The sequence below is a fragment of the Sander vitreus genome, chromosome 19 (assembly GCF_031162955.1).
Source record: "Sander vitreus isolate 19-12246 chromosome 19, sanVit1, whole genome shotgun sequence".
Lineage (NCBI taxonomy): Eukaryota > Metazoa > Chordata > Actinopteri > Perciformes > Percidae > Sander > Sander vitreus.
In genome coordinates this window covers 2,172,775-2,316,953 of record NC_135873.1, presented here as the reverse complement: position 1 = coordinate 2,316,953, position 144,179 = coordinate 2,172,775, and the positions used below count along the sequence as shown (strand labels likewise).

The 144,179-nt window shown below is 41.0% G+C and overlaps 2 protein-coding genes across 2 annotated transcripts; both read left to right on the top strand.

Annotated features, from left to right (window-relative positions):
• Positions 1-42,200: 42,200 nt before the first annotated feature.
• trpc5a (transient receptor potential cation channel, subfamily C, member 5a) lies at positions 42,201-110,485 on the top strand. Its single transcript, XM_078276606.1, has 17 exons — positions 42,201-42,233; positions 43,608-43,710; positions 45,292-45,542; positions 50,784-50,900; positions 51,042-51,104; positions 52,480-52,617; positions 53,726-53,932; positions 77,112-77,249; positions 80,374-80,572; positions 83,170-83,309; positions 87,476-87,676; positions 89,337-89,458; positions 98,649-98,844; positions 99,562-99,771; positions 103,998-104,039; positions 107,737-107,826; positions 109,427-110,485. Exons 1-17 carry the CDS (start codon positions 42,201-42,203, stop codon positions 110,483-110,485), a joined length of 3,309 nt encoding a protein of 1,102 aa, XP_078132732.1.
• A 15,933-nt stretch (positions 110,486-126,418) lies between these two features.
• cnpy3 (canopy FGF signaling regulator 3) lies at positions 126,419-134,224 on the top strand. Its single transcript, XM_078276105.1, has 6 exons — positions 126,419-126,681; positions 128,197-128,323; positions 129,765-129,861; positions 130,991-131,113; positions 131,543-131,660; positions 131,788-134,224. Exons 1-6 carry the CDS (start codon positions 126,579-126,581, stop codon positions 132,060-132,062), a joined length of 843 nt encoding a protein of 280 aa, XP_078132231.1. The 5' UTR covers positions 126,419-126,578; the 3' UTR covers positions 132,063-134,224.
• The last annotated feature ends 9,955 nt before the right edge of the window (positions 134,225-144,179 follow it).

The window sequence follows — 144,179 nt, the reverse complement described above, 5'->3', positions numbered from 1 at the left end:
ACACACACACACACACACACCTGAATGTATTGTTGAAGGTTCATGGAGTTCACGAGGCAGGGGACTTACAATACGCTATCTCCTCTGAATATCGACCCTGACAAACCTAAACGTGACCGGCTGACGTGAACTTATTGACCTCTTGCTGTCAATATCCATCCTCCTCATGTTTGCTGTATGTGTTCATGTTTGCATGGCTTTTTTTAACGTGTGCATCTGTTTTGCACGTGCGTTTGTATGTTTTTCTCAGTATGTTTAGGCGTGTTAATATATTCATACATGCATCTGTGTGATCATGTAGTAAACACGCAGCTCTTCTCGATCACTGAGAATCCACAGACTCGTGTTAGAACAACTCATTTGCATTGAAGAGAAACTAAAATGTGGCTTCTCTTTGAAGCCCACAGGCTTTTCTCATTAGCTTCCTTGGTCAAAATGTTAAGCAACACACAACAAGCCTCTCTTTGGTTTGCTTGAGTGGAACACAAATCCCAAGATTGGCTAATTGGCTGTTAATCATTGGCTTAACTTAATTGATCAGACATGTACAGTAAAGTGTAACTCTGATTCTTACTGCCCGAGACATCATGGCAGCCTGCTTTCTAGCGGTGGGAAAAAAAAATCGGAAAACGTACGTATGTATCATGATTATTTTTTTTGCGACGATTTTTAGAATAATTCTTTTGCCCTAGAATCGCTATTTTTAATTTTTTTACATTTTTTTACTAATGATTGACCTAAATATTTTCTGTTTATACGGTACCGCTAAAGCTGACTACATCATGTCCGTTTCCAGCAAAACAGACGGAATGCAGAAAATGCAGAAAATCCATGTTATAATTGTCAGACTGTGTGATGTGCATTCTTTTTAGAAAACAATTAGTTCTTTAGAAATGTCTCATGATATATTGTCTCTAGAAGTGTATTATTCAACTTTTGTTTTTGTTAAAGAAGGAAAAGTCGCAATACTTCGAGAATCACAATAAATGAAAATCGCAAATCAAATCGGCACCCATGTATCATGAAAGAATCAAATCGGGACAAAAGCATCTAGTCTAGTAGGAGCCGAGATGTAACCAGGCAGGCTAATGTTAGCATGCTTCCAGTCAACAGATCATTTGAATTTCTTGTCTAAATGAAAACAGGGTTATACTGTATATCTACTAGGGGTGTCACAATTTCAATTTGAAATCAAAAATGGATCAAAATGAGCTTTCTATTTCGGCTATCGAAATCAGAAGCAGGATCGGTGATTGCCCCAGACATTTTGTTCACTCTCCATCCCGCCTGCTTGTGCATGTCTAAAAAAAATAACAACAGACACAGCGTAGCTTACCAGCTGCTAGCATGCAGTTAAAGAAACCGGGTAACGTTAACTAACCGGTAGCCTGCAGCTAGACTTTTCCAGACACCATGGCCACTGCGCGAGTAGGAGATGGCAACAACTGAAGAAACAACTGAACTGTAAAATCCTCCGGCTTCCCTAAAGCTAGCGGCGGGGCAACATTTTGTCTTCCCTGTGAGTGAGTTATGTAAACAAACAACGAAGGTGCATGTGGGCGCCGACCTTCATGTGCACCATGGTAAACTAAAAAACTCTAAGAAACTCAAACTGTTAGGGTACTATAAAGTACGCTTCGGTCCTCCTAGGCTCTTATTGTGGCATTGCTGTCTCTGTTAGACAATCGTGACACCCCTAATGTCTACAGGGTAAGCTAGCAAGTCAGAGTCAGATTGTGACTTTTGTGATTGTAAAACACTCAACCACAGTAGGACTGGAGATGCAAAGAGTGTGCTGTGTTGGTGTTGGAATACAAGATGCATGAAGAGAGCAACTCATTTTTCTAGGAGTGTGAAACAGTTGTGAAAATAAGTTTTAAGGTCTAATAGTTCAAGCTCCTCTGTGATTATTTAGATAGCAAAATAAGTAGCTCATTCTTATGTGATGTTCCTGTTTGAAATAAGAAAAGGAAATACTATAATAAAACCAAATATTGTATAGGTTTGTTGGGACATATCTTGACATCTGAGACCTTCAGCTGATGCTGTTATTTCATTTATTTCTAACCAAATTGAGGAGAAAAGACATTACGTTATAGCAAATCATGCAAATAAATAAACTGCTTTTATCTTATATGCTTGAACCAGGTTTGTTTTGTTTAGCCTAGCATACAGGTATATTAATATTCAAGTTAAAAAGTCTGTGCTACAGACATTAGGTGCAGTAGTGCCATTTTGCGGGAACTGAAATTATCTCTAAAAATAGAAACCAAACATCGAATAGCTGCTTAAATGCTTAGATTTTAACATGTTAATGTTAGCCTTCAGCAAAGTTCAGCATGGACTAGTCTGTATCCTTGACGTTCCACTTCCAGGATTGCTCCGGTGCCGTAGGAAATTCTGCCGGATGTATTTTCAGCGATGTCCGTTTCCTTCCGCTTTCTTTGTATTGGAATTTTAAACTCCGGTGGATTTATCAGAACTATTGTTGACTGCTACTCAGATCTCTGCAGGGTAAATCCAGACAGCTAGCTAGACTATCTGCTCTGTGCAGAGCTTAGCGCCGCCCATGACAATCCTGATTGGTTTAAAGAAATGCCAATAAACCAGAGCACGTTTTTCTCCCATTCCAGAATGCTATGTGTGGACCAGCCAGACCCTCTTCCGCGCCGCGTGTGGATGGTCTAGCAAAGCGAAAAATGCAACACATGTGAACACCTCTCTTTGAGGGAAAACAAAACCCTCAGCCTCTTGCAGTATGGGCCCCAGCTGCAGCGGACACTGACCTAATAATAACTGTAGGAAAACGGGGCACCACATTCCCCGACGTGATCCTCTTAAGTGCAAAGACCTCTATTGACTCATGTTTAAATCTAATACACATCCCCAATCCATTACTTGACACAGACAAACCAGCAGCAGGGCAATGAGTGTCTCGTTGTTGAAGTAAAGCAATTTATTTTAGCCTTAATGCGCATGAAAAGCAGTCATCCGTGTTCTGACAAAAAAGAACTCAGGGCCATAATAAAAACAAAGCAATTACTTTTACAGATAATGGGCTGAATTTTATATGCATGTGTTTAGGAGAGTAGCCGAATACCTGTCTTATTTATCTGCGTGTGCTTCTCCTGTTTGTTTGTGTGTGTCAGTATCTGTTAATGTGTACACTTGGGGTGGAACGGTACATGTATTCGTATTGAACCGAAATGGTACGGGCGTCACGGTTCGGTGCATGAATTTACACAGAGAATACACGGTATAAAAATAAATAAAACTTGCGTGCAAATTAAGTAATGTAATGTGGAACTAATGTAACTACTGTTAGATACGCAGGTTCTTTAGGGACACCTAATCTGTAGCCCTGCCTTAGCTCTGACGCTAGCCGAGCTCCGCCTATGTATGCAGTTTTAGTGAGTCAGAGATAGCAGCACTAAGGGCGAGTATGGCGGGTGGTGCGACCCACAAAAGTTAGATGACCCGCCGGCCTCTTTAAGATCGCAAGTTTGGGAAAACTTTGGTATTTCAGTCAGTTCCAGTAGTACAGGCGAGAGAGTGGTGGATAAGACTGCTGTTGTAGATTAGTGTTAAGTTTCCAGCTTTGCGGCTCCGAACCGTAATGTTAGTTGGGACAGACGCCTTGTTTCTTCAGGCTAACTATATTAGCTTTAGCCAGGCAGGGAGCAGCTTTCTGCGGTGAAAAATGGCCGAGAGACGTCGTGGTAAACGTTACATTAATCAGGTGATTTAGTTCATCTTTGCAGAAAACAGATATGCTGTATTTTTATAGCTGATTGTCTTATTTTGTTTACAAGTTACAGATGGAGTCTGGAGATGATGTGGGGTACTTATTGTTTACTGTTTACATCTTACTTTACATACGTCAGGCTGTTGCAGCTAGCTCAGGAGAGAGACTTAATGACACTAGGTGGTACAGCCTGAGACATGCACAATAAAAAAAAGCCTTCTGCATTTTTGGGGGGGAGGGAGCGAGAGAGAGAGAGAGAGAGAGAGAGAGATGACTCATATCAAAATGTAGACTGGTTGAAAATTAAAATGAAAGGATACTGCTAGAGGGGATTTAGTGTGAGAGAGGACAGAAATAACAAATCAGGCCAAATGTGGAGTGAAGAGATGAGAGAGAGACACAACCCTCCTTGACCTGAGGCTTTTTAAGTAAGATATTTAACTATTAGATAACCCGCAGGTACACTAACAGAGCTGCTCACCCATTATTTATGCTGCTGTTTATACAGTATATATATATATATATATTTTTGTCCGTCGCCTCATGTAGCCTGAGATGAGGCCTTTTGGTTGACAAGATCTTTATAAAAGCAGAAGGTTAAACTAACTTTCATAAATGAAATAGACATTGCATACCCGTCTAGGAGGAACAGGGCCAATCCGTTTCTGTTTTCAATTCTCTCCATCTGTTGAATGATCGACCAAGGTTGACCCGTGTTTTGACCCGTGCATATTTGCTTGATAAATGACTTAAACAATCAATCAGTTTGTATACTTGTTGGTAATTTATTTATATAATATATTCTAATAATAGTTTCACCTCCACTGTGAATAAGCACAGGGACATTTCCATTCACTTACACCACGCTGACATCTTTACACACAGTATCATCAGAAGGAGGTTGACTGTGAGTTGCTGCTCTGTCTCACCACTCTCATGCCCTCGCTTGTCACAGTGTCTCTTCTACCTCTCACCCGTCTTATCACCTCTCCCGAGTGTGTGTGTGTGTGTACGCGTGCGTGCGTGTGCGTGCGTTCGTGTCCCAATAAGGCCTGTATCATAATTTCCCATCTCCCTCGATATATATATATATATATATATATATATATATATATATATATATATATATATATATATATCCATCCATCCATCCATCTTCATCCGCTTATCCGGGGTCGGGTCGCGGGGTAGCAGCTCCAGCAGGGGACCCCAAACTTCCCTTTCCCGGGCCACATTAACCAGCTCCGACTGGGGGATATATATATATATAATATAATAATAATATATAAATCCCTTCCCTCTCTCTGCTGTCTTCTCTGCTCACTCTCCTCCTGGCTGTCTGCATCCTGCAAATAGGATTAAAAATGAAGTGTGTGTGTGTTTAGAGGGAGGGTGGGCTGCTGAAGTCATTGTTGTTTACCAGATTTTATGGTTTGTCTTGGCACACTATCACCTGATTTTAGTGGCACTACAGCAACATTTCACCTTCCTTTTTTCCAACGTTTTTTTCCCGACCTTCTCTCGTGAATGCACCTCCTCATGAGCGCATTGGCTCACTGCCACCAATTTGGCCTCTCTGGGGATCCTAACATGATTATTTTATCTTGAAAATCACCGGAAATGACATTTCTAGTAAATGTATAAACAGTTGACGTTAAACTCTAACGTGACCTTGTGTTAGGTCCCATCGCGTGCATAACGTTAGACCTTGCGTGCTTACTGCTGAGATTTTGAAGCATTGATGTTGTGCTATGATGGTCGACTACTTCAGTTTCACAATAGAGACACTGTACAGAGATTTATTTTGTTACAGCTTGAAATGATCCCAAACCTTGGACACTTGTTGTTTTCTCTGGCCTGTCTCTTGCCTTTTTTTTCGCTCCCTGCTGTTTTCTCTCTCTTCTTCCATTTTGCAACCTTGCCGTCTTCGTGACGTCACCTTTCACAGAGTATGTTGTTTGACAGTCATAATCATCATGTGAAACACAGTGAGCTGTGTATGGTTATAGGGGTTAAACGAAGCTGTGATGCAAATCATTTTCTTGATGCTTTTTTAGTAATCGAATTACTTTAGTTACTCAAGGAATTGCTCGAGCCCTAATTCATAACATTTTGTTTTTCAAAATTCATCAACCGCTTGAATCAAGAAATAATGTGTTCTCTTTTACAACACTGTAACCTTAAGTGCTTTGGATGTGTGGGTGAAGCAAAACACAATGTTAAACACAATAGGGAGACGCTAGATACGGAATGTATTATTGAAGAAATATGAACCTGTTACATATTTCTACAAAATGTCTGCAGTGATCTTAAGGGCATCTATTACACAACAGCTCTGGTTTTTGAAGACAGACTTATCTTTAAATACCAATGTGTTTTTTAAAATATTTGAATTAAATTACTATGAAATGTAATCTCTTTTAGCAACGGGCCCTGTTGGGCAGACAGAGTGTGAAACAGCAGCATTTTCATGCTGTCGGAGGAGGGCTTCTCCTCAGCTTCAGAGGGAACTTGGTCGCAGCAGGGATCCTGGCAGACAGACAGGGTGTTAACACAGCCGCTGTACCCGACGGGCTCTGCTTTACATTTGAGTCATTTAGCTGACAGACTAATTGACACGCATACAGTCAGTGTGTCTTGATTGAGGACGTTTAACAAGAATGTGAGCCGTGTTGCCGGTTAGTATGGCTAAACTAGGGTGAAGTAGCCGGACTACCACAGCTCTCTGCCTCGCACGTTCTAGCTCCCTAAAAGTTTAGATCCCTCTCTGTGTAATGTCTGACTGAGCCCACAGCCAGCAAAGCAATACTTTTAAAACAGTGCCGGTGCTTAAAATGTGCCTGAACCGAAACTTAAAAAAGTTTTTAAAAAAAACGAGCACAAAATGTCAGCCGTCGACATTAAAGAAAGGCTTGTTTATTGCTAAGGCCATATGGTCAAAATTAAATGATTTATTAATGATGTAATAACAATAACAATAACTTATTTAACCAGTAAATTGCTGTTAAATGACAAAAAAATACCACCAGATGGGAAAAGGGTATTTTACAATAACTTTGAATGCACCACGAGGCAGCTGCACACTGTAACGTCCCGGTGTTGGAATCCTCTACAGTGAAATACAGTCACACTTTACATTGTTTAGCTGTCAGCATTTTAACCGTGTTTAATCCAGCTACTAGCTAACAGTAGGCTAACGTTACCTGCTGCCAAGTGTAATGCTTAACTGGCATCATGTGCAGCGATGCTTCTGGTGCCTCTAACGTCCGTTTCGGTGCATCAGAGAGAAGCGCAGGCATTTCAGTTCAGGTACTGGTTGTTTAGGCACTGGTGCCGTATTAGCACCGGGTTTTGGTACCCAACCCTAGCAAGTCGGCGGGTTGATGACATTTCTATCATGCGGCCGGCTCTACCGAAAGTAAACAAAATAGGTTGAAGCAAGACGCCGCAAAGATGGCGCAAAAAATGTCTGACTGAAAAAATAATTCTGGAACTTCTTCCGGTAAGGAGCAACACAGAAATTGGACGGCAAGAGATCCGGTTGATTATGAGCAAATTACAAACCGGTTATGTGATTGCGTTGCACTTCATGTCCTGCCTCCTGCATGCTCCAGAGAGACAGTGCTTAAATTAAGTTTAACATTATACAAGACATTATTTTTAGTGTGTAAGTATGCAGATCTTTTAAAACACATTTATGTTGAAATAAATATATCTATACAAGTAGTTACACCTCCCGTTGTATTGGTTTTCCCTCTTATGGACATAATGCACAAAAATAGATATTAAAATATATTCAAACCTATGTGTTTTTGTAGGAATATCTTGAATATATTTTGTAAGAATATTCTAACGTCATTTTTTTTGCCAATTTTGGCAGCACTACTGGGAAATGGAGTTTGCACAGTTGTCAGAAGAATGGAAATTTCATCAACAATTCCATGACAATTGGGCAAACTCCATTCGCTATCCATCATCTGTTATCGTTTGTCATGCGGCTTCATCATGAAGTAAGTCCAGAGTGACCACTGAGGATAGTATAGGATCAACTGGTGAGGTCAGTAATTAGATTCTGCTGTCGACATCGATACTTTTAGCCACTATCTGGACACTGAAACATTTTAAACATGATAACCGAGGGCTGCAGAAACCCGTCGCATGAAGCAGCTCTTTCTTTAGATCTTGGCACAAGACTGTGCTGAAATGACTCTCTCCTCTTTATTGATTGTTTTTTATGTTCTGTTTGAGTGCTTTATACTGGTTGTTCTTTTTTTTTCTCCCCTTTTTTCCCCCTTCTTGAATTCTATTACCGCTGCTCCCAAGACAACCCAGTTATTCTCCAGGGATCAATACAGCTTCACCTAATTTAATCTAAAGAGAGACGTTGCTCTGGTAATGCAGCCTCTGTGAGCAAAGACACCAGGTTTCACAGCTCAGCAGTCGAGGTAAACACCAGATGTCGATCCGGACAGGATTCAAATTGCACCAAAACATCAAAGTTTATCCGAAACACAAGAGATAAAATCATAAAGTTAACTTTAAGCAGCCCTCTTTAGAATAGTACCAATTCATTTTATTCCTCTTCGTTTAGCCTTTGGCAGTCTATAAACACATTCCAATCTTTTAGGTGAAAGTAGAAATACCACACTGGAGAAATACTGCGTTTAAAGTGTAAGTATTAACAACAAAATGAATTGAAATGATCAAAAGTAAAAGTACTTATTAAGCAGCATAATGGCCATTGTAATACGACCATATAATATTACGAGGTTATTATTACTGGTGTAAGCAGAATGTTCTGGCAGGTCAAATTGGAGCTATTTGGTAGTTCTAACCTGCAATGTTGTATCATTTTGTAAACTCATCAAAGCTTTTCTGCGTAAAATTAAATGTGTAAACAGTAACTATAGCGCTCAGATAAATGTAAAATGTGGTGGAGTAGAGGTATAAGATAAATACCGTATTAGTCCTGATGGGAAAGTAAAGCGTTAAAGTAGAATAAAATGGAAACACTTAATTGAAGTAAAATTGCTTCAAAATTGTAGTAAATGTACTTTGTTACTACCGATACCTAAAAAACAAGAATTGCACAGGTTAGTTTGAATAATTTAGAGTATAGCTGCAACGATTGGTGACTACTTGGTTAGTTGATCAACAGCAACATTATCTCCAACCTTTTGTATGATCCATTAATCATTAGTCATTTTTCATGAGATTTCCTACTTTTTTCATGTTTTATACCACATTAAACGGAAATTTGGTTTGGACAAAACAAGACGTTAAAAACATTTTTTTTCAACATTTTTACAACTTTCTGACATGTTATAGAACAATCCATTAATCTTGAAAATAATTGGCAGATTAATTGATAAAAAGCAGCCCTGATTTATAGGAAGATGCCCTCCACAGGTAAAAACACATTCAGTACCATCGCTCCCTAAAGCTGCACAGAGAGAACTACACATTATAAGCTCCGCCAAGGAGGTTATGTTTTTAGCTCAGTTTGTTTTTTGTCAGTTGTTTTCATGAAAGTTGGTAAAAAGGGTGTAGCACTTTGGTTAGTCTCGCTTTGCCAGACCTTCCTCCACAACTCTGCAAAGGAGGGTCTGGCTAGTCCACACAGCATTCCGGGATGGGAGAAAAACGTGCTCTGGTTTATTGGCATTTCTTTAAACCAGTCACCATCGTCTTGGGCGTCGCTGAGCTCCACACGGAGCCGCAGTGCTGCTGCACAACAGCCTCGTGAAGGAACTTGTTTTGGTGGAACGTGTACGTTCAAAAGTTGTTTTTAGTCATGTGTGAGAAAACTCTGATTGGACAGATAGTCTAGCTAGCTGCAGAGATCTGAGGAGCAATTAACCATAGTCCTCATAAATCCACCGGAGTTTAAAATTCCAACACAAAGAAAGCAGAAGGATATTGGCGACAATACATGCATCCGGCTGAATTTCCTGCGGCACCGAGGAAATCCTGGAAGTGGAACGTCAAGGATGTAGACTACACTTTGGTTAACATTGCAAGATTTGTGCTGGATTGATGTGGTGTCAGAATAACCTGAAAACAGAGTTCCTGACTGGGAAGATTCACAATGCATTAACATTGTGAGACAGGGCATGCCATGGCGGAGGTCTGCGCTCTGCGAGTGCCCTTCTGGTTAAGTTTTATCTGTGGTTATTTTCAGTTTGCCTACAAGTACAGCAGCGTCGCCAAAATCTATCAATGGACGTACTGTATGTCGGATACTGGTACAATACAATGTATCTTATCATTTGCCGGAAGTTTTTGCATCATCTGTTGTTTAGCTACAGGCTCACAGGTTTGTTTACTTAAAAATAACAGTGTGTAAAAATGTTGTACAGTCCCATATTCCTCTCATGATAGATTGCTTTATTTTTGCCCACTCTTTTTGCATTTTTGTGCTTTTCCACACAAACTCCAACCTCAAGGGAATGACGCTCCAACTCTTACTGTGATGATGCCCTTTCTGACTCTAGTAGGCCGTTTTGCCCTTTCATCAGCAATTCAACTTTGTATTGGTCATTTGCCTTGTGGTAATAGGGACATAATATTGATTCACATTGTATTTAACCTTTTTATAGACAGCTCAGCCAATTAAGGATTAATTGTTAAATTATTCAGAGTATCCATTTCCTCACAGAACCACTGTCGGCTACAACACAGGGACCTGAGCTCATTTAACAGCTCTGAAGGGATACTGAGAATAAGTGTCAAATATGTGTGCTGTAGAGATACACTGATGTGTCTCATTGTGTTGTAAGTATTGAGCTGATGCTCTTATCCAGCACAGTTCACAGGTACGTGATAGACTGGCTTTTGTAAAAGCAAAGTTATTCTTCGGCTACAGAAATGTCTAATTAAACCACTTCACCAAGAGGAAGACACCGGGTGCCTTCAGGTTCAAATGCATAAAAGACATGGCCAATGAAAGATGGCTGCACTTTTTGTTTAAATTTTTTGAGTTTGAGGAGTTTTTATTACGGAGAGGCAGTTTTGCCTTGTTTTTGTTGTCTTTTGTTATGGTTGTTGAATATGTAATTTTTGGCCTCTCAATCAAAACTAACAAAAGATAGGGCTGCACGATATAAAGGAAATATGCGATATGCAATAACCTTAAATATCGCAATAACAATATTACTTGTGATAAACCGATATTAAAGTGTACTCAGTTCTGCATTTCTGCTGCTTTCAGTATTCTGCTAAAATACAACAAATTGCTTGTTGAATTTAAAAAAAATGAAAGGAAATTGTTTATAAAATGTTTTCATTGAACAAATTGAACATTGAATTTAATATAAAAGGCACCACTAAAGCAAAAGAATGACAGTTACATTTTAAAGTGCAGTTTTCTGCTGTTATTGTTTCTTGTAACTAACACATAAAATCTCCAAGTGTCTTTGACGATATGTCGCAGCCTTTCGCGCTGTGTTCATTGTGCCGGTTGATATCGCGATGACGATAAAAAAGACATTGTGCAGCCCTACAAAAGACGCAGTTTGGTAAAGTTGAGCAGTAGTATGGGATCATGGGAGTTGTTGTCTTCACCATCGTTGTCATTTCAGTCAGCTTCTCCAGTTAGGATTCCTACAGTGTTGATCGTTCAGGAGTTTTACCAAGAGCCGGATTATCCGCAGAGGTCTCCTCCTCTCCAAAACAAACGAACCAGGCGATGAAACCGGTAAAAACACTTAATAAAGTTATTTAATCACGTTAAAAATCAGTGCCAGCCGAGCTTCTGCTAACGTTTGCTCATCTTGTTTCTCTGGTCACTTAAGATCCAGACATCCAATGTCTAAAATCCTTCTGGAAGACGAGCATGCACAAAAGGGATATGACACCATCGGCAGGCAACCAAATGTAATGTAAATGTGTCAGATTTCTCTGGGTTTGAATATTGCTGGAAACATTTGGGATAATGTAAATACACAACTCAACAACATACATAGGTGTAGTTGTTTTTAGACATTTTAATGCAGAAATGTCATGTATTATACCGTCAAATGTAAATGTTTGTGTCAATGGCTTTACTGTGGACAGGTTGTAAAAGCCTGAAGCATTTGTACAGTTAAAATTAGCGACAGATTATGAGGGTCAGCTATAATTTATTATATAGAAAATGAGGAGCACCTCATGGAATAAGTAGTAGCTCACAGGAATGTCTCTGACTGGCACTGCTCCACTGTCGGTCCATTTAAATGCACTTTAAGTTCACTTCTTTTCAATCTAGGGGAGTTTGTCAGAATTATTGCTTATAAGGGCTGTCCAACTTGAAACTTCAGCTGATCAGTCGCCCTTTTCCCCCACTCTGAGTGCTGGAAGGGCTCACATTTGAATCTGTCCTTGTAGCAGATTCCATCACTTAATGGAAGACATCAAGGAAAGGGAGTGTGCTCATGTTTGGAAACCCGACTGCGCCCAGTCATCTTTGAAGCTGCTCACAGTTAGTTGATCACACACTCGCTTCAACTTCTGTGACATCTCACCCCTTATGGACTGCTTTAGTAAGCAGCTGCTCATTGCAGTCTATCATAATGAAGCACAGAGAGCTCTGACATTTAATTTAAGCGCAAGGAAAATCAATATCACATAAAAAAGCCTCTTCAACTCCTCTACAATTGATTGCATTAAAGCCAATGGTCAGACTAAAGACTACTGTGATTTTTGAAAAAGAATCATTTTTTCTTGTTTTAAACCCATTCAATAAGCCCTTCACGAGATGGAATGAGCTCCTATGGATCGTATTAGAGGGTAGGAACAAGCGACATGTGGTTGTATGGTTTGACACCAAAGGCTTCAGTACCACTGAAGTACAAAACAGATTACATAGTATACTTATAATACTTCTAAAACAAATTGTAAATTAAAAAGATAAAAATCTAAAACAAACCTCTGCCAGTGTAATATCTAAACCTGCTACCATTACTTGCATGATGAAGTCCGTCAGCGCATTTTTTTTGAAGTGAAAAACTGTCTTTAGAGCCGTGCGTGAACTCGTTCATTGGTCGTCATCAATAATATTGTTCCATCATTTGACAGCAGTGGAAAAAAAGCTGATTTATGAAAGCTTTTGGTCGTAAAATGTTCAGATCAATGGCAGCCATGATTAAAAAGCCACAGATCAGTTACTCTGCTTAATGGGCTCTCAGAATGCCGAGCACTTTTTCTTTCAATTTCCAAGGGTGTCATTTGTTACGACACAAGTGGGCTGCCTTTAATTCCAATCTGTGAAAATAAGTGTGTGTCATTAAAATCTTCCTAACTAAGGGTGTCATGGTTGGAATGTGATCATCTACAGCAGTGCTTCCCAACCTATCATTTTGTGAGTTAGGTAAATTCTGTTTTTATTCATAATATAAGCTAAATGAATAAATACATTTACATTAAATATTCATTAAATTTTTTTAGTTGTACTAAATAGTTGTCCACAGCTCAAAATACTGTGCATTTTTAAATAATCAAGCACATTCAGTTTACCTTTTTGATCATTTCAAGACCCCTTGTCAACATTTATTTACAATGATTACACCTTAAAGAGTATGCAATGCTCTACCTGTAGTTCAAACACATCTATCTTAAAGTTGCTTTATTCAGTGAGCGTAATGCACAACCAGTCATTCAACACAAAGCTTTATAAGGTCCAGTTTTTGTTTGGTTTGAGTCAATGTGCTACGGTGGCCCTGAGAGCTCAATGCACCGCATTTGACGACACGTGCAGCATTTATAAAAAGCGCTGCAAGAAGCACACCACACCACTGAAACTGTTTCCATGGGCCACTAAAAAGTGATGCACACGGCTGGGACATGCTTGTAGTTGCCGTTTGTGGCTTATGAAGTTATGGAAGTTGTATATCCCTCAGTGGTGTTGAAGAAATTAGCATCAATTTAAGTTTTCTTTGTGGCTTTTTTTTAACATTCAGACGTCGTGATTCAGATAATATTGCACGTATCAGCTGTTAACCTTACGTTAGCCTTTTGCTTATGACTATAATATCTGCATCATGCGATCACAAAGACGGAAAGCAGACTTCAATAAAGTCATAATCCAACAGATGAACTTCTTGCAGCACTTTTTCTACATAATGTCTATGTCGTCAAATTGATGTTTTCGTGTCGTCCAGTTGGTGAAGCCTTTTTGCTGCTTTCTTAATTTGCAGTGCATTGAGCTCTGAGGGCCACCGTACATTTGTTGATTCCCCCCCCCCCCCGATGGGATGTTTCATTCATGTCGGTAAACTGCATGAATCTCGATGCCTTCCACTTTACCAGTTAGTCCCTGAAACATGTTTTTATAGATAGTGAACTTCAAGTATTTGCACATTTTGATGAGTAGTGGTGCAGTGTATTCTAATACTGTTGTAATCAGATTACTGCAATTCATTTGTATAGTACACAATACTTTGTAACCAGAGTAGCGATAGCCCTGGTTTTAGTCCTGTTTTTAGGCCTGTTAGTGGCTTCTGTTTCACTGAAACTGTCCTGACAGAAGAACGACAGCATCAGTTGTTTCAGCAAATGACATATATTTGCTTTGACGTACCAAAGCCATTCTGGTTTTGACTCGTATCTGTGGAGAAGTAGGAAGTAGCATGACATTGTATGAGTATCCATAAAAGTCACAGGAGACCAGTGTTACGTGCTACTTAAAGTAAGTGTTTCTTTTATCCACAGTTGTTCCCTAACCTTTACCAAGTATCTTAACACAAACTGTGAGCTTTCCCAAACCCTAACCAAGTTGTTTTTGTGCCTAATCTTGACTAAACTATAAGTGGTGTTAGATCAGAGAACAGTTTTACTTTGGCAACAGTGCTGTGTAACGGTTTTGGAAGACACATACAAATGGTTTGGTCCTGCTGATCCTCAGTTTAGAAAATGAAAGATGTACTTTCATTGGAGGATTGGTTGATTTCACTGTGTGTAACTGTGGTCTGAAATGTCATTTCTTTCCACTTGGAATTAATCAACTTAACCTGGTATTTGAGATTTGACGCCCGGAAGAACTGACTCCTGCATCGACATGAAAGCAAAAGCATTTAATGTCCGTGTAGGTCATTTTTAACATTGTGGAATACAAAAACAAAGTGTTGTGTAGGCTGGTTTTCTTCCTCTCACAGTCTCACCACCTGCAGTGAAATGTAATAATGTGGCAGCTTCTGTTCAGAGGCTGCTGGCCATTTCCCTCCCTGATTGCTCTGTATTGATATTTCACAATGTACATCACTGCTCTTCACAGCCCGTAAACATGTCTGTGTTGGGTTATTGCTGGTCAGCCAGAGCCCCAAACTGATGTAGAGGTTAGGTTAACTGTTGAGGACCAATACATACATCGATCTGGGCTCAAGAACAAGCACGCACGCACGCACGCACACAGGGGATTAAACGATTAGAGTACTGGATCGGCTGAACCAGAACAACCCATTTCTAGGAGGTTTTGTGTGTGTGTCCAGTCCCTTCCCCCCATGACTCCTTGCGCCTCACATGGTGATTGGGGCATGGAACATGCTGTGAGAGTGTTGTCTGCTGTCCATCATCTGTCTTGCATTGTGTAATACTGCAACGTCTCTTCTTCTCTACCACAAATCCCCCCAAGACACGTGATCTTCATGAGGGTCTGATGCATAATTCAATCCAGAAAGTCTGTATTTCTCACGGCTATATTTAAACTTCTGTGGATAGAATTGCTAAAATGCTTCTTGTCCATGTTACAGAAAAGATGGGACATCATGAACCGTTTGTAAACAGCATGCTCTGTGCAGGCTTCTGGCTTAATTAGGTTTAATTAGGTATTTTCTTGATGTTCAGATTCCAGGAGCATATTATTTATATATATATATATATATATATATATATATATATATATATATATCTGCATTTCTTTTACATCCTTCCTTTATCTCACTCACATTATTGTGAGAAGCTCTTCTTCTGCACCTCAGCTTCTGTCACCGGTGGTGAAATTAGATTTGAGTTCCAGTGTCTCTGAGTGAACGACAGCATGTACATTAGCCTTACAGCTGCAGGATGTGCATGAGGCAAAGCAGGAGATGGGTTTTATGCCCGTAACAGATCATATTTATGCAGGCCTCAGGGGAACAGTTAAAGGGGAGCTAAAGGTCAAGCAATCTCTTTTTTCCTCTTTCAGAAAAGTGTTTAGCTTCTCACCCTATTATTAATTGATTAAAGGAGAAAATAGCAAGCTATTAAACAAGGAGCGTTGTTGGTTTTGGTAAAGTTTGTAATAAATGATGCAAAACTTGTATCAGCGTGACCTGAGCATTCATAAACAGGGTAAAAATAAGATTTCAACAAACAAGAATACAAATATCCAGGTGAAAAGAAAACTATAAAAATACCCGAATGTTAATAAAATCATAATTAATTTGTTATGTTTTTAAATGTGCAGCACGTGCACAAAACACAATGACAAGGTTATAAAAGTAAAAATTAGAAGAAAGCAGCAAAGTGTGTCAATAGAAAACAGTATAACAATAAGTAATGCATGAGCAATAAAACCAAGAAACAGATGCACAGACTGCATTTACTGTAAACTTGTCACTGTTTTTTTCACAGCAGATGACAATAACTGTTATGTTCGTGGGGACATAAAATCCAAAAATCTAGTACAGTGTAAACCAATCTTCTCCTTTTAACAAATATATGTGTGGTGAACATCAGTAAAAACAAATCCTTCTGATACATTTTACACCGATGATACAAACATTTGTCCCAGACTTAGACTTAGTCTGTGTTGCTAAAATGTTTGATTGCCTCAGGCGTGTCCCACAGCAAGGACAGCAAGACCCTGAACTCAACATCTGAAATGTAAATGCTATGGCTCTGCAGGAGGTAAAAAGCTGCAGAGAAGGAGATTGGATCAATAGCAATACCCCCCCCCCTCACACACAGACACACACTGATTCCTTCACGTCTCCGTTTCCTCATGTTCCATCACCCTAACTACTCATTGACCTATGCAGCATAGCTGTGTGTGTGTGTGCGCGCTTTCATGCAATCCCATTATGTTTATCTTGTGGTATTTCACTGTTTTACATTTTTGTGTATCTTGAGAATTATAGTGTGTGTTTGTTTGAGTGTGTGTGTGTTTGTGTGCTTTATTTATGTCTTTGTGTACCAACGTGTGTGTATGCGTCTCCACCATGATGTCTTTAGCTGGCCTGTCTGACTGATGGACACTTTAGCTCTGATCAGAGAGAGAGACAGAGAGAGAGAGAGAGAGAGAGACCATGATAGCATTTTTTCTGCATGTTTTAATATTAATGCTTTTGTGTGTTTATATCTACGCACACACTCAAGCACTGCAGAGGAGGGGTGTGTTTGTTTGTGTGTGTCCTTTCAATGCATGCTAAAGCCTGCATGTGTGTGTGAGAGAGGTTTTTCCCTAATGACCCGTCAGCTGTACAACATGAAAATGTAAAGCTGTGTTTGTGTATGCTAATGTATTCTAGTGCTGCGAGTCTATATTTGTTGTTGATGTTTGTGTTTGTGTTTCAGCATCAGTTGTTCACCACAAATGTGTGAGTGTGATATTGCTTTGTGTGCACATTCCTGTGTGTTCTCAGGGCTTCATTCCTTCGCTTGTCTGTGAGTGTATGTTGGCAAATTTCTCTTGGCATGCATGGTATTGTGTGTGTGTGTGTGTGTGTGTGTGTGTGTGTGTGTATACGTGTGTGTGTTTGAGATGTGTCAGACTCAGACAGACTGTCCCCAGACGGCGCGGTGCTGTATGACACGTTGCGCTTGTTGTCATACTGGTTACCATGACAGCCACTGTCATTAGGGGGGGGGCGCAGCAACGACTGATGACCCTCGGGACAGCAAACACTGTCACATCTCACATCCTCCTCTTCTCTCTCTCTCTCTCTCTCTCTCTCAATGTTTTCGCTGCGTCTTTTTCTCTTTTCACATACTCTCTTCATCAGTGCTGAGAGACGTATTAAGGCAGTGGTTTGGTTTCTCCTGTGCGGGAATATTTGGCGTCCAATGTTCACTGAACAGATGAGACGACGCCTGCATTTTTGTTTTTGCAAAACTCAGATTTTGTCTTTTCATGTTACAGCTTAAAGCATGCAATGATGATGCAAGTCCTACAACATCTGCAGTCTTTTTTTTTTTTTTATTCTCATGATTGTGGATAGATCAGGGGTAGGCATCCTGCGGCTCTTTAGCCACTCCATTGGCTCCCTGTGGCGTCTGTCTGTCTGTCTGTCTGTCTTAGCCTACATAGGCCCGACGTAACCTCAATAGTGGCTTACATTTCTATAGACTAGCTGTGGATTCCAAAGTATCGGACTAAAATAGGGAATTTAAAGTGCAGGACAGACTAATTTGCTTTCACCGCCAATGCTGCTGGCTTATGGTTCTTGCTTGATCTGCGGAGCAAACTCCAAAAAAGGACTATTGAAAGACATTTCCAGAACAAGCACACTGCATTTGCTGAAAAGTATCCGAAAAAGATTTTGGAACTGCTGCAGAAAGCAGAGCAGAGCAAATGTACTTTTAAGAATTGGATCAAATCTCCAAACTCCACTACACCGGACGGTGAGAATATGAAAGAATCATTCATTAAAATGTCAAAGCATCTATTCTTAGAATTACAAAACAAAACTGAGAGAGTTCAGAAAATCTCTGCCCCTATCTGCAAAAAGACCATCAAAGACATGGCCATACTAATGGCAACAAACATCACCATTTTGATGAATGCTCATTTAGAATTATAAGTAATGTTGCTAGGCTAATTTAGACTTAATAGGTTTTTCCGGCTCCAGACAGATTTTTGTTGTAAGAGCATCACACAATAAGAAAAAACTGAATATAAACTTCCTTCTTCCTTCTTTTCTTGTTTTCCTCATCTGTTCCTGTTTCTTTCTCCTCCCTCTCTTTCTCTTTTCTCTCCCTCTCTCTGTTTCACTCTGCTTTACTTGCACTGATCTTCAAAGCTTTCATTACACTTGCTACATTAACACGTCCAATTTTCCCAAAATGTCTTTGTATAACCGATCATTTCTGAGAAGTTGAAGAAAATGAATTCAGTGAAATGACTCACTGACTCAGTGTCTCCTTCTTCAGGTGGCATTCAGATGTTTATCTGGCAGTTTCTTCCTCAACTATGAATATTTAGACTTTTTTTCTCTCCATGTCACTGAAGCAAAAACATGCTGATATATTCACAGTTTGAGGCTGGAACGGCTCTTATTAAAGACTGTTTTTCACATCGGAGGAGGAAGTGAATCCCCTCCATCTGTCTCATTTTCTGTGTGTTTTTCAATCTCTTATTCTTTTAATTTTAAATTTTTTTTTACCTCTTGCATCCCGTCGACAGAATCGCGTTTTCTTTGCATAGGTTCCTTTACACCTCATTTATTTTCTCCATAACACAAGCTTTAAAAGGTCATTACTTTCTCAAAGTTTGACTCTTTTATTAACCTCTCTTTAAAATATAGTTTCATTTTTGTCATTTTAAGCTATCATTGTTTTTCATATTTATATCTTTTGAGCTTTCTTTATTTCTTGACATATTTTTTTTCTGTCTTGCCAGGGCCATTTTATTGTGACATTTTGACACCTGAGCACAGCAGAGTCTGTAATGAGCTCCACCGGCCTAATAGCTACTTAATGGACAGAGGAGACCAGGTTTCTTCACATTTGCAGGAGGAGAAAGAGAATTTAATTTCAAATCTCAATGATCCCACATCATTAAAAGTCCTTTTAGCTGATATGCATCAATGTATGAAAAACAACCACGGCACAGTCTAGAAAGTCCATCATGTAACGCTGTAACAGGAACAGGCTGTTCACACTCTTATGAAACATTCATGCTGATGATGTATAGAGCTAATTATTCATAATAGGGATCTTTTAGGTGATCAGCTGCCTCTATGGGAACGAAGCTGCTAAAAAATGTCAAATATCTTCCAGGTGTCACTTTTTCCTACTGTAGCTCCATTTTACAAAATTGTCTTCTTCACTTATTCCTCCATTTTCGCTTACCTTTTTTTCTATTTCCCTCTTTATTTCTCCCTCTCTGACCCTAAGTTCTCAACCTATCTCCTCTTATTTCACTTACTTCAAATCTTAAAGTAAAAGTCTGGAAGATTAGTATTTAAAAAACACCTGTTAGGTCACTATCTACAGCCGAATGAGGTAACACAATGGTGATTGAGCCTATGGCCCACTGAGAAAAGCCTGGCATCGGCAGTATTATGAACTGGGTGTCTGTGGCGACATTGCTGGGAAAAAAATCACCAGCTGCGCACAGTTAGTGATGCAGTTTCCATCACCCAGCAGTGATCGGTCCACCAGAGAGGGTAGGCGGAGCCAACACAACAAACTCACTCTTTATCTCACTTGTGTGTGAAGCGTCAAGCTGTTTTTTTTTTCCAGTTTTGCTAGCATTGCGAGTAAATCGTTACTATGGCCAAACAAACAAAGAAACAAAAAGAACGAAACAAAGATCTTCGAGATTGGAACTTTAAGTGCAAATGTTACCGCCCTTCATGTGTCCTGCTGTTGTGTAAATATACATCAACACACACACACACACACACACACACACACACACACACACACACACACACACACACACACAGATTCCACATTCTGTTATTGTTGCTCTGAACGCAGAGTGTGTGTGTGTGTGTGTGTGTTGACTCTAGACTTGAGTGCAGATGTCACAATAATACTGTACCTGCTATCATCTCTGTTGAAAAGTGTGTGTATCTCCAGGAAGTACTTAGCTGCATCAGATCAAAGGGAGCCGACTTAACGTCTGCCTGCTGTCTTCCTGGCTAATTAACCCAACACACACACACACACACACACACACACACACATACACACACACATATACACACACACGATGCATACACTGGAGACTAATTAGCCTAAGGCCTGTCTTCATGGACTCTTGCCTACGTGTGTGTGTGTGTGTGTGTGTGTGTGTGTGTGTATGTTTTCACAGTCATTACAACACTTTGAGTGTGTAAACAAGGTGACTGACATATTCAACCTACGTGTGAGTTCTCTACTGACATTAACACTGATCTTATTGATGACGCAACTGTCAACTGTCAACAAATCAAAATAAAGGATCTTTTGTTGGAGAGACTCCAGCGGTTTCTTTCAAGTTCAGGAACGCTCATCTTATAGTTAAAATAAACGAAAGTTAACTGCTGGTGAAAGACAAGATGTGAAGGAGTTAATTTAACTTTTTTTTAACACAGTTTGAAAACGTTACACCGTGTAATTGTTCTTTCCACCAGATGGTAATGCTGCTTCAGAGATTCAGTTTTTAGTGAGATCAAACACGATGTTGGGTGATCAGGTCTGGCCCGTTCCAGTTCATCCCAAAGGTGTTAAATGGGGTTCAGGTCAGAGCTCTGTGCAGACCAGTCAAGTTCTTCTACTAGAGACACGTTTTCTTTATGGAGCTGGCAATATCATTTTACTCGACAGCATCCATTATCTGTCTGCGCTCTCTAGAATGGCACACATGAGTGTTCTCTGATCTGATGCCTCTGTCAGCCGGACAACATCATTTGTCTGTGCTTTTAAAATCTAGGAAAACATCGTGGTTTGGGATAAAATGACTTATTCGTTAAGGTTAGGGACAGGAATGTACTGGTACAAAAATTGAGTCCTGGACTTTGGGATGGAATGGCCTTTTATGAGAGCCTGTGAGGAGCGCACGTATTTACTTTTTAATTTAATAATACTACATAATGTAATATAACAATAAAAAAAAAAAACTAATATGGCCTTGATATGAAGATAATCTGATGTTGCTAAAGATCGTTAACACAGGATGTTTGGACATTTTTGGTTTCCTCTGTGATCATACCTGCAGAGGGAAGTAAGTAACCCAGCCGAGGGTCAGGCTGAGCCAATCAGATTTAACAAAATGGGAGGGGCCGGTCGGATCCCCCCTCTAAATTTACAGTAACGGTAATGCCATGTTGACTGTACGTTGGAAACAGGAAACACACAGCGGCCTCTTGTGTTAAAGTCTGAAGGTGATCCAACCATCCACCTTGACCTCTTCCTCTATAACAATGCCACCTATTTTCTCCTGTGGAACAACTGATGCTGTACACAAAAGGGTGTGGACGGACTAGTTTCTTATGGCCACATAGTGTGTTTAAAAGTGGCATTTTTCTTGCAAAACAAAGACAACAAAAATATGTTGCTGAGCTGTCCATGGTGCTGAAGTAAAGTCCTGCAGAGATAGCTCAACAAGTGAAAACTTTTTACTGCGCTGTAAGAACATTACACAACTTTATTCTTTGACATTGAAGGTAAACACAACTCGTCTCAAGCTGTTTAACAAATTGCAGGTGTCATTTTCCCAGAGAGGGTGGTCATTATATGCAGAAAGAAACGTTTCATTAAACAAATGATTTGTTTGTTTTTTTCAGTCTCTGAAAACTACATTGATTGTTATTTATACTGCTATGTTATTGTTCCTACTCCAGTTTGGTTTTAATTGTGACATTGATATAATTCAGTGCTCATCCTTCGCACATCTTTTTTCACATAAGGCTAACAGCCATTCATTCATGACATATTACGGGCGCCTGGGTAGCTCACCTGGTAGAGAATCTGCCCATATATAGAGGTTTACTCCTCGATGCAGCAGCCCCTGGTTTGACTCCGACCATTTTTAGTATTTTTTCGAGCAAAAATACTAAACATCCTCCAGTTTTAGCTTCCTACTTCTTTGTCATATTTGATTTTGTACAGCATGTTGAAATGATGAATGGCCTCTTTTCTGTAGCATGATATTGTTTTCCTTATTGTTTAGTAGCTTGTAATCAGCCGCGGCTTGTAGCCACGTACAAGCTTTTGTAAATGGTGTGTGGAAGGTTGGGCACAGTTGTGACGTTGCTCAACTCGTTCCTGGAGCCTCCGCTCCTTCACTTTTGGTGTCGATCTAGCAGTCAAGTCCTGAGATTTGTTGTCGTCATAAGAGTAAGGAAGCGGCTTTTTCTAGAAGCCAAATATTTAATATTTTCCCCATCTCAAACTAAAGTCTGAATTTTGAATAAAACGTTATGGGACGGTGAGGCAACACAAACGCAAACAAACCTGCTGCTTGAACCACAGCTGCTGTCTGACTCGTTGACTCCAGGTAGTGTTTCCATGGTGATCCTCTGTCTCCCTCTGTCATGACTAAGGGGGGAAGAGAGAGAGAGAGAGAGACTTCAATCCCATGAGTCCTTACTACTTCTAACACACAAACACAGAAAGTGCACACCCAGTCGCATCACATAGATGTGATAATAGTTCACTGCACAATGTATCACTGTTTAGGAAAGGTGTGTATGTATGTGTGTATATATCTCTCTCTCTCTCTCTCTCTCTCTTTTAATACAATGATGCAGATTGAGACACACTTACACTTACTGATTAGAGAAAGTCACACAACATGCACTTCCAAACACACACCTACCGATACTTTTAAAGGACTCTTTCAACCTCACATTTGCATGCAGAGCCACACACACACACACACACACACACACACACACACACACACACACACACACACACTGACACACACACTGACACATGGAGACCTGGCCAATTAAGAAGACTGATGTAGCGCAACAAATTCAATTATAGCTCATCGTATAATTACGTATGACTAAATTAAAGTCGGGAAGGGAGGAAGGAAGGATGGAAGGAAAGAAGGAAAAATGCTTAACTTATTTTACTATTTTGCTTCTTCATATACTCACTTGGCAGTGTGATTCTCTACCACTTTTTATGCTGTAAATTTGTTATTCTGTATGCTTTGTAGTTCCATTTGTTTGTAGTTCTTAGCTTTATGCTATATTTCTGGGTCTTTACATTGTAGTTCTACCACTTCTACTTCTGTCTACACTCTACATGCAGCAACTGTTGCATTCCTGTCCTTCCTGGAAGATGTATCCTTCTATTGCTTTTCTATTCCCATTTATTGAGTTTTTATCTAAATCAAGGGTCTAAGAACAGGCTATTTGTGCTTGAGCCACAACTGAGGTAATCATTAAACTGTTCCTCCCACTTCTTCTACATGATTGTCACCGATAAAGGATGCTGCTGTGATTTCAATCTTGATAGCCCTGTGCTGTGTATTGTTGCTTTCTGTCTTTTGTATTGCTTATATTGTGTGATTGTTCTTTATGTTAAGCACTTTTTTGCAGCTATATAAATAAACCTTACTTAATTACTTAAATGAGCACAAAGCAGTTGACGCAGAGTAAAGGACCTTGCTTCTGGCGGGCCCCGTTGGTAATGCAGTCTCATTTGTTTGTAAAGCATCTGTAGATAAATGACTTGATATGAGATTAGATTGAAGGAGAAGAGCAAGACTTCATTTTTCTTATTTCCGTACCATCCTCCTACTGCTGCGTCGTCGTCTTCATGGTTGCCACATGAGAAGGAAAGCTGATTGCACGTTTGCACCAGGGATTCATTGATTGATTTAAGTTGCATTGATCTTTGTAAGAACGTTGTCCAGGGACAAAAACATAAGCTCTGCTTGATTTCAAATTGAATTACAGACTGAACAGACCACATAAATGTTTTCCCCTTTGGTGTCTGCTAGACACTGTACTGCTATCTCATACTTGAACATAAAAAAATGTGCTGCAGCTTAAAACAAACAGATTTCTTTTCTTTTTTTTATTCATAAGCTACGTTTCAGTCCAAGTTTTCTTCACTTTATGATCACGGCAGTCTGTAGAGCTCCACCAGCATCCACAATTAACTTTCGTGCCAACTGAAAAAGGGTCAACTGCCAAGATTGTTTTTTTATTTTTTGTTTCTTATGATCAGGAACTGGCTAAAGCTCTGAGTAAACAGATGTGTTTAATTCACTTTTACTCACTACAACAGACAAAGTTTTCAAGTGTGACAGAATTTGAATGAGAGATTAGATGATGAAAAGTTCCTCCTGTTGTTTGTCAAGAGGAAAGGTTCTGCTGTTGGAAGCTGTTTGTTGTCGAGTCTGAGGGGGTTTATTAAAACTGACATCGCCGCGAGCCGTGTTCAGCTCGAGTGCCGTGAGCGTCGGCTCAATGCAAAAAGTGAGAAATAAGAAAGGAGGCGATGGAACAATAGAGATGGAGGAAGAGGAGCGGATTGTTAATTAAATCAAAAAAGGAGGATGAATGGACGAATGGAAAAGATGACACTAGGGATGGGCAATATGGCCTAAAATCCATATTGCGATATACATTGCAGCCTGTTGCGATAATGATATATATCACGATATATAAATTATAATAGAACCATGTCAGACCAGGTTACATAGACCCTAAGGAAAGCCAAACTGCTAAATGTATTGTTTTTTTTTTTTTAAAGAGAAAGAAACGTAGTATGTAGTTCTTAAAACATTTATTGTGCAAAACTGTAATTATACAACATAATGGTGCAGATAAATACAATTCAAGTACACTAGTTGCAGAGACTTTAACAAAGAAAAAGCTTAAAGTATCTACACTGAGTTAGTTTAAGTCCTTGGTTCTTAAATGCCCCCCACGATGCAGAGAACAGGAAAAACTGGTTTCTCTTTAGTTAAGGAACAGACACTGTACTGAAAATACTTTCACTATTAGGCAAAGATACACAGATACTTTAAATAAAAACAAAGTTTCTTACCTGCAGCCTAATGTAACGCATTTGAGCACACGTGTACACACTTTTACGAGCACACACACACACACGGCCATATGTTCAGCGGGGAAGTACGACGTCTGCAAACACTGCCTGCCAAGATTCCAATCGTCCGTTATATAGTGAATTGTCAGGCTGTCCAAATAATGGATGTTGCACCGGTCTTTTTCACCAGCTCCTCCGTTTTACTTTCAGCCATGTTTGCTCAAGATGACGATGATGCGTTGCAGCCGGTTGCGTCATCAACATGCATTATCGCGATATAATTAAAATCTCTATCGTAGGCCAATTTTGTATCGTTTATATTGCATATCGTCTCTATCGCCCATCCCTAGATGACACCGAAAGGGAGGAGGAAGATGATCTCAGGATTTTGGGGATAAATCATAAAATGTGACGGGTGGAAGAGGTAGATAAATGTCAGGAGGAGGGATGAAGGCTGGAGGGAGGACATGGCAGTGGAGATGAATGAGAAGACGGAGAGGCGGAGGAGAAGAGGTGAGGGATGATGAAGGAGCAGATGGGAGGATGGATGAAGGGGGGGAGAGGTAAAGGATGACAGGAACCCAGAGATAGAGAAAGAAGAGGGAATTGTTTTGAAAAGTTTGCTTTCTAATCCCATCATCGATTCCTAATTTAACACGCGCAAGTTTTGGTTTCCGTAGCGGCCACCGTATTTCCCGGAGCACAGTAAGCAGCACTCTAAAGTGTGGCTTTATTTTATGTTGAAAAAGTCCGGTAAAAAATGCAAACCACCATTGAATCTAAATAAAAGTTGCCTCTTATCTGTGAAATAAGCCAACTCCACCCCTCAAAGAATCAGAATCAAGAATCGATAAGAACCGGAATTAAAAGGAAGAATTGTAATTGTAATCGGAATTGTTCAAATCAAAACGATGCCCAACCCTAGGTTAAAGCATTCCGGAGGAAAAGAGATTTTTGTAAAAATGGCGTACAGAAAGGGAGGCAAAGAAGAAGTGTTAACGGAAAAGTAGAAGTGGGATTAGCCCAGAAAGGGATGAGCAAAGGGGGTGAACGAGGGTGAAATTAGTCACAGTGGAGTGAAACCAAAGGCAGCATGAAGGAAAGCAGGGATGGATGAAGAAGAAAATGGGGCGGGGGGGTTAGAGGGATTAGAGGCACAGGGAGACACAGGCAGAGGCTCCCCCAGGATTGTAGGTAGAGCTGGGGTTGAGGTATTTTCAGTTCAGCCGGCGGTCTTGTCTCCCCAAATGCAGAAATGCCTTTTTTGTTTCTATATTTAGAGTGTTACGCAACAAAGGATTGCATCACCTGCCAACGTAGCTTTATTTGCCAGAATTCTCTCCGCCGTCTCATTTTCTTCTTCTCCGGCTCCTTCTGCTGAGGTTGATAATAAGAAGTTTGTTTGTAATTAACTGGCCCTGTTAAACAAAGGTTAAAGAGAAGGAAAAGCTGTTTACATGTTCTGTAAAGCCTTTAAAAGAGTTGTTCCCGCTGTGTTTTTGTATCAGGCTGGTGGCCTTTATATAACCTGCAGTGGCTGCTTTTGCTTTAGTCTCGCTTTAAAGTCACACTTTTGCCTGAAGGGGCTTTACAATCTTCTATCAACACCATCTATCCTTAGAGGCCTGGCTCCAACAATGTAAAAACTCTAAAAACAGGTTTAAAAAAAAAAAATAAAAAAGGAAGAAACCTCGAGGAGAACAACTTAATGACTTAATGACTACATGACTAACTTCAGCCAGTCAGAGGATCATAATCATTAGGGATCGACCACTACTGGTTTTTCAAGGCCGATACCGATTATTCGTAGTTTATGAAACCGATAACCGATATTTTGAACCTGATATGCATAAACAGTGAAAAAGAAAATTCCTAAGTGAAAATTAAGATTTTGGAATGTTACAAAATCCAACACAAAACGTTGTTTAGATGCTTTAAGCAATTATTTAATGAATTAGAAACTTCCAACATAATACCCAGTAACAGAGAGTCAGATAGCGTTGTGGGCGGGACATTAAGTCAGACTCAGTGGTGAGTGAAACCGAAGCAGAGGGACAGACACAGAGCTGTAGCAGAGCCAAAGTAGCACACTTTTTAATTCATTAACTTTATCGGTTATCAGGCAAATAAAACGCAGATACAATCTGCACACTGCCAAAAAACGGGCCGATAATCGGTCTATCCCTAATAATCATGAACATGTGTGCTGATTCCTGTCCTTGTTTTTCCCTAGAAAACTGAACTTATTGACTCATCCTCATCAGAATCAGAAAGGGCTTTATTGCCAAGTATGTTTTTTACACATACAAGGAATTTGTCATGGTGTTGTTGGTGCATGTCACACATTCTCTAAATATAAGAAGGATAAAAAGAATATAAACAATATAAGTATAAACATATACACACAGTATGTATCAATAAAGATAGAAATAGAATGTAAAATAAAATAATGAAATAAGTTAAACAGTAATAAAACGGAGCGCTACAGCAGAGTAGGTACAGTGGCATGTAGAGCCAGCGGTGGGGTGTGGAGAGAGTTAGGGTGGGTACCAGGCCTTGTTGGTAAGGCTAATGGCGGAGAGGAAAGAACTGTTCACGTGGCGTGTGGTTTTGGTCCATCAGCCTCCTGCCAGAGGGGAGTGGCTCAAAGAGTTTGTGGCCGGGGTGGGAGGGGCTTCAGAGTCCTGGTGGCGTATAGGTCCTGGAGCAGCGGCAGATTGCAGCCAATCACCTTCTCTGCTGACCGAATGACACGCTGCAGTCTGCCCTTGTCCTTGGCAGTGGCAGCAGCGTACCAGATGGTGATGGAGGATGTGAGGATGGACTCAGTGATGGCTGTGTAGAAGTGCACCATCATTGTCTTTGGCAGGTTAAATTTCTTCAGCTGCCGCAGGAAGTACATCCTCTGTTGTGCTTTCTTGACGAGGGAGCTGATGTTCAGCTCCCACTTGAGGTCCTGGGAGATGGTAGTTCCCAGGAAGCGGAAAGACTCCACAGTGTCGACTGTGGAGCCACAGAGGGTGATGGGGCCAGGTGAGGCTGGGTTCTTCCTGAAGTCCACAACCATCTCCACTGTCTTTAGAGCGTTGAGCTCTAGGTTGTTTTGGTTGCACCAGGTCACCAGGTGGTCAGCCTCCCACCTGTAGGGGGACTCGTCACCATCAGAGATGAGTCTCTTTTAGGGAGATGTCATCCGCAAACTTCAGAAGCTTGACAGACTGGTGACTGGAGGTGCAATTGTTGGTGTACAGGGAGAAGGGCAGAGGGGAAAGAACGCAGCCCTGAGGGGATCCGGTGCTGATGGTCTGTGAGTCGAAGACGTGTTCCCCCAGCTTCACATGCTGCTTCCTGTCAGACAGGAAGTCAGTGATCCATCTACAGGTGGAGTCAGGCACACCAAGCTGGGAAAGTTTCTCCTGAAGCAGAGCCGGGATGATGGTGTTAAAGGCAGAGCTGAAATCCACAAACAGGATCCTGGCGTAGGTTCCTGCGTAGTCCAGATGCTGGAGGATGTAATGGAGGGCCAGGTTGACTGCATCGTCTACAGACTTATTGGCTCTGTAGGCAAACTGCAAGGGGTCCAGGAGGGGGTCAGTGATGTCTTTGAGGTGAGAAAGCACAAGGCGCTCAAAGGACTTCATAACCACAGAGGTCAGGGCGACGGGTCTGAAGTCGTTAAGTCCTGTGGTCCTTGGCTTCTTGGGAAAAGGGATGATGGTTGAGGACTTGAAGCAGGCTGGCACGTGGCATGTCTCCAGTGAGGTGTTAAAAATGTCTGAACACTGGAGACAGCTGATCAACACAGTGCTTCAAGCTGGATGGGGAGACAGCATCCGGTCCAGCAGCTTTGCGGGGGTTCTGAGTTTGTTGACGTCTCTTGGGGGTGGAGGTGCAGGGGGGCCTTTTTAAGATGGGCATTGGTGGGGGGGCCGAGGCTGCTGAGGTGGGGGGGGTGGAGATGATGCACAGTGGGTGTAGCTATAGGGAGGTGTCATGGGGGGTGGTTTCAGGACTGTCCTTTTGTCTTTCAAAGCGACAGTAGAACTTATTCAGGTCGTTGGCTAGGCGTCGGTCGTTGGAGGAGGAGTGGGGGGGCTTTAGGCTTGTAGCTGGTGATGTGTTTGAGCCCTGCAGATATCCTGTGTGGATGTCACACAGACTTTTGGTTGCTTATAAAGACGACTTTTAGTGCCAGGAACGTTTCAAGGAACTAAAAACTTCCTTCAGCCCATTGTTTGCGTATGTCACATCGGTCTAAAGACCCGCAAATAAGTCTGTGGATGTATGTAAAAGCAACAACAAAGACGCCACAAGTGACTAACGGGCATGATTATTTGTGCGACACTGCACAACTGTAAGCATGAAGGAGTCGAGTCGTGCTGGTGTTGATCGCGATTACTATCTTGACCTGCAAACTCTGAGCAGCAGAGCACATTCCCTTCTCCTCAGGTTAGATTTTCAGGGTGGAAGTTGTTTGGGGACTAATTAAGATCCCCTTTTGCCCTGTCTTTCACCACATTTTTGCCATTTTCATGAAAGCTGCAGCACTAACAGTCCTCGAACACAACAGAGCTAGGTTTGTGTTCCTGGGTTATCTCTTCTCAACATGAAGTGAGGACACTCATTAAGATTCACCTCTTTCTCAGCTTCCCTTATTCTCCCTCCCTCTCTGCTCCATTTCTACCCATTTGCTCCTCGGTCTTCCTTTTCATCTACTATTATACATTTCTTCTCCTCTATTCATGCAGTACGCAATGTTTCGGCTGAGTCTGTGCACTAAAAGTCCGCAAAATGTGTTAATATCTTTCCAATCAAGTGGGTCACTTTCCCCACCTCTTCTTTATAACTTCCCTTTCTATCCTTCCCTCTGCTTCTGTCCTCCTATAATCCACGACCCTTCTTTTTGAATTCTCCCTTCTTTTTGAATTCTCCCTTCTTCTTCCATTTGCTCCCATTAGAAAAGAAGCTCCGCTCTACCTCTGCCCTGTACCTCTATTTGTCACCTCATTTCATCATGTCTTACATTAATAGTGTAGAGAGTCACCAGATGGGTGATAGGAGCTGAACCAGAAAGACTGTCTGCCTGAGATCACTATTTGGGGCTTTATACTGATATTAGGACGTTTGCTGTAATATAACGTCTTCTCTGTCTAAAAGATAAGCACCAAATTAAATGAGTTGTTTCTCTGTGAGTTGATATAAGGTCTTTCTTGCAGCATATTACAGATGTCAAACATTCAGAAACACAGTTATAAACAAAGATTTAGCACAGATTGTGTAAAGAAGGACTTACTATTTTATGTTCGGGGTAACGGGGATCAGCCAATCAGTGCCTTTGTTGTGGGGTTACAGAGAGGACACCTGTTTTTGAGTTAGTAGTGAGAGTGGACGGGAGAAGCACAGGTAGATATTTCTGGGGTGTGTCGTTGTCGTCTGTGTTGCCATCTGTGCATGTTTGCGTTCAGAGACATGTGAGTACACTGGTATAAATGTTTTACATATGTGTATTTTCGGTCCCTTAGGTTTATATGAATGTTATCTGTTCTGGGATACTCAGTTGAAATGCAGTATGTTAGCATACATTTCGCTAGCAGCATGCTAATGCCTAGTATTATTAGTGTTACATTACTATTGTGCTTATGTAGTGTTTACCATATTGTGTAGTAGAGAACTACGTTTGGGTTGCTGTTACTGAGACCCAGAGGTAAGAAGGCTGCTAATGTGTGTTATCTGGTATATTCTTTGGTTATTTGATATAAGCAGCTATAGCTACCTGAAGTAAAAGTTATACTAATTACCATTTATTAGTCTTACTTATTGCATCCTGTCAGCACTGTTGTTTTTACTTGTATGCTGATATTTCCCTTTTTTATTGTTTATTGTAGAACCACACATACACTCATGAAGACAGACAATCATCTGCTAATAAATCTATTGAAGAGCATCAGAGCATTTGACTGCATTCTTACCGATGCACCACAGTGGTCACCTATTCCCAACTAGCTACAGTTACAGTCCTAGTTATCGATTCTCCATTACAGATTCATTCATATTAATACATTTCAACCTCTGTAAATATGTAAATGTGTAAATGTAATTTAACAAGTGCCTTCTATTGATTAACTACATTGGGAGAAGCCATGCGAAATGTCATTGTAAGTGAGTATAATAATGACAATGAATATAATTCTGAAACTGATCTGAAAAATATTTGAGGAATCCAAAACTTATATAATAACTGCAGTAAAGTTCAGCACGTGATTTTTGCTGCATCTGTTTGTTGTGGTATTAGCGGAGGGTGTGCAGTTGTCCAGAAAGTCAACGGGACACTGAACTACAACCAGAAACTCTGTGCTCACTGTGCCGACCCTGTGGTCTCACTGAAATGAATGAGGAGGTCTGTGTGTGTTTTTCAGCACTGCTTCTGTTTGGTAATTCACAACATTTTTAATTTAATGTTTCTGCAACCGACACCTAGCTGGGTCTGAATTCTCAGGTTATGTTTACCTTTGGGTGCACGGTCAATGACGTTTCCTTCCTTTTACTCAGATTGTGTTGTGTCTGGTGCTTCTCCTGCAGCCAGACAGATGACTGATTTGTACCAATTTGTCTGGTTTCTGTCCACATATTGAATAGGAGGCGTGAGGGGAGGAAGGAAGACAGGCAGGCAGGCAGGCGGGGAGGGAGGGAGGGAGAGAGAGAGAGAGAGAGAGAGAGAGAGAGCGCGAGAGGGGGTAGAGAGACAAGTTTGAGAGCGAAATGGAGAAGGGGAAATTTAGCGAAAAAGTGAGACAGACCTTTTAAAAGCAGAGAAAATTAATTTAGCATAAAACTATAATCTGAAAACAGACACCAGCGAGGCAGTGAGAGATACCGAGAGAGAAAGTGGGTGTAAAAGATAGAGGGAGGGAGTTTGATGAAGTACGGGAAAGATAGAGCGAGACAGTTTGGAGAGAAAGTTCCAGAGGGCACTGGGAGGAGTGATGGAGTGGAGTTAAAGAGCGCTGAGATGAATGGCTCAAGTAATGGGGGAAATATTGCAGGGATGAATGAAGGGATGGTGAGAGTGTAGTGGAGGAAGAGGTGGAAAGATGAGTAAGGATTAGAAAAAGATGAGGTGGCAGATAGATGATATTTAGGGAAACGGAGGAGAGAAAGATAAAAAGAAGGTGAAGTTAATGGAGCGAGGGAGACAAGAAGCAGGCTACAGGTACATCGTACCAACGCCACATACCACGGGATTTATAGCCCACAATAGTCTGTACATATTTGCATTAAGGGTAGCCTTAATGCAAATATGTACAACAATTTTTTCAGAACCCTTTGCTTCGTTTGCTTTGTTCCGATTCAGGAAGTAATTCTGCAACATTTAGGAGCGGTCAAAAAGTTGTATAAAAATGCCACGTACAAGCAAGCTGTTCTCTCATTGGTCCGAAATGTTACTTGGAAGATTTGCCTCAAAGCGTTTCCCACTCTTTCTTTTCTTTTTCTTCTTTGCAGCATGTATTGTTAATTGTTTTCATTCTTGCCCCGAGAGCGTTTGCTGTGTTCACAAATGCCCAAACGAACCGAACCTGGAGGTGAAACCACTGGTCCAAAGTGGTTTCACTTTTGTGTCCCAATTAGACACAAATAGTGCTCAATTCAGTTCAGAATCAGTTCTCGATCAGTAAATAGAACGAGGGCTCTAGTTTCAGGCTTTTTTATTAACTGTAATTGAAGTAATTCTGTTTTTTTTTTTTTATCCTGCGGAGGGTAGTAATAACCCCAGTAGGGTCTAAACTGCCAAAAGAAATTGTGGCTCGTCTAATACTGCTGAAGTTCGGCGATCCACTTTGCAAGCGTAGTCCGAGGGGGATGGCATATGAATTATTAACACAATACCTCACCTTCTTCTTGCAAAGCTTATTATTTAAGTTATTAAATACACAATTAATTTGCCTTCTTTGAAGGTGAACAACAAGATAACTGTATCGTGTGCACAATGTGCACCGTGCAGCTGCCGCACTATGCCCTCGCAGTTCCACCTTCTTCGTTAAGTCAATATGATGTTCATACGTGCACGCCAAAAGTCACTGAGCCAGAAGTCTAGAGAGCTTTCACCGTGTCGCTGAGCACCGGAGGAGCCGAGTTATATGTGCATTTATGGATACGTTTAAGCTTGATTATTGCAGGAGCTGCAGGAGGTGTGAAAGCACAAGAGAGGAAGTTAAAGGAGTTAAAGAGACAGTCAAATGAAGTGAAAAAGGGAGTGTTCAGACTGACGGAAAAAAAAGACAGACAGGTCAGGAATGGAGGGTCAAGAGTTGTGAAGAAAGAGAGGATTGATAGTGTAGGGGTGACGTGTGAAGGAGGAGAGAGGCTGGAGGAAAACATTAGAAAGAATCGGAGAGGTTGTCCATAGAAGAAGAGATTTGTAAGGAGAGGAAATGTTAAAGGATGAGTGACGAGAAAGAGATCCACCCACATATAATAAAAAGTAGTAAACGCTTGGCTCTTAAGTTCTGCTCACAGCACTTTCTCTCATTAGAACTGCAGCTTTATTGCTGAGTCGCTGAAGACGAAGAGACACTTTGTGCTTATTCCACTGTTTCCTGCTGCGGTTTGGCCCTCAGATATATATATATATATATATATATATATATATATATATATATATATATATATATATATATATATAGTGTCTCCTGCTGATACATGTGCTTCATTAAAAAGGGGAGCAGGTAATGGGAATTCAAATGTTCCTCGTTTAAGGTACATACATGATCCAGAATGCAGTGGTGGATAGTATCTAAGTACTTGTACTCAAGTATTGTGGGCTACTTAGGCTGTAACTAATGATTATATATCACCAGATGATCCATTGATTATTTTTTACATGAATCAAGTCTTGTTTAGTCAATAAAGTCACAAAATAGTGATAATTGAAGGACAAAGTGAGTCAAAAGCAAAATGTATACAAATTTTAGATGGAACAAAACTGGAATACACAAGAAAAGTGAAGCTTATAAGAATAGTGTTGATGTGGTGTTTGAAGCCGTCTGTATTTTCTGGCTGTGAGGATCAGAAAAACATCCTTGCTGTAAGTCAGTCATGGATTTCGGTTGGGCTTAAAGAACAGAGTCGAAGGATCTGAGGGGAGCTTGGCTGGAAGTCAGACCAGCAGGCGGGTCATTAAGTCATTCAGGGACAAGCCCATCAAAGTCTTTAAAAGCTACTACAAGTATCATAAAATCTCTTCCTGCAGCCACTTTAAACCAGAGCAATGTTTTTGTTACCCGCAGCTGCAAGACGCATCATTACTGGCTCCTCTTATTAATATAAAATCTGACATCTTTGCAACATTTTAACAAACACGACTCCTGGAGCTGCTATTGTTCAGATTGGCAGTTTACTTTTTAATCATGTCATGACCTGGCTCATGAACCATGACAAAAGACAAAAGATACAGTTTGCAACTAAAAGGTTTAACATTTATTCGCTAAAGATGACAAGAAATAAAAGTGGAGTAACAAAAATAACTAAATATACAAGGGAATGATGTTAAAGTAATAATGAATGAAAACTATTAACCAGGCCGAAGCCAACTAAACCGAAACATGGTGTCGGCTGGATGAAGAGAGAGCCTGAGCGGGTTCATAGCCAGGTCTTAAGGACTCCTGCAAGACTGGCCAGGTGCTCCCAGTTGCACTGATTTTGAACCGCCCATGGACCTGCAAGGCAGTGCAGAGAGAAACCAACAGAGACGAGACTCGTTCGAGATGAACTGCGCCTCGCCTGTAAAGTGGACGAGAGCAGGCGGCAGCAGCCGGGGGCGGTGACAAAAATCTGCTCTCAAGTCGGACAGTTTCCAGCCGTTTCCAGCAGCCTTCGGGCTGAACAGGAAGTGACAGAAACACTGTGGTCCGATTTAATAAAATAACAGACCCATATATCAGCTTGTACACAATTTTCCAGTTGTTTTTATTATGACAGAATAGATGTCAAAATGCTTACGATGATCCGTAATCTGAACAGATTTAGTCTCTCTGACTTCTAAACGTAACTATCAGCCACACAACATGTGGTTTGTACAGAATAAGCCTTTAAATCAGACAAATAGCAGTTAAAATCCCTCCAATTCAAAAACTATAAAAAGTTTATATAAAACGTCATCATGTTGATTCGATTCTGACCCAATCAGCTGTTAGATCAGCTGAGAGGCCAGCGTTTTCCAGCATGCCCTGGGTCCGCCTTGATCTCGTGAGGTTATCGTTATCGTTGACCACGTGTGCATGACGTCGGAGCAAGTCGGGATCAAGTCGGCCACAAATCTAACCAGCATGCATTGGGCGGCGATTGCAGGTGATCGATTCTGCACAGACCTGGCTGATCTCGAACAAGCCTATTGACACTAGCAGGAGGCCATCACAGTCATCTTAAAGAATATTATTCAAGTCTTGAACTGTATTTGAAATCTGAATAACATGAGATCTTTAAATCTTTTACTCCCTACATCCTCAGCAGATGATTTAAGAACTTTGTTAAAAACTCTGCTGCTGCACAACGAAGTTCATTTCCAGGGCGAATTGCACTTTGTTGAAATGATATATTGTTATAGTTGTTTACAGCAATGGTCTTGCCTGATATCAAACAGAATTGTCAAGTCATTACACTTTGTTTCCATCTTCAGTCTGACATGTCCTCCACTCTAACCGATTTCCATGGCTCAGGGGGATTACATTTTCCAAAACCACTCCAAATCACTAGAGAACGTATCCGCCTGAATCTAACATCATCTTAACTGATGCAAAGCCATGCCAACATACTGGTTGTGACTGGATTTTAAGAGTTGAGTGGAGGGAAGTAAAAACAAAGTAAGATGTTGGGCGATATTGAGACAGCTTGACAACACTGTTAGCCCCTCCCATAGTGCTGATTGGCCAGTGGTTAGTCCCCCGCAGCATGAATTGGATCGATTGCTTTTTCGACAGAGAAACCGCTGTTTCATGTCATGATGCCAGATGAATTGGTCAGGTCTGTGGAGCTTCCAGATTCAAAGGTCTGGACCCAATAGGGCTGGCTATCGAATTCAATACTTTCTAGGCACCGACCGAATTGCCTCTAAAGTATCGAGGATCGAAAAAAATGTCTCGTCATTCAATACCCAATTTCAAAACCTAAGGAGTAAATCTAATCGGAGTCAGTGAGCCAATAAGCATGCAGCATTCTTCTACCAAGATCTAATAATGTTTGTGATTGGCTGTCTAACGTTACACGTCCTAGAGGCAGGCAGGAAAAACTCTACGTTACGCACAGAGGCTTAAATGTAATGTGTAATGTTGAAATTTGTTTTTGTTTTATAAAATTGGTATTGAAAAAATTATTGTTTTGGAACCGGCATCGGAAGTCACGGTATCGGTACCTGTATCGGACATTTTTGAACGATACCCAGCCCTAGGGCCCAGGCAAGTGATGATCTGCTTTTCCAAATTTCTTTGCATGCTTTTACATACTTGTTTGAGATACTGATACAGCTGTTCTTCTGCATGACTGGTTTGTGGGGTGTCGCTGCCACATGCCAGAGGAAGTTGGCGTGAAGTTGACCCTCTCTACATTCGCTGCCAAGAGATTAGAATCGCTGGAAGATTAGAATCGCTGGAAGATTAGAATCGCTGGAAGGCGGGCGGCACCAGGCTGGAACTTTGGAGTTCACAATGAATGGCAGCATGTCGTGCCACTCTATTGTCTGTCTGTGTGTGTGTGTGACACGCTGCTGGCAGAGTGATACTTTGCTACACCAGTGTACGTCCCTGTGTTATTTCCCAGCACTGACTTCCAAAAACGCTCAGGAAAAGCAGCAAGTGTTGGCGTGTTATTATCGGCACATTGTGAATACTGTAGCTCAACTTGTGCGCTGTGAACATAAAATTACACACCTCATAGGACACTGTGCTACCAGTGTGTTTTATTGTGAACACCTTGTGCTCATTCAAGTTGACTTTGACCGCCTCCACATCCATTCATTATGTTTAAGAAAGTAGGATTCGGATGAGGATTTGTGCAAAAAAAAAGGGGGGCAACTCAGAATGATGATGATGTTCTGATACTCAGTGACTAAACAAACACCACTGTTTAAAAAATGCAGGAGGAGAAGAGACAGGGACAGTTGTGGAGAGTCGGAGAGAATTCTTTCTACTGCAGCCGAGGGGAAAATGGGATGGGAGCAGCAAGACAAGGCAATGAGACGGAAAGAGGGGAAAGATGAGAATTATGAGGAGAAGCGAGTTCAAGATGGAGTTTTTTAATTTTAATTTTTTTTCTTTCTTCCCAAGAATGGAAACGAGACAGAAAATAGAGCAGAAAATTTGAAAGACACAGAGAGTGAAAGATGAGGACGTTCAGGCTGGGGAGAGATTTCTGAAGAGGAGAGATAAGAAGAAAGGGGGAAATGTAGAGTGGTTACAAATAGCTACCTGCACAAAAGGAAGGTGTAAAAGCAGGCGGGAGAGGAGAGATGAGGGCAGATTGGGAGAGTTAAAAACGAGACAGTGCTCAGGCTGGAGGGAAATGAAGGTAAGGGCTGCAGAGAACCAGTAGGAGGGACAGGAAATTACTGATGAATGTGGGGGGGGGGGGGGTGTGGGGGGATTGTTGTAAAATGTCTGGTGAGTTGACGAGAGACTCCTGAGAACTTGTGGAAAGAGGGAGCGATGGAGTGAGATAGGAGCCGAGCAGGGAGTTTATCTGCATTGCTGTACCACAGTCAGTGGAGCATTGTAAAGCCGTCAGCATAAATTCTCCCTTACTATGCAGATCTTAAACAGATCTGCATTCCAGCAACTGCACATACTGTACGCCACTGCAGGATTAATCTCATCCATATAATTTAATCGTGTCCACATAGTTTACGACCCTCGGCAGCATCGCCTGCAGGCGTGAGCAAGATCCTTTATCACTTAAAGGGTCCACTGCAGGATGTGTTCTACCCCCCCCCCCAATACACACAGCAGTTTAACAATAAAGCTACAGCTCCACCTGCTCTCTCCATAAAATTGATGCCCCAGATTATTTTTTTTAATAAATTAGGAGAGAACTATGACGAAGGACAACTACTTAGTGTTCATGTGAAACAGAGTGAGGCTTTAAACAAGCTCAGCAATGCTTTCCCCTGACAAAAAAGAAAAATGGTTAAGTGATTATTCCGATCCCTGAGGTCAGACTGAGGAAAGGCCCTGCTTTCTTTTATCTAAACTATCAGGAAGCACATTCAACAAACTGCTGTTTCTCTGCGGCAGACTCAGCAGGTCTGTGTGAGTTTCTTACTGCGTTCTTACTGGAAAAAAAAAACTCAATTAGCAAAGGGGCATTAAGAGCACTGCAGCTTTTAGGAGTAATCACACGGTATAAATCTGCTTCCATTTACTAGTACTATGAGCAGCCTGTTCCAGGATTGTCAAAAAAGGCCATTTTTATGCCATTTCAAAGGTTTTGGATTCTCTGCTAGCACACTGCAACCACCCAAAGCAAAACATCTGAAAATATAATTCACTGCACTGCTTAGCTGTCAAAACAGCCATGATGTTTTTTTACAGATAATACATCACAGCAGCCTGGAGGACGTACAAGGAAAATGCAGCATATGAATAAAATCTTGTTTTAGGCAAATGACACAACAACGTATACACAACAATTTGTATGAAATCTCACGTCATGTGACAGCGACCGGTCATAGTTAGGTTTAGACAACCAGCTCAGCTCAGTCCCCTGTTCAGTCTTGTCTTGCTCATTGGAGTTACCCTCGATGTGAATTCATTTGCTGCAAATAAACCTGCCAAATTAAAATGGCAAACTGCATTACAAAAAGCTCGGCCTCATAAAAGATGCTGAGGTCACCGTGTTGCCTCCCGCCTCTTCCTCTGCTCTTTGTTCAATCAGCCTCCATATTGCTGAAGGAAATTATAGGGTACTCTGTAAATGATTGAATTCTCACACTTTCAGTTTTTGGGAATGACTGTTAATCTTGCAGTGACTGTAAATAACCCCTGGTAACATTTATACTTCAAAGCACCATGGAAACTGCCAGTTGAGTCAGTACTTTCAGTCCACTTGACAAAGCTGGTAACTAGAGGCATTCATTTATTCGTCAGCTGTTGATAAAGCTGACAGCAGAGACATCGTCTTTTTCTCCTCACAAACAACTCTTTGAAGTGACAACGTCAGCGGAGACATTTGCATCGCACTCAGAGATTTTGTCCGCGATGATCTGGTCACAAACAAATATATTCATACCCTTAAGAACTTGCCTATTAATGTTAATAATGTTTTCAGTTTGTAAACTCTTTTGATATCTATAACTTTATATTTGATAATTGAAGTAGCAGACAAATGAGGTTTGTTTTGGTTGTTGTTGCAATTTCGTTTGGATTTTTTCACATTTCAGACTGATCTCATGAAGTGGCGTATGTATGACATGCCAATTCGTATGCCATTTTGGCGGCGTTATCAAGACACATACTCGCTTTTTAGCGTGTTTATCAACGTAGTTTGGCCTCCATTGACTTACATTACCTTGCGATTGCGTGTGAATTTACGCCGCAGCGAGTAGTCAGTAGTAGTAGTATGAAAGGGCGAAAATCCGCGTAGGGAGGTTGGTCGAGGTGGTGGATGGGTCAAACAACACAGGACTTTCACCCAGGAGGCCGGGAATCGTGTCCCGCATGTCACGCTTCCTAAACACAACCATCGCTTTGTTCTTTTCCTAAACCCAACCCCGTTCTTCTTTTCCTAAACCCAACCTGCGTGTCAGGATAGTGGCTTTGAGCGGATAGCCCAAAATGCATACAGATAACACTCCACTTGACTTAAGAAAGTGGGCAAAGTCATGACATGTTGCACATTTGGATTTACAACATTTTATGCTTTTTTAAAAAGGTGTTGATAACCTTGGCGTCAGAAATGTTATTAGCTAGTCTGCTATTAACTAACTATTCAAACCAACAGCTTCAGTCATTAGCTCTTTCTTCTGACATACACATGCAGATCAATATTATTTTTCTCCCTTTTATATTGACAGCTCCCCCACTGCTGGAAAATGAATCCCAAGCAAAGCAATCAAAATGCATCATCTGTCAACAAAGCTTACTCCCAACATAAACAGATGTGGGGTAATTAAGGTGCAATAAGTCAACATGATAAAATCTACATAAATAAACACTAATGTGCAACCAAGCAGAGCTTCTAAACCTTCTCCAGGAGGCAGTGGTTCATGGGGATTACATGTATTAGTAACACTAGAGGAGTGGGAAGAGGCTTATCCTTATGGTACATGTCCATATACGTGTTGTTTTCACGGATGGGATTGCCCCGCTTCCCAGCATTACACGCTAGAGTGCTTGACACCAGTTTCTCTTCACTGACCACTGACGAGCAAGCACCTTCCTACAACTGCAGTGGCTGCATCTGATTGGACGAACGCGTCACGTGTGGCTGTCTGCGCCGGGATTTCAAAACCGGCCATAATGGTGGCTCGTTTGTAATACGATCTCGTATTTTACGAAGATAGTTCACCGAAACGTGTTTCTGAAAACATTTTAAGCGAGAAATAGGCCATGCAGTTGCTGAATCTGTTACCAGACTACCACGCTACCAGAATGCATTGCACGGCTGCTCCCGTAGAAATGAATGGGAAGCGGGGAAATGCCGCTGACAATGGACACACACCAATAGTCTGTATGCACGTTATTGTGCTAAATGTATATGGAGTCACTAATCTGCACTGCTTCAACTGTCTGCACATCCATCACCGTCAGTTCAGTCTCAGGTTGGAGTGGTTTATCGCTGGTAGAAATACACATCCTGTGCTCCTGCTGTCTGCAGGTTCTCTGAAAGTCTTCAAATGTCAAACAATTGGGCGAAGTTGAGTGTTTTTGCCGATCTTAAACTTAATATTAGAAGTCTGAAAATGTTATTTTAAGATTTCAGCCTGTCCACACTCAGGTTTGGGTGAAAGTTCATTATTGTTGTTTATTATCCCTCTACGTACGTAATCATGCCGAGACAAAGATAAGGTTTACATCAATCTTAAAGGGACAGTTCATCGTTCAGTGCCATGCAGACACTTTCATTTGCTGTGATTTTGTGATCTCGGCTGCTCGGATTTCTACCAGCTGGAGTTTGTTTGTGTACTTACAGCATTGAAAAATAAGCTCTGAAAAAAGGTGTAATCTGGATGCGCAGACATTGTGTTATCATTACTTAGAATCTTCAATGGGGGCGACAGAAACCACGCACTATAGCTTGAAAAGTATGCAGAATAAGCGATTAGCCATTCCTGTTCGCAACGTACCCATGTATGCACAAACAACTATCACTGGGTTACTTTGATACTGAATAAAACTTTATGAGTTATTAGGAGTGTCCAAGAGGAGCGTCTATTTTCTGTAATTTCAAAGCGGATTTATAGACATTTGAGATGGACATAACGAGAAAATGATAATCCTCAGAAGGTGTAAGACACAGAATCTAAAAACGTGTATTATGTCTGTGTGTTCAGATTTGACTGAGTTATGTGCCAGCTTCAACGCAAATGTTGAGCTGTTTTGTTGTTTCAATGCCGTCTCTTTCTTTCTCTTTCATGACTTTGTGAGTTGTTTAAGCAAACAATATCTCACTTTCTTTCTCATGAGATTAGTCTTCATTTGCTTCAATTTATTGCAGCACGGTTGATATTCCTCTTCCTGGTCCTCCTTAGTAACTCTCATTTCTTTCTTTCTTTCTTTATTTCTTCCAGACCGGCCATATGAATCCCATGACACAGTTGTACTACAAGAAGGTGAGTCGAACACAAACGCAGTTACACAATGTCGTGACTTCCATAAAGTCCCTGCAGGCTTATCCAAACCCTAAAAGCAAATGTTATCAATGTTATCGCTTAAACAGTCCCTTTGACAATGTGAGGATTTGACTCATTGCCCTCAGGTCTAAAACTCGCCACAAAGACTCACATTCATAAAACAAGTCTGTCAGTCTATCCATCGTCCAACACCAAATTCATATTTTCAACAACGGTCTGCTGTTTTATGTATCTCGCTGATGATGGATGATGTTGACTCAGTTTCGAAAGCTTGACTTATGAAGCCATCACAACTCTAAACATTCAATTACAGAAATAGGACTTCATCATGCCAAATTATTATCTTGCCTGTTTTGCACTGCATTTGTACTTTTCCCAGATTTTTTGGTGTGAGAGTACGGCGTGAGTAAGTGTCCCATTATGTGTGTACTGTGAGGGTATAGTTTGTGGAGGGGTATGGCGTGTGCGTATGAATGTATACTTCTAGGCACCAGAACCACTTTAATTCCGTTGTGACATGTTTTACAATGATTCTGATTCTAAAAATATCCAGCACTGCATGGAATTTGCAGAGATGACAGAGAAATTCATATTTGCAAACAAAAAAACAAACAGCTGATTTGACTTACACGCCTGTTTAAGCCCTCAAATATATACAGTTTTAGTCACATGGCTCTGGGGACGGTAGTCTGTGTCTTGAAAACAAATCTCTGTCTGATCACATCATCGACACAAAGAACACCGAGCTACTGATTCAAATCCATCTGTTCAACACAAAGTTTCCAGTAACTTTAACCCGATGCAGACGGATGAAACAAGACTTGTCACACCCCGTAAAAACTGACTTTAAACAACCGCCTCACTCATTAAATACATGCTCTTTGATGAAGCAGCTCTGCTCATTTTCCCTGTAGCCTAATATAGTTTCTGTGATAACAGAATCATGGACAGATCGCGAAATTGAGGATTTGAAAGCTTTAGAAGCAGATTCCATAGGGCCCAACATTAAGTAGGTGCTTACTATCTAATTGGAGATTTGACAATATGACTACATCTACGTTTCCAACCAAGCTGCCCCACTGTAACTGTAGTTTAAAAAAAGGCTTAAAAATACCATACAAAATAATTTGCAGTGGCTTAGGCCCGGTGGGGGGGCAACGTAGGCCCGGTGGGCCACCAGGCTCGCAACACATGGGGGAACCCTGATATTAGTATATCATAAATCACAGAAGTTATCAGCTAATCACAGCTAGGATTGTTTTTGCTTATGTGTTTTTTTTTTGTGGTGTTTTTACAGACTTGATTCTCTGTATTTGACAGTTTTTTGTGTTGGCATTGTTTGTGTTTGTATAGGCGACGTACTCGCCGTACCGCGACCGCATCCCGCTTCAGATCGTCCGGGCGGAGGTGGAGCTGTCTGCAGAGGAGAGGGCCTACCTCACTGCTGTGGAGAAAGGTATAGCAGTATAATGGTTCCCTCTAAACCTTCATTCTGCTGATCCCCCTCACCCGCTAAAATGATGCTGAGTCATGAGTCGACACTTGGCGGTGGCTGAGCAGTGGCAGCAGCTGGTCAATCAGACTCTGATGCAGCCAACGGTTCACAGGTGTCATCTCTGCGACAGATGACAGGTTGCTGCAGCAGACGCTAGTGCTGTCAAACTGTCCTTGAACAATGCATGAGAACATAACACATGCTTCCTGTTTAGTTTGGGGCGACATGATCCAGATTAATGTTGGATCGAAAATCCTGCTTTTACATTAATGCATGAGTATTAATAATGTAATGGTTTAATATATAATGGTATAACAGTAACAGGGGACATTGTTATACCTTTATACTTCAACTACATTTTCCTGATTACACTAATATACTTTTTATTAAAGGGTACTTGCTGTATTTTTCAACCTGGACCCTGTTTTCCCATCCATTGGTGTCTAAGTGAATAATCTTTAATCTTTGGTCCAGTATTGAGTGAGAACGCTGTGACCGGCAGCCGCGAGCCAGGCTGCAGTGTAATCTTACTTACTTACTTAACTTAGTTCTATTTATTCCATTTTTTATGCACACTACCGGAAGTGCTGCTGAACAGATTTTCATTGTACTCTGAGCACAATGACATTAAAAGATCTATCTGTCTAATCATAGGGCAAATGTGCACTGTCAATTTCGCTCCACTAAAAGTTTTGGAACAGAAACATTTTGGAAAGGATTACTACAGAGAAAGACCTTTTTTTTAAGAGTTAAATCCTTTTTGTTTAATTAGAAACAGCTCCGAAATCGCCATTGTGAAACTCACCAGACTCTTTTAAATTTGAAACACTACTTTTAGCATGTGTAGAGCCAGCATATTTTCACATGTAAATGGATGAAATAAAGGTTTATTTCAACCAAACCAGAATGGTGATTTCTGGAATAGTTTGTGTTGTTGTTGTTTAGGTTAGTTTTTAGTTGTTTAGTTTTATTCTGTTTCTGTCGACTTTGAATGAAGTGCGTTTTACGATGATGATAAAATGACGGTTTATTTAAATGGAGTCTGGTGGGTTTGGCGCTAGCGATTTTGGTGCTGTTACATGTTAAACAAAAAGGATCTTACTCTTTAACAAAAAGGTGTATCTCTGTAGGGATCCTTTCCAATATGTTGTCAGACACCTGAATAATAATATGGGCATGTCAGTGGCAGAACAAGCACCTTTAATGCACATAAAAATTTAAGCTGCGCAATTGCCCAATGATTACATTGTAGCTTTTTTTCGCTGCTGCCAACTGCAGCGGTCTTGCTTAATACTGGACCAATTTCAAAGGTAGTTGCTCCCATTAGTCAGTTAGACACAAAAGCATAGGAAAATAGGGTCCAGGTTATAAAAAAATGAAGTTAACCATTAATGCAGGACTTTTATTTTGTTTTTATAGTGTGGTATTAGCACTTTTACTGAAGTAAAGAATCTGAATACTACCTCCATCACTGACGGTGGAAAACTGACACACTTAAACACCACCTGCCTGTTCCCCTCCACCCTTCCTCCACCTCCCCAGGTGACTATGCAGGTGTCAAGCATGCCCTGCGCGAGGCGGAGGTCTACTACAACATGGACGTGAACTGTCTGGACCCGCTGGGCCGCAGCGCACTCCTCATCGCCATCGAGAACGAGAACCTGGAGATCATGGAGCTCCTGCTCGACCATGGCATCCACACCGGCGACGCCTTGCTCTACGCCATCAGGAAGGAGGTGGTGGGCGCCGTGGAGCTGCTGCTGTCGCACAGGAGGCCCAGCGGCGAGAAACAGGTGTGTGTTAATTAGTTGCATCTAAACACATGGGAATGCTCATGTTTGCATTTACTCATCTGTGTGTGTGTGTGTGTGTGTGTGTGTGTGAGAGAGAGATAATGAGTGAGTAGTACATCCATTCATTGTACTGCTCCATGCTACATTCTGCTGAGAGGATAAAAATTAAACAGCTCATTTTATAGACACACTGTGAAATAGGATTTAGAGACATACAGGATGTATGTCTGCCTGTCTGCTGAATTTGTGTGTGTGTGTGTGTGTCAGAGACACACACACACACACACACACACACACACACACACACACACACACACACACACACACAGAGAGAGAGAGGAACATTTTAAAATAAATGAGAGACAGAAAGACAAAAAGATAAGAGAGGAGAAAACAGAGACTTCTTGTGCATTAATTCCCAGACCTGTGAGGTTCTGCATCACCATGGCAACTAACCCTTGGCCGAAAGCATAGGATTGTGGGAAGGTTTTTGGTCGCCTCTCAGTTGGACGAGGATGGGAACAAATCTGTTCTTGCTGTTTCTGTTTCTGATTTTTTATTTTCCTCTCTCATGTTCACTTCCTCCCGTGTCTCTCTTCTCCCTGTTTGTTTCTCTTTCTCTCCACTTTTTTATCCTCAATTATTTTATGTCGCACAGAAAGTGATCACAAAACTACACCGCTTCATGTAGGTTAAGGCAAACATATTCCCATCTATAGTCTTTAAGATAAAAATGACTTACTTACTTTTTTAATTACTTTTATCAGACCATAAACTTCACATTTCACTGATCTTGATACACACACGTTTGAGAATACACACTTATTTTATTTACTGACACTATATGTCTGAAATGTTAAATGTAAAAAAGTTTCTGAGCACATAAACCTAAAAACAGCAACATTTGTGAGGTTCAGTCAGAGAAGCTGTGTGTGTGTGTGTGTGTGTGTGTGCGTACGTACGTGCGTGCGTGTTTGCATGTGATACCTATATTAAGATGCGTGTGTGCGTGTGTGTTTTGCTCTTTCTCAGCTGACAGGTAGTCAATGCCTTTTATCTTCTCCCAGCCAGTAAAACTGTTGACCTTTGTGCCATCCCTCACCATCTGACTCAGTCTGACTCTCTCTCTCTCTCTCTCTCTCTCTCTCTCTCTCTCTCTCTCTCTCTCTCTCTCTCTTTCTCTCTCTCTCTTTCCCCCTTAATCCTCCCTCACTCCCCTGTTTCATCTGTCCTTCCTCCTGTCTTCCTTTCCGCTCCTTCTCCATGATTAACTACGAGCAAATTCAGTTTTCTACATCACCAGCTCACTAGGAATGGAAGGAATGAGGCAGCAATCTTTGCCTTGAGCATACAAAAATCAAAAAGAAAGGAGATTTGCATGAATGATGGAGGGGGAGGGAAAGAAAGATGGTGAAACTGAAGCAAAGCCAAATAAACATAGGAAAAGAGTGCAGGACACAGAGAGAGAGAAGGAAGGAATAAGAAAAGAGGGAGATGAGGAGTGAGAGATGCAAAGAGAGGCAGAGCATTGCAGATGAGGAAAGGTTCTGCAGCCTCTCTCTCACACTTTCCTTTGATGTGTGAAGTGTGTGAGAAAAAGGATTGTGTGTGTGTGCGTGTTGCTGCAGTTGAAGATAATTTTTGGTTGTTTTGATCTGCGTGTGTTTGTGTGCACTTTTATCAGCGGATGTGTGGATATAAAACATGCATTTTTGCATACATTTAGCAGTCCGTTTTATTTATTTGTATATATATTTGTACTTCCTGTATTTGTTTTTACTAAAAACCTGAATAGTATACAATAAATTAGTTGAAAATGAAATCACAACATGATTCGCAGCCCAACCTTCTGTAATTTCAGTGTTTATTGATGTATTTAATGACTACGAGGGACTCTGCATCTAACAAGGCCCTCTGTGGTGCACTACAGAGCCCATTTGACTTCTGGGAAGAGAACAGGAGTGGTGATGGTGCAGTGGATATGACCCATGCCTTTGGTGTGGGAGATCTGGGTTCAAGTCCCACTGCGGTACACCAACCAACCAATCCTGAGTGTCCCTGAGCAAGACACTTAACCACTAGTTGCTCCAGAGGTGTGCAGCCTCTGACACACATAGCAATTGTAAGTTGCTTTGGATAAAAGCGTCAGCTAAATGACATGTAATGTCAAGGAGGTGGTTAAGGAAGTTGGTGGTTTGATCCCTCATCTCAAAATGTGCTTGAGCATAACGCTTTTTTCCCATATTTTCCCCGTTGGTTAGGCGAGTGCCTTTCATCGTAACTCTGACTCTCTAACTCTCTCTCTCAACTCCGTCGACCAATGCAACTTGTTGTCCTCCCGGGTAAAATTTAAAAATTAACCCTTTTTTAGACGCTTTTTTCAAGGTTTCTGTCGCTTCTTCTTCTTCTTCTGCGCTTTTTTATTTCCACCGGATTGTTTTCACCACTAACATCAACTTGTTACCACTAGTTTTACACGTATTTGTAATTCATAACCAATAAAACTCATTCATATGAAATTATGTCACATTTTTTGAGTAAGGTTTTTTAGTCAGGATACTGTTTAGAAACCATTTCATTGTTTTTTTGCAATGCAATAAAAATTGAATAAAACACCCAAAATTCAATGAAAGAAATGAACTGATCCTAATCCTTTCACCTGCGAGGAGCGTTGTATGTAACCATCCGTGTTATTTTTGGGCAATTTGGTTGAAAGAAACCCAGATTTCTGATGTAGAAACTTTGAAAACGGGTCAAATTTGACCCGAGGACAACAGGAGGGTTAAGAGGCAAATGAGATAGCGTTTTTGGTTAGATGTCACAGGATAATTGTTTAGTAGCCATATTCTCACAACTGTGAAAAACTGTTCTGTATAACTTTCAACTTGGAAAAGAACATGACAAAAAAAAAAAAAATACTTTTTCCATTTATCTGCTTGTTTGTGTTTAAATTGGTACGGAGCAAAAGTGAGCAGCAGAATATGTCTGTTTAAATGATTTAATCAGTCTTTGCGATGGGGCTGCCCCCTCTTAGTCGATTAGTCGGCTAATCTGTCGTTCCGGTTTTAGTCGACTAAGATTTCTTTAGACGATTAGTCATTTTTTTATGCTTTTTTTTTCTTGCTTAATGACTTATTAAAGAAACGTTTGAGCCCATCTCTGGTAAACACAAGATTTAAAGTGCATGATTCTTTGTGGAGAAGGTCAGCTTTACAGATCTGTCGATTAAATCAACTAATTGATTAGTGATAGTTGACTAAGAAGGTATTGAAAGGAGGACAGCTCTACTGGTATCTGAGACTTGGGCTGGGTCAATATCACTGATGAACAAAGTATTCAGATTGTTTACTGAAGTTAAATTACTAATACCACACTGTCAAAACACTCCACTACAAGTAAAAGTGTTCAAAAAGCATTCAAAACCTGACTTAAGTGAAATTACTCATATGTGCAGTAAAATGTTCCCTGCCAGTAGGTTTCCTGTTCTATCTGATGTTTCTGGATTAATATTCCTGCTGCATTAGTGTGTATGTTGCATTTTCCTGCTGTAGATGTTTAAGGTTGTGCTCATGTTAACTCCTTTATATACTGTTGGCTAGTTTAATCTACAGTAGTGCATCATATTCTGTTTGATCATCATATTTTTGTAGTGGCGCTGTCCTATGAGAACCACGTATCTACATTTTTCCTGTCAGCTTTGTGACGATGCATTTTCCAGCTGGTCCAAGATTTTTTTTAAAGAGTTTTGGGATTTCCACGCCTTTTGTTTTGAAAAACCTCTGATGTAACATATAGTACAAAAAAACGTAACACAAAAGAGGGTTTTTCTTTTCTTATGTGGGTCAGTCCTAGTGGGAATGTATTCTGAACGGTCCTCATCACCAGCAGCAGCAGGACATGCAGGGATATTTTGAAGCATGAAAAGATGAAAGCATTTGAAACAGATCTACTTTCAAATTATAAAATCAAAACTATGTAGGCCATTTTATTGTGTGTGTGTGTGTCTGTCTGTGTGTGTGTGTGTGTTCTCTCTCCTTGTCTCTCCAATCAGCATGCGATGGCAGCTGCTCTCACACTTCTTATCACGCCAGGGAGAAGAAGAAAAAAAAGAGAGTGACAAGGAGAGAGAGATCAGATGAGGAAAAAAAAAATTGAGAGAGAGAGGGGGAGAGAGAGAGAGAGAGGAGAATCTGATAGAAAAACAAAGACGGCAGGAGGTCAGACGAGTAGAAGATGGAAGGAAACAATGAAGAACAGAGGGTGTACAGGAAGAAGAGAAGATGGGAGACAGAGAAGGTGAGGAGCAGAAGATAGACAGAGAGTGAAGAGAAGCACTCTGCTTGGTTCTCCCTCTGAGAGATGAGAGAGAGAGAGAGTGTGTGTGTGTGTGTGTGTGTGTGTGTGTGTGTGCGCGCGCGCTCTCCTTCCCCCCTCTTCCTCAACTCTGCTCCTCACACTCCTGATGTCTTGGAGTTTAGTGTGTGTGAATCATACACTCAATAATATGTATCCTTCTACATTTGTTTGTGAAATTCTATAGTTTTACCTCTTACGTTCGCTAAAATATTGAAATTAAGGATCTCATAGACACATACAGTCAAAAACTTGCAGATCCACTGCTGCATATAACTAATATAGTTGTTGAAATGAAATCCAAATGTCAAAACTCCAAAAAAAAAATATGTATTGACAAGTCTATTTTACCCTTGATTCAAACCAGCAAAACCACTGGTTTGAGCCTTTAAACTCTCTTCTTCTGATACATCCATTATCCTCTGTAGTAACAGACCACCTGGGTTTCTCTCAGACGACAGCAGCTGTTCAGACTCGCGTCAATGAGGGATGTAATGAGTTTTTTGGAGAGGATGTAACTAATTGTACCTTTGCAGCAGGAACCTTCCTTTGTCGAATGCATTACACTAATATAATTAGTTTTAATCTGATTCAAGTGAGTTTAATTTGATTCGGTTGGCTAAAGTGTCTTTTGCTTTGAGTTGTTCCACTTAAAAGCGTAACATTGCCACATTTTGCTGAGCTGAATCATGGCTTTTTAACTGCACAACAAAAGCTCACTAGAGTTTAGTTTTTCTGTCCGTTGAACTCCAAGCCTGACTAGAAGGGTAAAACCAAACCATCAAGCTGACTTTGGATTATGCATTATTAGATATCAGCCAGTCATTGTCCTCCACCTGTCATATGATATATGATCATTTTTATATAAGAGATGTTCTTGTTCTTCAGGTTCCCTCGCTGATGATGGACAGTCAGTTTTCAGAGTTTACCCCAGACATAACTCCCATCATGCTCGCTGCTCACACCAACAACTACGAGATCATCAAGCTCCTCGTCCAGCGGAAGGTGATATTTTTAGTTTGTCTGCAAAAGTCATATAGAAATAGCAAGAGTAGATATGCGTTTCCTTTTTGATTGAGTAGCTAAGTGTTGCATTAGATGTTAGCTGTGAAGATTCATCTTTAATGATGATGTTGTTCTGTACAGGTCACCATTCCCAGACCACACCAGATACGATGCGACTGTGTCGAGTGTGTATCCAGTTCAGAGGTGAGTGATTATTTCTCTGGATATGCACAGTTTGGTTTACATAAAATCAATAATATACAGTAATACTCCCAATTTGTACCTCCAGCGTTGACATTTATGTTCCTAAATGATTAGATACTTTTCATTTCCTCTGCCATGAATACACATTCTCTATCCTGTGTTTCCATCTCATGAATAAATTGAATAAATACATTGAATAAATAATACATCTTCCTAATGAATCTGTCTTCTGTAGTGTAAAGTACTTTGCTCATTTTCTTCTTGTTATGTAATCATACTAAAGAAAACACAATTTGAACGTATTCCAAGTAAGGAAAAAAGGCTGGGAATCTTCCGGTACTTGACAGTTTTTGGGTTCAACACACTGAGTATCGATAAAAAAATGATGTTTATAATATATGTTTCTGTTGCACATGAATACAAAAGTGACAACTTTAATGTGAGATTTGTTTTAGCTCACCAACACATAACAGCAGCCCAAGCACATGTACAGTAACAAACAATTATTGTAACTAACCACCATTAAAGTATAAAACACAATACAGTGGTGCAAATTACAGATAGAAAACTTCAAAATTTCAATTAATTCAAATACTTTCTTGGTCCCTTTAGGGGCAATTTGATGCAAGCAGTTTGCAAACACAAGTATGCACAAATAAATAATTTACAGCATTTCAACTTGAAATAACATACTGTGGTGAAAGAATTGTACCTCAGCTTTGTAATTTAAAAAGCATATCGTCGCTGTTGGGTGAAAACCTCGTATGTCCAGAACCGTGGTTTTTCAGGGAAATAAAAGAATGCTAATTTGAAAACATTTTATTGAGCTATTTACTGTACCTCAGACGAAGTCAGACAAAATGGCCTCGTCGTTGTTTAAATGTTTGTTAAACTTACAGACAGATGTTAAGGTTAACCAACAGCATTGATTTATGAAAAAAAAAATAAGATGACGAAATATGGAGATAAACGGTTTCTGCCTGACATCCTATAGCCTACTGCCTTCAAGAGTACAGAGTCTCAAACTTAGAAAATAAATAAATACATTGGGAACCACTGTACTAAACTACTTAACTGTATCTAAAGTGGTTAAAAGTAGCTCCATCTCGAGCAGCTGCAATAGTAAAATACTGCTGATGCATTGATGCATCAGTACTAATAATATAATTTACTACATCAGTCATGAGGGCTGGTTTTCTGCTAAATAAGTGATTTTACTTTCAAAACTTTAGTTGATAATATTTCTTATTATTTTTATTTATATATATATATATAGTAGGCTATTTTAACATTTTGGTATTTGTACTTCTAAGTAAAGGAAGGAGATAAATCAATATTTTCCCCCTTGTTTGTCTCTCTGTGCCTGTTTCTGTAGGTCGACAGTCTTCGACATTCCAGGTCTCGACTCAACATCTACAAGGCTCTGGCCTCGCCCTCCCTCATCGCGCTTTCCAGTGAAGATCCCATCCTCACTGCCTTCAGACTGGGCTGGGAACTCAAAGAGCTCAGCAAGGTATGGATATCGATGCCTTTTGAGTTTGTGTGTCCACTGCCCAAGGACTTTTGTTACAGATCTTGTAGTCTATATCCACGACGTTCCCCTCCCGGGATTGTTCTCGTTCTGCCGGAAATTCCGCCATATTTCGTTCTTTTCGGCCAGATGTCCTGTTACCTTCCGCTTTCTTTGTGTTGTAATTTTAAACTCCGGTGGATTTCTGAGGACTATGGTTAACTGCTCCTCAGATCTCTGCAGGGTAAATCCAGACAGCTAGCTAGACTATCTGTCCAATCTGAGTTTTCTGTTGCACAACTAAAACAACCTTTGAACGTACACATGTTCCACCAAAACGAGTTCCTTCCTGAGGCTATTTTGCAGAGGCACCGTGGCACCTCTCGGCGCTTAGCACCAGCCCAAGACGATTGTGATTGGTTGAAAGAAATGCCAATAAACCAGAGCATGTTTCTCTCCCATCCCTGAATGCTGTGTGGACTAGCCAGACCCTCCTCTGCAATGCTGTTTAGTCTGCTGTAGAGTCAGCTAAGTGCTTGGACCGATATAGGCCTCATCATTTCTGCCAGTTTTTATTTCTGCAATAAACCGCTTACTATCACATTAAATGAGACTTATGTGTGTCAAAATAAATTGTTGATCCGCCAGGAGCCTTCAGGAGCAGCTTCAGTCCTCCTTGGCATCGATTCTCAGAAGACCCAAGTGAACTCCACTGGAGGGACGCCACATCCTAAACGCAATGGGCTTTTAGATCCTCTGTGGAAGCAGCAGCATCCAAAATCATTTGTTACCCATTTAACTTGTGTGTGTCCGTCACTTATGCTACTAAAAGATACTGCTTACTTCTATTTTATAGCGCGCTTTCCCTCACACCTATTCAGGATTTCTCTAGTAATTCCTTCAGCCTAAGAATATGTTTTATCTTGGCTAACAATACCTTTATTTTTGAAGCACAAGAAGCTGTTGCAGCAGTGCAAATTCCAAAGAGATAGGGACAGTATTGAGCTGATGAAGTAAAAGTTCTGGACAGCTTTAGACCCATTGTGAATACTTAGTAATAGGGTTTCCTACCACTCTCTCTCATAACCTGTACTGTCCTTCCTCCTCTCAGGTGGAGAACGAGTTTCGTCAGGAGTACGAGGAGCTGTCGCAGCAGTGCAAGCGGTTCGCCAAAGACCTTCTGGACCAGGCCAGGAGTTCTAGAGAGCTGGAAACCATCCTGAACCACAGAGACAACGACCAGAGCGAGGAACTGGACCCCAGGCAGTGCCACGACCTGGCCAAGCTCAAACTGGCCATCAAATACCACCAAAAAGAGGTAGGTACTCCTCCTGGATAGTGACTGGAGAGGGGTACAGATCTTTTATTTTTTATTTTTTTTATTTTTTATCTTCAATCTCTTAAAAGTCTCTCTATATGAGGCCAGAAATACTCAGTCATCCTCCTGAAACAACTGTCCTTTCCTTGGTTACTGAAAAAGTGACATTTTGAAAGAGCAAGCATATTCACCTGAAAATGGGTGTGTGTGTGTGTGTGTGTGTGTGTGTGCTTGTGCGTGTGCTTGTGCGTGTGCTTGTGCGTGTGCTTGTGGATGTAGTTAATTTGATCAATGTGTGTGCACCTTCCCTGGTGTCAAGGTTGGTTATCAAATACCAGCAGAACACACTTGCAGCACGGCTCTAGGGATGGAAGTGTTGATGTGTCAGTACAACACTTTAATCCAGAGTGAAATATTGGGAAAACGTTTGGATTCAGGAAGAATTCTTTTAGACTTTAGTGAGGCCCTGACTTTGTATGTTAAAGGAGACCTATTTTGCTCATTTTCACATTCATATTTGTGTTTCTACTAGAACATGTTTACAAGCGTTAAAAAAACACATTATTATTCTCATACTGCCCATGGCTGATGCACCTGTATTCACCTATCCACCTGCTCTGTTTCAGCGCCTGTCTCTTTAAGCCCCCCTCCCGAAAAAGCCCCGTATGCTCTGATTGGCCAGCGTTTCTGGATCTCTGCGTCTGTGCTACGCTCTTGCTGTCTCTGTACTGTCCGTTGCAGCAGGGGACTGACTGTGACGTAGTTTAGCAGCACTTGGTATCGTGAAAAACCAAAAACGACACAGTCAAAAATATTTATATAATTTTTCCATATGTGACCATTTGAGGATAATGGACTAGAAGCATCTGCCCTAGTTACATCTGTCAAAACACACACTCCTGCAGTTTTACATTTTCTTGTATTTGCGGAATCGTGGGACTTGTCAGAGGAGAGTCAGAACACAACAGGATGTACACAATAGAAACAGAGTGTGGGAGGGAGGGCTAGTGAGCCGGTGAGACGGAGGGTGAATGGTGAAGGGAGGGATGTGGCTGAGTGAGATAATGAGCTGTGTGAAAACTATGAGCAGATACAAAGCGAGCAAAGAGAAAGAGGGAGAGATTTAATGGGACAGAAAGCGAGAGGAATAAAGAGCTGGAGGGATCAAGCAAGCGCATGAGCAATAAAGAGATTGAGATTTGATGAGATAGAGTTAGAGAAAGAAACAGTTAGAAAACCCCAAGGCGATCTCTCTCTCTCTCTCTCTCTCTCTCTCTCTCTCTCTCTCTCTCTCTCTCTCTCTCTCTCTCTCTCTCTCTCTCTCTCTCTCTCTCTCTCTCTGTCCGTCCTCCTGTCTGTTCCCTGCTGTTTCCAGCTTGCTGCTAAATAAAGGGGATACTGCCAGACAGATGAAAGCTGGAGTGGAAGGACAGAGCGAGAGGAGGAGAGGAGGGATGACAGCAGCCACGGGATGATACGTAGATGGATTGAGGGAGACATAAGAGCAGGAAGTGAAGTGATTTCTGTCTCTGGAGCAGGAGAGGTGACACAGGTGAAGGTTTGAAGGCGAAAGACTGCTAGAGTGCTAGACACAGTGGTGACATTTTTTTTTCTCCACAGGAAGGGAAGATCATGGGTAAAAATTTTAGTGAGAGGGTTTTTTTTCTTACACATAAACTTTGTGGTTCTTAAGTGCAAGCAGAAAGTACAAAATAAAATAGATGCACACACAAGGCTATACTTTGCTTCATCTATACGTGTGCAAATGCTTTTTGGAAGATGGTACTGATGAACAAAGAGAACAGGATGAGTGAATGACTCTTTCACCCTTGAAGGCGTGTTGATCGGGCAAAACATTTGGCATGATGGAGAGAGGGATTAACGGGATGATGTCGGGAAGTGAAGTGCTTTTCCAGGCTGAAGGATTTAGGAGGATGGAGGGAAGACAGAACAGTGATGTATTTGTTTGCCCAGGCAGGAGTGGTGACGTAGGTGAAGATTTAGGATGAAATTTATGTCCCTGGTATGGTGGACAGAGGCTAAAGAAGCAGGTGAAAGTAAAGGATTGATGAAAAAATAAAAGGCGTCTTTCCTGAGTAGTTATGGGGAAGAACATCGAGGTAAATTAGATGTGTGTTAGAGACGAAGAGATGCTTTCTTGCCCATGTGTAGTAGTGACAGAGGTGATGACTTAATACGTCATGTATTACATCTCACAGTTCGTGAGCAGTACATTTACTTAAATGCTGTATTCAAAAGGATGGTTTGGATCTTTTGAAGTGGGATTTTATGAGCTACTTCTCCATGTGTACGCTTTATTTAGAATATTGTGTGACTTTGCTGAATCCTAAGTAACCCTTTTTGAACACCAACGTCACACAATAACACAAACTAAGTAACCAATGGAGGCAGCTGTAGACCAACAATACCCGTGTTCTGCGGAGGAGTCAGGAGTCTGGTGCCTTTGAAGAGAGCAGAGATAACAGCTTCAGTTCCGCGTCGTAAAGGGCTGTCTGACGGCAAGGTGAAGCAGTGAACATATTGTAAATAAAGCGTACACTTAAATTTTTTGAGGTGTCAAAAATAAATTGAGCTGTTTTGAGGTACTTTACTTAAGTATTTTAATATCATGCCACTTTCTGCTTCTACTCGACTACATCTCAGAGGGAAATATTGTACTTTGTACTCCACTACATTTATTTAACAGCTAGCTGATAAATCGATTGACAGAAACTCATTTGGCAGCTATTTAAAAAAATATCTTTTGTCATGTAAACACTTTTCATCATTCCAGCTTCTCAAATGTGAAGGTTTGCTGCTTTTCCTTTTAATGTTTATAATTGTCATGCATCAGTAATCATGTTGAGATTTGGACTGTTGGTCGGACAAAACAAACATTATGAAGGTGTCACGTTGGGTTCTGGGTAATTTTGATGCCATTTCTCACTATTATTATTATTATTATTTATTTTTTTACGAACCAAACAATCAAATCCTTTGTAAATTGCTTGAAAAAGTCTTTGATCCAAATAATTCTCTGGTGCCAATCTCATATTATTCCAACATTATATGTTCATATTTCCTTCACTAATTTGCACCTTAGATATCTTAATTAAATATCCGTCATGTTTTCTTGCGATGTGACTCAGAGAAACTCGACTGCAGCCTGCCTGCCTGCACTGAAGTGGGCTGCCATCGACGACACCTTGCTGGGAGGTTTAATCGGCTGCAGTTCTAGCAGAGTAGTCCTTTGAGTAAGACTCAGACAGAAAATAGAAAAGTCTTATTATTTTCAAAACATCCCGTGGCGTTCTGGAGACTCCAGGAGCGACTCTCAGCCCCTAAAAAAAGACACATTCTCAAATTTAGAGCGAGGAGACAGACAGAGGAAATAAGGAGTGCAATGAGAAGATGTATGGAGTTTGAAAGCAGGGAGGGAGAGAAAAAGAAAGAGAGCGAGAGAGCTGTCAGTGGTTATAATACGACATTCTCGAATTGTCGACAAGTGAGAGGAGATGGAGGGTAAGCTGGAGAGAGAAAGATGAAGTGATGAAGAGGAAGAGGGCTGTTAGAGCAACTATGTATGTCTTCACTGAAATAGCTGCTAGGCCTGTAAAAATTATTACATAATTGTCAAATTGACGAGTGATTATTTGTCGGACTAAATAATAGTATTATTATTTCAATTGTTAGTTGTTGGCACTTGACCCCATACACGTTCCTAGCACCAAAAGTGACGAGAGGGGATACAGTTCGAAAAAATGTTTTATGATAAAAAGAGGCGTGGTTTACTTCATAGGCTGTGTACCTGTGTTACTACATTATGTGGGTCACATAACAGGGATACAACCAAAAGACATATCCCGGGATTCATTTAAAATTTTACTTCTTAAAAAAAAGTGATAGATAAATAAATATTTTAAAATATGACCGAAAGAGACAATTAGATTCTTATTCGCAACTATTTATTATACAGCAAAATTTGGAATTGTTACAGCTCTTATAGCCACACAAACACTTTTTAAGTACTGACCCAATTGTCTCCATAGTATTAAGTATCGAAACATTTTAATACCAATACTCAATTTTAATACCTAAGGTGTAAATCTTATCAGCGTCAGTGAGCCAATTAGCACGCAGCATGCTGCTACCAAGAACTAATGACGCTGGTGATTGGCTGTCTAACGTTACACGTCACATGCAGGAAAAACTCCGTTACACACAGAGAGACGGGCTCACGTGTGTGTGTGCTGTTGTATTTTGAGATGCTTGACTACAGTGTGCGTCACATATGTAAAAGGAGCTACCATAATGTAAAATGTTGTAATTTCTATTTGTTAAAATTAGGGCTGTCAATCGATTAAAACATTTAATCTAATTAATTACATACTCTGTGATTAATTAATCGAAATTAATCGCATACATAATTAACGGTGCCTGAACCAATACTTTTTAAGAAAGTAAAAAAAGAAAAGAGAAAAAAAGGGTACTAAACAACAGTTGGTGACATTAAAGAACGGCTTGTTTATTGTTAAGGCCATATGGTCAAAATTAAATGATTTAATAATAATGTATAACAATAACAATAACTTATTTCACTAGTAAATTGCTGTTGAACGACAAAAACAACAACCAGATAGGAAAAGGACATTTACAATAACTTCAAATGCACCACAAGGCTGTAGTCAGACATATCAGTGGCACCAGATTTTCGTCTGTATGCAAACGTCAATATGGAATGGATTAATCTGCGTTAATTTTTTTAACGCGTTATTTTTTCTCAGATTAATTAATCGAAATTAACGCATTATTTTGACAGCCCTAGTTAAAATGGATTTCATAACACAAAAAGTTTCGTTCAGGAATCGGTATAAAATTCATAGTCTTAGTATCAAAATTGGTTGAACTATACCCAGCCTTGACGATAATATAGTGTAAAAGTGGTACCGCGTTACTTTCGTACTACGTTACTTTCGTACCGGCTCTTCCCATTATTCAAGCCAAATATTTGTACTTAACTTTGTATCAAGTATTTGTATAAGTATAGTCCTGTAGTCCTTATAGTATTATTCTGAAATACACCAAGTATCTGGTCATGTTATGCAGGTTTTTGTTTTTGTCAATACAGTCATTTGTCCTTTGATACAACTCTAAAATGAAATCTTAGAATATTCAGAACCAAAATAAGCAACTTTCATCACTCTTTCATTACAGTAACTGTGCAAATCATACTGTCTGTTTTGCCTTTTTGTACGTACACATATCCAAATCTTGGTTGCATTAAAAACTGCCACACAGTCTTAAAGTGTGCACACTACAGATGCCTCGACAATCTTTTTTTGGCAGCATTGTCTCACAATAAAAGTCAGTGAAGTGACACAGATGCAAAGATGAAAACTGAAAGCTGAACAGAGAATGGAGGAGGACACACAAACACAGATAGACAAAGTGTGTGTGTGTGTGTGTGTGTGTGTGTGTGTGTGTGTGTGTGTTTTATGGGAAACTGAGACCTGTATATCAGTTGTGTTGTGTGTGTTTTGTATGGTGGAGGTCAAAGTGACATACACTAAGTGTTATCACCAACACCAGGCTTTTAGAGCAAATTATATAATGTGTGTGTGTGTGTGTGTGTGTGTGTTTTATGGGAAACTGAGACCTGCATATCAGTGTCTGCATTGTCTCTCTAGGACATCACACACACACATGCATACATTTGCATGCTCATGCACGTGTCCACACATGTGCACACATTCATACATTATTAAGCAATTGTGCAGTCAATTGTTGCGTATTGTAATTTGTGTTTTGATAATGCTGATTTTCTAGGTTGGTTTGATAAATCTGCAGCTGTACTACCATCAACCTCAATTTATTTCCTTTTTGTCAACCTGAGAACTGCTCCTCCATTTCCTCTGTGCATTGCATTGTGGGACAATTGAGTGCATCAACAGCACTTCATTTTAGGTATGCTTTATGCTGTCCACTTTAAACATACTACAGACTTAAACCCACTAGCATTTAGTTTGAAGCAGCAGTGCAGCCTCATTGAGCTGTGAGCATGTTAGTTGGTTAAAGAATGAGCTCTTCCTCTTTGTGTTCTTGTGTATTGTTGGTGCATACAGTTTGACCTTTCGAACAAAACCGCCCATTTTTGTAATACGTGTGACTGAGCAGTAGCACATATTTTTAGCTTTTTGCTAATGAAGGAAAAATACCTTTGCAGGATGTGCGTGTGCGTCTGCGCACACCCTCGTCAGCATTCTCCAATGTGATCAATGCAAATTGCATCTCCAATATACTCTCCATGGCTCTCTGGGATCAATTCATGCTGCCGGACACACGCACAGTCCAGCTCAGCATTCCACACACTCCTCTTTGGCTCCATCTTCTTTTCTTCCCTCTCTCCGTTGTGCCTTTTAACCTTGTGTCTCTGTCTCCTGGGAGACCTGGTCATCCATTCCACTTCCCCTCCATCCGTAAAATTCCTCCATCCCCTTAGTATTTCTCCTTCTTCTTCTCCTTCTTCCTCCTCTTGTGTCCTCCTCACCTACCTACTTCCTCTCTTCTTCTTGCTTCTCTTCCTCTCGTCCCCTTTTTTGTTTCCCCTTCTCTCCTTAATTTCTCTTTTCATCTTGTTCCCTCTCCTCTTTCTTGTTTACTGTTCTCATTTGGTTGGTCCTCTCCTTGTTTCCTCTCCTCCTCTCCTCTCGTCTCTTATTTGAGTCCCCTCAGTTTTTATTGTCTCCTCTCTTCTTCTCTCTTCTCTCCTCCTTCTTTCTTGTCTCTTCTGCTCTCCGCTACCTGTAGATGAGGTCATGGTTATTGATCCAGCTTTCAACCTTTCCTTTGCTAAACTGAACAGAGAGAGAGAGAGAGAGAGAGAGAGAGAGAGAGAGAGCGAGGAGGGGGGAGGGGGGGGGGGGTTGAACAGTGAGTTGGGGTTTGAATTGTAAGAAGTTACGTAACGCCAAAGTAACTTTGGGTTTCAACTCGGTGGTTTCAACTTAATGGGAAAATCGTGCACGCACACACACACACACACACACACACATATACACACACGCCACGGGTTACCCATCATGCCGAGCTATGTCCAGCTGGCTGGCAGCGAGGTGTAGGAAAGTGGCGTATACCCTTCCTAACACCTCCGCAGTGCATTCTGGGTGTTCTGATAAATAAGTGTAACTGAAAAAAAAAAGTGTCAAGAGGAGACACAGAAGAGACGGGGATCGAATAAAGAGGGAGTGAGGAGAGGAAATAAAAGAAGAAGAAGGAAGGAGAGGCAGGATGAGAAAGCATGGAGGAAAAGGGGGAAAAAAGAGGAAAGAAGAGAGTTGAATAAAGAATCAGTACCGTTCTCCTGATGGAGAATTTATAAATATAAGCAGAGAAGATAGATGGGACTGGAGAGCAGGTAAAGAAGTTACTAAAGAGGAATGACCAAGTACAATTTCAGCATTACAATAAGATGTTAATGACATCAGGATAACTGTGATAGACTTGTCCAAAGAGGCCTTTAAATGCACTTGAACGTCAACATTTGTAGTTTCAGGGCACTTGCTGTGGAGAGTTTTGGGAAAGGGAAAAGCTTTATTTTATGCACAGTAGGCCTGATATAAAAGTGGATTGTTGCCACATGTGTTATTTTTCTTCTCCTCTGAAAGCCTTTCTGTGTGCCCAAAGAAATTATTTTGTTCTCTTCTCGAGTGAGGTTCAGGTCTCAGAAGTACGAGTTTGGTTCAGTCAGGTCACATCTCGTGGTTTGGGTTCAGGTCTCAGGTTGATGTTTGTGCAGATCTCTGCATCCCAATCAAACACCTTTTAATAATTAAGGCTGCCATTTAAATGGGAGTTGTGTCTTCATGGATCATTGGTGTTTATTAGCGCTGAGGCAAGAGCACAGTGACAAGTTAAACACCTGCATGGATACACACACCAGTGTACACACAAACACTACCAGATACACGTAAACACAAACGCACACAAATACATAAATGTAGTTTCATTAATTGAAGCTGAAACACACAAACGAAGATTGCCCCAGGGCCTGATGGTGTAACGATCAGCTGTATCAGAAGCAGAGAGAGAGAGAGAGAGAGGGGGGCGCAGCGAAGGGCAGAGGTAATAAAGAAGTGATGACAGCAGCATAATGAAGAATGGATGGCTGAGAGAGTATGTGAGGGATGAAGGAGATGGAGAGATGAGAACAGACATGCAAGCAAGGAAAAAGAGTAATGAAGAAGTGAAGAGGATGAAAAAATAAATTTCTGATGCAGAAATAGTCTGATGCATCATCACAAGGTTAGACACTCAACGTCGATTTGAAGAGTTTGAACTAAAGTATCTCGGCCCTCATACTTGCCCGATCTTGGCCAGATTGTAACCTGATTTTAGCCCGATCCCGGCTCATTACCAACCATGATCCTAATCTTATTCTGGCCCGATCCTGACCTGATGTTGGCACAATATTGGCCAGATCGTTACCTGATCTGAACCCGACTTCAAATTGTGAGGAGAGCAATGAAAGCAAGACCTCTAGAGAAAAAAGCAGAGAGAAAGTGATGGATAGACAGAGGCCGTGAATCAATTTTTTCCTCACCGTGTTGCTTGGCACTGTTAAGTACTGCTTGTGTGTAAGATTGTGTCTGTGTGTTAATCCGTCTAACACTGCTGACAGAGAGGGAGAGCTCGGAGACTCTCCAAAGCAACTCAAATAATTCACTTTCCTCTGTTCCTGTTGCAGAGAGCAAGATAATAGGGGAGAGAAAGAAAAGGGATGGAGATGCTGAGTTTCCATTTATAACCTAGGGAATTACAAAACGTGCCCAATACTGCGTTAAGAGTCTTAAAGTTATTTTTAAAGAAATCAAGCAGTTATCAAGAGATGGAATCAGTTTTTACTGTTATCAACTGGACTAAATGATTTAATAATACATTTAATAAATATAAAGCAATGATTTTATGCCTTTTTAAAGTGCTCATATTATGCTCATTTTCAGGTTCATAATTGTATTTAGAGGTTATACCAGAATAGGATTACATGGTTTAATTTTCAAAAAACACCATATATTTGTTGTACTGCACGTTGCTGCAGCTCCTCTTTTCCCCCTGTGTGTTGAGCTCTCTGTTTTAGCTACAGAGGGAGGCATCTCACTTCTGTTCCATCTTTGTTGGGAGTCGCGCATGCACAGTAGCTAGGTAAGGACTACTAGCCAGTCAGAAGCAGAGTATGAGGGCGTGCCATGCTAGCAGCTAGGCAAGCATTATAACTTGTTACAAAGTGACGAGCATTTGTCTCTGAAGTAAAGGCTGGACTACAACAGAGCTGTTTGGAGCAGTTTGTGAACAGTGTTTTCTGTTGGAGATGGTAAGTCCCTTTGGGGTGGACTTTTTTTTCACTTTGTAAACCTATGACATGCACAAAAAAATATATATAACACAATAAAGGAAAGGGGAAAAGCCAAAAAGCATAATATGAGCACTTTATAAGTCATACATACTATTTACTTTTTGAATTAAAGTCTCCACAATGTTTTTAAGGTAAGGTGTTCAGTACATTTATCTTATTTGTTCTTGTCTATGAAGAAAGGCATGAATATTACACTGAAGTGAAATACAAACGCAAACACTGATCCATACCATAAATACTCTCCATTTCGTCTAGCTGATGTGTTCATTTCTGACATTTAGGAAGCGCCAAGCTGATGGAAACTCAGCTGAAACACTTTGGTGACCTTATAAATGTTAACAAGGTTTCATTTGACGGAAACGCAACAGGAAGCGGAGAGCAGATGATAAATCATGCAGGAGATGAGGATGAAAGAGGGATGGAGCGATAGACAGACTGGTGCTTATGAGCTGACATGGCAGGTGGAGGAAAGACGTGAAGAAACAAAACCAGAGCGAGGTGGAGAGGTGGAACAGAGGAAACCAGCACAGAAATAGAGTCAGCTAAAGAAAGAGTGAGTCACAAACAGCGGGGCGGAGGAATATAGCTTTCCTTGTTCGCTCAATTTTTACTTCCCCTCAATGTGTCTCGTTCTTTTAGATAACCTGCAGGGAGAAAGATGGAGACATTTCGGGGAAAGAAAGGGAGAGAGAGAGAAGTGAAGGATGTTATGTAAGAGGGGCAAACTGAAAATGGGCGAGGAAAGAAGAGACAGGAAGGAAGTGTTGCCAGTGACCAAGTAGGAAGAGAGTTTGGGAAGACAAACAGGATTTTTTGGAAGAGATGTTTGTGTGACATTTTAATAAATGACAGCAATCAGAAGGAGATGGTGAGGGAAAAGAGAGAGTTATTAAAACAATTTTGAGATGGGGGATAGGAAAAAAAAGTCCCCCCCCCCAAAAAAAAAAGCAAGATACAGATCCATACAAAAAATGGATAGCACGAAGAGAAAAAGTCAACAGTTTACGATTTCTGTCTGATGGTAAAAATAAAAAAGAAGAAGGTGAAAACTGTCCACAGTTAACGACAGTGAGCAAAAGTCGCCAGTTAGCTTAGATTAGCACAAAGACTGGAAACAGCTAGCCTGGCTCTGACTGAATGTAACAAAGTCTGTTACCGATTAGTCTCGCTTTGCCAGACCATCCACATGCTGCGCAGGGTCTGGGTCTGGCTGGTCCACACAGCATTCCAGGATGGGAGAAAAAACGTGCTCTGGTTTATTGGCATTTCTTTAAACCAATCACAATCGTCACGGGCGGCGCCAAGCTCCGCACGGAGCCACTGTAAAATAGTCGTGCGAGAGCCACGGTGCCTCAGGAAGGAACTTGTTTTGGTGGAACATGTGTACGTTCAAAAGTAGTTTTAGTCGTGCAACAGAAAACTCAGATTGGACAGATAGTCTAGCTAGCTGTCTGGACAGTCCCTCCATTATTTTGTGTCCTTTTTTTGAGATTGTTGCGGCCCAAAATGCCTGATTTTGTGGGAGATTTTGTAAAAAATGCGATAAAAGTTGCGATGTCTTTTGTATGGTATTGTTTGTTGCAATGAAGTTGCGGGAGATGGAGAAAGTTGCAAAAAAAGTTGCTTTTTTTTTTTTTGTATAGTTCTTTAAAAATTAACTTGTTTTGGGGGAGAAACAAAACTCTAGGCTGAGTTTTCTTAGTAACCTTACCAAAAAGGCTTAGGATGCTGCAAATGTTGGTATAATGGCTGGTGGATTTAAGACAAAAAATAATAATTTATTGAATGAATCAAATTTGGACATATGTGTCAGTGGGTTGTTGATCTTTACATTGTTAATTTCATATCCTGGGCTGGGACACACAGTACGGTTAAGTACTTACTGGACTTTAACTTATCATTGCACTTACAATAACGAGCGTAGCTGTCCTCAATTTAGGTCATCCTGTAGGTCTCATCTCCGGTTTTTCCTGCATGCACCGTGTGTGTGTGTGTGTGTGTGTGTGTGTGTGTCAGTTGCAGGGGGGAACTGAGCAGCCCCACCCGGTGCAGAGCACCGACAGGAAACAGCAGCCGCCCGCTTTCATCGACTTTATAGTGAAAAAAACATTACAGCATACATTGATGTTAAAACGTATACAGGTTGGCAGGACGGTCTGAAATGTTTTGCACGGTCTTCGCTGTACGTTTTGTTGGTAAATGTGAGATGTTCGAGTCATACACACGTCTCGTCTTACGTACGTGTGACGTCAACCCGTTCTCACTCCCGCTTGGTCATTGGCTCTCAGAGTCACATACTGATGCAAAGTCTGGCACGTGGGACTGCTGGGATTGGTTGAAGTCGCGGGAAACTCCGGTTATTGGTCAAATTTGCGGAAAAGTTGCGGTGATTAGTCAAAATTGCGAGTTGCACCAAAGTCACGGTGATTGGTTGAATTTGCGTGAATTGGCGCGATCGCGACATCGCGAAATCCTGGAGGGACTGGTCTGGATTTACCCTGCAAAGATCTGAGGAGCAGTTAACCATAGTCCTCATAAATCCACCAGAGTTTAAAATTACAACACAAAGAAAGCGGAAGGAAACAGACATACATGCATCCGGTGGAATTTCCTGCGGCACCAGAGCAATCCCGGAAGTGGAACGTCAAGGATATAGACTAGTTACCGATTAACAGTTTGTGTCTCTTTTGCTGACCCCAGTGTAAAAAACGACGAAGACACGTTCCACACTATTTCTTGATTGGGATCAGTAAGGTTTTGGAGTGTCCAGAGAAATATTTCCAGAATATAATCCCTCTGTAAAACGTAGGTGTATTTTGTCACTTTTAGACAAAGCTAGCTCTTTCCCTTGTTTCCAGTCTTTATGCTAAGCTGAGTTAGCTGGCTGCTAACAGTAGCTTCATATTTGCATTAGGGTACAGACATAACAGTGGTATCAATTTCCTCATCTAACTCTCACCTAGAGAGTGAAGAAGCGTATTTTCCCACTTTTCATTTGAATCTTTTTCGACGCAGTAGCTTTAGTAATTTAAAGCTAACTGACCGTGTTAGGCTTTTTACACACAAACTAAATATCTCATTTGTTTAAAGAGGACTTTTCATGTTTCAATTGCATGACTAAGGACTGATATTTTGCATTTGTACTCGTTTATGTTAATTAGACCCCCCCAGAAACAAGTTTGATACTGAGATTTTCACGAGTCTGAGGTGTTAATTCGATGTCTGAGATCCTCTATGTTTTACACACTGGTTGTTTTTGCAAAGTAACCATTGAAACAACATTGTTAGTCATGTTGTGAGGCTTAGAGCAGCAAATGGAAATCCTTTCACTTCCACTGTGGGATGGAGGCAGAAATCCTGGCTGATATCTGAAAATGATATCTTTGTAACAATTTTTTTAAGATTACTTTTTGGGCATATTGAGCCTTTATTATACAGGACAGCTGAAGATGTGAAAGGGTAGAGAGAGGGGGAATGACATGCAGCAAAGGGCCGCAAGTTGGAACTGAACCAGCGGGCGCTGCATTAAGGACTGAGCCTTCGTACATGGGGCGCACGCTCAACCAGGTGAGCCATCCAGGCGCCCCAAAACTCTTTTCTCATTTGTTCTCCTTCTCTTACTGTCCAGCCTCTCTCCCTCTTGTTTTCTTTCCTCACTTTTATTAATCCAGCCACTGAACATTAAAGAAACAACATCACAGTGACATGTATGTTTCATATTTTCTCTTCGGTTTCCTTCTTCTTTGCTCTACTTGTTGTTTCTGATCAGTCTCTTCTCCCCAGTCGACCTGCAGATTCAAAGGGGACGTTTAGCAAAAGTCCTCCCATTTAACCCACCATAAAACCCCTGAGAGAGAGAGAGAGAGAGAGAGAGAGAGACTTTTGTGTTTGTGTGTGTTTAAATAATTAACATTTCTTTTTTTGTCTGGGCCTGTGATACCTCCTGCATCCCTGAATAATACATTAACAGCCGTCTCAATAATACATTCTTTGAGTGTTTGTGTGCTGACAAGTGTCTACTCGTGTGTGCGTGCGTGCAATCCACAGCTGAGTAATATATTTACCTTCATTCAAGTTTTACTCACCACATCCAAATAAATTATTGCTGTCAACATTTGTTAGAGGGGTACACACACACACACACACACACACACACACACACACACACACACACACACACCAGCTGCAGTGTTCAGTAATTATTTTACCTTCTATCTTATCATCATAAATTGTTTGTGTTAGTTGCCTTTCTTCAGATACTTTGCTGAACTATTGTCTCTTACACACACAAACTACTACTATTTAAGGAAAAGTACAGAAGTATTATCAGCAAAATGTACTTAAAAGTATCAAAAGTAAAAGTACTTGTACCCTGTGACAGATATATTTTTCTTATAACTGACATTAGATTAGATTGTGTTTTTTAGATTGTGTCAGGCCCTTTCCTGTTTCCTGTATTTATACTGAGCTCATTTCTTCATTTGTAGCCTAAATATCGTAGTCCATCGAATCGTTGTATGTACTGTTTATGTGGTCTGGATCAAAACATCGTGCGAGTATCATGCCTTATTGTTTCATTTGAGGTGAGGGGAGAGAGTGACAGAATGTAAGACAGATGGGAGAAGGTGGAGAGGAGAGAGAGAGAGAGACAGAGAGAGGAGGTAGAAACGGAAGAAGTGGCTAGAAACAAAAAGTAAAGAGTGGGACATAGAAAAACAGACTAGTGTCTTGATGACAATGAGCGGCATGATTGACAGGAGAAAGATGGAGTGAGAGCCAAAATCTGAATAAGTGAGGAAGAGCACTCAAATGAGCACTCTCCATATGTGGGTATAAATCACAAGCGTGTGCACAGACAGATTGAATCAGTGTTAGCATAGCTTTGGGTTACCATATTGCTTTCTTTAGATTACATCAGGCTGCAGAGAAATTGAATTAACCCGCGGCTGCGCTATGTAGCGGCGGCTCGCATATTTCTGAGTTTAGTGGCCGACTGCCCAGAAATTGAATTAGCTGGAAAGAAGCTTTGCAGATTGTATTTTAATGTCGGGAGCAGAATGAAGTGACCCGAGCACCTTAACTCTTTACTTCAGCTTCCTTTAATCAGCTGATGTTTGCAGTGCTTTTGTGCTGCAGAGACACGTGGATTTTTCTGTGCAGAATCATTACACGATGCTCCTTATCCCAACATGCACTGGGCAGAAAGCTGAAAAAAACCCTGGACAGGCTTGGGAGTGACGATAGAGTCTGGAGCTCAGTATGCTGTGTGAGCAACATAGAAATAAAATGGATAGAAAGGCCATTGGACTGTTTGCAGTGGTGATTTGATTGGTACACAACAAAATGATGATTATTGTTGTCATGGTGACAGTACGCGTTAGTGGGGCTGTAAACTGTGTTGCAGGCAGCTCGCTGGAAGGAGAGTGCATAAGGGAGAGCCGCCCGATGCAGCTAGGGAGACATTCTCCGGAGCTACGGGGTGTTAGAAGAAGGAGGGACAGTTAGACCGAGCGGCAATGGGTCAGCGGACCGCTAGACCTAGCCCGCTGTTTGGCTCATTCTCTGTAACCAATGCAGCATAAAAGCACGGTGTAACCAGCAAACTGGCCAGCCGGTAGATACCAACCTTTCGTGAACTTGTGAATTTCGCCAGCTGTCTTCTCTCCTTTACGGAGACAGACACTGTGTGCACGGTGGGCTCGATGGTGTTTTAAGCCTCCAACGTCGCCTTACAGGCAGCTAACCCTCACCTTAACCCTGACATACAGTGGGGAGAACAAGTATTTGATACACTGCTGATTTTGCAGGTTTTCCCACTTTCAAAGCATGTAGAGGTCTGTAATTTTTATCAGCTGTGAGTGACGGAATCTAAACCAAAAATCCAGAAAATCACATTGTATGATTTTTCACTCCTTAGTTGCCCTGGTTGTGTGTTTCGGGTCGTTGTCATGCTGGAAGACCCATCCATGATCCATCTTCAATGCTCCTACTGAGGGAAGGAGGTTGTTGGCCAAGATCTCGCGATACATGGCCCCATCCATCCTCCCCTCAATACGGTGCAGTCGTCCTGTCCCCTTTGCAGAAAAGCATCCCCAAAGAATGATGTTTCCACCTCCATGCTTCACGGTTGGGATGGTGTTCTTGGGGTTGTACTGTCATGCAATAAAATGCAAATTACTTATTTAAAAATCATACAATGTGATTTTCTGGATTTTTGTTTTAGATTCCGTCTCACAGTTGAAGTGTACCTATGATAAAAATTACAGACCTCTGCATGCTTTGTAAGTAGGAAAACCTGCAAAATCGGCGCTGTATCAAATACTTGTTCTCCCCACTGTAACTTCTTTGACATAACCATTGCCGCACTGCCTGAAAGTTGGGCGGGGGGGGCTAAAAACACTAAACGCCGCACAGTGGGAGGAGGTGTGTGTGTGTGTGTGTGTGTGTGTGTGTGTGTGTGAGCGAGACACATGACAGAGAGACGGAGGAGAGCAGGGAAAGGAAATGCAGAAGAACGTGTTTTAAATAGCGTTTAAAAATAAATAAATAACGAAACACAATGGGCGGGAAACACTGAAATGTGTTCTGTTAAAGGTAGGATCATTTTTTTCTAATGAAAGAGTGCATATCTCATAGTTTAAAATAATTGAAGAACACACACAGATGAACCATTCATGGTTATTTATTGAATATTTTGAATAATTGAAGTCAAAGCACACATTGCTTGAAATGAAGACGTCTTGTGAAAAAAGTCCCATTTTAGTTTTAATTTAAAAAAAAAAAAGATTTTAAATATTGCCATGTCAAAAGAAGAATGAACACACACACACAGTGGGAAAAGTATTAACAGGATTTAAAAACCGGAAAAAAACTATGTCGGTTAGAGGTTCAGAGTTTTGGTTTTTGATTACTTTTGGATTAATCGTCCAGCCCTAATTAAAAGGGTGCAGTGGAAACATGCTGCAGTGAGAAGAGAATGAGATCTGAGTGTAGATTTAATTTCAAGTAGATGTGGCTATTGCAGTGCACTTTCTACTGGTCTTCCTAAAAAGTCCATTGAGAGGCTGCAACTTATCCAGAACTCTGCAGCTCGACTACTTACAAAACCAAAGAAGAGAGAACACTTCACTCCGGTCTTAGCCACACTGCTCTGGCTCCCTGTATCCTCTAGAATAGATTTTTAATTCCTACTACTTGTATACCAAGCTCTCAACGGCTTAGGACCGTCCTACATCGTAGATTCCCTGTCATTTTATGTTCCTCCGCGAGCCCTTAGGTCATCTTCTGCTGGTTTTATAGATGCTGCTGTGTCTTCTGTTTTCCACAGTCATAAGAGTTCAAACGTGCAGGCTTTTAAGGAAAAAGGGGCAGATGGCATTTATGGGGATTTAAAATCGTCAGTTTATTTCTTCATCACATAAACCCTGAAATAAAACCTAGAAGTGATGTTTGATTCCCCTTCCATCATGTAATCTGTAGAACAGTCCCGCTCTGCAGAATGTAACATAAAAGCCTTTTCATCTCGCAGCACTGCAGGCTGCGGCTTCATTCAGTACGTTAACATGAGTCATCAGAACTCCTCTCCATCCAGAGTTTAATAAAAACGGGGGGCTTGTGGGCCTTTTTTTTTTGGAGTCATGTTTTCCACTAAGCTAATTTCCTCGTCTGTGCCAGCCCCCCCAGAGTCTCTGCTGAATGGTCGCAAATTGGAATTAAAAAAATACTTCTCACTTTTTTTTTTGTCTTTATCGCTGCAACTTGTAAAGACAAAAGAAACCTCTCCGGAATATTATCAGCAATTTACAAGCAATACTTGTTTAATATGAGTGAATGTGCCTTCCCTTCCCTTCCCTTCAACTTTAATTATCAGCTAATACTCTCTGATTTAGTCCTGCATGTTTGGTGATTGATTTGTTTTTAAATGTCACCTAAAACTCAGTGGGCTGCCAGCAGTGCAGCGATTTCATGGTATATCTTGTTCTGGTTGTTGTTTTTGTGGGCGTCAGGGAGTTTTTTTTTTTTATATGCTGCCTGCACCGATTTATGAAAGATGAACAGTTGAAGTGAAATCTTGATGGACCATCTTTAAATGTTTGAAGGTTGTCGGCTTAAAAAGAGCTGCGTTCAATCAGTGGAGACAGGTCTCCGTCAACAGTTCATCCTGTTGGAGTGCCTTTGAGAAAACATCTGAACCCAGACCAGCTTTACTTCTGACTCTGACCTCGTTGCTGTGGAGGGAAATGTGTCCTCACATCATATCACATCCTACAGTCGCTGTATATGGAGCCTGCTGTGTGCCACTTGAATAATTACAGACTTTTGCTGTGCTTAATTGCAAGAAAACAATACATTTATAGTAGAGCTGGAAAGATTCATCGATTAATCCACTTTAGTTGTGTTTAACTATTTTGATAGCCAATTAGTTTAAGTATTTTTATGTTATCTGATTGCAGCAGAAGGAAGAGAATGAGTAAAGGCAAGGCTGAAAGGAAAGGAGAGGTGAAGAAAATTCAAATGCACAGTATTAAAGACAGATATTTAGTTATTTACACTGTGTTCTGCTGTTATCTAATGCTAGGGTATTTAGATGCTATCCTGTGTTCCATGCAGTCGGGCCATCCCCTCCTCCAGCGGTGAGACAGCGCCGATTAAATATTAAGAACAAATCTTGATTTTAGTTGGATTTTACAAAGTGGTTATGGAACAAGTATCTCTCAGTACAAGCGCAAATAACACTACTGGATTTAATCTTCATGGTAACGTGGATGATATGGAGTGAAGAAATGTGCGTGAGGCATCAATACTTCAAAACATTACGAGTAATCGTTATTCCCACATGTACTTTCTGCAGTCTGACATCAGTTTACCACCTCTCCATCTGCGTCACCAATTCCCATTGTCTCCAAAATGTGCGTACGCATGGGTCAGAGTTTGCGTGGAGGACCGCACATTTTCTCGTCAAGTTTGTTTTTATAAATCACAACTTTTGCGTGGGAAGTGGCGTACACACATTTTCAGCCCCATTTTGTGCGTACGCCACGTTTATAAATGAGACCCCTGGCTTGTTGGGAGGGAGAGAGAGAGAGAGAGGGACAGACACACCATGGTAATCAATTTAGGACAGACTGGAAATGTACCTTGGCGGTGCAGTGGCGCTTTTCCAGTGCTCACTGGGAAAATGAAGTGTATGGAGAGAGAGAAAAGCGAGAATTTGAATGGAGGGAGACACATATACAAATAAACACAGGAAGGATAGGGGTTTCTGCTCAGTTATGTCTCTGAATTACAGCACATTAACGGTCCTTGTATGTTGTCAATTAAGAAACCATTAAAACTCCTGTTCACATATGTTTGTGTTCTTTTGATCTGTAGTTTCAATGAAGGGAAATCTCTCTTTTATTAGGTTTTCCAAAAAGATAAACGACATCATGTAACACAAGACAACATGACACAGTAAATCAGTGAAGAACAAGCAACAAAACAAACGGAACAACCCAAATCAAATCTGGATTCATACAGTAGTAAAATAAAAGCCGTACCAGCATAAACAGACAACAAGAGGGGCACAACATATAAGTAAAATAGCACCTAAATACAACATAAATGAAACAGTAGTAGGAACCTTTTCATTCTGTTGTTTCTTGTTTCACCTGTGGCCCTTTGCTGCATGTCATTCCCCCTCTTTCTCCCCTTGCATGTCTAAGCTGTCCTATCAAATAAAGGCCTAAATATCCCAACAAAAAAATCCCAAAAAATGAAACCAGACATCAAAAAACTTCCCTTTGTGATTTGAGTGCTCAGGATGAAAGATTTAAGTAAGGTATAACGTAGAGCCAGCCTGTCATTATTCATTATTGCGAATTACAGCCCCGACAGCGTGATGCAGAACGGGTTCCGTCAACATCGAGTGCTTTGGTCCCAACAGTAAACTGTGACCAGGATGTTTGCCGACTGAGACTGACGGAAGAAAAGGAGAGGAAGGAGCAGACTGCTGTAGTTTAGTGGATCCCGGAGACCAACTCCCTCATTAGCATACTGCTGCCATAGTAACAGGAAACCAAATGGGAGCTGAGAGAGATGGAGGAGAGGAAGAGATGGAAAAGAAGAGGAGAGGGGGAAATTAGGAAGACTGGAGAAGGAGAGGAGGTGAAGAAGGCAGATGGAGGAGAAGAAACGCAAGAAGACAGGAGAGAATAAGAGAAGGAGAGAGCAAATGCAGAGGTGGAGGGCAGAAGGAAGAGAATGAGTAAAGGCAAGGCTGAAAGGAAAGGTGAAGAAAATTCAAATGGTTTATAGGAGAAGAATGTGGATGAGAGGAAGAGTGGTAAGGAGAAAGGGCAAAAAAAGAAGAGAAGCAGCGTTGAGGATGAAGAGGATTAGTGACAGAAGAGATAGAAGAGGGGATGGAGAGGAGGAGAAAAGAGAACAAAAAATAAGTTATAGAAGAGGAGAACGAGGTGGAAGAAGAAAGGAGGAAGGAAAAAGAGAGGAAAAAGGATTGGAGGTTGCAATGAGAGGAAGAGAAGGAAGATGGAAATTAAGAAGAGGAAGACTGGAGTAAGAGAGGCGGTGAAGAAGAAATGCAAGGATGTGGGAGAGAATGAAAGGAGGAGTGTGAATGCAAAAGGAGGAAAATGGGGAGAGTTGAGGAGGGGTGGAGAAGGGGATGAGGCAAAAATCTGATGCTGAAGAGGAGGAGGAGAATGGAGATGGAATGAACAGAGGAAGGAGAACATGCACAAAGAAGAGGAAGAGCGTTGAGGATGAAGAGGATTAGTGACAGGAGAGATAGAAGAGGGGATGGGGAGGAGGGGAAAAAGAGAACAAAAAACAAATTACAGGAGAGGACAAAGAAGAAGAGGGATGAAAAGGAGGATTGGAGGTTGCAAAGAGAGGAAGAGGAGGAGGAAGAGGGCGCAGCCACCTTGGTTTGACTTTGAACACTTAATATCTCTCCTTAGCCTCTTTTCTCCTTTTTTTTCTGCTTCTATCGTTTCATCTATATAATTAAATCCTCTCGTTATCCAATACACTCTCTCTCTCACACACACACACACACACACACACACACACACACACAATGGCTGACCTGTTTGTAGCTGCAGAGCTGAGAGGAATCGAGCAGTGAGCAGTTGTGTGTGAACAGCTCAAAGGTGTGTGTGAGTGTGTGTGTGTAGGTCATATCCGTTCTTGCTCTCTCAGGTTGTTGGTTATCAGAGGTGTAAGGCGACATCAGATGATTAAATTGAGAGCAGAAACCCTCCTGTGCTAAAAAGATAAAAACACGGCATCTCATGTATTGAATGACCTTACGCTAAGCTTCATTTTGATGAATATTCGTTTGCCAAATTCAATTAAAAATACACATCAAATGTGCTGTATATATACAGTACATATGTGCTTTTATTGAGAAAAGAAAACCAGTACGTCCTCATAAAGTAACATTTTAGCTTTTTTTTTAAGTAAAAAATTTTAGCAGCCCACGTATTGGTCAAGCTCCTCTTCAGAGCACTACGGCCGCCGGCCCTGGTCAGCGCCATGGACAGCTCTTGTGACATTTTGTGTATCAAGATGCCGCAAAGTTAGAAGCTGTGATGGAAAATCTGGAGTTTAAACTTCCGAGTTACAGTCCCACACAGAGAGCTGAGGTATCAGTCATGGCCTGTCCAAATAAAGATGTGTCAGGATCAATTATTTACGGAAAAAAAAACCCACACTTGTAGTGTGGAAATCTGCAGCTGCCACCAAATTTCAGAAAAGCAGCCAAGCGTCGTGTTTGATTGACGGCTTCAGTTTCCGACCTGAGTGTTTCTGGCAGTTTGCCTCTTTTAGCTTTTAGCTTGTTGTGTGAAGGTGGATGTGCAAAACTGAGCCGGATGTTTATTTAGCTAATTTATTATGTAGGCTGTTTGTTTAATAGGAAAACACACTTTTTATTGGCTCATAGACACATACACACACACACACTTACAGTGATAGATAACCTGCTGTCTTCGCAAGTCTTATTAGAGTATGAGACTTATCTACGATCCAAGACTAGACAAATCACTCACACATAATGAGGGAAGAAGGATGAAAGGAAGGGAAAGGGAAAAACGAGATGAAATGGTATAGAGAGCAGCAGAGAGAAAAGAAAGGAGGGAGCAGAGAGGATTGATTGATGGATAGAAGACGAAATGGAAGCGTGCAATGGGACTAGGAAATTGAGAGAAAAAGAAAGCAGGACTGAGTTGCTTCTTGGTGACTCAGAGGGCAGCTGAAGGGCTGACGGGGACAAACAGCCTCTGGTGTAATGCCAACAGTGTTAAGAGATGAGCTCTAATGAGATGTAAATGGAAGCAACAGAGCAGCTACACTTCTGTCAGGGCAGGAAGTACTGTAACCTCTGGTGTGTCAGCAGCTCACAGAGGAAGGTAAAACGTGTACAGATTGACCTGTTTGAAGCTCGTTGTAAAGCATTTGAAAGAATAAAAATCATAACATGTTTCCATGTCTGTGCTGATGATATATATCTTTATACATAAAGTTTAAATCTTGTGCTTTTATTTATTGTATCTCTACACTTTATTGTATCTGACGACACCAAAGTCAGAAGTTAGAAGCTGCCAGGGCTGTGGACAAGTCCACCTTTGTCGAGTCCAAGACCAGGACTAGTCGAAACCGATTCCAAATGAGAGACAGTCAAGACCGAGCAAGTAAGGATCAAATTAGGCCATATTATTTACTTTTAAGTGTACCAATTTCACTTCAGTCACAGTAAGCTGAAGTGGAGCTTCACATTTCAGATGTTATAGTATTTTTATTCTGATGTAACAAGAACATTCTGGGCTGCAGATGTAAAATGTAACAAATAACAAGCAGCACAGGTGTCACTAAAAAAATTGATATCTTCACATTCTTGAATTTATTACTTGTGCTACTTGTGCTCAGTACAAAGTGCTCGCTGACGTGTCTGTGGCTAAAATGAAAATGATTGATGCCTGATGATTAAGGTATATGACGCAGCCAGGCAATACCAGGTCCAATACCAATGCCTGTTCTAGATAGATTTTGAAATAAACCAATACCTGTTTTCTGAACGAGTGCGCTTCATTGTTTGTTTTGTTTTGAAGGAGGAAGTTACTTTAGAAAAAAAGCATATAGTGCTGAACTCGGGTGAGACCAACTACAATATTTGGCGAGTCCAATGGCCGAGTACGAGGCAAGTCCATGTCCAAATACCAACGAGTCCAAGACAAGTCCGAGACAATAGAAAAACGTCTTGAGTCCGGACTCAAGTATTACAGCCCTGGAAGCTGAGTACAGTGAGCTCCACGAGAAGAAGAAAGAAACAGTTTGTTTTTTTTCTTTCTTTTTTAAAGATAATTTTTTGGGCACTTTCAGCCTTCATTTTGATAGGACAGCAGAAAACATGAATGGGGAGAGAGAGGGGGGAATGACATGCAGCAAAGGGCCGCAGGTTGGAGTCAAACCTGGGCCCGCTGCATCGAGGAGTAAACCTCTATATATGGGCGCCCCCTCTACCAACTGAGCTATCCAGGCGCCCAAGAAACATGTTTTGAAGGTTACTCTGTCAGCAGTTGTATACCCCAAAACACCTCTGAATGATATATGAGCCACTTAAAACGGATTTCATCAAGGCAGGAAGTAAACAACTCAAAGACAAAAAAGTCACATTGTGTTTTGTTCATTTGATAACCATGTTCCCCTCATTTGTTTCCAGAAAATGACACTGAAACTGTTTCCTAACGTCTGGTCCTCTCTCTGCAGTTTGTGGCCCAGCCCAACTGCCAGCAGCTGCTGGCCACGCTGTGGTACGACGGCTTCCCGGGCTGGAGGAGACGACACTGGGCGGTCAAACTGGTCACCTGCTTCATCATTGGACTCCTGTTTCCTTTCTTCTCACTGGTACGGAAGGAGGAAAGAAAGAGAGAGTGGTGTAAACAAGGAAAGGAGGGAGGGATGGATGAAGGAGAAACTATATAGGTGTCAAGTAAATAGAAAAAGAGAAAAAAGGGAACAAGGAGCAAAAATACTACGCAGAGAAGACTTTAGGAAGACATGCAGAAAAGAGGAAGTGTGAGGAAGTGAGGCAGGATAGGAGAGGGAGAATTTGAGAAAAAAGAGAAATCAAGGCAGCAAGTGTAAACAAGGGAGAAAAAAACGTAGACAGGGAACAAATCAAGGAAAGGAAGCATCAGTGGAAGGGAAGAAGAATAAAAGGGTCAGATGAAGGAAAGAAAGAATGGTAAGATAACAAAGAAGAGATAGAAGAGTGAATGAATAGAAAAATATGGAAAGAAAGAAAAAAGGAAATGGATGAAAAGAGAGAAATGAGGGAGGGATGAAAGAAGGCTCCTGCAGCTAAACTACTGTTTCTTCCTCAAAGTAAATTTGTTGCCAGGCAGCAATTAAGCAAAACTCTTCATTTATTGGCTGGAGGAGCCGTTGCCAGGAAACTCAAACTAAAAACAAAGTGAAAGGACAGACTGTTGTTGTTATCTTTGAGAAGCCAACGCGGATGTTTGAAAGAGGAAAAAGAAGTTGGCAGACTTCTCTTTAGGAGAACATTTGTACTCCTTACTTATAATATAAATACTTGTGACTTTAATGACATGAATACCATACTTACGGCTTATGTTTATTCTGAGTAAGATAAATCACTTCGGGGCCTTTTACACCTACCTCGTTTGGTCCAGATTTTTGGACTTTTCAGTTTGATCCGAAACAAAATTACAGTTGTGAAACCTCCCCCAGACCAAACAGCCGAAATTTGTCCGACCAAAAGAGGTAGTCTCGGTCCGGATCAAACTGAACTATGGTCTGGTTCGTTTCTAGTGTAGAAGCATTTTTTTTATTGTTTGGACTCACGGACCAAATCCAGGAGGTTCTGGCAGGCTAACGTCATGTTATAAGTGTTTAGCTCCTTTAAGGAATAACGGAGCCACGTTGCCGCTGCAAAATAGAATCAGGAAGGAACATGTACATTCAAAAGTTGTTTTAGTTATGCAACAGAAAACTCAGATTGGACAGATAGTCTAGCTAGCTGTCTGGATTTACCCTGCAGAGATCTGTGGAGCAGTTAACCATAGTCCTCATAAATCCACCGGAGTTTAGAATGCCAACACAAAGAAAGCAGAAGGTAACGGACATCTGGCTGAAAAGGACATCCAGTGGAATTTCCGGCTGCACCGGAGCAATAGAAGTGGAACGTCATTGATATAGACTAGAGAGAGAGTGTGACGGTGAATGCGGTCAGAGCAGACAGCTGTCGGAAATCAGAGCAGAGAATAAATCAGCAGTTCACTTGATAAGTGGTAGTAAATGTACATGTATGTGTCTCTGATGCTGCAGCTACTCAAAACCCAAGTAAAGTTCCTGTGTCTTGTTTCTCAACGCAACAAGACAAAAAAGAGCCACAGGAGCACAGGGAGAGCAGCAGCCAGTTGGAAAAAAAACATACAAAAACTCTGACACCAGAGAGAGGATACAAGACGACGGGGGAGCCGGTCTACAAAACAAGCAATCAATGAATCAATCAAGTATCAGGAGACGCGGCTCACGTAGGTGATAACGACAGGACGTAGTTATGTCATGTAGAGTTCTTTAGTGCGCTTCTATAACTGCAGTGTGAAACCAAAACTAACCGGATCCATCTATCCATCCATCTTCGTCCGCTTAATCGGTGTCGGATCGCGGGGGGAGCAGCTCCAGCAGGGGACCCCAAACTTCCCTTTCCCGAGCCACATTAACTAGCTCTGACTGGGGGATCCCGAGGCGTTCCCAGGTTCGCCAGGTTGGAGATATAATCTCTCCACCTAGTCCTGGGTCTTCCCCGAGGCCTCCTCCCAGGCCACCGAACTGCAACCCCTCCCCACCCCGACTACGCCTCGATATTCTGTCCATAAATATTACAAACAGGATTGGTGACAAAGCGCAGCCCTGGCGGAGGCCAACCCTCACCTGAAACGAGTCTGACATACCGCCAAGAACCCGGACACAGCTCTCGCTTTGGTCGTACAGAGATTGGATGGCCCTGAGAAGAGACCCCCTCAACCCATACTCCCTCAGCACCTCCCACAGTATCTCCCAGGGGACCCGGGCATACGCCTTCTCCAAATCCACGAAACACACGTAGACCGGTTGGGCATACTCCCAGGCTCCCTCCAGGATCCTTGCGAGAGTTAAGATCTAGTCCATTGTTCCACGACCAGGACGGAATCCACATTGTTCCTCTTCAATCTGAGGTTCGACTATCGGCCGAACCCTCCTTTCCAGCACCTTGGAGTAGACTTTACCGGGGAGGCTGAGAAGTGTGATACCCCTGTAATTGGCACACACCCTCTGGTCCCCCTTTTTAAAAAGGGGAACCACCACCCCGGTCTGCCACTCCTTTGGCACTGTCCCAGACTTCCACGCAATGTTGAAGAGGCGTGTCAACCAAGACAGCCCCTCCACACCCAGAGCCTTGAGCATTTCTGGATGGATCTCATCAATCCCAGGGGCTTTGCCCCTGTGGAGTTGTTTGACTACATCAGTGACTTCCGCCTGGGAAATTGACAACAATCATGACTAGCACAGAATTCCAACAACAAACAACCGGATCAAATGTAACAAAAACAATAACCTTGGTCCGGACCTCGGTTCGGACTTTCAGGTGTGAAATGGCTCTTATAGTGGTTACATTCAATAATCAGAGTATTGATTCAATGTGATAATGTAAATGTCTCTCTCGCTCTCGCTCTCTCTCGCTCTCTCTCGCTCTCTCTCTCTGTTATTAAATTCCTTTTAAAGCTTCACTGGCATGACTCAGAGTATGTTGAGGTTGCCAGTAGCGAGTACATGAGCAGAACAAGTAAACAAGCATCATTACAGCAAAACAATAACCCTTTCCAATGATAAGAAGTGGCGGGTGGCTGAGCGTGAATACAATCTAACTTACGTCTCTCTTTCTCTTTCTGTTTAAAAAGTATACAAGCAACATCAGGAATCTCAATGAATGATGTGTAAACTTGTGTCTCACTCTCTTCAGATCTACCTGTTGGCTCCAAAGAGCGCTCTGGGACGCTTTATCAAGAAGCCCTTCATCAAGTTCATCTGTCACACGGCGTCCTACCTGACCTTCCTCTTCCTCCTGCTGCTGGCCTCGCAACACATTGCCCGGACCAACCTGCACATGCAGGGACCCCCGCCCACCCTCGTCGAGTGGATGATTCTCCCGTGGGTAGTGGGTACGTGCCAAGTTTATTCAACTTCTCATCAGAACTTCTCAAACTCCATCGAAGCTGCTGAAAACATCTAGATGTGAAGTCATATTTTATTAAAGTTTTTTTTTTATGATTCGGTCACACAAAACAAAATTCCAAACTGTATTTGTTCTGTCTGTTATCCAGCTGTGAGTTAAAACATTTTGAGGGATTTTTGTGATCAGACAGATGTCTTCTGTCTACTCGGGGCGACACCAGTATTTAAACCCACAGAATCTGCTCTTCTTCTTCTTCTTCTTCTCTGGACGTGCATCTAGTCTGCGTTTTGCTTTTCATTCTGCGATTTTATTTAGAGCCCGACTGATATGGGCTTTTGAGACTGAGACAGGTTTTACAGGGGAAAAGTTCACCAATTATATGGCGGCTGATATAGTGAATTTTGGAGCTGGAATGACATTTCTATGTGGATTGTTCACCAATATGACTGCATAGGCAATTAGAACTCTGCTTTCTTAAACTTTATTATTGCTGACCAAAGAACTACCTAATGGCACCATTTCTAATTTACCCCAAGTCCTTTTCTGCAATATCTGTTTTGTAAAAATGATATATATCATATATCAGGCAACATACACCGATACGATATGTCTGTGATAGGCCGACCGGTAAATCATTCCGGCTCTGATTTTATTTTTCCGTGCAGATAATAGACATCTGTGGAATCCTTAAATTACCGTTTAAGATGCATTCTTGAGCTGGATAATTGGGGGGAGATTCCCAAAAGTGTGCTGAGGTCCCAGATGGAGCTACAAGGATTTATTATCGTCGTTATACGACACAGGATTGCACTATGAAATGTAGTTATAGCCCCCTCCATGCTACACACAGATAATGTACAAACTGATGCAGCAGAACAAGCGATTTCTTTTTCTACGCATCTCTCTCTTTTTCGTTGTCAAAACCTGGCACCTACATTACCCACAATGCAACTCAATCGCAGACAGAGAGTTGGGTGTGTCGCACTAGATAGCAGCTAATGTAGCCTGCAGCAGCGAACTACAGAGGTCTTTAGAAATCCACAACCACACATCCACATTTTTTTTCCCTAAAATGTCTTCAGCCCCAACCTTTGCTGACTTAAGTGACATGACTTGAAATAATTCTTCAGACACACTAAAGGCTTTATGGTACTTATACAGAAGTACTCCCTAACACCTGTAAACAGACTTTGAGGTGTAAAAGGCTGAGTTTTTATGATGTATGGCGTCACGACACAATTGTTATTTGTAATTCCTTTTTCTTTCTTGGCGTCTTCTCGTTAAAAATGTCTCGTATCTCAAGTATCTAAAGACTTGAGCAGCTGTACTCTGAAGAAATGTCTGTTGTAGACAGTACAAAACATCCAGATTTAAAATGAATATGCAGATAAAAAACTTATCATCAAGAGGACTCCGAGTGTGTGAGCGTGTGTGTATGCTGCTATGTGGATGTGTGTGGTCGGATGCTTCTGATTGTGTGGAGGAGGTGGTTGTGTGTGTGTGTGTGTGTGTGAGGGTGGGATGAGTGTGAAAATGAGTGATTGCATCTCCATATTCTCTCTCAAAGCTGCCACCAATGATTTCCAAATCATAACCATAATCTCTTGGAAAAATAACAAAACCATCTGTTCTCCTTTGTCGTCTCTTCCACTCTTTGAAACACTCGGCTACAAAACGCTTTTGATACAAAAAGAAACAACAATTGATCATCAGCTGGTTGGATTGCTCATGATAGAAATTAGAGCATATATAGCTCCTTCATTTGTTGTTGTTCTCGATCAAGGATCAATTGATTTTGAATTTAAATCTTAAATGCAAAAGAATAAATGTCTAGTTAGGGTGGATGATTGATAAAACAATTATCGATGCATCTTCAAAATGCTTCTTTACATGATTATAAAATAACCCTTTAAAACCTCAAAGTCACACTATAACACAAACAAACCAACCAAACGAGGCAGCAGTAGAGCAGCAACTCCTGTGTTCTGCGATAGAAAAATTACAGTTTTTTTCAAAGGAGTCTGGTGGATATGAAGAGAGCAGAGATAACAGCTTCAGTTCCCTATAGTAAAGAGCTGTCTGACTGCAAGGTAAAGCTGTGAAAATATTCTAAATATAACGTACACTTAAACTGATATAGAAGTTTTTAGTTTTCTAAAGTACGTTTACCTGCTGCCCCCGTCCACAGCAGGACATTGCTTAGCTTCCGTGTCGGCACTCCTGCCTGCTTCTCCAAACTGGGGGCGTGCCGACCACCAACAACTGTAGGTAGGTGCCACACTGAGTATGGAGAAGTACGTGTCTACACATAATCATAAAAACTCAGGAGAGCAGATATTCTGGGGAGAACAGATAAAATAGAAATTAACTTGTGAATTATTTACAATAAATCCTGACGTTGACGAAAGTCAGTGGGACAGAACAAATGTGTTCGCTCTCTGCTCGCTGCCCGAGGCTGCTGCCAAAAGAAAAAATATTCGACAAAAGTTTGGTCACGGAGCAGAAAGCGAGCAAACAGAATCCACTGATGGATGACAAGCGTGTGTGTGTGTGTGTGTGTGTGTGTGTGTGTGTGTGTTTCAGGGTTCATCTGGGCAGAGATTAAGGAGATGTGGGACGGGGGATTTACAGAGTATATCCACGACTGGTGGAACCTGATGGACTTCGCCATGAACTCGCTCTACCTGGCCACCATATCACTGAAGATAGTGGCCTATGTTAAGGTAAACTACACACTTCATTTGTCTGACAGCTTTAGTTACTTTTTAGGTGACAATTTTTCATCCCCTCCCTGTCCAGTGAAAACCATGTATCTCCAGATGTGTTGATGTTGAATGTTTGTGATAAACTGAAGGATGAAGCATTCCTTTGTGTGTTGAGAATATCCTCCTCCTTCTTAAGGGACTGTTCGTTATTTATTTAAGGGGCCACCGGAGGAGTTTTGGGATCTTTCATCAAAATAGACCTGACCCTCCCTTTGCCAACAATACATTTTCTATGACCCTCCAAAGTAATTGGGTAATTTTATTGATGCCTTCTGTACTGGTTTGTGATTGGCAAACATACAGAAGCCCATTGTTTTTTTACAGCAATGAGATATGTGACTTGACCTCTGCTTTCTCATCTTACACATCACAGCCCACTGTTATGGTGTGGTGGCCATTTCAGTAGATTTATTCACTAACATTGTTGTGGAAACACAATAAGCATGGAAACTAAATGCACACTTCCTGCATTACTGGATTACTTCAAATACTAAGTTACTCCTCTAGTAAACTAGTATTCACATGAAATAAAAAAAATAAAACATTGAGACCATTCTGCAAAGCACACTGGGTAATAATCAATCGCCAATTGCGGCACGGCTGTCTTGGAACGCAATAGACAGACGGTGGTGGAATAATTCAACTAAATTGTAACAGTGAACAATCAGTGTTGGACCTACGGTCTGTTGAGACGCCTCTCCAAACGCAGAAACGAAGCGCAATCACACCATAAAACGTTAAGACACGTTAAGAAAAAAGATCCGTATTTTGCCGTACTCCAATGACACAAAGAAAAAGAAAAAAAAGCCACAGCGATCAGTAGATCCACAAACAGAGTCACGGTGTATCCAGCAAGGCCGATACGAGCGTCACATTCACCAGCCAGCTCCAAACAGGTGAACGAGGCCTCTCCTCTTCGCCGTTTCAACAAAGTGGAATAAACATAAAAGTCCAAATCTACACAAAACCCGCAATCAACTAGTAAGCTGACATCAAATGTATATACATGGCATTTAGGAAACCTATATTACAACCTTGGCACGGCAAGATGTCCAGATAGTGCAACAGTAATTTTCGTTTTTTTGCTTCCTGCTGCTCCCATCGTCAGCCAGGTAATATTTTTTTTTTACTAAAGCAGTAGGCCTATATGAAATCTGTTGTATTACCTACCACCATTTAGTTGTTTTGTGTTATTTAAAATATTTATAAGATATCTGGTCATGCCAGATGTAATTATTCCAGTAATTAAAAAAAGAAATGCAATTACCCGTTTCAGCCACCAGGGACACATCTGCTAGGGGGCCGAGACTGAGAGCTACATGGAAAAATATGCACCAAACAAGCCACTTTGAAATTTTGCTCTTTTCATGAATACAAATGTTGGGTGACCCCCTCCCCCCCAGACTAAAAAATGTTGGGTGACCCCCCCCCTTCAACAAATAATAAAAAGACATGACCCTCCCTTATTTTCCTCCGGTGGTCCATTCCATAAATACCGAACGGTCCCTAAGCTAAATTGAGTCTTTAAAAAAAACTCTTGGATCAGCTGGAAAATGCATCGTCGCAAAGCTGAAAACAGTAGCCTGGGAAGTCTGGCCAAGAGCCCCTTCAAGCCCATTTCCAATTTTTCCAAATCGAGGCACCAGTCACAACCGTTGAGGCGGGCTTTACACGATGACGATAGCGCAGCGAGGGTGAGCAGCTTTTTGTTTACATTCAACATGACGGCCACCAAAGTGCAGCAACCCGTTGATGCCGCTGATGCTGCTACGTCACCCGGATCGTTGGTCTGATTGGTTGAAGGACTATCCACTTGCGCCCAGAGGCATTTGAGCGGCGTCCGTTGGTGACACCCCTTTTGAAAATGAGCTGCGAATTAACCTTGCACAGACCCACTCTCAGTTACAACTGAGAAGGGTCTGGTGTCAACCAGGCTATGAAAACAGGGCTGTTTTTCTGACACCAGGAACACTTTAAAAACTTTTTAGAGATATGTGGTTCTCACAGGACAGCAACGCTACAAACATATGATGATCTTATAGAATATGATGCATTGTTGTAGATAAAAAACTAGCCAACAGTATATAAAGGAGTTAAAATGAGCACTAGACTATATGAACTGACCTTTAAAACCGCAAACTGGAGTCATTTCATTTGACGCAATCATTTTCTCACTTTCACAGCACATTTTTCATCTGTAATGGTACTCTGCATACATACAAGATCTATTTATTTATTAAGAGCCAATAGTGTAATTATATACATACACACACACACACACACACACACACACACACACACACACACATACACACACATACACACACATACACACCAGACGGCCGGGCCATCTGCAGCAGCTGTGAGTCACTGATGGTGGCGGGTGGCCCTCCTCCACAGGTCCCACACACACACACACACACACACACACACACACACACACACACACAGTTTTATAAGCACACACCTAAATACATACAGATATAATGTGTGCACATACACACAACTATATCCTTACATTACACTAACACAAATACAAGGACACAAACACACACATAAGCATTTAAAATCCTGCTTACGGCCTCTTGCAAAATCTTGCTTTATCATTGTGTGTGTGGTTGTGTGTGTGTGTGACAGACACAGACATTTGAGAAAAGGTGTCTTTAAATAAATAGGTGTGCATCTGTGTGCGTGTGTGAATGCTAATAGCGGCAGAGCTAACAAGACAGACGACCTGTGGAAGTATAATGGCTGAATTTAGAATGAGGAGAAAGCCGAGACAACCGAGAGGGAAGTGGAGAGAGAAAATGGTTGTTGGGAGCGTGATGGAGAGTGACAGATAAATGAATAATATAAAGCATTTTATATTGAATGTGACAACCAGAAATAACTGGTCAGCAGGACTGAGTGACTTAATAGGATATGTGTTGGCTGTAAAAGGTCAGAGAGAGAGGTTGGAGCTAGCCCAAAAAATAAAATCTTAAACTCATTCCTAAAATATACCGGGAGGCCAGTGAAGGGAGGCCGGTACAGTAGGGTGGAAATGTGCTCTCTCTTGCGTGTTCAAAGACAGGCTTCAACATTCAAGACCAACTGCAAGCATTACAGGGAGGCCTGGCTCACACTAACATAGAGGGCATTACAGTGCTGAAGATGGGTCCATATCAATGCATGTATAACCCTTTTTAAATCATGAAAAGACAAAAAGGACTTGACCTTAAAGGCCTGAGAGAAGAGAGAGATAAGACAGAAAAAAAGAGAGTATGAGAGGATGTTGGAGGCCAGAAAGAGAACGATGAAAAACATAGACTCAACTGTGTCAAGTGCAAAGAGTTACAAAATAAAATAAAATACATTGTTTTCCATCATTTGAGGTTTGACTGCCGCTCCTTTTTATTGTGTCACCTCGTAGTGTCCTCTTTTTCTGCTAAATGGCATACTAATTCACATTTTTAGTGTTCTAGTTGTTATTGTTGTTCTACTGATCTTGTCATTGTTTTTCTTTGTCTCTACATTGTAAAGTGCCTTTAAGGACCTTTTAAAGCACTATATAAAATAAATGTATTATTATTATTACGGTTATTATTTAATCTTTGTGCTAAGCTAATGCGTCCTTAGTCTATATCCACGGCGTTCCACTTCCAGGATTGCTCCGGTGTGTTGGCATTCGAAACTCCGGTGGATTTGAGGACTATGGTTAACTGCTCCTCAGATCTCTGCAGGGTAAATCCAGACAGCTAGCTAGACTATCTGTCCAATCTGAGTTTTCTGTTGCACGACTAAAACAACCTTTGAATGTACACACGTTCCACAAAACAAGTTCCTTCCCGAGGCTATTTTGCAGTGGCACAAGGCGCCCTCCGGCGCTTAGCCCCGCCCAAGACGATTGTGATTGGTTTAAAGAAATGCCAATAAACCAGAGCACGTTTTTCTCCCATCCCGGAATGCTGTCTGGACTAGCCAGACCCTCCTCCGCAGCGCTGTGGAGGAAGGTCTGGCAATGCGAGACTAACACGTCCTAAACTAACCACTGTACTGATCAATGTTCTCATCTAATCTCCTCATCCTTTCCTCCCTTGCCTCCCTCCTCCTCTCTTTTTCCCCCATGTCTCTCCTTCCTCCAGTATAACTCCTCTCGTCCCAGGGAGGAATGGGAGATGTGGCACCCCACTCTGATAGCCGAGGCTCTGTTCGCCATCGCCAACATCTTCAGCTCGCTCAGACTCATCTCCCTCTTCACCGCCAACTCCCACCTCGGGCCGCTGCAGATCTCACTGGGCAGGATGCTGCTGGACATCCTCAAGTTCCTCTTCATTTACTGTCTGGTAAGATGTCGTAATCCTCCTCATAGGACACAAAGCTGTGGTTTGAATCGCCTACACACAATATACAGGCTACTTCACAATTAGCTTGTAGATTCAGTTTTGTATGTGTGTGTGTGTGTGTGTGTTGTTGCTTCTCAATGTCAGTATTTGTTTTTAAAGGGCACTTTACTCATTTTCTGTCATATATATAATGTAAGAATGTATGTAAGTAAAATGTAACTAAGTACATTTACTCAGGTACTGCACTTAAAGTACAAATGTGAGGTACTTAAGTTGTTTCTTTTTATTCCACTTTCGTTGCTAATGCTACTCTATTATCTACATTTATCTGACAGCTTTAGTTACTTTACAAATCCAATTCATTTTTGCACACAAAACATTCAAAGAGTTTATAAAATCTGATGTTTTGCTGCAAATTAAACTCCCCAAATGTTTATACAAGTACGGCTAAGATGATTAGTCGATGAACTGAAAATTGCCAAACATTCATCGCATATTCAATGTAGCATGGTAATGTTTTGCATTTCAGCACGCTAACATGTCACCATTTAGTTCACAGTTTGACGGAAATCCAGTTCTGAGTTTTAATGTTTAAAGTGGAAATTTTGACCTAAAAAAATCACCAGACTCAATTGAAGAAATTAATATATCCATTTCAAATTCTGTGACTTTCCATGAAATGATTGTAACTGATGGTATTTTCCCTCCATCTAGCACATATTTCCCTATGAACTGAACAACACTCTGCATCTTTGATGATGTAGAGAGCGAGGAAATCCTTCACTGATGGCAGAAGGACACAACAGGCCTATTATAGTTACATCCAGAATTCATTATTCCCTCTCAGGGGAACTACTACCCCACAACACAATCCACATGAGAACTGCTCAGCTCCCTGTAGTCCTTAAATCAATCCCAGTGAGCCCCGAGGCGCAGAAGCCTCGCTGCTTCATGCTCACTCAGTTGCAGCTTTTACGTAATGCTCTTGTTCCTGTTTGAGAAGAAAGCCGTGTTTCAAAATGCCCTGGAGGAGCACAGGGTCAATCCCTGTAACAGAAGTTACTGTTGTGAGATCCAGAACTGCTTCATTTCAAACTAAGAAAAGCTGCTCACATGAGTGCTGAATGGTTGTTTTCTTAGATACATTGTGTTGGAAATGATCTCTCGTGATATGAAAGTGCGTTCAATTTGTACTCGGAAGTCAGATTTTCGGAGGTCAAAGTCAGAAACACGCCCCCCTGACCCCGGATTTCCGAGCTCGGAACTCTGGCAACCACGGAGTACCCCGAGCTACAAATCCAACATGGCTGCTTTGTGCATCATCAGTTGTGTAAGCCGTAGAAATATAAAGTTTTAAACACTTCTGTCTTATTTGTGTCTCATTAAATCAGTCGTACACGCAGTGCTGTCCATATTCTATCGGTGGACATGTTGTTACACTGTTTGTATGCACAAAAAACTGCATAATGTGTTGTTATAAACTGGCATTGCTAACAATGGCTAACTTGGCTAGAGCTAATGAAAACAATGAAAATCCGACTTGTAAATGGAACGCATTTAACTCGGGTGTGACGTCATTCTCAGCTTCGGCTTCTGAGTTCCGAGGTAAATGGAACGCACTATACGTGAACATCACCATGCGTATGTGTTTCCTGTGTAGGTCCTGCTGGCGTTTGCCAATGGTCTGAACCAGCTGTATTTCTACTATGAGACCAAGGCCTCAGAAGAACCCAATAACTGCAAGGGCATCCGCTGTGAGAGGCAGAACAACGCCTTCTCAACGTGAGTGCCCCCCTCCATATGTGTGTTATATTTAACCTGTGTATAATTAACCTGCACCGGTTTGGATACATTTGTGAAGACTTCATTGGAGATATCAAAGGCGACAAATTCACTATTTGAAGGTTTTTAACTTTTCCTGGTTGAAGCCTGCTCATTACTGTTAATGATGTTGATGTTGTTTCACCTCCTGCTCAGGAACAAATTCCCTTTTTTATTTATATATATATATATGTATATAGTTTTCGGAGTGTTAGGATAATTATTTATCAAAGAATAGACAGGAACACTGAAGATCTTTTTAAAGTTCGTTTTTACTTGCGCAAGCAAGGAGTCAGTTTTACAGCACTCACAGCAGCAGCAAGCCTTCTACAGCAGCTTTTTATGATTAATATGAAGTCATAATAACAAGAAGTCGATGTCGTCTTCACATGCTCTGCCTTCAGGAGCATTCTGTGCGTTTTCACAAGGTCGGTCAGTCGCTCCCATGTTATCTCGTGAGAGTGCAAGGCGTATTATGGCTTTTTATCATATAAACAGTTGAATATTTACAGATACAAGAAGAGTTGTTTAGTTTTTCTAACACAGAGATAGAAACTTTCAGGGACATACATTTCAGTCCGGCTGATCCCTAAAAAGTCTCTAAAATATTTGTTTTTGATCCTCCTGGTCTTAAGTGCGGTAATAATTAATAAGAGAAACATTTCTGCAGCCGATCAAAATTAGCATGCATGTGTTTTATATTGCATACATTTTGTTTAGTCTTTACGTTTTATAATCTTATATATCTAAATAGCTTCATTTGTATGTTGAATAATCTGAACACGCTAGCAGCTCTAAGAAAGACAACGCCGATGTCGGTCTAACGGCTACTACTTTTTCAATTGCCATGACATTTTGTACAGACATTGAATCTTACTGACTTTCTTGACCCTCTGACTTTATCCTCTAGCAGCACCAGCAGGTGTTGTTTATTGTTCTGATTGAAATATCTCCACAACTACTGGACGGATTGCCATGACATTTGGTTTAGATATTCGTGTTCCCCTCAGGATGAATTGTAAAAACGTTCCTTATCCTTTCTAAGATGGTGAACATAGTCAACATTACACCTGCTCTTAAGCTGTTTTCTCATATGAACCAAATCAAATGTCCAGCGTATCGTGTCCAGACATTGTCCGAAGTTTCCCTTTCACAGCACCCAACAGGAGATCCATCTCAGACGAGGCCTCACTTACTGAAAATACTCTGTTTAGTTTAGGCGAGGGGTGGCGCCTGGGTAGAGCGTACACTAGGCAGGACATGACGTGGACACAGACCCAGTTCGTAATTTGGTCATTAACAACTGAAAACTCTTGCCGTTTTTTTGAATTTGTCTGACGATTTCGGCCTCGGTTTCTCTTTTTCTCTCCAGTAAGACATTTTCACTGCTGTCTTTGTGTAGACCATTCGTCATCACCCTCAGATCTTTGTTTTCTTCCAGTTGGGTGCCAGCCGCATGATAGAAACGCCATCAACTCACTCATGTATATATGGTCATAAATGTCTGGATTTCTCATCCATTCATTATAAAAGCCCTTCCTGTAGTGTAGTGTCAGGTCTGTAGTTTTGTCTCTGGGTGGAAAATAAACCATGGTGTTTGCTCATAACAGGTGTGATAAAATCAGCCATCAGTGATGCATATGTCCATTTAAATGCAGCCTGTATCGATGGCTGATTACAAGTCCAGTGTGTGTGTGTCTAGAGGTGCTGTGTCGACATACACGCACCCACCCACACACACACACAGACCCTGCTCTTACAGGTAATGATATGGAAGCGATGGTCGGTGTCGAGGAGGAGCTCAGGCCTACTCAGCAGATGTGAAGAATATTAATGTGAGATGTGAGACAGGCAACATTTGCAAAAGCAAGTCTAGGTTTAGCTTATTGAAAGGCCAAGTTTGAATTATGGCTCATATGGCAGGTCTGCATCACACACACACAGATCCAGTGTTTCTCTGCTGAGGGAGGCAGAGTGATCGCCAAGTCGAGTCAGGGGGCCGCATATTGATACGTGTGGTTTGTTTGAGATAATAGCCGTATTGATTCCATTACAGTAAAGCGCTCGGGACATTGATAGGAGGCCAAGATCGCACTTTTTTAAATGGGTACTTATCAGGATTTTGTAATAGAAGCGATAAAGACAAGTAGGCAAAAGTTGCAAAAATTTACTGAAATCAACTATTTTTCAGTGACTTACATTACATCGGCTGTTTTAGGTTAGTGCAAAATGTTCTTATTGAACACGTCTGCAATTTTTCAATTTTTCAATCAATCAGTCAATCAATCAATCCATCAATCAGTCTCTGTTTGTATAGCATCAGGCACCATATGGCCCAATGGTTAGCTTTCATACAGGTTAGTGCAGGTCAAAGCGCTTCACAGATGATTGACAAGCTGATAGTAAGACACAAGTGCAAAGCGTAAGAACAATTCAACAGCTTGAGACTGATGCATGCAGGAGGATGTGTAATAAAATAGATTTAAAATCTATAATAACAGCAATAGTAGTAAAGAACTAGGTAGTTAAAGTTCAAGTAGATTGAAAAGAAGAAACAACAATAAAATAGTACTAAAAAATAGATTGTAATGCTATAGAAGAAAACAGTTAAATAAAAGCTAGATAAAAAACCAAACTAAAAATAAAATGTATAGATGGAAAACATATATAATAAAAAAACAGATACAATAAAATAGAATAACATTTTTAACATAAATAGAATAATTCTGTAATGTCTCCAAAACATTCCTAATTAAAAAGCCTGGCTGAATAGGTCGGTTTTAAGTTTACTTTTTGCTGCAGCAGCTGTTTTCAGATCCTCAGACTGTGACAGACAGAGAGTAACACCTTAAAGCTGCCTCACCAAAGCACTTGGTTATGTTAGGAAAACATCAAAGTTTGGGTTAAATATTGAAAATGTAATTCAAGGCTGAGTTGAGGCACGGGATGGTTAAAGTCTTTATCGACCTCCTCGCTAAGATGCTGAAAAAGAACAAACGCACTCAGTGCACCTTGACGTGAAAAAACAAAAGAATACTGTGTTGATCACAGCTGCTCTCAGAGTTCCTCCTCATCAGCCCTGACGTGTTGTCAGTGCATCAGAGTCAGAGAAAGAAATCAGCCTCATCATGAAGCTAAATGAGCGATCAGATCGCCGCGGTGACAGCTCAGATGATGCATTATGCAAAACAGAGTGATCGCGGCCCTGTGAGCGGCCCAGCCTGCATCAGCATTCATGAGTTTACAATGCAAGGCTTATTTCCCCTCTCTCTCTCTCTCTCTCTCTCTCTCTCTCTCTCTCTCTCTCTCTCTCTGTGAGATTTGCATCCTGCTCCTGTAATTCACACACACACTTATCAACATTTGAGTTATTTGGCGAGATCATTTCCTGTTTCTGCACTCAGGTGTCTCACCCATCCTCTTCTCGCTCATCTGTACTTCACACACACTTATCACCGTTAATGTGCTACATCGTTTTACACAATTCTGTGTGTGTGTGTGTGTGTGTGTGTGTGTGTGTCTCACTCTCTCTACCGCACTCTCCCTTTTTCTGCCTTCACACAAAAGCTGTAAATACTCCTTCACCGTCTTTCACACACACAATTCTCTCTCTCTCTCTTTCTGTTTCTCTGTGATTTGCACACATTCTACAGTGTGTCTCTCTCCCTCAGCATGGGTGCTCCTGGGAGTCTGAGCTGAATTTGAAAAAATGCTGCACATCAAAAAAGCTGGCCAATGCCCATCTTTATGCAAATGAATCCGTTGAACGCGACGCGACTATCCAGTAGAAGTAGACGAAAATCTTTTAAACTGACTTTTGTCGATCTGAAATGAAGACAGATTCAGCAACTGCACGGCCTATTTCTCGCTTAAAATGTTTTCAGAAACGTCGCGACACCACGCTTCAGTCGTGTTGCCAAAGTGGATCTGTACTGTTAGGAACTATAAAGTCATATTGGCTGTTTTACAAATGAAAAGGCCTGATTCAATAGTGGAAAATCCTGCAGAAAAAGTTGCTATTCCAACATTGACATCAACTGCTAACACTGCAAAGCAACCCAAAGAAAGGAAGACGGACTTATTAGAAAGAGTCTGAAAGAGAGTCTGACAATAAACGCAATAAAACACTTTGAAATATCGGCGAAGCGTTTCAGAGATGAGCGAAAATGTTGCTAATAGTTTGGCTTTCTGTTTACCGTAGCCAAAGGCTCACGGCTGTGGCTAATTCAATAGGGTAAATGGACTGCCTGTCTACCTTTACCGGACAAAGCGCTTTGCAATTTGCCTCTCATTCACCCATTCACAGAAACACACACATACACGCTGGCCCGCACATTGGGAGCAACTTGGGGTTCAATGTCATTCATCAGGGTTTTCCCTGCCATACGGTTTAGTAGGCGCTGCGCCTAGGCTTCTGCGCACCCCATGAACGTCAAAACAAATTGGAGTGCATTTGGACGACGCACCGAATGGCGCCGTGGAGAGAGGGGGAAAAAGAGAGGGTTGTGTGTTTGTTGTTGAGTATGAAGGGTACCAGTAACACTATAGCTGTGAACATAGCACTGCAGTCTGTTTACAGTTTGTCAGTGATTAAATGCTACAACTGCTCAAGACCCAAGCCAAGTTCCCGTATCTTGCTTGCTACCTGCTGGTTAAAGGTTAGCCACCGAGTTAGCGAACAACAGGCTCACTAACTTAAGGTGGGCTGGCTTTAAGGTGGACCAGCTATTCTCATTTTCCACACAAGCTGCTCCTAAAGTTTTGCTTTAGTGATCTTTAAGTGATAGTGATAATTGCACGATGACGATATTAATATGCAAATAAGCATATGGCGTCATCTGCACCTTAGCGCTCTGAAAAGCCAGGGAAAAACCTGTTTATGTTTATATAGCTAGCTAGCTAGAGCCTCCAATCACAGTATGCCATCTCAAAGGGCTTTAAAAATAAAACAGGATGTCATTCTCACAGATTGCTGCAATATAATGGCATCAGGGTCACGATGGGGATGATAGAAATGAACCACTCGTACAGGTTACTGTATGAAGGGAGGTGCTGAGGACAGAGAGGGGAGAGCTACGGGAAGAGGCCTGGGTTTCACAATGCTGGTGATTTTTTTGCCTTTTACCCACCGTCCTACCCAGCTTTAACTGTACACTAGTGCCAAGTGCCTCCCACACAACTGCAGAGCTGCAACAGTGAAATGTAGCAGCCAGTGACTCGGCTTAGTGGAGAGGGAGATAAGAGAGAGGGAGAGGTGAGAGGAGAGGAAATGAGAACGTAAAAGGAGAGGAGATAATGAAAAGAGAGGAAACAAGGAGAGGATACAAGAGGTGGGGGAGGGAAACAAAGAGAGGGGAGAAAATAAGAGACGGAGAGGAGAGGGGAGAGGGGAAAAACAAAAGGGGAGACAGTGGAGGAGAGGGAAGGAGACAAAGAGAGATAAGGGATAGTAAACAAGGAGAGGAAAGAATTGACAAATGGGACTGAGAGAGAGAACATGAGGAGAAAAGGAAGGGAGAGGAGAGGAACAAGCAGAGGAGGGGAGAGAAAACAAAGGTGGAGGGTAGAGGAGAGGGAAGGAGACAAGGAAAGGAGAGCTGACAGTAAACAAGGAAAGGAAGAATAATGATAAACAAGGAGAGACAAAGAGGGAAGAAGGGGAAACAAGAGGAGAGGAAAGGAGAGAAAACAAAAGGGGAGTACTGTAGAAGAGAGGGAAGGAGACAAGGAGAGGAAAGGGGATAGTAGACAAGGAACATGAAGAATGGATAAAATGAAAGGAGATGGAGAGAGGCATGGAAACGAGAGAGAGAAACCAAGTAAGGGAGACATCGACAGGAGAGGAGGAAAAACTTGTTTTAACAAAACAACAGAAAATAACTACAAAATGATAATCTCCTCTTGTTAAAATGTTTAACCAAGAAAACAAAACAAAGAGGAGAGGAGGAAGTACAGAAAGAGCGAGAGGAAAAGAAGGAAGGGCTGAGAGGAGATAAGCGAAAGAAAAGGAAGGTAGAGGAGGTGAAGGGGGAGACAAATGAAAGAATAGATGCTAGAGATTGATTAAACTGTGCTTAATTAGAAAAGCAAATGTTAGAGAGAGAGCGCAAGAGAGAGAGAGGTTTATTTGTCTTTCTGTTTCTTTTTTCCTCGTTTCATAACTGTGACGCAACATCACGCTCGGTTGCTTCATTCATCATCATCTCTCTCTCTCTCTCTCTCTCTTCATGTGCACACTCATCACAGTCTCTCGCCCTCCCTCTCATTGAGTACACACAGTAACACACACATTTCACCTGTACACTCAGAGGAAATTCACTCCATCTCTCACACACACACACACACACACACACACACACACACACACACACACATACATATTGACGCACACACTGTATACTGATTGGTATAGTGATCATTCACACCTACATACCTTGCTGGAACACACACACAGACACACACACTCACTCCTACCACACACTGCTATGAATATTTTATGCAGCACAAATATAACACCCTGCAGACAAAACCTTCTCTCTCTCTCTCTTTCATTCTCGTAATGTAGTGTCAGGGTTCTGCCAATTGTTGCTTCATCAAAAATTCAATAAGCTGTGCTGTAACTGTGACTGTCTCACAAACAGAGAGAGAGAAACAGAAGACGGCAAACAGAGGGATGAAGTGACAGTGAGGAAGGAAATATGTTTGTATAGAGAATGTTACGGAGCACTTTGAAACTGTAGCAGAAATTGAGAGATGTACATTGTCATTAAGTACTTGTGTAATCTATTTCTCCACAGTCTGTGTATTAGCAACAGTAGATGGTGTCGGCACACCCCCAGTTTAGAAAAGCTGGCAGGAAAGATACGGAAGCTAAGCAGTGTCCTGCTGTGGACGGGGGCAGCAGCTAAACATATTTCAGAAACCTAAAAATATCTATATCGCTTTAAGTGTACGCTATATTTAGTTATTAGTTATATATAATATATATATATATATATATATATATATATATATATATATAATATTTTCACTGCTTTACCTTGCTGTCAGACAGCCCTTTACGACGGGGAACTGAAGCCGTTATCTCTGCTCTCTTCAAAGCCACCAGACTCCTTTGACAAAAACAGTAATTTTACCTCGCAGAACACAAGCATTGCGGGCGCCTGGGTAGCTCACTTAGTAAAGCATGCACCATATATAAAGATTTACTCCTCGACGCAGTGGCCGTAGGTTTGACTCCGGCCTGCGGCCCTTTGCTGCATGTTGTCCCCCCCCTCTCCCTCTGCCTATAAAGCCCAATAAATAATCTTTAAAAAAAAAAAATTAAATAAAATAAAAAAACACGGGAGTTGCTGGTCTACCGCTGCCTCGATCGGTTAGTTTGTTTGTGTTATTGTATAACTTTGGTGAATCTGAACTAACCCTTTAAAACACCAAAGTGACAGTAACACTAACTAACTGATAAAGGCAGCGGTAGACCACCAAGTCCCGTGTACTGCGAGGTAAAATTACTGTTTTTGTCACAGTACTCAATCATGCTAATAGTATGAGTCAAGTCTTGAAATAAACAGTAGTGATACGATTATTCCGATTATGAACGATCTGTCATGCTGTGTTGTCAAAACGTCTTTTAATGTGTGTTTATTTTTTCTTCAACTTTAAATGATTTTAAATCTTGAAAACACATCGATGTATGTGTTGCCATTTGGATGATGGGCCAACACGTTGTTGTTAGTCAAGCACCATTAAGACAGATTTTTTTCTTACTGTGAGCTATTAACAGTTCCCGCAGCTCTTTTTTGTTCCTGAGTTCTTTAAGTAAAAAATAAAGCGATAAATGTAGATTTTACCGTTTAGTTTTAACAGTACTAAGACACGTCTCATATCTTTTAACTCTGCTTGACTCCTCCTGAAGGGTTTGTTTATACCACAAAGGATGGGAGCACATTTCCTCTCAGCTGCTCACACATATTTACAAGTAGCTCATTTATTGGTCGTCTGTAAGCATCTGACTGTCTATGAAATGTCATCAGCTTAAATTTGTTGTGCTTGTTATTTGATTATGGAGACAATCTGAGAAAGATGAATGTTACTGAGGTTCTTAAACTGACAAAATCACTGCAAAGTAACCCTACAAGTTATTTTTATGTGTCACTTAATGTGTTTAGTGTGTTTTCCTCTGAGCTCAGCTTTATAATGAAAGTCTGTCTCTTTATTGTTTCATTGCCTTTATATTTCTCTTTTGAAGAATCCTTTACCCTGCCTAACTTGCAAAAAGTACATACAAATTAATAGTAGGCCACATTTCGGTATTAGACCTAGCGGTACTAGACCAAGTACCGAAACGTTGCCTTCTATTGAACTTTATATAGAGCCTTCTCTATAGCTGCCCCCTCCCTCTGGAACTCTCTCCCCAAACACATCCACGACTGCACCAATCTGTCCAATGTTCAAATCACATGTCAAAACTCACCTGTTTAGAGCTGCTTTTAAAGCTTTAGTGACTTGTTGATATTAATGAACATCCGTTACATTCAAGCCGTTGCCAAATGAGTTGCTACAAAGCTAATTATGACTATCAGCTCCACACAACTCTCTCTGTATTTCTCAGTAGGACTATGTTCAGAAGATTGTGTTGTCCGGTGACTTTCACACTCAGAAACTCGAGTGAAGTTAATAACCTCTGCTGAAGAGTCCATGTTTTTTTAATCCTCCGTGTCCTCCTTGGCTACTAGCAACTGCGTGGGGGCGGTCCGCGATCACAGAAGGCTTGTATCATGTGGGGCGCCGACAGTGTTGTTGTCATTACTTAGAATTCATCATGGGGGAGACAGAAACTACGCACTACAGCTTTAATGTTTAAGAATGTGTGTATTTAAGTGTGTGAATTTTTTTAGTATTTCCTTAAACTTTGTAAAATGTCTAAAAAAAAAAAGCGCTATATAAATAAAATGCACTATTATTATTATTATTATTATTATCATTATTATTATATATGTTTTGCAAGTTAGACACTGTACGGGAGTTTCTTTGCAACTTTTGACCTGCTTGCCCCCTTCTGACACAGCTGTCTCACGTTTTAGATGTGCAAAGTATTTTTCTATACTGAATAATCCTTTACCAAAGTAAAAGTTCTCTGCTGTGTCCTCAGGTTATTCGAAACTCTCCAGTCTCTGTTCTGGTCGATATTCGGGCTGCTGAATCTGTACGTCACCAACGTGAAGGCCCGCCACGAGTTCACGGAGTTCGTCGGGGCGACCATGTTCGGGACGTACAACGTCATCTCGCTGGTGGTTCTGCTCAACATGCTCATCGCCATGATGAACAACTCCTACCAGCTCATCGCTGTAAGTCGCAACGTTAAATGGTGACTGAAATGATTCATCAACTGTTTTTAGTTTAAAAAAAACTTTGTCTCTTTGTGATTGTTTTGCATCAATTTTTGCTCATCATGCACCTCATTAAGGTCAATTAGTGGTCATTTTGTGGTTGTTTTGCATCTCTTTAAAGTCTTTTTGCAGCTCTGATTTTTTTGCATCCTTTTGGAGTAACTTTGTGTTTCTTTGTGGTCATTTTGCGTCTACTTCGGCGTGTTGCATCTATTTTTAGTCGTTTTAAGTTTAGGTTTGTAGTCATTATGTTCATTTTTTGGGGTTTTGTGTCTATTTTAAGTCATTTAGCGTCTCTTTGTGATCGTTTTGTGTTTTGTTTTTTCAGCAACATTTGGTGAGTCAGGACCCCTGACCCCTTGGGCCCCTGGGCCTGTGCTCGGTAGGCCCGTTCAGTAATCCATCCATCCCCGTGACTTATTAGCAGACATTATTTTAATTTACGGTATTGCAATCATTCGCTCCAACTGCCGATCTCTCCAAAAGGAATGATCTTGTAGTCAATACATTTAATCTCAAAGTCTTGTAGTCTGCACTAGTTCTAAATAAACATCTTACAACAGTTACTAAGCATCATGTCTCTTTAATTGCTTCACCAAATTTCATTTAAAAAATTAAATAGATCACCTCTCAGATTGTTACAGGACCTCAAGCTGTGTTCTTTTCGTCCTGCAGGACCACGCCGACATCGAGTGGAAGTTTGCCCGCACCAAGCTGTGGATGAGCTACTTTGACGAGGGTGGCACGCTGCCGCCTCCGTTCAACATCATCCCCAGCCCCAAGTCCATCCTGTACCTGCTCGTGTGGCTCCACAACAAGCTGTGCAGAAGAGGCCAGGCGCCCGGGGAGGAAACACACAAATGTGAAAACCTCCGAGAGTTCACGGTGAGTCTCATATTCTTATAAATCATATTCTGTATTTTGTACTTATTTCATTATTTAATGCTCCTATGCAGGGGCGGAGCTAGAAGGGGGGGCACGGGGTACAATTTGTTTTAAATGAAAACAAATGAAACTAATAATAAATGTGATGTTTTATTTAGCAGAATTACATTGTGTTGTTCTATCCTATCCAATATTTCCTATATTTCTAAGCAGATTTTCTATGCTGTATTCTGATAATAATTCTGACCGACCGATTATTGGTCCCCCCATGTGAACAATTTTTTTGTGCATAGACACTCCTGGTCAACATGTGTGCACTCCCCAGGTCAGATAACCACAGTGTCTTTTTTTTGTAGTCCTATATACTCGCAGTCCCCAAAGTCCGAAATGTTTAAATTCTGCACAGACAGTTGGGCAGGTGTTCCCAATCTTTTTTGCACCGAGCACTGTTTTGAAATTGACAAATGTGTTGCGGAGCAACCAACCTGGAGGGGACATGGTATCTAAATTGCAGATCATAATTATTCTCACTAGGTATTTACACAGAAAGATAAAGTCTCCCATTAGTCTTGTTTGCATGTTCACGATCATGAAATATTTGGTTCAGCTGTTCTCTCTTTATCTTGATGCACAGTCAGAAAATGACAGAGAAACTAAACACAAACCAAAACTGTATTTGTTCTGTTTTCGTTGAAGTTACTTATAATTATAATATAATAATAAAAAAAACATATGTATATAGACCTCTCAGCAACACTCAGTGAGGTGCTGTCCTCACAGATTTCACGTACTATTAAATGCTAAAATGGGATGATAAATAACTTGTGTCCTGATTATATATTTCATTTAAAATCAGTATAATGTTGTTGTGGACGTGACAGGAGTGATGAAGAAAAATGCACCACACACTGTATTTTTGGCCAAGTCATGTTTTTATCACGGCTCGGTACCAAATCTTCCAAGGCCAGTACCAGAACATCCGACATATTTATTATTTATAGCATTATGTCTAGTTTGTCTAGGTTTTCTCGCTTGTTTATTTTTGCCTTTGTTTGTGTCCTCCATGTTGAGCTTTCTGCGCCTCAGAGAAACAACATTTTATTCATCTGTATATGAAAAAAACTAAAGTAAAGTTGAGTAAACTTTGAGTTTGATTGACAAGCTGCAGCTGCCCGGATCAAACCAGTGAGCGCTTTGGGACAGTCAGGGTAACTCACAAGTCTCTCTGCTGCTCCACTTCAGACAAAACAAACTTGAGAAGAAATGTTCATTTATGCCCGTCACTCAACAGTTATGCAAACAAGCTACGAGAGCCACAGCCGGGCTGAAAGGCCATATGCTGATATTCATGTTAACAAGTCACTGGAGGATTCACATGCAAACTGAGCTGGTTTACTGTGAACGCTATACGTTTAAAGCAACTGCACAAGGCAAAGGAACATGCTCACTCTTAAGGGTAAATTCAGTTTCATTTTGTTTGGTGATAATGATAAATGTAAGTAGTAAGCATGATGATAAAACTTACATCACAAAACCAGCATCATCGCGTAGAGTCCAACAGGAACATAAGAAGCTCAGATGATGACACAGATTGTAAACTAACTCTGTCATACTTTATGTTCACGTTGTATCAAGTAGCATACAAAATAAATAAATTCATAGCAGAAGGACTGAAGTGAGTGAAGTGAGCGAAGGGGATATATAATTTACAGAAATACAATCAGACGGGACATGGTGCGACATCAGCTGTGTGTCTTTGAGCACAGAAGGAACATCAGCAGATGAACACGTCCTGATGAACATATAAACACAATCCAGTCATCTGGAGAGAGACTGTGAGCAAGCATTGCACACACACGTGTGCACACACACACACACACACACACACTCACACACACACTCTGAGTGCAGCTGGCATGCTCACCTAAGCTGAAGTCAGCTGAGTTATATAAGCCAACCAGCCCACATAGGTTCACAGAGCCACACAGCACAGCAGAGATCTGATCAAGTCAGAGAGAGAGAGAGAGAGAGAGAGAGAGAGAGAGAGAGCGAGAGAGAGTGTGTGTGTGTGTGTGTGTGTGCATGCGTGTTGACAGACTAAGCAGAAAAACAGCATGAGATATTGAAGGCGATGATAGGCGGAAATAGATGGAAGATGTGGGGAGGATGAGTGCAGGTTGACAACATATTCATACATGTCTATTTCTATATATTTTGTAGAGTTGTGTACTGACATTATCCCGAATGTTTTCAACAATGTTCAAACCCAAGGAAGTCTTTCATTTTATTGCCGATGGCGTCATATCCCCTTTGAGCATGCGTCAGTGTTTTGGTTGTCTGCCAGAAGCTGTCATGAATATACTTTTTATCCAGTTTTTAAGCCACATTTTTACAATACACTTTTAAGATCTTGCTGGTTTTCATCTATGTGACATTAGATGTCTGGATCTTAAGTTATCAGAGAAGCAAGACAAAATATAACAGATATAATATAAGACCCATTGTCTTACGATGAGAGAGGGTGTCAGACTTTAGTCTTTTAAAAGTCTTTTCAAAGTCTTCTAGTGCATGGTTGACATAAAGGTCCTCCATAACCATCACTTATGAATCCAGTCATATTCAAAATCTTCTATAATAAGAGGAGAGTATAACTCTTGTGTCTCTCTGACTATGGTTTAAAATAACATTGCAAAGGCAATTTTGAGATATAGCGGTTTAAAGTTTATAACTTTAGCAAGGTTCACCCAGTGGAAGCGTAAATATCTTCACACACATTTGTTTTTATTTGCTGGAATAATACTTATTTTCTGATTTGAATGCACATTTATAATGTGGTCTGTTTCGTTTATTTTCTCTCTTTATTGTCTTCCTTTGCCAAGCCCTGAGTTACAAAAAGCTGCATGAATAAGTCTTCTATGGGTCTCGTTTGATGCTTCAGCTCCCAAAATAACCCACTTGTTCCCAACACAGTTGATACAATTGGTTCCAACATTTGATGAGGTGAGAAGAGGAGACAGTTCTGCTCATATCTGCATATCTGTCACTGAGATGATTGTGGTTTATTAGGATGGAAGGATCCGCTAAAGGCCTCAAAATGTAAATGAAGAGCAGAAGTTCTCTCTCCAAAGAAGTAATATATTCATTTTTAATGGAGAAAACTGATTAACTGGAGTTCATTACTCAGAAGCTCTCCAATATGAAGGATGCAGGTTGTGAAAGTGTCATTCTGTCAGCCAAAAGCAATTTATTACCTGTTCTCTTTTGCTCCATTTTGATGCTAACAATCATTTTTCAAAAGAGGGCATCACTATTTAAAGTTGTTGCCGATTGCTTACACACTGAAATCAAAAGTATTTCACAATTATCAAAACACTCAAGGAGCAAAACCTTGGCCCTGGTGTGCATCACTAGAAGCACAATGTCAGCCTCACACTTTCTGCAAGGCAATACACACAGTGATTTGCAAAACACTAAACGCACTTGTATACATTAGACACAGAAGTATATCATGATGTCACTTCCTTGCAATTCAAAAACACTGACTGTCATATTACCACACCTATGAGCCAGTCTGAGAAACACAGCCATCAGGTGCACAAACACATGATTGCTTAATTGTAGACACACCAATCAGGTTTAAGCACTATAAAAAAGCAACAGGTCAGTCCAGTAGTTTCTGTGTTTTTCAGATCTTTCCATTTTTTTTATTTATTTATTTTTTTACTGTAATTGTAACCTGTACTGGATACAGTATTTATGTTTTTCTGCTGTTTGCTGAGCAAACAGCAGACAAACACCACACTACCATAGTAGCATAAAAACTGGGACATGTGTGATTCTCCATGTTGACATGTTGACTGATTTGGGTATATGGAGAGAAATACATTATATTTTCCTCAGTCTGCAGCATTGGTCTTGTGTAGTGTTTGGTGAACTTATTGTATATTTGCACTTTCTCTGTGTACTTCATTTACAGTACTCTAATCACTGAGAAGTAGAATTGCTAAAAGTGTTTTAGGTTAGCAACAGCAGTGTGTTCTGCTAATTGGGTGTGTGGTTGTGCTAATTGTGTCCCTGTTCTCAAAATAGTGCTTAAGGAATTGGAAAAAAAAGAAAGAAAAGACAAAAGAACTTTTGGATTTTGGAATGAAGTGTTTATGATACCAGGTTATCTGAGGAATACAGAAACATAATGTGTTTAACGTGGTCTCTTTTTGTGTTTGCAGGAACGCCACGCTGACAGTCTGATACAGAACCAGCATTACCAGGTCTGTACAGCCGTCACTGGTGTGTGTGTGTGTGTGTGTGTGTGTGTGTGTGTGTGTGTGTGTGCTTCTCATCAGTCCACTACCTGATCCAACTTGAACGGGCTGCTGTTCCAGCGTAACTTAAAGAAAAACTTAGTTACTACAAGGAGTTTTTAACTGGTTGTCTCAATTTGATGCCTCTATATGACCTACGTAAGCAAACGGGACCATTAGCGAAAATATTGGCTATTTCTATACAGTTATTCTTAATGCTTGCCACCAGGTCCGATTCCTCGCAAAATCTGACGAAACTCCTTCAGCTTAGACTCCAACAGAGGTTTCGGCAGCGACCAGCCTGCCGTGGACAGACCCAGATCCAGTCTGAGCTTTTTGGCAGGGAGGCGGAGAGCTCTGCGGCCGGCAGCAGCGGCTGTTAGGAATGTTGGTCGGCAGGATCTTCCACGTGATCAGGATTTTTTTTTGACTTTTTTCGACATTTCAACTTTTTTAGATTGTTTTTGGGGCGTTTTAGTCCTTTATTTGTATAGGACAGCTGAACACATGAAGGGGGAGAGAGAGTGGGAACGACATGCAGCAAAGGGCCGCAGGTCAGAGTCGAATCCGCAGCCGCTGCGTCGAGGAGTAAACCTCTATATATGGGTGAGCGCTCTACCAGGTGAGCTACCCAGGCGCCCTACTATGATGTTTTTCAACATACTTGCTTACTACTTACGTATATGTACCTGGGAATACAGAACTTCAACTGCGTGTGCTGGCAGATGGAGAGAAGCTGCACCGGGTAGCAGGGGCCGTCTGCGACTGCAGGACCTGGAGCTTACCGCCCACTTCCTGGGAGCCAACACCACACTGCTGGAGGCCCAGGCTGTATTCCTGGGCCCGCTGGAGGGAAGGGAGAACCAGAACCTGCACCGAGCTGGGCAGACTCTCAGACCCTGCTGCAGTAAAATGAGAGGTTTTCTAAGGGAGTCTGGCAGCTGCAGATATCTACAACACAAGGCTGGGGAGAGCGGTGGAGGTAACTTGAAGGAAGCACTACCCTCAGCATGGCGCATTGTTCTAATTTGCCGCTGACCTCTCAAGGTGCAACCACTGAGATAAAGAGGTAGCCAGAAGCGCTCATGACATATCTGCACTGTGCTTTGCCTCTGAAGTGTCCTACCTGGCCGTTTTACTGCTGATTATGTGTAGGCGGCTTAACCGCAACCTTCTTTTGCTGACCTCCAGTGGTTCATCTCCTCACCCTGCTGCAGTGATGTAGGAGTGTACTCCAGGTTTTGTCAGTACACTGTGTACTCTAATATAAGTTTCTAAACTCTTCAGAAACACAGTATATTTTTTTTGGCAGCAACGATTGGTATTCTGATGTCCAGTTTTTTGGGAGGATTTTTATAAGAATTTGTGCAGCGAATCAGCCGAGATGGATCCCTTGTATTTTGACACCTCAGCACTGGCAGCGACTGCAGACGCAGGAACGCCAGTACTTTGTGTTTGGCAGCGCTGATTGTTGCTTTGAGACCCGTCCATGTTTTTTTCAGAATTGTTAGCAGGAATCTGCCCTTCGCTTTAACAGAGTGTGTGGTGCGTTTCTGGCAGAGGCGGAGAGTGACAGCATGCCAGACCGTCCTGTTTGGCAGTCACAGGTGTTGACTGTGGGAGGATGCTGTGTGTGCGTGCGTGTGTGTGTGTGTGTGTGTGTGTGTGTGTGCGTGCGTGTGCGCGCGCGCGCGTCAGGGTTTGAATTACCGCCCACTGAGCACCAAATGCTGGTGAAATTTGTCTTTGGTCTTTAAATCAATGAGGGTCACTCACCTCATTGGCTGATTACTTAATGAGATAATACCATTTAAATTCATCAGTTAGGATGAAATATTGTGAAGCAGCAAGTTGTGTGTTTGAGCCAGTTGTAAATGATCACACAGTAATAGTTGTATACATTACCATTAAAAACACTGACAATAATGAATGGAAATTGTTCTTCGCATTTTTATTTAAGCCCTAAATATTTGAGAAAAAAATATCTTAAATATCTTTTCTTAAATAAAAAAATATATGAACGTTTTTTAGTATTATTTAATAGAATGTTATTTATGTTATCCAATCTGTCCATTTATACGGGGTGTGTAGCGTCTGCGTCGACCTGAGCGCTGCAGCGATAGTTTCGGCGTCTCCTCTATTTCTTGCGCGCGATGCGAGCGTATGTGTCAATCCAGGCATGTAATCACATACAGGAAGACCACAGTGCAGCCAGATACTTAACAAAAATAAAACTCATTCGAAATAAAACACCTAGGTTCATGGTGATTTGGGCTGTCTTGTCTTCTCACAGCGAGACACGCATTCAGGCACACGGAGAGAGAGACCGACGGACGGTCTTTGGTGTTTTTTACCCCAACGTCTCCTCCCAGGCAGCGTGGCAATGGTTATGTTTACGGTTAAGGTTAGGGTTAGCTGCCTGGAAGGCGCCGTTGGAGGCAAAATACACCATCGAGCCTGACGGACAGACAGAGAGAGAGACATACACACACACAAAAGGATCTTTTCCTTCGGTCTGTTCCAAAGGTTAGAACTGAGCTGGGGAAAAAGGCGTTTAAGTTTGCTGCTCCCTCTACATGGAACAAGTTACAGAAATCCATGAAGCTTACTGAGCTGGTCTCATTGGTCGCTTTTAAGAGGATGTTGATTGACTTGGAGGCAGCCACATCTGGCTGCAGATGTTTTGCCTGATGTGTTTAGGATTGTGGTTGACTTTGAAGGATTTGCTGTTTCAGTTGTTTTATGTTTTTAGTGTTTTTGTGTATTTTGTGTTTGTATGTACTGTATGTGTGGTAGTACTGCTGCCTGTCTTGGCCAGGACACTCTTGAAAAAGAGATTTTTAATCTCAATGAGTCTCTTCCTGGTTAAATAAAGGTAAAATAAAAAAAAATACACACACACACACACACAGCCACATATAGGCACAGTTTCCCCCCTCTCATCATGTCTCTTTCGTAGAGAGAGAGAGAGACCGTGCAGATCCACCTGGCCGTGTGACATGTCGCGCCGCGCTCCACTTTATTCCTATGGGTGACGTTAAGCAACTTTAACGCGCCCGCAAAGCATCCCGGGATGGCGGCGCTGCATTTGAAAAAATGCTGCACGTCAAAAAGCTGGCCGATGCCCATCTTTATGCAAATGTATCCGTTGAACGCGACGCGACTATCCAACAGAAGTAGAGCAGAGGGGAGACTGGGGGAAGTCTCTCGCGGTTCCTTTATTCTAGACGTCCTACTACAAAAATGCTTAGGAAACTTTAGCGACACCACGCTTCAGTCGTGTCGCTAAAGTGGATCCGCAGCGAGAGAGAGAGCCAAGAGGAGAAGGATCGCTTTGTGACCGGTGCGTAGAAATATGCGTCCGGTATGAATGGCCAGGCGCCCGATCAGGCATGTATCCACGCTACTTGACACTTACGCGCTCAGTGTGTTCCAGCTGTAAGTCTCCCTGAATTGGATATTGTCGTCATATACTTAATTTATATATATTACACTGATATAGTTCTTTCCAGGAAAACATTTAGTATATTATTAACAAAGTACAGACCCATAAAAAATAAGCTGTACTCACTTTTCTGACAGCAAAAGAAAGAAAAGCCCAAAAATATGAGCAAATAATGAGATACCAAGACAGTAAAGTAACCATGGCGACTGTCTCCAACAGGAAGTGATCCGGAGCCTGGTGAAGAGGTATGTGGCTGCCATGATACGCAGCGCCAAGACGGACGAGGGACTAACGGAGGAGAACTTTAAGGTGGGTACTTTTTTTTTTTAAGGTGGAAACCACTGATGACTCGCAGCTGCTGTCATGGTGATGGCTTATGGGGATCCAAATAAATAAATAAGAAACAGATGATAGCAAAAATAAATAGAGCAACAAAAAGGTCGTCTGGCTTGTCTCGGCTCAAACACTGTAGAGTTTAAACAAAGATTTATTCATTTTCTCCTCGTCGCCTGCCCCAAATCTGCAGCTCTGATCGATACCAACAGTTCACTTGATCCTTGAGGAGAGATTCAAATCAAATCTTCTGAGCCGTAAATTATTCCAAACTGTTTTAGCTCCAGAGTTTCCCATGATGCCTCTGGAGCCCAGCCTGGGCTTTGAAGTGGAAAGTTCCTTTGGGCTTTTCAATGCAAAAACAACATCAGGTGCACATGGAGCTGAATAACTCTGTGTGTGTATGTGTGTAGAAATGAGGAGTTATAAATAGGCAGAGAGTGTGTTTAAAAAGTGTATCTAACATCAGGTGCATGTCAAAGTAAATCACAGTGTTTTATTCTCTGAGGAATAAAGCCACGTGTGCGGCATATGGCAAGCGAAAAAGGGAAAAAGGTGGCTCTGATCGTATGTTAAAGAACGAAAGGATTCATTATTTGGCCCGTAGCTCGTTGGTACGTCGGGGAGAGAAAGAAGCAGGTGAGTCGCAGTAGAAGTCAACAGAGCAAATGTTTACGTCTGCATTTATGGTAATGATCTGATACTGTAATAAAGCTACAGGCTGAATTCAACTTGTTAGCGAACTGAATTGAATCCAAATGAAAATAGTTTCAACACTGTGCTCAGTGAAACTGAACATGCTGCACTTTTTGTTTTAAAAAGAAAAGAGAAAGATGAAGGAATAAACACCACAACAATGACAGACCACGCTGTGTATGTTCAGAACACGCTGTTACAGCGCTGAGTCAGAGACAATCCTAACGCATCACACAAGAATTACAATCCTTAAAACTAAATACAATATTAACTCTCATTGGACAAGAAAGAATACATACATTAGCCTGAAATTAAACATTACAACCAAGTGGATGTTATTTAATGAAGTGAATTAAGCAGTTTATTTAGTTAAAGTGAAAGTCTTTTCCCTCCTCTCTCTTCAGTCACTACCTCCACTTATCTGCTCACTCTTTCTCTCTTTTGCTTGTCTCTTGACCGCGATCTCTCTCTCTCTCTCTCTTCACCTCCATCCTCCTGAGTCCTTACCCTCCTCTTCACCCTCTCTGCCTCTCCAAACTGATGTTTCACTTCCCCTCTCTCATTCAGTCACCAGTCTCATCTCTTCCACTTCCCCTCCTCACCCTCTTCTTCCTCTGTTATTTCTCTCTCTCTGTTTTCCCCAGAATGTCAGATATTTCAAGCTTTTTGAATAAACTTCCTGAAAGCAGCCTTCCTGATAAAGCATGTTGTTTTGCTCCCATATTGATTTTTTTTCTCTCAACACATTTAGTCTCTCTTCTCTTATCCTTGTTAAGTAAAGAAGAGAGATTTCACTTCTCTTCACTAAAACAACAGAACTCATTTGAACTATCAGCGGTATTTACATTAAATGACACCAGTTGTCTCGGTCTCTTTCCAGGAGTTGAAGCAGGACATCTCCAGTTTCCGCTACGAGGTCCTGGATCTCCTCGGCAACCGGCGCCCTCCCCGGCGACACTACTCCTCCAGTGAAGCAGCGAGAGACGACGGCGCCATGGCGTCGGAGGACGACAGCGAGTCGGGCGACGGCGGCGGCAGAGCCCCGAGGTCAAAGGGCGTGACGTTCATGACCCCGGGGGAGGGCGAAGCGAGGTCGCCGACGCTCGGCGTGTCCGCCCTGGTGCGCTCCATTTCTGGGATGACCCGGACAGATGGAGGGGGAGAGGTAGAGAGGGAGGTGGAGGAGGAGGAGGAGGAGGAGGAGCTGGAGGAGGGCGTCGGATGGGGGGACGAGGAGGACGAGGAGGGGAAACCAAAGAGCAACGGGCTGAAGACGAGCGTCATCCCTCTATCCTCCACCGCCACCCTCCCGTGCCCATCTTCATCCTTCTCCTCATCCTTCTCCTCATCGTTCGCTCGCACCAGGACCCGCCTGCAGCGCCTCTCGGCTCCGGGATCAAAGACAGACTCTTTCAAGCGCCTCTCCTACCTGTTCTCGCGCTCCAAGCGCAGATCTCCGCCCATGCATCTCCCGCCCATGCATCTCCCGCTCCAGTCCCCGCCCTCCTACACCATCTCTGACGGGTTGCTCCGCCCCCTGGGCAGCTCTCACTCCGACTTCGGACTCAGCGGCGTGACCCGAAGCGAGACCCGCCTGAACCAGGTGGGCCGCTCGGTCGACGTCAGTAACCCTTCATTCTCCCCGCGGAGAGTGAACGGGCGGGACTCGCTTCTGGCGCTGCCCCTCCCGCCCCCATGCCCCTGCCAATCCCTGCACTGTGCTTCCAACATGTCCGAGTCCAGCTCACGCCTCCTGGACTCCAGCGAGGACATTTTCCAGGGCGGAGGCGCGGGAGGAGTGGGCGAGGGCGACGTGGACGGAGGAAGGGCAAGAAGAGGAGGAGGGCTGATGATGATTGGCGGGTATATGGGACCCTGCGACGATGTCACAGAGGACAGCTGTGAGGTCATAGAGGACTCTGTCACCACGCAGCTATAGGAGAGAGGGACTTTGTTTGCAAAATGGCTGAACACGTTCAGAGGGAGAGAGGCGGAGAGAGGGGGGTGGGTGGAGGGGCGAGAAGTCACGGAGCGGTATCAGTGATGGTTCTGGTGACGCGTGCGAGCGAGGACAGAAGGGATCCTGACATGGCAGATGTTCATAAAGACAGTTTTGACATCATCTGGTTGGAATATGGCGCAGACACATCATTGTCCACTTTCGGTTTGAAAAGAATGCCCTGCACAAGCTATACAGAGTGGGCTAGCTACTGTAGCTAGAGAGCGAGAGAGCTACCAAAGTAACCCACCAGTCAGTGAGCTAACTAGCTAGCAAGGTAACTTCAGAGTGGTTTTCAAGCCACTCAGATGATCTCACTCAGTGAGATTCGTGACATTCATTTACTGTAAAAACTGGATTGAGAACGATTTAAAATGAGCTGCCATGTTGCGCGGCCCACTGCATACTGCCTCTTCCCTGAGCCTTTCCCGCATCAGGCTTCACATTGCGATACCATCACACACACAGATAGTCTCTGGGAATGTTTTACGCTCAGTAAAAAACCCCGTAGTTCAACATTTCTTAACACTACGAGTAATAATTGACTTTTACATGTCTCCTTTGTAAATCACAAAATCACGGCAAACTGTCTTTATCAACGTCTGCCATTTTCCACGCATGCCACAAGAGAACACAGGAGGAGATTTAAAAGGGTACAAAATGTGTCTTCTTTCATCTGGGAGATTGAAACAGGCATGAATATTACGGAATTACAAGGAGACCAAAGTGACTGTTCAGAAGGGAAATATCGTTAAAAGTCCCTGTTTTGGTTTTCTGAACACATGATTTCTTCTTTCCCTTTAACCAAACTTCAAATCTGCAACAAAATAACAATGGAATTAAAATCCTCTTAAAACCACTGGGATTTAAACGGAGCTTCCTTGAAACTCACTTCACTTCACCTCCGGCCAAATGGAATGAGTCTGGAATAACGTCCCCTTTAACTGTGGAATTTGATGGATTTAACCAAATCGCTGGGATGAAAGGGAACGACATGGAACCATTGCTCTGCTGGTGATCACCTGCACCCTCTCTCTCTGCATCAACAAGGGCCAAGGAACTTTATTTTACCCTAATATCAGTTATACTAGTAATAATAATAACTAATAATAATAAGAGACTTCTAATAATGAGGACTATTCTGGTTTCTAAAGACTGTCTTTGCTTCTATTTGAGTTGCCTACGATATCCTGGCTTCTCGTTCAGCTCTTCCTTAATACGTACACTTTAACCTGATGAATACAAATATACAGTGATATTTATTGTGAGGAGGAGGGATGATGGATGTGTGAATGCGTGGAAAGGAGAAAAAAAGGAGGACAGAGGAACGAGGCGAGGAGGACTAACGGGAGGTAAGGACAAAAGGGAAGAAGAGGAATGAAGGACAGAGTGAGTGAATGAGGAGCAGACGGAGAGAGCAGAGACGCATTTGCCTTTGTATCTAGGAAATCTATTTAAAAAAGGGAAATTTCATCAAGATTCTTTTTTTTCTCTCTCTCTCTTGATATTCCTCGGCGCCGCGACTTCAAAAAGTTGGCATGAGCAGAGGCTGTTGAATTTTACTCGATTATTGTATCAGAGGCAAAAATAGAGAAGTTATGCATGTTTGATCACACACACATATACAAACACACACACACACGCACATACAAACACACACTTGAGATATCAGCTTGTGTGATGAGTAGCTCCTGGCCAAATGTCTTGCCCTTTTATGAGATTTCTCCAGAGTCTCCCTCTTCTTATGTTACATCCTTTCTTTCTCCATACCTTTCTTTCTTTTCCTTCACCAGACAATCCACACACACACACACACACACACACACACAGACAGACTCGGGCCTCCGGCAGACGCTATGACCTCACCACCAGCTGTCTTGGCAGCGGTGGTGGCAGCAGAAAGCCTCAACCCTTTCTGATGAATCAACATCCCAAAATGTCAAGGTGTAACCATGGAGACCCGATTACCCCGCTCAACATCCTGTAATTATAATGTCATGTCCAGAGCCAGAAAGCTCCGGTGCTGTCGAGCAACCTGGCCCTGGCAGCGTGGGTGCAGCTAAGTGGTTGGTGATGACACCGTCTTTCTTTTTATTTTTTTTATTTAACAACAATCCATTTCATATCCTTCTACAGCCCACCAACGACACGGAGAGACAGACATCTAACTTTAACCCTTACTTTAACCACCAGACATCCCTCACCAGAAAAACGACAGAACCTACCTACCCCCATTTCCCTGAGGAACTCCAAAAATTAGTAACTTTCATTTCTTATCCACAGTTTCTTGACTAATATCTTTTTCCGACTTTAACCAAAGTTTTTATGCCTAAACTAACCTTAAATTCCCCCTCCAGACACGTTTTAAAGTATGTAAAAATACTTATAATATTTATAATATTTAGTTCAACATGGTTTTCCCACATAAAAAGTTAAAAAAAAAAAAACTCTGAGAAGGGGCTGGAAGCAGATGCTCAAATCTGCTGCCCTTTTTAGTCTCTTTTAGCTCCATGTTTGTTTTTTGTTTTTTTTCGACCTGCATTCTCCGTCCTCATCAACCTTGTTTGTGTTTATCGGAAGATCTCTAATAAAGTCACTGTACAAACCTGCCCAGCACCAAACAGACATAAAGTTGAGAGTGAATAGTTGATGAAACATGACTCAAAATCTATTCAATAGTGGCTCTGTTTACTTCATTTCTCCCAAAAACAATATTTTAAAGTGATCACATGATGTAATCATTAACAAATTGTAAGTGAGGGAATTAATTCAAGCTCAACAGCTTTTAGATCACGATTAAATAAGTAACGTTCAGGACAGAGAAGGTCGGAGCCACAGAAGGAGAACGCGGCTGTTCCAGGGGAAAGATTGGGTCTGACGGAGAAGGGGAGTAACACAATAACACAGTGAAGTAAACAGTAAAGGTGACCCGTCCTGCTGCAGCGGCCCTGCTTCACAACATGTTTTAAATATAACTTGGTTGCAACTTTTGAACAGTCTTGTATAAAGTACTTGAAAGCAATACTTGAGCAGTACAAGTATCTTAGCAGAAAATTACCCTAGTAGAAGTTAAAGTCTCCTTTTAGAATAATACTTGAGTAAAAGTATCTGACATTTACTGCACTTAAGTATCAAAAGTAATTTCCTGATATTAAATGTACTTCATTATTAAAAGAAATACAGAAATACCTTTGATTATGTACTTTATTGTGGCTCCTAGTGAAGGGGACCAAATGCGCCATTTTTTTTAATTTATTTTTTTATTCAAGATTATTTTTATTATTTTTTGTATGCAGTCAGGACAATAATTTTAAACATTGTACAGTAGTAATACAACATATACGAGAATCAAAGATTCATCTTCCCAAACCCATACCATCCCCAATCCCATACCACCCACCCCCCAAGATAGGTCTTACGTGTCGCACATACATAAATGCACAAATATATAAAAACAATAACTGGGACACCAAATTATAAACGTGGCATATTTTGAGAGAGCAAAGAGAAAAACAGAAACACAATTTTCTTTTTTTTGTGAGGAAGAATCTTTACCCTAATCTTAACCAACATATGAAAAACATTTTTTGCAAATACCGCCATAGGTGTTTAACGTTATCTTTATTCACCAAACCTGCTTTTTTGCAAATTTCTTCTGATTTTATTTTGTAGTAACGAAGATGCTTATGAGAAATGTAGTGGAGTAAAAGTATACATTTTATTTAGGAAATGTAGTGGAGTAAAAGTCTCTAGAAATATAAATAACAAAGTAAAGTACAGATACACAAAAAGTAAACCTAAGTACAGTAACTAAGTAGTTGTACTTAGTTACATTACAACCCTGCTTGAGAATGATAAAATAAGATTTGTTTTTGCTTTTCTTAATAGAAAGTGGAGCAAAAACTCAAGTAAAACCTTCATAATTTCACTAGTGTATTTATTTCAGAGCACCTCTCTTGGTTGCAAAAACTACTAAACTAAACTGTGGTCCTTTTAAAACTAAATAAACTTCACATTTGTCAAACTGGAAACAATGCCGCTGTTGATGAGATTGTAAACTTTTTTACCCCTTTGGTTTGGTTTGGTTTCACACCTGGAAAAATCCAAGCGTACCAAAATGCGTCATTAGAAATCACGCAAGAACGTTCACTCCTCTTATTGGTCAGATGTGTCTGAGAAGAAAGTAAATGCAGGAAGAAGGTCCTGTGTTCTGGGCTAGTGCGTATTTCTTGCATCTCCATGGTCAAACCAGTAAATAATCAGACATTGTTTCGCGAGTGACGTTACTATGTCTGCTTTACTCACCGAGACTTCGCTCTGCTCTGCCGGTGTCTGTCTCCAACTTAAGCGGCGGCTGGTTTGACCACGGAGATGCGTGTACACGGCGAGCTTAACTGCTGTCTACTTCTGTGAGAGAAACAGTGAAGCTGCAACAGTTTGCTGCTCTGCCGCATCGCAGATTTCTAAGCACACCTGACTACAGGAGCCATTAGCTCAGACTTGCAGAGTATATATAGTTGATGTGGTTCGAGGTCGGATCACGTTTTCACCACAAACGAACCGCTTCAGAGTTGGATTGAAGGCGCACCGAGACCACCTCATCAAGCAGGTCTCGGTACTCTTGTTTGGTCCACTTTTGGTGCGCACCCAAGTGCGATTGCTGCGCTCTCACCAAACGAACCGCACCAAGGGCTCAAACAAACTCTAGTGCAAATCAACCAATCTAAACGGGGCAGGTGTGAAAGCGCCCTTAGTCGATTAGTCAACTAATCAGTCTTTTTGCTCTCAATCGACTCACATCTGAGTTGTTTGGTCCGTTTTAACCGAACCCCGGAGCGTTTCATTGCATAATGCAGTTTGTTTGGGGGTGGTGTGTAAGCTCATTCAAACTCTGGTGCGGAACAAACAACCGAACGCTGGTGCGCTGGAAAACGGGGGTCTCGGTTCGCTTCCAAGTGCACTAGAGTTCACCCCCACAGGGCCAAGCTCCACACCATGGGCGATCGGGCTTTCTGCTCAGCCGCTCCTCCCAGACCACCTGAGGGCTCCACAAACCATCTCTCTTTTCAAGGAGGACATAAAAACCTTTCTTTTTAAGCAAGCTTTCTCGTAAATTTTTATTTGTGTTATTGTTGATCTTTATTTCTTTGCTTTGTTCTGTTTTTACCCTGATTTTAATCTCCTGTAGCACTTTGGGATTGATTTGTCAATGAAAAGTGCTCTACAAATAACTATTATTGTTGTTATTATTATTATTATTATTATTATTAGAGTTCGGTTCACTTTAGGTGAGAATGTGATCCGGCCCAAATACAGGAAGTGAACCAAAAACAATGCATTGACTAGCCTGCAATTTCAACCTTGCGCACAATTTGATGACTTTCGTATCCGTAACCTACTATGAGCATGCATCGCTGGTCGTCTGTGTGACCTCATCATCTCTCTCTCATGGGGGCCGCCCTCTCCTTCACTCGCAGACAGCGAGTCAGCTGCTCAGATTGTTCTCCTCCTCCTAAAATATTAACACAAAAGCAAAAATAGAAACCCAAGACATTATAAATATGGTGTTGCTGCTCTACTGTATTTCTGAGACCAGAGGCGTCGGCAAGTTTCACTCGGAAATTCTGTCCAAAAGCGACCGTTTCGACCGTGTGACATTTGTTTACGTTTAATGCATTTGACAAAGTGCAGAGTGAACCAAACCCACCCCCCTAATCGCTACAAGGTGTGAAAGCGACCTAATATTTCTTTAGTCATTTTATTTTATGCTTTTTTCATGCTGAAATACTCATTTCCAAGAAGTGGTGCTTTTGCAGGATTCTTTGTGGAGAAACTCCGCTTTAAAGATGGTAAATGAACTGCATTTATATTGAGCCTTTCTAGTCTTAGTCTATATCCTTTGCGTTCCACTTCCGGGATTGCGCCGGTGCTGCATGAAATTTCGCCGGATGCATGTATATTCCGTTTGCTTCCGCTTTCTTTGTGTTGGAGTTTTAAATTCGGTAAATTAATGAGAACTATTGTTGACTGCTCCTCAGATCTCTGCAGGGTAAATCCAGACAGCTAGCAAGTATGACAAAAATATGTATCAAAATCATTGGTGAGCCTAAACTCCACATCCAAATGTCTTCCTCCGCATGCACAACTCATGTTTTTCTCTTATCTCTGGGTGTGTGTGTGTGTGTGTGTGTGTGTGTGTGTGTGTGTGTGTATCTCTGGGAAGGCCCTCCCTTGGCTGTTCTCTGAGCCTCTGTAGAGAAAAGAGGATTTCTTCATTTTTCATGAAACGTTTTTCAACGTCTGATCTATGACATCATTCATTAAAAAAAAAAAAAGTTACATTAGGGTTAGCCAATTATATGAGGTTTAACAGTCATAGTGGAAAAAGTATTCAAATCCTTTGCCTAAGTAAAATTACTAATTCCAAACTGTAAAAATATTCTGTTACCAGCAATATTCCATTAAAAATATTACCTAAGTAAGAAAAGTATCATAAAAACATGTACTTAGAGTATAAAAAAAGTAACAATGTAGAAAAGTCCTTACAGTTTTTGAAAACTGGTTGTCAATCATCTAAGTGATTAAGCAGCTAATCATTTCAGTTGGACTTGTACCCTATATATTTGTTGGGCAGTTTAATAATAATGGTTTAATAATAATAAAACATATTTCATAGACATATGTCTCTGGACCAACAACAGTAATATCAATAGGAATGCCATTATCCTAATTCAAACTATTTCGTCACATGCTCATCTTCTGGTTCTTTCTTTATCAACCTGGCAAGTTCCTTACACTCAGGAGTGCCATAGGGGTCAGTCTGTGACCCGGTTTCCATGGTTTCATCCTCCGAGTCTGCACTGATGATCTTGACATAAACAAGAGATGACCGTGGGCTCATGTTCTGTGTTTTTGTCATGTAGCCAATAGCTGCTTCTGCTGTCTTGGTTATCGTGTTAATCCGAGCCTCCAGTTTTTGGATGGCGCTTTCATAGTCAACTGCAGGATCCAGCTGTTCTACTAAACCCTGCAGCTTGGTTTCGTTCGTTTTCACTGCAGCGTAAACCTCCTGCTCAGATTGGGAGGATTTAACCTTTTTCTCACCGGCTCCAGAGGAAGCTGGCCTGGACGGCAACCTCTTCATTTTTCTTGACTTTTTCCTTAAAAGTCATTTTAGCCAATTCAAGTCTCTTTTTTATTTTTTAAACTGTCCTGTGCACGTGCTGCAGAAGTTCAGTGACAGCCTTCTCAGACTCCTCCCCGCTGGGAGCGCCTGCTTGTGACCTAATCCAGTTGCTCAGTGGCTGTCGTCCTGTAAACGTCTCTCTCTCTTTCTCTCTAACGCTCTTTTTCACCTCCTCTAAGCTTTCTGCTCTCTCTTTCTTCCTATCACTTTCACCACACTCTTTCTATTTCTTACACCTACTTTAGTACAGTATACTTAGTATACTTTAGTATAGTACTTAGTATACTTTAGTATAGTATACTTAACTTTCCCTTAAAATGCTGCTTTTTCTCTTATTTTCTCAAAAAACTTGCTTTTTCCTTTCTGCAACATACACTTTCCATCCCCTGTCAACTTTCCTGACTGTTTTTTACAACAATTGTTATCCCCTTTAATATACCAAGTATACCTGTATTATATTTTATAATAAAAATATTATATTTTACCGTTTATAAGATTTATCTTTAACTTATATTATTTTTACTTTTCGTATCGGCCGATTTAAGTTATTTTACAATACTTCTACTGTTATTATGATTATAGTATGTTCCCTGTATTTTAACCCCTTAACCCGCGCAATTGCCACAATCTAGAATTCAGTACTGCCACACATAAACAAATTACTTTGCCAACATTAACTACGGGCCAAGTCAAAAGTTTGCATGAACAGCTGCTTCGGACGGGGTCTTGTGTGCGAATTTGGTGTTATCACACTCAGTATTTTTCTTTTTCAACACTTTTATGATCAGAAAATTAAATCCGTTAATTAAGAGAGACAATTCTCTTCTACTTCATGTTGGAAATTTAGTACAATTATATACTGAGTGTAAATCAACTAATCGATCAGTCGACAAAATCAAACCAGTGTTAGCCGACTAAGAATTTCTTTAGTGGACGACCGCCCTACTAATATCCACTTCAACTCAACAACACACATGAAGACTGCAACTGCAGATAAACCAGAGAGCAGGAAACGGGGGGGAAAAAGATAGAGAGAGACTCTGAATTCTTTTGGTTACCACGGCAACCAGCCTGCATGTCACCACCCCATAATCAGGGGCGCGCAATGCCACGCATGAACCGAGCCAGAGGGTTTGGTTATCAATCTCACCTCGTCATTTGCCGAGGCAACCGCAGGGCTGAGATTATGAGGGCCACTTCCGGCAAAAACATTCAAATGACAGTGTTGTTTTTTTTTTAAATTGTTGTGCCGGAGCGAAGAGTTTTATTTTGAAACGGAGAAAATGAACTCAGGGATGCAAAAAGAGGAGTATTGATCGATTGAAAGCATAGCTGTCTCCAAGGCTAACACACACACATCTATCACACAGATGGGACTGATAATCAAGCACTCTGATAGATCTATATCGATAACGCCAGTGTGATCCCCCTGGGAGTCTTTTTAACCTGCTGCAGAATGTGTGTGTGTCACACAGAGATTATTGATCCAGCCAGAATCTATGACTCAAATCGGTTTGCTTTGATTGGTATGTGTTTAATACAATAAAATCTGTGCTGTGTGTGTGTGTGTGTGTGTGTGTGTGTGTGTGTGTGCGTGCGCGCGCGTGCGTGCGTGCGTAGAAAGAGGAACTATGCAATAGAGAACCAAATTGAGCATTGTTGAAGATGATGTGTCTTCTAAAGATGGAGAGATGGAACAGCCCACACACACACAGAGTTAACACGTTGATAGCAGTAGGCATGAGGAAGGGAAAGGTTCATCTCATGCATTTTTTACACACACACACACACACACACACACACACACAGACATATAATCACTACTGACCAGCTGCAGGTTTGACTGTAAATTGCTTGAGGCGGCTGCAGCCTCCAGTCCACTTTAATAACCCTGTGTGAGCTGTGTAATGTGAATCACACACGCAGAGCCCTAACAGTCCTGTGTGGCTTCACGCTGCCTCCAAGGCAACTGAGGACAACAGTCGTGTGGACCTTTTATAGATCTCAGAAGTGTGACGATGAATACATCAGAACAGACCACCTGCAGGGTTACACACACAAACATGCACAACACAAATGTTCTGTACATTAAAATGCAGCTCCAACACATGAACAATACTGAAGATTTTAATTTGTAAAACAGAAACAATGTCGCATGAGGACACTAAATGGGTTTTTATTTTTTTTTGGGGGGGGGAGGGTAAGACGTGACGTTAATCAAAATTAGACGCCATCTAATAGATTCAGTGAAGTCAAGAAATCATGTTAAAATCAGTCGTTTAACTGTATCAAAGCGTCGAAACGAAAATACAGAATATTTGAAGACGATGAGCCGCGTTCAAACCTTTCGCTTCAAGGCCAACACTGATACTTATGTTATTTTATTGGTTGGCTTGTTTTTCTCTGCATCAGAAACTCGCCGAAATCGAACCAGCTGTGGAAGGAAAAAAAAACACTGTGAAACACCAAACAGCACTGATAACATTAAAGATCTGCAACCTCTAAAATATAAATCCCAGAACAAAATGGAAACTCACAAGAAGTAGAAGAGCAAGTGGAGTAATGTTTCACTTATTTGTATCAATTAATAATCAAATCCCAGCACATACTGTATGTTGTGGTCATTTTGTTGCTGAAGAGTAAAAATTGGACTTACTGTACCTTTAAGAAAATGGCTAAAATATTGTGGGGCAGCTACTCATCACACCCAGTGACAAACACATACTTATACAGTACATATATACGTCATCATTCAGGTTCCCCTCTCACCTATTCTAAAGGGATTTTGAGCTTTAAAAATAAAAACCTGTCCTTGTTTTCTTGTTTGTTTTTTTTTCGGATTTCCACATGGATGAATTTATGACTGTGTTATTTTTTTAGAACCGGACGGCTAGCGCACGTTGTTGACTCTTTAATAAAGGCATCCTTAGAAAACTGAGCTGTGGTCCGACTCTTTATTTGATTCCCAACCTTCCATGTCTCCTCTGATCTGTGACTTCAGTCTGCTGGTTCGTCTTTTTGTCAGGTTTCACGTTTTTCAGGTCAAATTGAGTTTGATTTCTGGCATTTAGAGGTTGGTAGCAGCTGTGAACAGCTCCTTTATCATCTCTACACTCTGTAATTTTGGCACAAACTTTAGAAATATAAGATTCTCCAAACAGGAACTCCAGTTGTTACACAGTTTTGATTATTAAAATTGATTCCTTATTAAATAGGAAATTGCCTTCATGGCATTGAGGATGATGATGAGTTTTGTGTGAAGCCGTGGTGAGTTCAGGTTGTTACATCGACCCTGTTCTATTACAATACAGGCACTATGAATATAATTAATATGAAGTCACATTCGAGCTAATGAGAGATATGTTGACGTATGTTTTTAAAATGAACCCTTGTTGCTCCCATAATTTAAGATCATCCTTCCCCCAAAAAACACCTGCTACAAGTCTATAAAGAGAAGCTATTCATTTAAATTGCTGTCGCCAAAAGTCACATTTAACAGGAACACTTGCTTTGTCTGCTCCAGCTCTGCAGCTCAGGTTATTTTTAGTCCCATTTTGAGACGAGGACTCACTCTGCCTGACTGTCTCCTCTGACAGAGCGAGTGCAGCAAGTTGTAAGAAACCTGCTCCCATAAAACTGAGAGGATGTGTTTTCTAATGCCACATGTAGTCCCGATCCTTAATCAGGTCAAGTGCAATGGATTTCCTTACATTAGCCGTAGGAGATGATAGGGGATGTGTACATGTACTGTGATGTGGAATAGATTTTTATTTATTTATATGATTTTTTTTTTTTTATCTTCATTAATGTTAAGCCGCCTACACATGATAAGCGAAAACCGCTTTGTGCTGGCCATTACCTACGGGGAGTTTAAATTATTGACCTAGTTGCCACTGACGTGTAACGAAAGCGTAACCAATGCGATAACAGTTGTCGTTACCTAAAAACGGGAAATAGCTTTCTTGCCGCCCTCGATGACAAGCTTGATGACGAATACCTGCGCTTTGCTCTGCGCCCTACCTAGCGGTGTGCAGAGAGCAAATCGCTTATGTGTAGGCGGCTTCACACTATATGGCCAAACTTATGTGGCCAGCCACATTTGGGGCTGGGTTTTTTATTGTCCCGGCCACCTTAGTTCCAATTAAAGGTGCTCTAAGCGATGTCACGCGTTTTTTAGGTTACAACATGTTTTTGTCACATACAGCAAACATCTCCTCGCGGTCTCTGTAGACAGCCCAGGCTCCACAAACTGCGCCAACCTGCACCACAAAACATAACAAACAGTGTTCCAGCCAATAACTGACAAGAAGGATTTGGGGGTGGGGGTTAGTGCGTGGAAGGGAGGGGGAGGGGACAGGATGAGGAGGATGGAGGGGCGAGCTAGCCTCCGTTTTGTTTGACAATACTTTGAACGTCAACAAGAAGTGACGTCACCCAACATCACTTAGAGCACCTTTAATGGAAGTCTTAAAGCTACAGCACACACATATGTTTTTAGACAATATAGCCTCGGTGTTTTAGCACAAAATCATGCATGGAGCCACCATGTGCAGATTTAAGACTCCTTTTACAAGATTAGCATTTCAAAATGAGTCACCTGAACACATTATAAAGTCAGAATATATTGACAATTGTCTTTCAAGCCACCAAAAGCTATAGTTATCGACTTATAATAAGAAGTCTGCTTTGTTTACTTCTGTGTGAGATTGAGGCATGAATGTATTTTAAGAATATGGATACCGGACCCAAAGATGGCACCTATTCAGTCCAATCAGGGTTGATCGCATGGTGCATAATGCCAAAAAGAGTTTCTAGCTTCCAAGTTAACGTCACAGACGTTAAATCACTTTTCTCGGCTCGAGGAAAGTTTTACAAATATAACAACAACAATTAAAAATTCATAATCGAGTTATTAATTGACTGACAACAGTTTTTACAGATGTCTCTTTTACAATGGTGGCCTACGGGGAAAATGCTTTAATGATTTTCTTTAAAAATACCGCGAGCGACCACTGGAAGAAATTGTCTACAAGGCTGAGCTGCAGCGCCTTATCCAGGTCTTACATTTCACTGACATTGTATGTTATATGACGTCATGTGACAAATAATAAATTAATATGATTTGATATTATAAATCCATGGATGGAAGACCCATTGTTGAATTTGGGGTATATCTTCCACCATCATCTGTAAGTGTGTTCCAGTCCAGCTGTTGCTCATTTTTAATTTGCGCATTAAAAGAAACCTGGCTGGAAAAGCTAGACATTTGAAAAAGAAAACATTCAAAATGTTTTAAAATGCTTTTATGGGGTGCCCTGGTAGCTCACCTGGTTGAGCCAAATACTGCGGCTCAGTCCTTGCTGGAGAGGCCTGGGTTCGAGTCCCACCTGTGGCTCTTTGCTGCATGTCGTCCCGCCTTTTTCTCCCGCCTTTCCTGTCTTCAGCTATCCTATCCTATCAATAAAGGCTAAAAAAGCCCAAAAATGATTTATTTAATAATCTAAAAAATAATGTTTGTATGCTCCAATGAGGTGGAAAAGTTGGTGTGTCAGTAAACACAAAATGTGATGAACAGAACAGATTTAGCAAATTAATCTCAACATAGAAGAAGCATAGTTTTCCATCGTTCAAGGCTTGACTGATGCTCTTTTAATTCTGTTATCTTGTTGCGCCCTCTTGTTCTGTAGTAGTTTAATGTCGCTGGACTAAAGAATTAGTTCCACCAATTGTTTATCTTCATGCACCAAATATTGACATAACAGCGATGGATGGAAACGCACATTAATTAGCATTTTTCTTTTGCCAATTTTCTTGGAATTCTGTTAAAATTTGTGCCACATTTGAACGGAAACTTGGCTATTTTAAAATGCCTGCATGCATTGCTAGACTGAAAAGATTAACAGGGGTAGCAACAGTAACTAAGTACTAACTACTTTTATTCTACGTTGATATTAGAAATTGTTCAGTAAATTATGTTGCAGACGTTTTTTGAGGCGTGAATCACTCAACTTTGATCAGAGAAGAGGAGCATTCAGATTTTCAATGCATGTTTTAATGAAAACATGTTTAAATACAAAGGCTCTAATCACAGTTCCCTCTATTCTCTCCAGTGTCACTGTTTCCGTTTGTGTACATGCATATTGGTTTAAACTGTTAAAAGCTGCCTCGTTTTATACCGTATGTGTTGAGAGAGAGAGCTTTTCAACAACCTGCTATATAATCTGAATGTATTATTATTTTATTCAAGGAACAGCTGAATAGGAGAGCAAGGGAGAGAGAGATGAGAGTTTTTTAACAAAGCCCCTGCTTGCCCGTTGTGTGGGCTGCACTGCTGAATAAAAACCAGCTTTCATCTCGCTTTCTCTCTCTACATCAACCTCCCCTCCACCAACTCAGTGTCAAGTTCTGCTATGAGACACACAGCGATCTGTGTGTGTGTGTGTGTGTGTGTGTGTGTGTGTGTGTGTGGAATGATAAGCTTGCTGTCCTTTTGGCAGGCAGCAGTAAACTAAAGCACCTCTCAGAAAAACTGGACTATTATTGAACTAGTGAGGAACACTTATCTTACTGTGGAACACATCGCTTTATTCTCTCATACACATACACATAAATGGAGTCAAACACATTCAAGCACATAGAATGCATTATAGGATGCATGCACACACACATATACACACACAAACATTCCCCCTCTACAGGTTAATCTTTTTTGCATATTGCACATTTATACTGTTAATTTGCATATTATTTAGTCAATATTTTGCACATTTCATCCTTTTCATTACACTGCTCTTCACATTTTTAAACATATTTTCATTTTTTATTATTATTATATTATATTTATGCTTCTTGACTTTTGCAGTAGGCCTACTTGCTTTTCTCTTACTGTGTTTATAGTAAGACAACAACAACAACAATAGACACCAAAATACTGAGCCAAATTCTTCAAATATAAACTTGAAAAAACAACTGTTTCTGATTTTGGTTCTAAACATGTAAAAGTCCTGCTGGAGAGTTGAGGAGTGAGGAGAGGTGAATGTTTATGAACTTTGTGTGAAGGAGTTCCTCAGGGAACGTACATAGGGCCCTCCGTAGTTGTCAAGAAACTTTTACATAATACTTTGTAGTGATGTGTTGGATTATTTAAGCAGTGATTTAGTGGAGTGTAAATACACCTAAAGCAAAATCAATCAGGAAAGACACCACCAGCGATACAAGACTGCAGATGCTTTATTTGATATAGAAAATTATATAAAATAGGTAAAAAATTATTAAGCAGCAGCCAATCAGAGATCCCGCCTAAGGAGCAAAAACAGGAAAAATCCATCCTCGAGGAAGGACATCAGAATTGTAATCGTTTAGGGCTGTGTCAAATCTTATTTTAATGATGGATCATTCAGGATCAGGTTCTAGATAAAGACAATTAATTGTGTTTATAAACCAAAACAAAAACACAAAAAATCACCAGCTATTTAAAAAAGATGCATTTTAGGTATCAACATGACTGAATTAACTGTCAAAGTAGCATTGTTGCTATGGTTACTTGCAGTCTAACATAGGCTAGACTGCCGCAAGTACCACTTTAAAAAGAGATTAAACTGTTGACTGGACACTTGATCTGTTTTTTTTAAACTATTTATGTAATGTTTGTGATGTTATTTTTATGAATGGAATGCTGGGATAGTTTCATTGCTGTGTCCAGTGTGCGCTGTAGGTGGCTTATTATTAACTAATGATTAATGTCATTGTTGAATGTAACAATTCTTGTATTATTTTTTCCCACTATCTAAAACTAACACTAACACACACCTATTTGCATGTGGCGAGCAGCTGGTTGAAGGCTAATAGCTAATCATGTCCAGTGACCACAAACCAATCAAATGTCATGACATGTGTCACTGTTGGCAACAACCCCAGCGTTGCCATATCAGAACTCTGATAATTGTAATGCTGACAGACCAGCACCCCCCCACACACACACACACACACACACACACACACACACACACACACACACACACACACACACACACACACAGGGTTTGTTTTCTATTTAATATTGCATACCAATGATAACTTACTGTGCTTTAGGTATGTCAATGGCCCCATCTGTTGGATGACATTGAAGACTGCAACACAACTAATAGCACTGAAGCCAAAGATAGTATATAAACAGGAGGAGCCACTCATTAGAAATTAGCTTAGCACCTTCTGGTCTACTGTCTGTGGAGGTAGGTCTGGCAATGGCATTTGGCTAAATCTAATGATGTTAATTCATGTGTGCTGGCCCTGATGCATGAATAAATAAAGTATATAACTCTGCAAAGGCGCCAATACTTAAGCCTACTTACGATACATGTAAACCAGGAAAAAAGAGAAAAAAACGGAACTGTTTCATTAGGCTAATATAAAAAATCTGAAAAGTAATTAAAGCTGTCAGACAAATGTAGTGGAGTAAAAAGTACAATATTTACCTCCGAGATGTACAAGTATGAAGTAGCATAAAAGGGAAATACTCAAGTAGGCTATAGCTTCACCTGGCTGTAGCCTATCATAAAATAAGCGCAGAGTGATACCTCGCCTCTCTGTATCCTTCTCTCTGGCCCTCCCCTGCTTCTCATTGGTCCAGCTGCTGCCACTTCTACTTCTCTGATTGGCCCGAAGGTGAGCGTCGTGTTGCGCCCAAAACGGAAGTGATCGCTTCTCGATTTTGTTGCAACTGCTGCGAGCTGCTGTGGTGGGACAGAATATGATGTAGAAACTGAAATATAACGGTTTTTTCAAGCTTCTTTTTAAGTACAAACCCACTTTTTACGAGTAGATAAAGTGTCAGACGGATCCGACGAGATGATTTTGGCGGCGTACTTGTTTTTCTCGGTGTTTTTGTCGGTCGGAGCAGCTAAGACTGGAGGGGATGACGACTGGGTTCATCTTGCTAACAAATGTGAAGGTAACTGACCGTTAGCTTCGTTTGGTTCTCAAAACAGGGTCCGAGGACATCCAGGGTGTCCACAGCAGAGTGACGATGGATAACTGCCACTGTAGTTTCACTGTCTGCTGGCTCACATTGAGATAATGTCAGAAAATATCACTGTAATCACTGTTTACATTCAGTTAAATCATTCTGGCCAGAATAAATATTAGTAGATCTAGATCCGGATTAATATTTTGCACACACGGCAGTACTTTGCTCTGATGTTTCTTCCATTTTCATATGTTGTATATTATTGTATGCACGCAAGTGAAAACTTACTCTGGCAATAAATCTCATTCTGATTCCTCTAAATAGCTTCTCAAGACCGAATGTCATGATTTTGAGTAAGAAAAAAATCTAAGTAAGACATCTTTTAAAGTGCTCATATTATGCTCATTTTCAGGTTCATAATTGTATTTAGAGGTTGCACCAGAATAGGTTTACATGGTTTAATTTTCAAAAAACACCATATTTTTGTTGTACTGCACGTTGCTGCAGCTCCTCTTTTCACCCTGTGTGTTGAGCTCTCTGTTTTAGCTACAGAGTGAGACATCTCACTTCTGTTCCATCTTTGTTGGGAGTCGCACATGCGCAGTAGCTAGGTAAGGACTGCTAGCCAGTCAGAAGCAGAGTATGAGGGCGTGCCACGCTAGCAGCTAGGTGAGCATTATAACGTGCACAAAAAGATATATAACACAATAAAGGAAAGGGGAAAATCCAAAAAGCATAATATGAGCACTTTAAGTATTTCTTCGAGCTTAGATTAGATTGCTAGCTGTGATCTGGAAAATGTCAAAATTGAATTATATAATTTATAATTCTTTCCTTCTCTTTTTTTGTTTGTTTTCATCTTTGTCAAACAAAGTTTACAGACAACAAGGCAGGTTGAACACAGTTTCAAAATCTGTAACAAATAAGAAACCAAAAATTAACTCCATAAATTGTAAATAATAAAAAAATAAATGAGAACGGTCTTCAATTTTTAAATGAAAGATTAGTACATTCAAACTCACACCATCAAGTATTCCAGTTATTTTGGTCAATATATTAGATCACAATTATTTAACGAGATTACTCATTGACTTTGGAAACATCATATATATATATATATATATATATATATATATATATATATATATATTTATTTATTTATTTATATTTAAAAAAAATAACATACAAATAATGAAAAATAAGATTGCATTATATTGTAACATAAGTGCACTTCCACAACCTACTGAAAACTTCCAAGCATATATTCAACATATTTATGGTAAACTATAGTATTCTAGTCAGTAAACGGGCGAAAGCTGTTGAGTGCACTGGATTTATTTATTACAACAAGAGACAAAACGAGAGCATCATTGTGAAACAGAATGCGGCACATTAATAATTTGATCTCCTTTTCATAATCGTAAGCCAAAATCGTAATTGAAAATAAAATGTGATTAATTGGCCAGCCCTAAAACACTCTCTCTCCGTCTTCTTCTCCAGTCTGTAAGTTTGTCAGCATCGAGATGAAGTCGGCGTTCGATGAGACGGGGAAGACCAAGGAAGTCATCGACACGAACTACCGCTTCATAGACGGCAAGGGGGCGCCGCCAGTCAAATATGTCAAGTCGTAAGTGTGTGTGGTGTGTTAATGTTGTGACTCTACATGAAGTGTTGCAGTCGACAAAGCCGGACAAAGTGTAGCTTTGTTTCGCGGTGGAAAAGCTCCAACCCTGCTGTCTGTGGAAGAGAGGATTATCTCTGTCACACACACACACACACACACACACACACACACTCGGGCTGCAGGGGACAGGAACTTGGTCAGGTTCATTTCCTTTGGTGGAACTTATTATAGAAGAAGGAAGCAGTGGAGCTGGTGTGTGATAACAGAGCACTGCTGTCTTTGTACCGGAAAAGGCTTGAACTCAAATTCAGGACTTTTAAAAATAATGAGAATGTCTCAGTTACTAGCAGACACATTTGTTTTGTTGTTGTTGTAAGCCTGTAACAATTATTACGTAATTGTCCAATTGTAAAAAAAATTTTAACGTAATCACGTTTTTGTTTGTTTAACCGCTAACATTAGCTAAGGTCTTAAGGCGTATGGCTGGTAATTGTTGATTTTGTTTCGACACAAATGATTATTGGTCAGACTAAATATTTATATTATTGTTTTAACTGCCAGTTGCTGGCACTTGACCCTAAACACGTTCATAGCAACAAAAGAGAGACAATTAAATGTACGGCAACATTTTGAATTGTTACAGCTCTAGTTGGTGTGTGTGTGTTTGTGTGTGTGTGTGTGTGTGTGTGTGTGTGTGTGTGTGTGTGTGTGTGACACACACACACACACACACACACACACACACACACACACACTTAACTCCCGGTGTCCTTCAGCAGTTTCTGCTCATATTTACTGTTACATCCATCGTCATGTCCAGTTAGAAATGATGTGGTTTCATCTTTGCTTTTGTTTCAGTGTTTGAATTGGTCTTAAATCCCTTACCCTGATGATGTAATTCTAAATAAAAAATTAAAAAAAAGTGAATGATGCATATAGTCAATTGCTTTTTCTGTAGAGTGACTCCCTTCCCAAAAGTGACTAAACAAAGCATTATAGTGCACTGTTGGATAGGATATATGATATGGAATCCAAACATGCTTTCTTGACATACAAGATTCTGTGTTTTACAGGTGTGGGGAGAGATCCGATGTTTTTACTGTAGTTGGGTTGCATCTCTGAGACCACATGTTCTGGCTCTCACTGTGATCATCATTCAACCAAAACACTTTCTCTAGAAATACATTCTGAAACTAGTAGCTGCTTCAGCCCGACGAGATGCAGACGGAAACTGCGGTCATCCCTTAAACAGTTACACTCAAAGTATACCAGACACTGCTCTAAAAATAAAAGGAACAGTCAAATATAAACACAACACTGTTGTGAATGAATGGAATTAGGTATTGTGACTCCGATTCCAGACTAAAGACAAAATATCCACACGTGGTGTCAGTAAAAGTCTGAAAACATTTTCAAATCTCTCTCTCTCTCTCTCTCTCCACAGAGACCTCAGATTCATCGAGGTTGTAGAAAATGTGTGTCAGAGGCTGTTGGAGTACAATCTACACAAGGAGAGAAGTGGAAGTAACCGCTTTGCCAAGGTGTGTGTGTGTGTGTGTGTGTGTGTGTGTGTGTGTGTGTGTGTGTGGTTTGATGTTATGTCTTGGGCAAAGCTGCTTTTTAATTAGGGTTATTTTTAACCTTAGTAACTTGAGAAGGAACCCTTCATTTCTAACCCAATCCCCCAAATGTTAAAGCTGTTAATATTATTTTGATACAGTATTAACATTGGATCAGACCTGTAATGTGATAGGGGGGTGTTTGAAGCGGTGAATCCACCCAGAATTACGAAGCATTTCCAAGTGTCTTTCAGCCCATTGTTTTGGTTTCCCGCCAAGAAACTTCACCGTTTTGGTCCCCCCCCCCCCGCTTCATCCGCTCAGTTTTTTTCCCAACTGTATTTGGCTTTTAATGTTTCAGACTGGTAAACTGACAAAAAACATCCACATTTATATTCAGAAGGTGACCGTGAGTAAACATGAAAACAAAACCACCATGTCCAATAGTACAGCACACCTGTATTTAGCGTGTGTAGCACTTTTTCTGTCAGCCGTTTAAAGAATTTAGATACATTTTCACAAGTTTGAAGCGTTTTTGATGCAGACCTGTCTGTCTGATCTCCACAAATTAGCCACCAAACTAACTTTGTATCTTTATCCGAGTTAGTTTGGCGGCTTCTTTGTTTGTCACATGCTTGTATGTAAAGTAAAAGCCCTCCAGTGCTGCCAGTAAATGAAGTGCCTCGTGGTAGAAGTTTTTGTTAAGTTTGTGTCCTGTTTGACACCACTATCCTAACTAACTGTCTCTCCGTCTATCTACGAACAGGCTCCACTAAAACAGGCAGATAGGACAGTCGATGACCCGTCCCATGTTCTACATGCCGAGTATGAGCTACTGCTACTAGGAGGAGGTTTCCCTCGATGTAGATTAAATAGATTTAATAATTAAGCTTTTTTTAATAGCAGATAAATTAATGTCTACGTCAAGACGGACTGGGAGGATCTCTTTGGTTTCACTACTACTAAATCATTTTTTTACTAAGGGATTAGTGTTTCAGGAACCTTGTTGCGTTCATTAACATCTATGTATGTACATTATGTTGTGTGTCTGGCAGCAGCATGGGGGTTGGCCCAAGAAAATTCCCATCAAGTTAATCTTTTCTGTCTGCAGGGCATGTCGGAGACCTTTTCCACGCTTCATGGTTTGGTGAATAAAGGCGTGAACGTGGTGATGGATATTCCCTTCGAGCTGTGGAACGAGACTTCAGCGGAAGTGGCCGACCTTAAAAAACAGGTGCTTTCCCATTCACTGAATGCAATGAAATGAATCTTCTAATGTTTAGTTTTTGAAAATCAGAGTTTTTTTTTTTTTTTTGTGTGTTCTTTAGAAAATAATTACAATGAAAAACTGGGCAAAACAAATGTATCCAAACAAGTTCTTAACTGTTGAACCTAATACACAATCTTTATGTGGTGTTTGTTTTGTACATCTGTTAAAAAAAAGAAAAGAAAAGTTTTTTCATTTCTTTGTTTTGTGCATTTTTGAACAACTGAGAAACAATAACATGGTTTTATGGTGTGAATTCTGCACAGAATCACAGAAAATTGACAAATCCTTGGAAACTGTGCTATATATATATATATATATATATATATATATATATATATATATATATATATATATATATCAATTTGACAACTTGTACGAACTTGTGTGTGTCAGTGCGACGTCATGATAGAGGAGTATGAGGACGTGATTGAGGACTGGTACAGAGGAAGCCAGGAGGAAGACCTGACCAAGCATTTGTGTGAGAAACACGTTCTGAAAGGACAAGACGCAGGTAAAACACGCACGCACGCACACACACACACACACACACACACACACACACATTATTTTTTATCTGTAGCTATTTCATTCACCATTTATTTTCCCCTCTTCTCCTCTCCTCACATTTCCCTGTCCAGCCTGTCTGAACGAGAACTGGACCCCAAAGAAGAAGGGAGACCAGGCGGCCATTGCGGAAGACAAGAAGAAGAAGAAAAAGAAGAAGGGAGGGAAGAAGGGAGAGGGAGGAGACGGCGGCTCGGAGGGAGAGAAGGCGACCAAGAAGAAGAAGGAGAAGAAGGTGAAGAAGAAGAAAAAGAGCAAAGCTCCGGTGGAGAAGACGGATGCAGGGGTGTCGTCGGACGAGGAGATCCAGCCACAGATGCCTCTGTCTGGGCAGAAGACGGAGCTGTGAGCCCGGGGTCCTGCCTGGATCGGGATCAGCTCTCCTATTCAAAACTAAACGCTTGGGAAAAGCAGCCTGCAGCTTCTCGAAACGTCTTTGTCAAACTGAGGTTCAAGTTGCTGATTTTGCTAAACGAGATCTTGTACTGTTACGCGGTTTTAAAAGTTTTTCTTATTTCAGTTTCTGACGGAAACATGTTGCCTTTTCTTGGTGTGTGAGAAATCAGCCATATCATCAAAATCTATAACCAATTATCCACACTATAGAGCTTTTAAGGTTTAATTTTGTGATTATTGGGCATGGGTGTTTTGAAATTTAGGTTCATGTCAATGGATCTTGCAGACACCCCTTTTAGCAATCGTTTCTATCATTTATGATGACATCACACTCTCCAAGTGAGCTGCTGAGATCTGGGAGGGTGTTGCCATCACTACAATAAAGTCCACAGGACACAAAACGAGCAGTCACACCATCAGACAGGTCGTAAATGGCAAACTTACGTGCAATCGGGACGTCACTCAATTTGTTTGTGCGATTCCATAACTGCAAAAATTGTGCGATTTAAGTAAATAAAAAGGTGTGCTGTGTGTGTGAGACGCTCTGTGTGCACTGCAGTTTCCACGTTGTAACAGCCTTCACTTTACCGACAGTATTTACAACAGATGAAGCTGCCGTGTCTTAAGAAGCTTGGTGTTTACTATTAACTCACTTACATTGTCTTTGCGGTCTCTTTGTCCTCTCGCTTTTCAAAATTTGAGTAGTTTATTTTCTGCATTCTCCTTGATAATCAAGTAAACTCACCCTACATCTGTGTTTCTACGGTTATAAATGGAATATCTTTCGGTTTTGGACTAGAGCTGTGATCAGGCCCAAAAATATCAGTGACCCTACATGAACCCCTGCATAGATCTGTCCGAGCCCGAGCCACAGCGGCAGTTTTTTCGCCCGAGCCTGCTTAAAAACCTAAATATACACTGCTTTTTTATCTATTTGTGTAAGTTGAATAGATATCCAGAAGATGGCAGTCACATACAGTGGTACACACACACACACACACACACACCCCCCATACATTCTCCATGACATTACACAGACTATAACAAAATATAGAAATTGTGACATTTGTGCAAACCCGACCCAATTCAAGCCCGGGGGAATTTTGCTAGGGCCCAATCGGCTTTGGGCAGAGAATCAAAGCTCTATTTTGGACTGTTGGTCTGACAAAAAGAAGCAATCTGAACATGTCACAGTGGTCTCTAGGAACATGTGATTTTCAACATTTTAAATTTTATGAACTAAATGATTTATTATTAGATAAAATAATGAACTGCATCATTAGTTGCAGATCTCTAAAAGGTTCCTCTTCTGTGTGACAATGTTGACTGCCTGTTGGGTCTCACAGTGCTGTATGCCAACATCCAGCTGAAACCTGTGATCACAGTACGTAGATGATTTTGGAGAACCTGACCCTCAGAGCTCCAGATCCGTAAGGGAATTCAGTTTTCTTTTCCGGTCACTTGAATGTAGACATAGATTTGTGGTGGGGCTTCCATGCTGTATTACCCCATAATGTGAATTTGTATGTTTGTCCACATTTTTGCTGTTTTAAAAACTCTTGTATTTACTGGCATATTCATTCCATCTGAAAACTGGGACTTTTAAATGATTTGTTTTTGGTTAATTTATTATTTAGGACCTTTTAGAACTCCTCAGATAGTTTTTTTCTGAGGCAGTCAACACTCTACCTGAAACATACATTGGTCCAAATAGAGAATTGCTTTTCCTTAAAATATTTTTAATATTGTAATATTTGGATCCAGTAGAGGAAACAAAATTGATGCAACCAGATAGTAACATTTTCTTTCCCATATTTTTTCTCTTCAAATATGTGATCTTGAGGTCTCCGCTTCAGTGAAACTCCCCTTTAATGTGTAAATACAACATGTGAGGTACCCTTTTTAATGTCAGTGATTTGTGTTTTTGTAATTGTTTGATTTCCATTCATTATTTTGTCTCTGCTTATGTGTGTGCTGCTATTTAAGGTGTGTGTGTGTGTGTGTGTGTTTTGACTCCCAAGCTAATGATGAATGTTTGTGTGTGTGTTTTGCATTTTTCCAAGTGTGTTTGTGTGTTTTTACAGATTTTTATCTAGTAAAAGGCTGGCCGTGTTCCATTGGAGTCGCTTTTTAAAAACCACGAGCAGACACATCAGTGGGTCAATAAACAGGTTTGAACGCTGTAAAAAGAACTTCACAAATGACTGATCATTTCCAGGTTTAAAGTATCATTTTAAAATGTTATGAAGTTATAAATAATTAAATAAAACTAAATTTCTGCTACAGTCTCAAAGTGCTTAACAGCTCCGTTATCAAAACGTTAGATTAACAACAAATGGTGGTGTATTTGGAATCGTTCTCTCAGTTAAGTGAACACAACGTACACTTCAGACGCCTAGAAGGAGGTTCTAGTTCTAGACTTCCTCTGCCAACACTTCATTTTGAACAGTAGTAACAGTTGTCGCAGGGAGACACACATTTATCAATTTTTCCGGGGCAGTGACAAGCACCCCTCACTGATCTCTTTCTCCGTTTAGCTGGTTTCAGTCACGTGATGCTGGCTGTGAACGAAAAAGCGTTGCTAGTGCTTTATGTCCCTCTCAGCGATTATAGTTTTTCAAAATGGCGGAACGACATGGAAGCCTCCTTGGACTTGCCTGTCCAATGTATATACAGTTAAGAAATTCTTCGCTTACGAGGATAAGTCAGATCATTGGCAGAGGTCATTTTACACCAATGAGGACATATTTATGAATGAATACATTGATTTTAGCTAATAAAATACTTAAAACACTACACAGTGTACCTTTAAGTTTTACACACCAATAATCTGGCATAACTTTATTTCAGGTTTCCAAACCATATCCAGCAGTCTGCACTGACGGTCAGTCACTTCTTCGTACTGGACAATTGTGTTCTTTAAAACTCTGAATATTTCTTCAGCAGCAGCATGCAACAAGACATTGTAGTTTAAATACATTTAAGGTGGCTCAAGGTTTTACTGATGGACTAGCTCAGGCAGGTAGTAGGTAACGATGGCAACTGTTTCCTTCCGCTGGGTGTTGCGCTGTTAAGTTCCGACAGTGAAATGTGTAGTTCTTTTTGTTCTGCTTACAATTTTTAGAATTTTTTCCAAAACGTTTACCACCAGTGTCGGGGCTTCAACAAGTTGTCTCGGTATCAGTCATGTCATTTGACAACATGACACCAGGATTCATGTTTTTATCTGAGTTTCTTACTTTTTTTCCTCCTTAATGCGTTGGTGCCTGTTGATGCATATACAGTACTGTAAATAGCAGCGCAATTGGGATGAATGCAAAGTTATTGTGTATGTACTTATATATTATAGTACTTACTTTAGTACTACGTTAGGCTTGGGAGTGCTGTGTGTATGTGTGAACGTATGTTGTATTTTGTGTTTTGTATTTTCTGTATATTTGTCTTAAAGGTCCAATATGTGATACTGACAGCTAGCTTTTAAAATAGTTACTGCAGTCCAAATAAAAAATACTGGAGAGAGTCATCTCCCCCGGCCCCTCCATCCAGACACGAAGTTCACAGAGGTTGCCAGGCTGAGACCGCAGCATCCAATAATGTTGCTAGACGCTAGTCTCACATAGCCAGACATTACTCCACAGTGCAGCGGAGAAGCTAACGTTAGATGCCGGCTATGTTGACAGTCATAAAAGCCCGTGCTGACGCGGAGCTCTGTACCTGACTGACAACCACCCATGGCTTAAAATGAAAATTACAGTTCATTTTTTTTATTTGTATACTTTATTAATCCTGCAAGGGGAAATTACAATGTTTGTAACCATATATCCAGCTAATTTAAATAGCACACGTTACTGTATTGTGTAAATAGTTAACTGTGTGGTGTTTTCTTTTGCTGGGTACAAATGTTCCACCAAAAGTTCCTTTCCGATACTATTTTGCCGAGCCACTGTCACTGCATCCATAGCTTAGCAAGACAATTCTGATTGGTTTAAAGAAATGCAAACAATCCAGAGCGTTTTTTTTCTATCCTAGAATGTATGTGTGGTGTAGCCTTTAGACTTTACTCTACTCTATGGAGTGGAGACAGGTCTGGCAATGCTAGACTAGATTGCTCCTAAATCTGAACTGAAATTGTAATTGTTACCTTTATATGCATTATAACTTTTATTGCATTTTAACTGGTTATTGTGCTCACTCATTTTAGTGTGTGACAGTTATATATAAGAGAATCTTTGTACAGAATCCTATGTTCCATTGTACAACCATGAATGGAACGTTTTGCACGCATAACAAAAGTAGCTAATGGGCGGGGCGGGGCAGGGCTCAGTGAAAGAGGGTCAGGTGACGTCAAAGGCCGTTCACCTGCCTGTGGTCAGGTGGTCAATCCCTCGCTCAGTGGTGTTGCGACGTACCCTAGCTTAAAGCTATCTTAGCTGCTTCTAATGGAGCACAAGTTTATATGGAAACACTTTCATTAAGGTTGTAACTAAATGATGTCGGGAGGAAAAGAAGAGGAGTTCAAATTCTTCCGTCACTCTCAAAGATAGAAATGCTCCCGCGCTTTTCTTCCGAAGTAACGTCAGCTAACGTGGACAAACATGGCTGCCAATTAACGTTAGCCCGGCCCATAGACAGTATGCCCGGACCTAGTAGCCAGCCCGGAAGCGCCCACTACCACCACCGCCAGCTGTGGAGGACGCAGTACAGTAATGTGCATCGCAGTTTGTGAACTTATCACAGAAGGACTTTATCACTTGTTGAAGGACTGGAATAACGTTACTAAATGTTTTCCTACGCTGGGTTTTCACCTGCAGCATCAATAACCAACGGTAGAGCGGAGCGGTTCCCGGATGTTCACCTTTCTGTCCATTCTCCAAAATGACTCAACTTTTGCAGAGCGATAGCGTGAAGGTTCTTCTAAACACTGGCGTCATTGTTGCTGACACACCCTGAACCATTGGACTACGAGCGTCATGCAGTTATCAAAGGTAAGCAATTAAGATAATTTGGGGGTGGGGCGGGATATAGAAGTAGCTTTAGGATAGGTCTAAGTTTCAAAAACCAAAACATTCTTTGGTTCTTGCCATAGAAATACAACTTCTGGCTCCTAAAATACGATTTGCTGCTTTGTTTTCATATTGTAAATTTAATACTTTTGTGTTTTGCATTGAAGACGACACGTTGAGCTATTTCTGATGTTATTTTATTCACAATTGTATAGACCTAACTATGTTTTTGTTTAAATGTATTGACCAATTAACAGAAATTGGTTATGAAAATAATAATTAGTTACTGGCAGGCTGGTAGTGACTACATGGATGTAATGATAATGTTACTGCACCTGCCAGATGTGTCAGTTGTCTTTTTTGGCTACTGTTATAATGTTGTCAGGGCTGGATGTAGTGATTAGGGGCCCTTGGAGAAACCCATGCATGGGGCCTCTCTCCTGCTTTATTCTCAACCTTTTCCCTAACTGAGACGTTATTTACATGTAGTTATTTACCTTTTACCCTCTGCTTCCCTGTCATGGTTGCCTCATCCCCTGCTCTTGAATGCAATTTGCAATTTTCTTCCGGTATTATTTCATTGGCGTTGCCACTGTTTCCATAAGGGTCAGAGAAAAAGGAGAGTAGGCTACTGGTGCCATCATCTTCTAACATTTGAGTGTTAGTGCTGCTAGTGGTTTCAGTGGGTACAACAAAAAAAGAGTTTGCATTTGGGAGTTTTGCAATGAAGGCTTTATTTTCCCTTACATTTTCTCTTTGAAAGCACACTGGGATACCTGTGTGTCAGTGTTTGGTGCTGTCAAGAATACTGTGTGACCTCCTGACACTTGTTAGTTAGAAACAGATGCATAATTCATTTAGGCTATATTTAAACATCGGTATTATATCTATATCCTTTTGGGACCCTCTCAGGGGTCCTGGACAGTGTCCTACCCTGCCTAATGTGTGTGTGTGTGTGTGTGTGTGTGTGTGTGTGTGGAAATGAGTAGTTATAAATAGGCAGAGAGTGTGTTTAAAAAGTGTATCTAACATCAGGTGCATATAAATCACAGTGTTTTATTCTCTGAGGAATAAAGCCACGTGTGCGGCATATGGCAAGCGAAAAAGGGAAAAAGGTGGCTCTGATCGTATGTTAAAGAACGAAAGGATTCATTATTTGGCCCGTAGCTTGTTGGTACGTCGGGGAGAGAAAGAAGCAGGTGAGTCGCAGTAGAAGTCAACAGAGCAAATGTTTACGTCTGCATTTACGGTAATGATCTGATACTGTAATAAAGCTACAGGCTGAATTCAACTTGTTAGCGAACTGAATTGAATCCAAATGAAAATAGTTTCAACACTGTGCTCAGTGAAACTGAACATGCTGCACTTTTTGTTTAGAAAAGAGAAAGATGAAGGAATAAACACCACAACAATGACAGACCACGCTGTGTATGTTCAGAACACGCTGTTACAGCTCCTGTTCGGTGGCCATAGCTTCACAATGTCCGCAGGTACACCACCAGTTTCCCGAAGTACGAGGCTGTGTTGCGGCATCTCTCTCTCTCTCTCTCTCTCTCTCTCTCTCTCTCTCTCTCTCTCTCTTTCTCTCTCCCTCTCTCCCTCCCTTCCCCTTTCACGGCGCTCCTGCAACTCTTCGTTCAATAAACTGTCTGTACACTTACAAAGTTCTCAATGCTTCGGTTAACATGTAGGGACCCTCATTATGCTACTGTTGAAGTGTGGTGATATTTTGAGCCTTTTTAGTGGTATAAATAGCGATTTCTTTTTACTGCCCCGAATACTAGCATTGTAAGCTAATCAGCGGTCCGCGCTAGCTTGTTTCAAGCTACTAACACATTCGAATAGAATGAAAACATAAAAACACTCCATTCCTGCCTACTTGGAGCAGATGACCGATCATAGAAGGCCAGCTTAGAGTTGCGTAACACTAAGCCGGGAGTAGAAAAAACTGAAACCAGAGCATTCAGAACAGTTGGAAATCTGAACGTTTTAGCTCACGGGGAATTGTCTGAAATACATTTACCTCATTATTTGAAGTTTTGGCCACATTTAACATGAAAATCCAACATTGTAGATATGACAGAAAATACTGAAAAGCATAATATGTCCACTTTAACAAAGTATTTTCTGACACTTTATAGTCTATTTGATTAACCAATTTATCAAACAAATAGGATATTTCTCAAGAACTGGAAACTGTAAATTAAACTGTCTGTTGAAGGGCTTGTTTGTTGGACTGTGAAAATGGATTTGACCCTGGGATTTTACTTGCTGCTTGGAAAATAGTCAGTCACTGTTTTGGTTCCCTACATTTGTAATATTTAGGGCTGCACGATATGAGGAAAATATCTAATTGTGATTTTGATTGTGAAAATATCTAATTGCGATATGATTCACAATTTTGAAGGGAATGATCATTATTCTCATTTTTGTTGAAAAAATGATTAAAAATGATTAAAGTGCATTAAAATGAGTAAAGTGCGTGGATCTGCTCCAAACAAAGATGTTTACTTTAGTCTGTAGGATACGATTTGTAGACTGGGACATCTACTTAATTCAGAATGGTTTGACACATATTTAACACATATTGCGTCCTCCTGTGATTTGGATATTGCACTAGTCCATATTGTGATTCTGATAAAATTGCGATAAATTGATTAGCCCTAGTAATAATACATGAAAATTATTCAGTTTTGTTGAATTGAAAAATTAATGAATTCTCCTTGTGATATCCTGCTCCACCTTTGTTTGTGTTATGTTGTTTGAGTTGAGTAACAGTGTTGTGATTGGGTGTTGTAGTTTGGTTTCCTTAATTATTGGAAAGATCAACTCATTAATCAACAATGGAAACAATCAGTAGATACAGGCCTAATATTTTACCGTATAAAAGTCTATTAGTGGTACGTTTTGATAAATCACAAGCATGAATTATTAATTTGCACCCTCAAATTATGCACTTTTTTGCCTTGGAATAATAATTTGACTGCATGAATTAATCAAAGAAAATAGTTTATCACACCTTGTCAATCTGAGCAGAACAGGTCGTTCTAATGCACTACCTGTAATCAAACTGTAGGTGTCGCCCTGTCATTGGATGTAACAGCAGTGTTTGTTTCACCTTCTACTGAACTGACCAACTGTGTGTGTGTGTGTGTGTGAGATCCATCAGCCTTTTTTTCCTCCTTTTCAACAATGAAATCCACACTTATTATATATTATATTTGTGTCTCATGGCTGGACATACATGTGACTGGTTTGTGTGTTTATCTAGTGAATTGAATAACATCTATCCATCTTTAAAATATGTATTTTGTCTGAATTTGTCAGCTTGGGTTTGTATGAGCACAAATACAATGTGTGTGTGTGTGTGTGTGTGTGTGTGTGTGTGTGTGTGTGAGGATGTGTTTATTTGCTGAATAATTCACAACTGGGTGTTTATAGAAGACTCTGTGGCCCCAGAGCTCCAATAACACAGGACAAATAATGTGACACACACACAAATGCATACACTCTTTATCAGCCTTTTCAGGGTTGACAGTTTATTTGGACAATGTGGACGGTGGAAATTGGATGTAGAGAGACAAAATGTGGACGAGCACACACATTTGTTAACTATTGAGACCCTTCAGTGGCTTCATATGTCCCATATCTTCACCCTTTTTTATCATCCCTGTGAGGACAGCGACTGTGACAGTGTTGTAGATGGTGGTCGGTTGGTGATGGAGCTGAGAGAAACAGTCTCCTCTAATCTGTAGAAAATGAAACCGACGTTTGAATGGAAATATTGATTCTTTCTCCCATTTCAATCTTTGTGTGTGTGTGTGTGTGTGTGTGAGTGAGTGACCTTTCTTTGTGTCTCTCACACGCTCTCTAACTAGTAAATTATATACACATACTACACACACACAACTTTACAGTAACAGAAATACAGCATTAAAATACAGTGTACTTAGGCTTGTCATAACATTCAACAGGTTGAGCCATATTTTGTGCAGCATAATAACAGATAGTATTTAAAAGTAGCCATTACACATAAATAATCAGCATTGACTAAATGGTTTAACAACATAATAAGAACCGTCGGCTGAAAGTCTACACAATCCTCAAAATTTGTAATTTTAGTTACAGAAAATGGCTTTACATTTTTACATTTCAGACAGTCTTGCAATCGTTTGTGTAATGCCTAAATTCCTAGGGTGGTAAGGACAAAGCCAGATTGAGTTATGGCTCTTTAATAAATTCTATATATAATATTACTATTATGGATGGATGGGGATGGTTATGGCGCAGTGAATATGACACATACCTTTGGTGCGGGAGACCTGGGTTTGATTCCCACTGCGCTACATCAGCCAATGTGTCCCTGAGCAAGACACTTAACCCCTAGTTGCTCCAGAGGCGTGCGACCTCTGACATATATAGCAATTGTAAGTCGCTTTGGATAAAAGTGTCAGCTAAATGACATAAATTCTTATAAATCCTGCAGGACTTGCAGGAATGCTGTTCTGTTCATGTATTGTCAAGAGTTATTACAAATTTAAACATTTTTCAACCAATTATAGGAAAATTGTGTATAAAAAGAGTATATCCTTCAACTCGGTTATGTATTAATTCAGTGGAAATTGGAGTGACTTACAGACCTGATGCAAAAAACTGCTCAGCAAAAAGTGCCAAATCACGCAATTTGTTAAAGGCAGAAATTAGGGCTGCAGCTCTAATCGGTTAATCGGATAAGACATTTGTTTTATTAAATAGAAATGAGAGATTTTTCATATATTATTTATTTTTTTATATGTTATCTGTCAAAACTAAACCCATTTATTGCATCCAAGTTCCATTTTACATTCTGGGTTATTAAAAAAAAAAAACATTTTCTAACTGAAGATTAGTGCCTCCACTCTCCTGGCGAAAGTAGTCTCCTAGCGGCGGGGAGTGAGGCGAAGGGCTGCACTGCTTCTTGTCTCATTTGTGGTCATAATTCGCAGAGACGGCCCTTCAGTTAGTGGCTGTAGCAGCTCGAGAGACCCAGCACCAGGGGTCACAGCGGGCTGAGTCTAACCTGTTTAACATTAGTCGGGAGTTAGTTAGTTAGTTAGTTAGTTATATGAAGTAAACAAATGAGAATTTTTTGTAATCAATCTGTTTACATTTTTTGGAACACGTTTTTTTTTTAAATTTCTCATTCCAAACTTTTGAAACTTGTTTCTACACTGGCGGTTAGGGTTGGGCATCATTTTATTTTGAACAATTCTGATTCCGATTCTTCCTTTCAATTCCATTTCTTATCAAATCTTGATTACGATTCTTTGAGGGGTGGAGTTGATAAGAGGAACATTTTATTTTGATTCAATGGAGATTTACAGTTTTACCGGGCTTTTTTAACATAAAATAAAGCCACACAACAAGCGCCTGGAAGTACGGTGGCAGCTATGGGAACCAAAACTTGTGCGTGTTAAATTTGGAACCGATGATCGGATTCAAAACCAAACTTTCCAAACGATTCCACTTAAAAAGCGATTCTATTGGAATCGTAATTTTTGAAACGATTCTGAGTCAGAACCGGTTCTCGATGCCCAATCCCATCGGTGGTAGACATAGCAGCTTCATTATAATACGCTCTTACAAAAGCTCCGTTGTAAGCAATGTCTTGGATGTTGACATACCAACTACTTCAGAGTTATTTACATCAACACTTTCAAGCTGTAGCAGCAAAATGTCATCCTGCTCCCCGGCTTCTTCTGATGTGACCTGACCATGACACTAAAGAAGAAGACAGTGAAAGGGGAAAAAAGGAGTTGATAGAAATTACAAGAGAGCTAGGAAATCTTTTTGAGAGTGAGAGAAGGAGTTAAAAAGAAGAACAATAAGTGTGTGCAGAAAAAAAAAAAAAAAGATTTCTAACCTTTGATGACCTGGAAAAACAAACACCATCATGTCTTTAGCTGTAGAGGTTAAAGTCTTTCTGTTTCTGTCTCTGCTTCTGCGTTAACTGTAATCCATTTTCCTCTATTTCATTTGGTGGTGGCGTGTTGTGTTTCCATGTCGCGCAGGTTAAACAACAGACAATCTGCACTGCTGTTTGTCCAAAACCTCGCTGTGAACCTTGAGTTGACCTCAAACTTACTCCATTACTCAGAGCGAGAGAAAGAGATGGAGAGAAAAGTGAAATGGCAACAAGGAAGGCAGAGAAACAGGCAAATGGAATGACAAAATGAGACTAATATCCATCAGTTAAGTCTTCTTCTTTTTTTTTCTCCGGGTTGGACAGCCTCGGCGCTCCAATTCATCTTCGTTCTCCTCACAGCGGTGTATTCAGGGAAGGTCAAAACCTGGAAAATAGGCTACACACCAGGCATTTTGTCACAAGGCACCCTTCACCTGCCTCCCAACACCAAGGAGCCGCACACAACTGGGACACAGCGGAAGCCAAAAATACATCAGGTGGAGCGGAGCAGCAACACTGCATGCATTTACACCCCATTCGTTCTGCGTTTACGCCGCATTTGTTGTCGTTTTGGAAGAGGCAAAAGGGTTGACATTTTGTTGCTTTTTAAGTTTGGAGAATCATAATGAATTCTATCAATTACAGCAGCCGATTGACTCCCATTTTGACAGAGAGAAAGTTTATCTGAACATTTCCTGGACAGACAGATTCATCACCATCCAATTTAGCCAATTAGCAAGAGGCACTACTGAGATTGTTTTGCGGGGAAAAGGCGTTAACTGTGTTTAAAGTGCTCATATTATGCTCATTTACAGGTTCATAATTGTATTTTGAGGTTGTACCAGAATAGGTTTACATGGTTTAATTATCCAAAAAACACCATATTTTTGTTGTACTGCCCATTGCTGCAGCTCCTCTTTCACCCTGTGTTCAGGTCTCTGTTTTAGCTACAGAGTGAGACCTCTCAGCTTCTGTACCATCTTTGTTGGGATTCGCACATGCGCAGTAGCTAGGTAAGGCTCACAATTGCTAGCTAGCGGTTTCTCTAACTGCAGTCAGTACAAGGCAGGATTAGCCGGGAGACTTCTTCTAAACAAGGGCACACTTCCAACTTTGCGTGGAA

Bases quoted from the DNA above. Each gene is read 5' to 3' on its own strand.
- trpc5a (XM_078276606.1), top strand. From the start codon at position 42,201: ATGAATCCCATGACACAGTTGTACTACAAGAAG. The intron at 45,543-50,783 runs GTGTGTGTTAAT...CTTGTTCTTCAG, and splicing joins GGCCCAGCGGCGAGAAACAG to GTTCCCTCGCTGATGATGGA. The intron at 83,310-87,475 runs GTAAACTACACA...TCCTTCCTCCAG, and splicing joins AGATAGTGGCCTATGTTAAG to TATAACTCCTCTCGTCCCAG.
- cnpy3 (XM_078276105.1), top strand. From the start codon at position 126,579: ATGATTTTGGCGGCGTACTTGTTTTTCTCGGTGTTTTTGTCGGTCGGA. The intron at 126,682-128,196 runs GTAACTGACCGT...CTTCTTCTCCAG, and splicing joins TCTTGCTAACAAATGTGAAG to TCTGTAAGTTTGTCAGCATC. The intron at 129,862-130,990 runs GTGTGTGTGTGT...TTCTGTCTGCAG, and splicing joins GAAGTAACCGCTTTGCCAAG to GGCATGTCGGAGACCTTTTC.